Consider the following 138027-nt stretch of genomic DNA (forward strand, 5'->3'; position numbering starts at 1 on the left):
ACTGGCTACAGAAATAAATATTACCGTAAAACTTGAAATATTTTCAAATAACTTAAAGTGGCACACTTAAAATTTACACATGAAGATCAGTTTATTTGTTCGAAAGAGTAATACTCAGCCTATGAAAACAGCTGTATGTCTTTCATGGTTCTGAGTTAAGCTCTGAAGAGAAAATAACTCTTGTGATGTAATTAGGCTGAGACTTCAAATTTGTAACATAAACTGTTGGGATGGAGTTTGAAAGACATGGGCATTTACTAGTCAAAGTCAAACAAAAGACTATTAGGTTGCATTATGGGAATGGTAGTGTTTTTGGGGCTTGGCCCATACTAATCACTAAAAGTCAGGATATCTCAGTTTGTTCTTTGTGTGTATGTCTCTTGTTAGTCCTTATACCAAATTGCCTTTAATACCTATTGCTAGGCAATTGATATAGACTAAATATTAGCCTACATCATGCATAATTTTACAACACTGTATTATATATTAATTATAGATAAAACACCATGCAAACTCATTAGGGAGATATACAGTCCTAAAAGGAAAGCAATTAAGAGTTTCAGAGTTTAACATTAGGACTATTAATACAGCCCTTGCTACATAGCCTAATAATAATATATTTGGAAAACATGCTAGGCTTTAAATTGATAAAATTAATTAATTATATTGTTGCAGTGATTGGTCAATAAAAAGGTAAAGTACCTCCTGTCTAACATAATTAAAAACAAAAAGTAGCAGTTTATGAGCATCGAAACGTTATCCCTTTTATTTGCTTACTCACAGTTTTAACTTGCAGTAAAACTGGGCATACAAGCTAGCTAAAAGTGCCATTTCTGCCTGTGCTCTCTGTCCCGAAAATGTGGGTCAAAAAGTGAGCCTGGGTAGACTAACCCTTCACTTTATACGACATGACACGTGTAAATGCTCTTAAAGCATACAAAGAGTTAGTGTATGACCAATGGTACCGCGACGTCAGTGTCTCTCGGGCACGGAGCAGAGCTGGTCGGGGCCAGGAGCGACGTCACTCCCTGACGGCGGCATCAGAACAGAGCAGACGGCCATCCACGCAGCAGCAAGTCGTTCGCTCCGGAACTCGGCGAAGGAAGACAACACCGGGCAGCGGCTCTCTGCTTTTGGGACTGACTCCCTGGACGGCGACTTTCTGCTTCTGTAGCACAGGTAAACCCTGAAGTCGCTTTACATGGAAAAGCTTTATATGTTTCAAGATGCTTTTTCTGTGTTTTTTTAGTCAACTAGCTACAAGAAACAGCGTGGGTACTAAACGTTGGGAGTACAATGACTAGCAAGCTTCTATAGCACTATAGCTGTTGTACTGTAGCCATAAACTGTGTGTTGCTATGGTACTGCCTGGCAACATCCCACACTGCTGCCGCGAGCTGCTAAAAACATGTCTCACTCATGTCAACAAAAAAAAAGATTATATGGAAACAAAGCGCACTTTCATGAGTTAATTCAGCCCTTCATTTGGTATGACTGCGTGTGTGCTTATTAGTTGTGTTGTTTGCCTTAGCCACCTGTTTTCATAAGACTCGAATAGAGTTAACGCTACAGTCAATTTGCTTTTCATATAATTATGCTAATTTAAAGCGTGGAACTTAAATATACTCGTCTCTGCACTTCAATTACCACCACACCTCCTGCTTCACACTGTGCATTGCCTGTTGGCTACATTCAGCAGCTTTTGCAGACAGTAGAAAGGTCGATGTCTGTTTTGAGTGTTTTTCCAGTCAAGTGCTCATGCGTCTGTGGCTTTAGGTGACAGCATTTCCTTTGTCTTTCCCTTTGTAACTGCTCTCTCCGTCTGTTTATTTTCGTAGTGTCTAAGTAATAACCAGAACCACAAGGCTTGAGCAAACACAAGATGGTGATTACCAGCGTGGCATCCTTCAGAAGGACATCACTGGCCATGGACACGAAGAGCAGATGTTTGCAGTGAAGGTGCCTAGTTTTCTATTCTGTGGCTCAGACAGCTGCTGTGGTTAGGCATCAGTGCATGCCAATGCCAGGCCTGATACAAAGAAATTCCATTATCTCTCATCTCCTGTCTGCTGTGACAGAGAGGAGGAAATCACCATACCATGCTGTCGTGAGGCTAGGAAGGAGGGAGCATTATGACTCAGAATGGAGGAGAAAAGAAAACTGTCACTCTTCAAATCCTCCTATAAGCGTGGTAGACAGCACACATGCTTATTTTAAGAGCAAGACCATATCCCTTTTTTGCTGTTCAGCTGGCAACTAGAACTACAGAACTATGTTGAGACCTGGCTTCTTTTTTCTTTTCATAAATTATTACTGAAACCTTTTACTTTTTCCCAAACTGTTATGTCTGTATACATTCCATGGATTAGAGTTAATGCTTTGAGTGAGAGCAAAGTGCAGCGGGGTGCATCCAAGGCAAACTCCGTTCATTGTATTTTAGTTTACACACCTCCTTATCTCAGCTGTCAAGAGGGAGGATTCTTCTCTACAGTAACTTACCCAGAGCAATAGAGATAGTGGTGGGAAAGGAGGGGTGGGAGGAGTGAGAAGAACAGAGAATGACTGTGAGGGTGTGAGCGTGCTTAACCCAGCCACTGAGTGACTCTTGTATCCAAGGACGAAGGTAGCAACGCATCCAAACGCCACTCTTCGCCCACGGACTTCTGTGAAGAAATGAGGTGGACACATAGGCACTCAGCAGCACTTGTATAGACTCAACAACCTGCCGGCCCCTCTTCTTAGGGCCCCTGGGGCTTGACTCGTCTGTCTGGAGTGCCAGGGCTGATGACTGAGCAGATCATGACCACAGCTAGAATGAACCACACAGAACGATAGACTCATTTAACTTGAATGGGAGTTGCTTTTTTTTTTTTTTTTTTTTTTAAATCCAAACCAAAACAAAACAAAAGCATCTTTCTCTTACCTCACCAGTGTCATTGCAGCTAAACTGGCACACATTTGTTGTATGTTTTTGGCAGAGGAGCAGATTGGAGAGGAGGTAGTAACAGGTGCTGCGTGCCAAGGTGGATTTGGAGGTGTGGAGGAGAGCTGAAGATCATGGGTAAATCAAACAGCAAACTCAAGCCAGAGGTGGTGGAGGAGTTGACAAGGAAAACCTACTGTGAGTACCTTCGTTTTTCTTTTTTTTTCTTTTTTTTTGGCTTGTCATTAGAATAGAAATCCTGCACAAACTCTTTTCAGCTAGACTGTCTGAATTTCAAAACATTCTGTCCACAGGTAAAATATCATACAGTATGTGATAGGAATACCTAACATTGATTCTGTTGCTGCTGTTTTGAAATCATATTTTCCACCCACTGTTTTCCATGCAGGCTTTACAGTAAATAGCCCTGCCTGTTGGGACATATTGGGATTCTAGATCAGTTTCTCATTAACAATAGAACAGAGCTACAACTAAATGTTAGCTGGGAATATGCTCCCTGTTTGATTTGAATTTGCATTTAAATGTTGTGTAGCAAATTATAATTGGTTAAGGTCTGGTAAAAGTTGTAATCAGCATCTTTAAGGCACACTGTAGGGATTTATGAATATGGAGATGCTGAGTTTGCCAGCAAGTTGGGGGTCTTAGTGATGAGGATGTTGTTTTATATGGATGCATGCTCCACATGTGTAAATATTTTACAAATGTATACACAGATAGATAGATTGATACAATATAAAGACATTCTATGTGAATTCATTCATAGCCTTAAATCTCAAAATTATAAATGGAACTCCTGCATAGAGACTCACAGAAATAGTGGGATAACAGGAGGGAATGGCCCAAACCTGAATCCTGTCCACAACTTTGCAAGAACATGGATTCTTGTTGTTTCTCGCAACTTATCAGGACATTGCAGATTGACAGCATTTGCTTTTCTCACCTTGCTAGAGCCTATAATAACTTATTTATTGACGATCTCCTACTGATTTTTTCCCCCACAGCTTTCAATCAAGTTTGAGCAGAGTTCACAATTACAATTACCACAACAATGTCTGCTCGGAAGACACTATATTAATCATTTGTGTGTTATTTCTGGAGCACAGCGTTATTATTATTATTATTTGAGCAGTACAGTGTGCAGGTGTGGGTGGGAGTTGACATCCATTGGCTGCTTAATGACAGTGTTATTTGTGTGGTGAGTCTCTCCCCAGCAGAACCAAGGAAGGCAGGAAATTGCTGTGGAGGAAGATTGGGCTTCGTGCTGGGCTGGGCTGCTTGCTGCTGTCCTTTACTCACTCCCTCTCTCTTTTTCTTCCTCTGTCTCTCTCTCTCTCTTACCCTTTTACCCTGTCTCTCTCGCTTTATCCCCTAATTGCCCTCTTTGAGCAGGGAATGGAATAGTATAATTAGGATCTTATCTGGTTAGCATCGCTGAGAGGGGCACCAAGCTTTCTCTCCCAGCGTGATCATTCTCCCTTGTTCTGTTGTTGCTTGACTTGAGCCTCTTTCTCTTGCTCTCCCATGAGAAGCTTTGTCTGCCATTTTAGTCAACGCTTTCCTTTGGTTCTTGACAGATTGGGGACTTAGCAAATTTCTCTGGGCCTATGTGTCTTTTTGTTTCAGTGGTAGAAGAAGTAGGGTGTTTTTTTCCCTGCAGATAATGCTGTGTGTTGACAAGCAACCAATGAAGCTAAGGCCAGATCTAAGGCCTGTTTAGTTCAAAAATAATATCTGTTGATGTCTGTCTTCTGCTTTGTTGTAGATTTGAAACCGCTTCATATGAAAATGATTATGGCCTTACATTTTCAATAAAACACTTTCATGGCCAAAGAGAACATTAAGCCATGCAAAGGCTCTGGCTAGCCAGTGTTTAGTGAAAACTGTGGCAAATAGTTGCAGCCTCACCTGTCCATTAAAGAGCTTAATTCAACCCAGAAATACTCTTCCTAATGACTGTTCTGGCATTACATGGATAAAATAATAAAATGTCTGCAGGATGTAAGCAAGGCCCATATAATAACATGATGATTTTATAAGTTGTCAAATCCATGAAGAGGCTCACAGTGACAGACTGCAAGCTGGATGTGTTCTAGCAGACCCCGAAGGGCCAACCGGCTGAGTGGGCCCTGCACTCTCCTGCAATTGGCTGATTGCATTATTGCCCATTGCCTCTGACTGAGTTATGTAATAAAAAAAATTATTAAATCATAGCCATGGTAAATTGCCTCAATTTTTGACTACATTGACCAATTTAATGGTAGCTTGGCTTGGCTGACAGTTGTGAGATTGACCCTGACATTTATTGCCCAGGAAAGAGTCACATGATGGGTTTCTTGGTGAAATGCTGAACAGAACAAATTGAGGTTGAGATATATGCAGGCGAAAGCTACTTGACCTGGCCTCCTTATTGATAGCCTCTGTATTATTCTGCTCCAGCACTACACCAGTGTCATTATGGAATGCTTTGTGTAAATCTGGCGCAGTGTTCACAAAAATCATGTTTACCCTTGTCATAAATGTATTTGTTGTCTTAAATGTATCTGACTGGGCTCCCACAATGTGAGGGTGTTGGATAATGGTGATTTGATTTGACCAAAAATGTGGCAAGTAGGTGTCTAAGCCTGGAACTCATTGTTTACTTTGATTCCTTGGTTGTACACGTTTGTATTAACCCTGACCGTGAGTTGCTCAAGGTTAAACATTACAGTAGAGGAAATTATCGATTAACTAACTTGCTATTTGTTGTGTTTATAAGCCTCTTGCTTTGCCTCAGGCCCAACACAAGAGATAACAGACATCTATCATCAGACTTACAACAACTACATGAATTCAGAAAGTCTCAATCAAAGGGAAAACCTGGTTAAACTAATGCTATTAGTTTTCAGCCTTTGTTTTCATTAGTAACCTCAGGGGCCAACAGGCTTAAAATTGCTTAGGTTACTTGAGAGAAAGTAAAGAGACAAGGGAAAGCCATGAGGAATTGGTTGATTAGATACTGGCAGATAATGGTGCTTGCGTGGGCATGATAACACGTCTCCCCTCCTAAACTCTTCTCTTTCTTAAATCTGTGGCTGACCTTCATTCCCTCAGCCTTGTTTGTCTTTTTCTGTGGCTCCCTGGGGTTCACTCCCACTTGTCCTCTACTCTGCAGGCCAGGAGAAATTATTATTCATCTCCTCTGATAGTATGCTGGAATTGATAAATTGTACACTCAACTAAACATGGCTATTTTCCAATAATTGCATGTTGACACTGTTGAGTATTTTTGGTCAAGTCAGAAGATTTGTGGAAGAAGGGATTGGGCCAAGATGATTAATGATGCTACTACTTGGCTCCTGTGTTGTATCTAACAGCCAGCTACTCTTTTTCTAGGACAACCAAAGTTTTTCTCCAAACTAACATAACTCTGTATCTCTCTTACAGTTACGGAGAAAGAGGTGCAGCAGTGGTAAGTGTGTCCATTAATTTTTAATGAGAATTTTCCATTCCTGATGTGAGGCTAGTCATATATTTGCAATTGTTTCTTTACTGGTAGAACTCACAGGAATCAGGGGGTCTTATCTTGACCCACTTGCAAAAGCCACATTGATGTTCTTGAGTCCACCGATAGTGTATTTACAGTTGGTTTGATAGTCGATTTGAAGCCATCTCCCTCACGCTACCCTGAAGACAGACACGTTCTGAAAATAGAATGACTTTGAAGCCTTACTGAGACTGAGTGACTTTGGAGGCTGATAACACTGATATAAACATTTCCATGATGCATTCCTCAACAACCTTTTTGCTCTGTTTGCAAAAAGGGATGTGTGATAACAGAAGAATGGCGGGGGCACAAGGTTGTTTCACTCTCAGGCACTTAATGACTACATGGCTACAGAGCCTCCACAAGGTTGCAGATTAGTAATCCTCTCTGTCATACTCTCTACCTATTAGTCAGTGTGACCAGCACCAGCATCATCTTGCAGAGGTCTAACCTTTATCTGTTCCCAGCCTGTGCTCACTGTGTTGTAACATGTACTTACATATATCCAAATGAAATGTGTTTGTGAAACACTTACACCTTAGGCCAGGATGATTCTCAGTGCCGTGGTGAGAGTGATCATTACTGTTAAGGTGTGATTTTCTGAATGTCTTTCTGAAGGCACAGAGTGATAGACAATGCATCTTCATTACAGAGATGATTCAAGCATAAGCGTAGTCATTGCTTTTGTTTGCTGCATGCTGCTGTTGGACTATTGTTTCTTTGGAAATGAAAAACAAAGAATAGTGTATGTCAGAAGAGGGAGCACTGTAATAAAGTGATCACTCTTCCATGTTCACACTTCAGTTCTCCTGCTTTGGTTTTGCATTTCACAACCTAATTCTGCATGCATGAAAAGAGCTCTGCCTCAAGAGCTCGTTGCTGTTCATGTCCCTTGTTAGGGAGTTTACGGGGGGGAAGGAGCCTGGGCACATTCACAGCCACACAGCAGCAGCAGAAGCAGCAGCATTAGATATCACTGGGCATTGGCAGGTCCAGAGCCCCCAAGCTGGCCTGTCTCTCGGGCTGCCTGAGCGCACTGGGACGGAATACCCCCCACCCGGCTTAAACCTCCACCCTTCGGCTGTGCAGCCAGCTAGCTCACCATCACTCTCACTGTCTTTCACAGGAAAGTTTGCATGAGTCCTCACTTGAAGATCAGCAGCAATCAACATGGCTGAGTGTGAGGGATGAGAGGGAATTTTACCAGGGGAAATGCCAGATGGCGTGTAATTAGAGCACAGGCACAGACACAGAAGAATTAGCAGGGTTAGATAAATGCCTGTGTTGTGCATTAAATTTGTTCCCCTTTCTAATTCTCCTCAAAGGGAACATCATTAGTATGCCTGAGGCTCACCTGAAATCAATAACAAAATGCCATAGTGCAGTGATGTTCCTGCCAGCTAGGCAGGAGCAAGAGAAACATCCTGCACAACTCTTTAGATAGCCACCATGGTAGATGCCAAGGAGTAGGAGCCAGTGCCAGTAATAAATACTTTATCTTCATGCTGGCTCCCCAATGGGGTCTGATGCACAATGTCACGTCTGCTATGTCCCTGCAAGTATAGTGCATAGTTGCATTGTTACCCCGGCTCAAGTATAGTCTGACCGTGTGTGTGTCTTAGCACCAGTGTCACCAAGTCAGACTTCTTGTACATGATGTGCTCTTAGCAAATTAAGGTGATTCTCACAATGACTGTTGAATAGCTGACACTGAGGTAACATGTATACGCTGGTACATTGCTTACTGTATCTATTTTACCAATGTATGTGTGTGCACTGCTTATGTAACCGCACTGCTAATATGTTAAATGTAGTAGTCAGCCTAAAATGGACGGCCTATGCCTCGTCAAGCAAATTAATTTGACTGTCTGAAGAGGGAAGATAACATTTCAGCAACAGTGATTCAGGCAAGCCTTTGATAAATCAAAACTCAAAGTGCATATTAAACATTTTTACAAGTCTGATCAATACAGAATTTTTGAGGTTAATATTTGAGAGTTTAACAAAGAGGTCTCAGCTAACTTTTTTTTTTTAAACACATAATATAACCAAACTTTTTTGATACTCTCTTGAATTTGGTTTTTAAAGATTTGTGACAAAGACATTTAGGGAGATTTTACAGCTGAAAACTGTCAAAAACATAACTCTGAGAGCAAACTTGAACTATGCTGAACTATAATGAACATCAGACGAAGTACAGTAATGAATGATCTGGGTAATCTTTTACAATGGACATGAAATTGTTTTTCAACAGCTGTAATAGCCTATCGCCAATAACTAGGTGAACTGCGACGGCTTTACACATGATAGTCTGTTCACAGATCCTGCATATATGTGTGTGGAAAAAAAACCTATAAAAATCTTTTCGTGGCTCCAGAGGGAGCTGTGTGAAATCTGATAAATTGCCTCAAGCGATGTCAACTAAATCAGTGTCACTTGGGGCTGAAGACTGCAAGTTAGGAAATGAAAAAAAAAATCTGGAGGCGTCGAGTTAGAAAGAAGCAATCTTTACCAGACCTCTTAAACCCACCGCTAATCTGTGCTTGGGGCAGGCGGTTTGAGGCTACATCAGCTGCTGTTAGGGTAATACACCCAAACCTCCAACAGAACTGTAAGATGTAAATTTAAATAATTGATGTTTTGTTTGTGATGGCAATTTTGTTTAGTTTTAATACAGCCATAAAATGTATTTGTCATCACTTCTTGGGTATCCAAGAAAGAGCAACAGAGAGAGACTCTTGCTTACTCTTTAGTTGTTCTTTCTCTTACTCACAGGGTAACATACACTTTGCCACACATGCCACAAGTCCTTAAGGTGCTCTTAAAATTGTAACAACTGGTTACAGAAAATAAACCTTCTTACACTCTCAGGCAGGGAACAAAGGGGTGCTAAAGTGATCTAGTATTGCACTTTCATAAAGTTGAGTGACACATAAGACACAGATTTAAATAAGTGGTCGAAATCAAAGCAGCAGAGGCCAGGATATACTTTTAACCTTTTAGCCTCCACATTTCCCATAATGCAACTCTAGTGCCTTTCATAAGACTGCTGCTGCCTAAATACCCACTTCTTTCAAACTCCACAACTCCAGTTTGTAACACAGGTTAATTGGGAGTTGGGAAAGCTTGTTCAGAGCCACAGAAGACATGTTTCCACAGTACTGAGTAGTTGTATAAAGTACACACCAATCTCAGCCTCACAGCAACTTCATCAGGGTGTCTGGACCACATTATTTATGTGGTCTGTGATGTTAATTCAACTATATGGATTCATCCCTTTGTCAGTGCAATGCAGGCTACTGAAAAGCTTTTTTTCATGAGTTATGTGAACTCCAATCAGAAACACCCTTCTGTACTGTAATTTCTGTTCTACATAAACTCTGATATCAATATATATGTAATAAGCAGACGTATGGGTATTAGAGTACCAATGTAATTTAGTTTGTTTGTCCATCCATCCATTAGCTATACCCCTTATCCTTTGAGGGTTGCAGGCAGCTGGAGGTGAGAGGCGGGTTGCACTCTGGACAGGTCACAGGGCACACCTATAGAAACAAACAACTCTTCACACTCACATTCACACCTATAGGCAGTTTAGAGTCACCAGTAAAGCTAACCTGCATGTCTTCGGAGTGGGGAAGGAAGCCGGAGTACCAGGAGCAAACCCTGGCAGGCATTGGGAGAACATGCAGAAGGCCCAGGCCAGTCAGCAGGTTTGAACCCAGAACCTTCAGCGTTTGTTTGTGATAAACTAAAATTGGCTGATATTTGACCCACCGGAAATTACTGAAGAAGAACAGAATAGACACTTCTTGTAAACTATGTAGCTGTCAGGTAAAAGTATTATTATTGTGGCTGTTAAGATTGTTTAATTTTATCACTCCGGCTGCACCTGTGACACCCAAAATACGTCATTACTGCCCAAACAAATCAAACTCTTGGAATTTGTATTAATGCTCTATACCTAAAAATGTATACTGTATGCACTGTACACATATAAGCTATACAGTATGTATCATTCAGCCTTTTACATTGGTTTCAGAAATATAATATTCCATAGTAACACTTTAAAAATGACTAAAGAATTCAGGTGAAATGGGTCGGCTCTGGATTATGATATGCTTTGTGTGTTCTGTACTTTGAATACCAATTAGGTTGTATTCTGCATTATAGAGAGCTAGGCTTTCATTTTCCTGCATATCTCCAGATAATTCAAATGTGAGAATTACATGGTTCTGCTCTCTTCTCGCTTCTCTTCTCGCTGAACTTTTTCCCAGCTGCTCCTCAAAGCGTCTCTCCATCTCTTTGACTGTATGGAGCTAGCTTCATTATCTCCCAGGCAGATTAAAAGTAAAGAGTTTAAGAGGAGTGAGGAGCTAGAGTGTTAGTGGAAAAGATCTTTCCTGACCTTCATTCTTCATCAGAACACTCTCTGTGGCCTTAATTACAGCCTTGGCTTATTTTGAACAGTTTTAACTGAATCACAGACGAACATGCAGTGCTCCCTTGTGTGAACTTGCGTCATTTTTGCTGTTGATCAAGAGCAAAAGCTTTTTGCGATGCTTTTTATAACTAGAGAGGGTTATTATTTCCTCCTTCTCTTACTTTTCTTCTAGCATTTATTTTTGTAAAGGCTAACACTCTCTTTCTTACTCCTTGACCTGTTATGGTCTAGTAAGACTGAGGCTGCTTTTTTCCTTTATGAAGACATACAAGGAAACTACCTACCTTTGAGTGACTGCGCTTGAAATTGCTCATGAAATGCTTCTATATTTAGGCTAATAGAGACGTTAAGTCGCTCTCTAGATATGTCATTTCCAGGGGCGAGAGGAAGCTCTCAGACTTATCTATCAGCTACGCATATTATCAAAAGAGGACTAGAGAGTAATTTGATTAGAGTTAACCACTCTGGGCTTGCTATTGGATTAAGGCGATCGTCTTATCTGTGAATGAGACAAATAGCTTTGCACTTTACCTTTTTTGATCTAGCACAGTCAGTAGTACCTGCTGTGCCTGAAATGGGGATGTGGCTTCAGTCTATCATCTTTGTCAAGTCTTGTCTTAATTATGCATTCTCATTATGCTATAAACCCTTTTTTCTAACTCTTTAAATAATCTCAATATGTTCTTTATTTTTCAGGTACAAAGGCTTCATCAAAGATTGTCCAAGTGGGCAGCTTGATGCCGTCGGCTTCCAGAAGATATATAAGCAGTTCTTTCCTTTTGGAGATCCCACAAAGTTTGCCTCCTTTGTCTTCAATGTTTTTGATGAAAATAAGGTTTGTATTTAGATTTATATGTTCAGCTTCCTTTGTCACATCAAAATCACTGAGAAATAGTTTTGGACTGGTCTGTCCAGGGTTGCTGCAACATAAAGGAAGTTATGTTAACAGCGATAGTGTTTGAGGGGAGAGCTAATCTAAAGGGTCTTAATTCAGGTCAAGTCAGTTTGTGAGAACAGCAGCTCCTTCTTTCTGGCCAGCCAGAGGTTGCACAGAATAAAAAATCCTATTCATTTTGCTGCTGTTATTATTCCAGGGCCCTTTTTACTTTTTATATGAGAACTGCAGGCTCTCAGTTTTGTGTACAGAAGGTTATTTATTCAAACCCCTTTTGAATGAAGGCTGTTTGTTTTGGAAAGTGAAAATCAAATTTCTAGCCCAAAGTTAATCAAAATATAGAGTAAGAAAGATGTTAGTTATAGTTGGAAATTCCATGTCCAGTGTACTCTGCAAATTATTTTTTGTATCATGTGGAATGATTGTCCTATTTCTGTTCTTAATATTTTTATTCTTAACTTTAATGCTTGTACGAATAGAATTCTGATATATTTTTTTCATGTCAAAGGACCTTGAGAGCAAAATCCTACATGTGCCTTTTGAAATCAGTCTGAACATCGTCAGTCAATATTTCAACAGCACAAATGATTTAGTTTTCAAAAATAGGCACTTTGTGAAGAACTGAAGATGAGCTGTAGCATCAATAGTGAAATAGAAATGTAACCCTTAGTTGGAAATCTTTTTTTAAGGCTGTGTGCCAAAAAGTGTGTATATTTTTATTTATTTATTTATTTATTATTATTTTATATTTTGAATAAAACTATTGTCCTTATTATGAGGAGTCATCCTCTCAGGATTTGACGATAGGACGATAAAGCAAGCTTTAACAATAAGCTGCAGTTGTCTGAAGTAATCCACTTCATTGCAGCTGCACAAGATTATTCAATTTGTGTTTACGGAGACAAACTGTGGATGAGCAGCTCCTCGGGTGTTGGGGAGCCCCTGAGGGTTTATTGACTTCAGTTAAGAAGCTTTGTGTCAGGAAGATCATAAAACCCCTGTGTCTAATGTTAATCTACGACCTTCATTAGCGTTAGGCACCCCATAGTTAGAGAATGCATTGATCTTAACAGGTTTTATGACTTATGTAATCAGCAATGCATGACTTCAGCATTGTCTGGCTGGTCAGATGTCTGGTAGAGATAAACTTAGTCGACCCCAGGGCCATGAAAAGTGCTTGGCTTTTTTTGTGAAACAAGAGCTGTGGCTGATGGTTATAGGTGGGCCTCTGCTGTAGCAGAATGTGATGTAATACAGTTGTAGCTCACGAGAATATGAATTGAGCAAAGCCTGAAAGCTCCACTACCAGCCACTTTATATGTATTGCTTGTTGTGTACAAGTTGTTGTTTTCACTTGGAATCTAAACAGCATTTCATTTATGCAGCGCTGCAATTTGATTTAAGTCTTGTGCTGTTGCTTGAGGCTGGAGGTCATAACTTGATGAGCTGGTCTGAATCATTTCAGTTTGAGCCTCTCTGAGCTTTCGTTTTATATTTGATGACTATCCATGTTAGCAGATGTTTCTCTTCGCTGCACAAAGTGTGGCCTCACAGAAGAACACTGAAGGCCACAGCTTTGGGAGGTTAATTGGAAATTTTGAGCTTCTGTGGTAAGATTCAGTGCATGGGATTCTTGTAAATGCCACAGTGGATTATTTTCTACCTTGTTGGACAGATTTATCTGCCGAGCCCATTCATGATGTGGAATGATTTGAAAAATGTGAAAGAACTTTGTCCCAAAAATACAATGGTTGTATGTTTGTGTGCTGTAACTTTTAGACCATGAGCCAGTAGCATCCATCTTACTAATGACCAGAGGTGACATATTTCCGCCTCAGGAGAGAGCCAGGTGCAGGGTAAAAAATAGCAGCTGACTTGGAGCAAACGTCTGGCCCCGTTTTCAGCAGAATACAGCAAGGACATCATGAAAGAACAGCAAGGAGTTCATGAAAGTACAGCCACAGCAAGTGTGAAGTAAAATGCTCATCTTGTCTCTGGGCCATTTTCTCCCTCTCTTTCTCTCCCTGTTGTCGCTCTGTAGGACGGACGCATCGAGTTCTCTGAGTTCATCCAGGCCTTGTCAGTGACTTCTCGGGGGACTCTGGATGAGAAGCTGAGATGTAAGATGATGCACCCTCCTTCCCTATTTTTTGACATTCAAATAAAAGGATTTAGGATTGACTGCCATGAATTGCATATGAAAGAGGACTGGTTGGTTCCTAGAGAACAGCAAATAAAAATTGTGAACAAGATACAGCAGGAAACTTCAAGCTGGAGGTCAGGACCAAACCTCCCTTTGAAAACAGATCACCCTAGAAAAACTTAAGCTGGAATTATAACTTTTCGACAAAAAAAACAAAGTATGGTCATTATCTATATTCAGAACTACCACTGTAGCCTTTGGAAGTGGGAAGCCACCATGAAAGGATGCTCTCTGTCTCTACTCAGATTTCAACATTTCCAAAGACATGAAACTCTATGTGCTCTGTAATCCATGAAAATAAACTTTATATTTAATAAAATCTTTTGCTTTATATTTTGAGGTGACAGTAGCTTTCTGAAGCTACCAGAAATGGTTGTGAATCTCCACTTTGCTGCAGTTAAACCCATATAGTTTAATATCTTTCTCTGCACAGGGGCTTTTAAATTATATGACCTTGATAACGACGGCTATATTACCCGTGATGAGATGTTGAACATCGTAGATGCCATATACCAGATGGTGGTAAGTTTTATGAAACTTTAAAGGTTCAAACCTGTATTTTGTTTTAATTGTACAAAGTGTAATGATTTGATATCTTAGGGGAACACCGTGGAGCTGCCAGAGGAAGAAAACACGCCAGAAAAGCGAGTGGACCGTATTTTTGCGATGATGGACAAGGTGAGAAGTTTAACATTGAAATAATATCAAAAAACTGAAGTCATAAATACAATGATAATGCATTAGTTGCGATACCATTTGATGTTACATTCTATAGTTTAACATCAAACTTTGCCTGATGCTGATGCACGTGCAGTAAAGATCCTTAGTTCACCATTAAGAGGAGTGAATCTGCTTTTCTTGCAACCCTCAGGGCTTTGATATGGACACTGTTAAGTTTAGAGCTTTTAGTCTTAGCCATCACAGCGTCAATAACACTGCCCTCAGTCTATAAACATCATATATAGTGTCCTCCACCAGTAGCCCTTGGCGATATGCCCACTCCCTCAGCCCCAAGACTCTCTCATCTTTAGTGCAAGATGAGACGTCGCCTGCATGGGCAAGTAACTGCCAAGATCAGCCCATTGGTCTGGTTTTTTGCAGCGCAGCAGCACTTAATGATTTGTATTGGCAGAGAGTGGCTACCATCCAAGTGCACTGAACCAAAGATAAGTCCAACAGCATAGACCGGGGGTAGCATGATGTAGCCTGAGTGCTTCTTTTGCCCCCTTCTGGTAACTGTGTGTTAAAGCAGGATCAGGCTTCAGCTTCATTTTGTCTCATGTTCTTCCCTCAGAATGCAGATGGGAAGCTGACTCTGCAGGAGTTTCAGGAGGGCTCAAAGGCAGACCCCTCTATTGTTCAGGCTTTGTCACTCTACGATGGACTTGTGTAGGAATGTAAGGTGAGTGGGGTATTAATGAGCTAGTTCCTGCATACTTCTCCGCTTGGGTGATTTTCAATCCCAGGTCATACTTCAGCTTAAAGATAACACTGTGTAATTCTTATTTCATCAGAGCAAAAAGTACAAGAAAGTAAATTCACTCCGTGGGCTGAAACCAAAAAGGAAGAAGCCACTTTCTGCTCTCAGTTTGTTCTTATGAATTATTCAAATGTCCCACTTGTTTGCTGGCAATCAAATAGTCTTGCAGTCCTGAGTGAAGAGCGAGACAGCCCTCACCACTCACTGCCTATTGTAATGCATCAGCCACTGCCAATTGTTGATGACATCCTGCTCAGCGTTTTGTCAACTGTGAAGCGAAGCTTGCAAAGACATATTTTAGTCATGCAGTAGCTCTGTTCAGCGGTTATCGTGCATGCTCTGAACACACCCAGGTTTCATGACACCACTTAGTGTCTTCTGTTCAACTGATAATCACTCTTACAGATGGATCCAACTCAGCATCCTCGCCAATCCAGCACCATCACACCTGTAACAGGAGGAAGCCACATTTAACTCGCTTACCCAGACGTGGACTGCAAACTTTTGTCGCAAGGCCTCACGGCATCTGTGTCAAGTAGCTGTTCGTCTACATTTCCACCAAGGATCGTGAAGAAATATATCCTCTGATGTGAGGGAGAATTCAAACATGTCAGCAAAACCCTCAATCATTTATCTGTGCTTCTACAGCTATGTGGCACTGCGTACACCCTTGAGTGTTGTGGACTGTGTACGAGCATTTCCGCAAGCGCAGTGTTGTGGTTTCCCCACGGACAGGAAGTGAATTCCCTCGGAGATGTTAGTGTGCGTCTTGTTCACATACTGTAAACCAGGGAGAACTGCTCAGAGGAACTGTGCTGCTGCTTCATCACCACACAGAGAGACTCTAAACCTGGGAAAATCTGGAAAGATGTATTACAAGGTGATAACGGGAACACTAGCATTAATTACAGTTTCAAAGCAGTATAGTGTATATTGTATAATGTAAATATAATGGTAATTTATTTTCTGCTTTGCTGCATTTATGGGAATTTCCTCATAAATATGGAATGAAGTTTTATTTTTTATCAAAGGTGTTGAAATGTATTGCACTGTATTTTTCATTATTATTGTGGGATTGTTTTTTTTCTCACATTGAAGTTTCCTTTTCCTGAGAGAACAGGGTTTCTATTTGAAGAAGAGTGTTGAAGAAGTGGGGGGCTTTTCTATGGATTATTTTACTATGTTTGCAGTCTGTGCATCCTATTGTGTTTTCACTTCCCCGTTAGCAGGAGCGTCTGGTGTCTGCAGTGTTGCACAGCCACATCCTGAACGACATGACCAAGCAACACGGCGAATTCTCCCAGCTTACATCTGAATTGAGGCTCATTATTTCTTTTGAGAGCATCGCACCCCACCCTCAGCACACACAAAGCACTGGTCATTGAGAGACACAAACAGACATCAATTCTGGTTGTAAAGCTTTTGCGAGCTCTGTGGTTGCAATTGTCCACTTCGTATTTGTCCTGTGTGAGGCCAGAGCATGTGATGCCTTTTTTCATTCTTGGATTATTTTAGTTAGAGCATTAAGATGTTTTATCAGCTTCACTGATTTTATGCCTTATGCAAATGATAATTTACGAACCGATAAATGTCATTTACCTGTTGATTAACAGTATAAGAGCACAGAATAAAATGCATTTAAGTGGCTAACTTTTTTTTATTACTGTATTGTTAGTCTGGAATGGACAAAAAAATGTGTTTAATTTTGTATTTAACTGTTTCTTTGATTTTATGAGCTGCATTGTGAAATGACTCACAATTGCTCACAAATGTCTTTGTAAAATGTTAAACTCCCCTAATGATAATCAATTCTTAAGAAAATTGTCCAAAATTCAACCTACCTATTGCATGGTATTTAAAATGTCAAACACTATGAATCCAATATCACACCTAGCCACTAAACCAATACAGAGCAATTTCATGTCAAGCTTTAGTGCCTGTTGTGCTTTGAGACACAGAATGGTACATGCCACTTTGCTCTGCAGTATAAGCCTGCACTCTGTGGTTGTGTAATGAAAAGTGAACTGCATAAAACTGTGATGTCTGGCTATTGATGGGTGGATTAATGAGGCTGGGTGGCTTCTCATGTAGGAGCTGCTGGGTCTGTCTGCTCACTGGGCCTGCTCAGACCTGCTCTCTGTTTTCTTCTCATCAAGGACAGATGGAAGTGATATCAGGAGGAGGAGGAGGAGGTCAGGAGGGTCCAGAGCTTTGGCCAGAGAGAGAGACTTCTCTGTCCTTTTGGTAAATTTTTTAATTCACTTCGTATTTTATAAAAGCTTCTAATGTAACATCTGCGACTAAGTGCAGCAAAAGACAAGAGGATCAAAATATTCTGGGTCTCAGACTCTTCCTTTGGAAGAAGACACTGAATTATTTACATTGATAAGATCTGGGCTGGCAGCCTCTGTGAGGTCTGATCTCCTCATACAAGATATGTCATAGCCAGACATCAAGTGCGTAAGAGTAATGTTTAAACATCAATAACACATTTCTGTTTACATCAGCAACAAAGTAAAAAGGGACAGTGACATTTCTGTGTGGCACGCCAAGCTATTCCACCCATTCATATGCCAAGGGGATATTTCTCAGGGTGGGCTACGTACAAAATTAGATTGGTGTCAGCTGAATATAAACGATGGCTATTTATAAAAACGAGGCTGTTACTGAGACAATGTTCTCGCCATGTCCAGAATACAGACTCCAGACTCCGCTGGTAATGTGCGTACGCCTGTTAAAAACTGAGTCTCTAGGGGCCCACCTCGATTGCGGGAAAAAACATCGGATTGAAGGGGGAATGTAGGATAGGGTTAAAGCCTGGAAGTCACAGTGGGGTCGAGTTACACACACACACACACACACACACACACACACACACACACATACACACAAAAAAAAATCAGGTTGGGTCTCGGGAACCTTTTAATACCCATCTCCGCCCCCGTTTGAAGCGTCAGAGCACCAGCTCTCCAGGGGCTCTCCAGCACAGAGCCAGTCCACACGCTCCTCCAAACTTTACGCACGGATGTTCTCCTGTGGAAGTATTTTACACTGGATTTTGATGTGTTTCAGCTCAGGCGTATTGTTCCAAAATATCTTTTCTACCGACTGGAAGCAGTCCCAGACTTGTTTGAGTATCTTTGAAATCTGAACTTTTTGAAAACTTTCTTTTACTCTTACCATTTTTATGTGATCAGCCTCAATCCATCAGACAGATGCAGTAAATCTGAAAAAAAAAAAAAATGACCGGTGTCTTATTTAAGTGCCTAGTCTTGGCGCTCTATATCAGCACGCACAGGCTGTTGGCAGTCCCCCGGGTTGAGGAGGATGATGGATCTGGTGACAGCGCCTCGACCCTGGCCTTTGTGTTCGATGTTACCGGCTCCATGTACGACGATCTGAAACAGGTGATAGAGGGCGCATCGCGGATCCTGGAGAAGACCCTGAATCGGAGGACCAGACCCATCAAAAACTTTGTCTTGGTCCCCTTCCATGACCCAGGTACTGTTTTATTAAATGCACTTGAAAAAATCAGTTCATACCAAACACGTTTCCATTTTTGTGACAGTGGTAGAGTTGGATTCTGAATATTTTTTTTGTGTATTATTGCACATAATTACTATTTATTGTAGAAGTTAAAAAGCCAAAGTGGGCCCTGATTGTGTGGCCAGACCTCTTCAGAGACTACACACGTACTTGTTGCATCATTACAAACTCAATGGGACAATATATGTAAACTGTTGCTATGTTTTCTGTAGCTGTCATTTACAAAGTTTTACTTGAAAAGATCACAGAAACAACCTGTAGCACATGCTGTAACTCAGAGCAGCTTCATTAGAAGTCAACTTTCGTGGAGCAGCACCTTGAACTCAAACTGATAGAAGAATATGTGAGCTTATAGACTGAGGAGTCAGCGGGACAGGTAAGGGTCCTCACCCCCCGCATCTGACCTCCAATATGAGAAAACTTCAGCTTGAAAATAAGAGTGCTCTAATGGGGGAGGGTGTTTGAGCACTGATGAGAAGCATATGCTGTCTGCTTGTGTGTAATTACCCCAATCACCCCCTCCCCACCCACCCACCCCACCCTACTCCTCCCTCTCCTGCATCCAAGCCTCCGGAAAACCCTCACAGACCCCAGTTTAGCCAGCCAGGGGGGATGGTGGGCTGCACTAACACCACACATTTTGTCTTGTGTTTAATGCGCCCTGCCCTTGGGGACCTTGTAAACTTCCAGGATTGCAAAGAGGCCGCGGTGGCTGACAAAGAGGCGTGACAGTGCTGTCAGTGTTTTACAGGCACTCATGAGAGGGAGACAAGGACTTGAAAGCCTCTGCTATTGGGAAACAGATTGAGAATGAGTTAGAAATGTCATCAGCTGACACAAGCTCTTTGTCATTAGTCTCACAAAGATACTTCAAAATGATATTTGACATTTAGAATAACAAGCACAGACAGAGAAATCACGACGCTCCACCCTACCTGATGAGAGTCTTCTCTGTAATAACTTATAATGAAAAGCTTGTGTTTAAGGACATGCACTGTTCTTCCGCAAAAATGTTGCATTCACTGAGTATTGGCTAATGTTTACTGTTTCATCGATTGGTTCCAGAACATAAGCAAGTGTCTCTGACAGGCTCTTATCCATCGCGCTGGGATCGGCTGCTGCTCCTTGAGACCTGAGGGAGACACCCAATAGAAAAGGCTGACTGCAGCTGCAAAACAAGAGATTAATCCGTCATCATTCAAATTCTGGCCGGAGTGCAGGGACTTGTGTAAAACAAAACCATAACATTGTAATTTTATCAGTGCGCCAGTCTAGCTTCTCTTGTGCTTTGTGGTGTGTGGAAATGACATTCACATCTTGCATAAAAGCTACAGGACATCACTCTGGCCCTGATAAATTAGGCTGGAGCTTATTATGGATTCTGATGCCATAGATACTTTTTTTTGTTCAGAGAGAGAACTGCTGAGAGGGAACAACTAAATCCTTTGTTCTGACATAGTTTATTTTGTAGAATCTGTAGAAAAATCCATATAGGTATGACCTTATTCCATTGTGATAACTATTTTTAGGTATACACAATGTAATAGTAACCAGCAACACCTCTTATTGAATTCATTTAATTTGATTTTGTTCACTTGACAAGTCTCTGTTTGATGATATACATTTGTAAACTGACAGATATCGGCCCTGTGTCCATCACCACTGATCCAAAGAAGTTCCAGCAGGATCTGCAAGAGCTATTTGTCCAGGTAGGAAGCAGGACACATGGGATAATAATTCTATATAAGACAGGAACTGTACAGCAAGACTGTACTGTTCCACATTAATTCAGCTGTGTGGACTGCTGTTACTGAACTGCAGGAACTGTGGCCACAAGGCTCAATTACATGATAATGGTTAATGCTATAATGTAGTGTAGCAGTAGAGATGAATCATAAAGTCAGCAAGCTGACTCAGGAATGTTACACTGCGTTATCTGTAATAGCTGCTGGTGAGTGTACTGAATTGAACAAGGGTGTACTTCTTTACATATGTCAACTGTTGATTTTTAAAAGGCGTATTGTTTCATTTCTTTGTTCAAAAGTTACATAGTGTGGCTTTAATTAGTAGTAGAGTATTGTGTTTTAAATATTTCCTTTACAATATGTCCTGAGTTATTCATAAAAGGGAAACTATATTTAGTATATCAGTCTGAATGAAGTTTAAAATGAGATATTTAGAGTTCATTTCTTCGTTCAGTATTTGATCGTGTGATTCTGTCACCCAGGGTGGGGGCGACTGCCCTGAGATGAGTATAGGAGCCATCAAGAAAGCCTTGGAGGTTTCCCTGCCTGGATCCTTCATCTACGTCTTCACTGACGCCAGAGCCAAAGACTACCGCCTGAAAAGAGATGTTCTGCAGCTGGTGCAGCTCCGTCAATCTCAGGTACGGTCCTAGAACATATACAGGGTTGTGAGGACCTCACAGATCAGGGCTAGATGCCAAATATCAGTGTTATTCATCACATATGATGGAGGTCCCTCCCTGAACATAAATTATCTAAAATGGTATAAAAACATGTCTGCAAGCATTTCATTCATCCTGTTTAACTCTTTCTTATCTGATGTTTGCAGAAAAATGGTTAGATCTAAAGCTTTTAAATACAAGGCCTCGGCCCACGGAGTTTAGAGTATCTTTGCATTTATCACGTGCTGTAGCTGAAGGAATACAATGGCATGCTGTGAAAGATCTACATTCCAATGAAGTTCCTCAATGTTAAGCTGAGCAGGGCAAAGTTTCTTCAAAGTCACTCAGTCTCAGCCTCTATGTGAAGCATGACAATGAGCATTAGTGTCACTTTGGATCCAACCGAAAGTGAGTCCGTGGAAAGCAAACACCAAACAGTAGTAATCCTCTTAACTCTCCTGCCCCCTTCGTTCCCAGGTGGTGTTTGTGTTGACCGGGGACTGCGGGGACCGCTCTCAGCCGGGCTACAGGGTCTATGAGGAGATCGCTGCCACCTCCTCCGGACAAATCTTTCACCTGGACAAGCAGCAGGTCAACGAGGTGAGAGCAGGGCAGAGTACACTGTAATGTATTCGAGATGAGACAGTTACTTTCTCCAAGTCTTATTAAACTCTAAAGTAGAATTCAGTGGGTTTTATGTATATTTTGTATCGCCTAATAAAGGAGAGCAGCAGGAGCGGGAAAAAAACAAACCCTGTTTGAACCACTGATGTAATAATAGCTATTTTATTTAGTGTAATCAAATGGTTCCAAAGCTGATATTAAACTTCCTGGTCATATGATACGGGTGAGTGACTCTTTTATAAAGGAAGCCACATGTAACAGAAGCCCTGTCTGAGAAGCCAAAGACAGCGGGGCTCACTTCCCAGGCAGACGTAAAAGAAGCCAGAGTTTCCTCTGGAAGAGACACTGGTATCCTGCATGTCAACACAGGAGATGGCTGGGCAGCACTGAGCTGGAGCCAACAGCTCTGAATGCTGGTGGCCCACTGAACCTCTGAACTCAGATATGTTTGTGTGTGTGTGTGTGTGTGTGTGTGTGTGTGTGTGTATGTGAGTGGGTCTGTTTCCTGTCAAGTCATGTTTGCATGTAGCTAAACATACAGTGCCTATGAGTGGGGCAGCTCCGTTCTTTGTCACTCCATAATCTCACCAGCTGTTTAAGGAGGTTAAAATGTCATTTTTGTGTTGCAGCATTAAGGGAATAGGAGACCAAACTCACTTTAGCCCTCACACCTCAACCCCAGATGGCTTTGTGCTAAAGTAGGCTGGAGTATTTTGACATGTTCTTAGTGTACTGTTACATGCAAACTTGTGCACACTTATAAACAAAATTTTCTTGGCTCCACATTGATTTTACTGTATGTCAGTCGTCTTTTGGACCTGTGTGATTATAGCTCTTGGGTGGCGTGCTTTTACCAAATTAATGCAAATCCTTTAATCCTTAAAAACCTCAGAAGTACTACAAATCTAACCAAAATATTCCCCTTTAATAGCAGTTTAATAAAGTGCGGCCAAATCAAATATACAGAGTCTTTTTGTGGTCTCCAGGGGAAGAGTGGAGAGAAAACACAGTGCTTATTTTACTCTCTAATCCCAGGATATGATCTGTCATGGCTTTCCTCCTTCCAACACAGCTGCCCAGCAGAGTTGGCTCCAAGGCCTCACACAACAGCTCATTGTCAGCTACGCATATCACACTCTTTACAGACCTCAAATTTGACTGGTTATGATTAACCAAAGAGTCTGCTAACGAGAGCGCGGACAAGAAAACCACACTAATGTGCTGTCAAACTTGGACCGTGATGTGTCCTCTTCACGCTGATGATGCCATCCTTAGTCATCGGTAGCCCTGGGCACCGATCAAGAACAAGGGCTGTTTAGCGCGACTGCGATGTCTGCTTTCCAACTGAAACATGTTTTTAAAAACGCATGTAATGAAGATACAGTTATGCATCGCAGGATCTGGCCGGTTGTTTCCACCAAGCAAGCTGCACATGCACTCAGCTCAAGTGCCTTGAAGAGTCATTTATAACATTGCCCTTATGGTTTCCTCATTACATGGATGCAGTAGTGAGTAAAGGGTCCGGTAATGGTTGTCAGACATAAAATGAAACCCAGGTAACATTTGTCTTCAGGCGCCTTCCTGAGTGTGTTAAACAAAGGCACCATCTATGATGTAGCTGCCTCTCTCAAATACAGGCCAATTGTGACAAGGCAAAGCTTCAACAGGTGTGTCCAAACTCCCGCTGAGAGGGAGCAGGGGGTCCATCTGTGACTGATTTGCTCTAATAACTTTGATTTGTAGTGGGACATCTTCCTCCTAAAAGCAGTTGTAGTGTTTAAACCTGGGTAAGGACTAAGCTGACCCCTGCACATCAGGAGGTCTGGAGTCAAGCTGCTCTGCTTAAACACAGCACGGCCACAATTTTCTTCTTCAGGTAATGTACCTGGACGAGTGAGGGGAATACGGCATCACCCCAGCCGCAACTAACTCTTTTTTCTCTGGGCCCATCTGTCATGCATCTATGAATAGTAGAGGGGGGTCCTTCCTGCAACAGCCCTTTAAGCCTGTTCAACTGAGACACGCCGGATGAGGTTTCACAGGACTTAAGATCTTCTGCATTCCCTGTGGTTGAAACAGGGAGTGGCTGCAGAACGCAGTGTGCTCATAGAGACCCACCGTGGCCGGGACAGCTAGTCGCCCCATCGCTGCGCTCCAATTCCTTTTATCTGAGGTCTGAGGCCAACGCAATGCCCACTCCTCTCTGCTCTCTTGCATAAGGAGTAGACACTATCCTGGGGCAGATATAGGTCACTTCTTAGCAGTTTCCTGCTCTGCTGGTGATGGCTGCACATGTGGCAGACATTACAGCTGTTTCCAGTTGTAAAAACGGCGAGAGGAACCAGCTGCTGTCAGCACCCAGCGGACCTGATAGACAAAAAGCGGAGGCCTGATAATTAAATTATCAAAGGCTTTCCTTGTTCCATTTTTGCGTAAATGTCTTAAAATGTGTTGCCGTTGGCTCCATCTCCAAGGGTTCGCCGAAGAAATGTTTTCAGTTTGTCTGATTGCAGACACAGCTCGGCCATAATGCCTCTACATATGAGGTCAAAACAAATACTAGACAGCAGTTGCTTGTTAAGCATTTGGAAGATGGAAGACATTTGGTCCATTGTGGCCACTGAAATGAGACTATGAAATGTCAATGGCTTTTGCTGCTTCTGTTTCCATTTTAGAGGAAACAAAAGGAAAACTGTTTTCTTAGTCAACACCATGATAATGATAATACCCAGAGGGTCAAGCACCTGTCAAAGCAAATAGTGTCAGATACTTCTCTGGAGAGCCACCAAGGTACACTATAGTCTGATTTTGGAATGTTTTTGTAATTATATATAATCAAACTGTCCGCTACTATTTCAGGCTTTGAGTAATCTTTTCTCTGAGTGGCGAGAGGACTCATTTAAGAAGGAAGCCTCCTAATGTGTCTCTGTCTGACCTCATCTGGCTTCTTCACTTTGACTGATTCTGCAAAAAAGTGGGAAACAGCCAGCCGTTTCTGCTCAATACTTATCCAGCAATTAGTCATTCTGTGGAATAGTGAATTTCTAAAACAAAGGCACCCCCCCCACCACCACCCCATCACCAGTGCTTTCTATTCTGAGGAACAAGCCTTATGATTCATGGAAGCTGTGTTGCATGAGGGGGACTGCATGCTTCCTGATAGACTTTCACTGTGAGAGACGCTCTTCAGGGAGTACATGCTTGAGAGTGCAGAAAACTGTATGTTATCAGTTTGACAGTTGAGCTGTTTCACTTTTCCTTTGTTTAGGCAAAATCCCTTGAAGGAATACTTTTGAGATGAAAGCATAGTCCTAAGACAAAGAGCAGCCTGCTGTCCGTGCAGGGAATGGGGTGGTGGGGGCTGCATCCTTCCTATCCACATCATGTCTTTCTAAGTTGAGAGGGGGGGGGGGGTCTCTGCATCATCCACTGACAAATGTGCTTCCACCAGCATGATAGGTTGCTCCGTTACGGTTCTGTGACACTGTCTTTCTCCTCCTGCCAGGTTTTAAAATGGGTTGAGGAGACGGTTCAGGCCATGAAGGTCCACCTGCTGTCGTCCAACCATGACAGTGCCCAGGAGAACAAGTGGGAAGTGCCCTTTGACCCCAGCCTCAGAGAAGTCACTGTGTCACTCAGTGGACCAGCACCACAAATTGAGCTCAGCGATCCCTTTGGTAGACAACACATTTATACTCATTTCTTTTCTTTTTTCCCACATTATTTTAGACTATTATCAGTATCCACACACAAGGGAAGTCATATTTCACACTGAAATATCCCTGTTCTTGTGTTCTTTTCCTAGGTCGTGTAGTTGGTGTGGAGCAGGGCCTTAAAGAGCTGCTGAACATTCCTAACTCTGCTCGGGTTGTCAACCTGAAGTTTCCCAGACCTGGAGCCTGGAAACTGAAGGTACTGCTCTGGTGAATAATTCATGAATATCTCTCTTTCACTGTTTTATGACATTTGTCTAATTGAATACTTTTGCTTTTTTTTCTAAAGGTGAGCTGCAGTGGGCGCCACACTCTGAGAGTCACAGGAGTCAGTAATCTGGATTTCAGGGCTGGCTTTTCCGGTGTACCTGTTTCTGAGTTCAACCACACCAGAGAGAGACCAATAAAAGGTGCCACACATGTTTCTGTTAGCTTCTGGAGTCTTATTTGACTGAGAGCACGTGCAGAAGATGACCTCATGGCAATCTTTGTCTTTGTCTCCCCCAGGACTTCCAGCCCATGTTTTGTTGAAATGTACAGGCCTGAAGCCTCCAGGTCAGCTGAGCCATGTGGAGCTGATGTCGGGCTCAGGCCGCTCCTTGCGCACAATCCCCGTACCTCTGCCCGCTGACCTCGGTCAACAAGGACTGTGGAGTCTCCCGGAGTTCCGCATCCCCTCCCAGAGTTTTTTCATCAAGGTGACGGGCAAAGACGAGGAGGGCTACCGCTTCCAGAGGCTGTCCAGTGTCTCCTATACCAACATCGTTCCAGGCAAGACAAACCCCCACACCCACCCCCCACCCCCCCTCCTGCAGACACGTCTCACCAAAGCCACTCCACAGTGTCTCTCACACCTCATCAATCTCTCCGATGGCCTTTAACCTTTGTTTCCTCCCTTGTGTAGATCCCCCAGCTGTGAGCATGCCTGATGTGGTGAAGGGCTTCTACATGCAGCCTGCTGTGATTGGCTGCTCGGTGGAGAGTGACATTCCCTACAGGCTAAGATTCAGCAGAAGTGGGATTACGCTGGGAGAGGAGAAGTTCTTTCAGTGAGTCTGTCCTCTATTTGCTCAGCGCTCAGTAACATTTGGCTCTCCTTCCTTTGGATTCCTTCAGATGCTGCAGCTTCATGCATCCATTACCTGCTGTAAAAAACACTAATTAGGTCACTCACGAGCACGTCTGTGGAGCATTAGTGCTGCTCGACTCTTAAGCTTTATTGGCTCATCTGTCAGGAAACAGGTATACACATTCGATTTTGTGAACATTACATGTTCGATTGTGTCATCTTGAAAAATTAACAAAGCGCCCATTCTTTCTTGGTGTTGATGCTCTGCTTTGAATTAAATTCATGAAACGAAGCTGACTTGTGGTGAAAACTATTCCCAGTGTGTGTGTGTGCCAGGGATACAAATCGAATGCGACGTAAAATGGGATCTTGTTGCCATTGTCATAATCCAGCCAACGAACCAAGCGTGTCTTTGTATCAGGAATTCTGCCATAGCATCATGGGAGATTGCCCACGCATCAGTCGAGGATGAAGGCTTGTATGAGTGCACAGCACAGAGCACTGCGGGACAGGGACGTGCCTTAACCCAGTTGACTGTTAGAGGTATGTCTCACACACATACAATAACGCAAGCACGAACACACTTCCTCAATGTTTTGCACTAAGACATCGCAGTCACAGCAAGACTTTGAAATAAGTTCCAGCCATTTTCTATCTCAATTTCATGGCTACAACATCAACATGATACAAAACACGCCAGTACAAACATTTGTGTAAAAGTAAACTATTTCTGCACTGTTTGTCCGCCGCTGATAACACCAGCTTGATGTTTTGGTTGTGTTTCCCCTGAAACAGAGCCTCCTCCGGTCCTGAAACCGGCAGTGAATGTGACCTCTGCTGTGGGAGGCGTCGCTGTGCTTCCCTGCAAAGTAGAAGGCTCCATGCGCCACAACTTGACCTGGCATCGAGCGGGCCGTACCATCCGGGCCCGCGCAGGGAGAGTGAAGCTGCTGTCCGACACGTCCCTGCAGATCAATGGGGTGCGGACTCAGGATGCTGGGGAGTACCACTGTGTGGCCACCAACGCCCACGGAGACAGCAGAATCACCGTGTGGCTTCTAGTTCCAGGTACGGTAGGACGATACCCTGCAGGCCATCTGCTTAAACACTCAACACACCGGGGGCCTCATGGCTCCTCTCAGCCCCCTGTCATCTGTTTTCCATTACTGGCTTAACCTCCTCGCAGTTAGATTGAGCCACTTCCTTGTGTTTCTCATCAGCCAGAAGGGATGCATGTTGAAAAGTGTAGACATGCTATTGTGTCCATGCCCTCAGATGTTTGTAATGAATTACAAAAACAGCCAAGTAAATGTGGAACTTCACTACGATCCACCAGTCATGATGTCAGACATGGAGTGCTTGGTAATCACATTGTAGCGCACATCATCAGGAGTTTACTGTTGTTAAATGCTTGATGGGGAAGTTATAAATTACATCATGCAGCAGTGACGAGGCCCTGAGTCATTGTCAGCTTTTTCCCCTCTGTTTGACTCCAATTGTAGAGGCTCCTTCTGTGGTAGTTCACCCACAGAGCCAGGCTTTCTCCCGAGGGGATGAGATCCGCCTTGTCTGCTCGGCGTCCGGCTCCCCCCCACCCAAGCTCTTCTGGAGCCATGGAAACATGTTCCTCACTAATCAGCCGAGGTAAGGGAACTCTCAGCCCACTCAACACCTCCGGCACAGAGGACTCAGAGAGTCATTACATTCCACTCCGACTACATGCACGATTGCCACATCTTGTTTGCATCGGTTCAGAGATTTACATCTAATGATCTGAAACCTTTTTTCCGAACCACAACTACGTCATATGTGTGTGTAAAATACATATTGAAAGAAAAATTTCTCTCATGATACTCAAGAATAGCAGAAAGGTTTAGAGATGAATTTCTGTTTTGTATCTGCTCATGAAGAGCCAACAAACATAAATCCTGTCATTTGTACGATACAGGGTGAGTCTAAACCACAATGGAGTTCTGATCATTAGAGGGGCTCTCCCAGAGGATGCTGGGAACTATACATGTCTTGCAACCAATGAGGCTGGGACTGCCTCTCAATCCGTGTCAATTACTTTTGCAGGTAGGTCAACATATCGCCACAGATGTTATGTTTCTGTTTTTACCATTTGGAGTCTCATTCATTTTTTAAATGTCTTTTCTGAATAATTTTTTCTCTTGACATTGATTTTCAAACTTCATATAATGCAACACATTTTTATCTGTTTTGCTGGCTGTTGCTCAGCAGCATTTGATTTGATTTAATCTGTGAATAAAACCCAGTGTGAGTTGTGCACTGGCGTTGAGTGTGGCCACCCGTCACCCCGTCTCACACAACAGGATATTTCTCTCCTTGTTTTGTGAGCAGTTGTAAGCTTGAAGTTTCAGTCAAGGCTGTCAGTTAGTGGTTGACAGAAACATCAGCAGTGATGGACTTTGGCAGCCCCTTCCTGGGGCGTGCTGGTATTATACACACTTTTGTCTCTGAATGTCATTTTTAACAACACTGATCTGTCACGACATTGAGCCTTGTAAGATAGATAATCTCAAATTTTCACTTCAGCTGTCTGCCTGTTCCAAAAACATCTATCCCTGCTGTGTTGACACAGAATGTGTGTGTAATGTAAGTGTAGTTTTACATTTACCTCAGGTGTTTTTGCAGCCTTTGCTGGTTGAAGCCAACATTACATTACTATTATTTCTACATAGCTGGTTAGTTGCTATAAAATACGAATTCTTTCTGAGTTGAACTGCATGTTAAGCTTCCCTTTTTTCGCTCCAGAGGTGCCGAAGATAACAGTGGCACGGCAGGTAGTACTTGTGTCTGTTGGCGGTGATGCGACTCTGGAGTGTCAAGCCACAGGCGTTCCCTCTCCCCTTGTCCGCTGGTTCAAAGGTAAGTTAAGACAGCGCGTACATTAAAATGACTGTAGAAGTGTCCATGTTAGAGACCAGCAGGCTTATTTTGTTTGTGTTTCCAGGTGAGCTTGAGGTGGGCTCTGCTCCTTTCGTTGAGCAGGATGTACACCGCGGGACCCTGCACATTCGAGGGGTGCAGGAGGTCGATGCTGGTCAGTACAGCTGTGTGGCCAGCAGCTCAGCTGGAACCTCTGCTGGCACCGTGACTCTGGAGGTTGGAGGTTAGACCACACTTCAGTGTTCCTCATAAGGCTTATTTTTCTCTCAAATTTATACAAAGGAAAATTCATCTTCTCCCACTCTGCCCTGCACAGCGGGCCCATTGTTCTCTGAGGCACCGGTTGACGTGGCAGCTAACGTAGGGGAGAATATCACCCTCCACTGCGTTGCCCGAGGTTTCCCGCAGCCGACAGTGACCTGGCGCAGACAGGACGGCAGACAGATTCTTACAAAGACAGACAGCCACAGTAGAACAACGCAGCTGGAGAACGGACACCTTCTAATCCAGGGTGAGTTATCCATGAAAAACTGACACAGCTAAGAGCTTTGGTCTGCAGTGCAAGCTGATACAGCTTCATGGTTGCCCTGCACTGACTGGCATGACTGAAATTTTCTGAGTGATTAAATATAGAGGAGGTGTAGCCTTTCATATCAAATTCAGATAACATTTTCTTAACAGAGATGGGCAACAGGATGTCACTGCCATTGGTTAAGTTACAGTGTACACAGTAGATGGCTCACAAAACACTAAATATCCATCCTACTAAAAGCACAACTTCTGACTTACCTAAAAAGTGCTGCATCACTTTAATGATATAAATCCTTCTGCAAGAGCAGGCAGGCGTCCCTTTGTCCATTCATGTGTCCTTGATTGTGAGACTGTAATCTCATCAGGGCGAGGGGAATTTAAGTTGTGAACTCTGGAGGCCTTTCAGCTTGCAATATGACTAATCCTGGCCGCTGAAGGTGATCCTTTGTGCTCCTGAGACTAAATGTTTATAGTGTGTGTAATATTATATTGGAGAGGAACGGACATATTTGCATGGGCTGCTTCTGTCACTGTTTCCACTTGTGCCTGCCGTCTGACCTAATTAGCTCAATCTGTTTCAGATGGCTCTGTTTTTTTTTTTTTACCTGCAATTGTTTTAGAAAGCATCTCTTACCATCCTGCTCCTCACTTTTTACCTTAATGCTTAATGTCTTGTCATCACCTCTTTAAACATCAGCCTTGACTATCTAAACACAAGAAGTGAATCATGTGTACATCTTCCAACATGTGATCTCCAGGGAATTTACTGAGTGGAACATGTGTGTCAGCAGGCTGGCAGCTGAGCCGAACCCATTAATCCCATTATTTTCTATTTATAACTCTTAATTACAGCTCAGTCAAACCAATAATACCTCTTATTATTGAGAAGAGGACTAAACTGCTATTAACATGGATTTTTCAAGATAAACTGTTTTCTTTCTTATTGTAGAGATTCGGCTTGTTTCAGATGTTAAGAGATTGAAGTTGAAATAAGGGCTGTTGTTTGACTGTGTGTTTGTCTACAGGTGTCTGGCTGGATGATGAAGGGCTGTACATCTGTGAGGCCAAGAACCAGTTTGGAAGCAGCAAAACCGAGGCCAGAGTTAGCGTCACTGGACTGGGTACGCTTGTCTAGGCTCTCTTATCTTTTTGCGCTACCCTACAGAATATTTTAGAAACAATGGCAGCGGCTCCAAAGTAAATTGTAGCCTTAAAATACTTTCACATTTTCCGGCTCTTGTTTGTTATTTATGTCTTTACACTTCCTTTTCCTGCAGAGCCCCCTGTCTTGGCCCAAGGTGCCCCGATCATTGCCACTGGCATCGGTCAGTCCCTGAGTATTCCTTGCATGCTGTTGGATGGAATACCTCTTCCAGAAAGACACTGGTCCCAAAATGGAAAACCTGTAAGAATGGCTAGTATTTAACCTTTAGATATATACAGTACATCACACACATCATCTCTGTGTTCCTGTGAGACAGCAGTCCTTTTCCTTCCAACAAAGGTTCAGCTGAATGGGAGGATGTTCTTGAGGAGTGATGGCAGTTTGTACATCGAAAGAACCATCCCAGAGGATGCTGGGACGTATGTTTGCACTGCGGTGAACGTGGCAGGCTCCATGAACATCACAGTCACCCTGGAGGTCCACGGTAAGAGAGTAGGTTAAAAGAACAGTCAGACATTTTGAAAGCTAATTCAGTTTCTTCCCCAGAGTTAGATGAATAGATCAACACGTCACTCATTCCATGAAGCTAGAGCCACCAGACGATAAGCTTAGTTTAGGATAAAGACTGGACGCAGGGGAAACAGCTAGCCTGTTCTTGTCCCTAGTAAACTTGCTGATACTCCAGAGAGTCACTGGCCCGGCAAAGAAATAATTCTAGTACATAACATTCTATAACACCACAAATCATCATGCTTTACATTTTTGTTTATGTATGAATTTAAACATGCAAAGTGTTAATTTGTGAACTTTGGCAGTGCTGATAGGTGGATTTTTTTTGCACTAGTCGCTTCAGTGTTTACTGCTCCAGAACTGCCAAGCTACAATGCTAATGTTGCTAGCAGCAGATTGGTACAGAGAACCTGGTACCTGCATTTACATGCTGATATTTCACCAAGAAAATATATTTTTTGTCTGGTCTCGATGTGGCTCATTTTTTATTGCACAGTTGTGGAAATTCTGAAACATAAGTACTTTGTGTCCAACTTTAAGTTAAAGCGATGGTCAGAAGTCAGTGACTTGTTCCCACAAGGGTCATGACAGCTTTGGTCAAAGTTCAACAAGTTTGAACTTTTGGCACATCCCCACCGCAGGCATCCACACACAGCTGTTCAAAAGCCACCACATACACAACAATGACAAGACACATGCAAAAGGTGTTTTCTGTGATAATGTGAATGTGTCTTTATTCTTCATATTTAGCGTCCCAACATGAAAGTAGTATCACTCTTCTCACCTCACTCTCACCAAGATAAGGTATACGCCTATTTGCCAAAATGTCAAACAATTCCTTTAAGTTCCCTCGCCTAGACACAGTTTCTCCATACTAGAGACACCGGCAGGTTTGGACAGTCAGGCCAGCTATGTGCTGAGTCAGTGTGGAAAACAACAATATTTCAATGACTCGACCACCTGCTGTCATCATAGTGAGAGGGTTCGTTTACTGCATGCTTTGACGAAAGGGTCATTTTGTTCATAGGCATGTAATGACAGACGGGCCAGATTACGGTTCATCATCAGTTTGTAATGAAGAAATGCCTCCAGCACTTATACTGCTGGTTGGCTAAGGCCAGTGATAATGCCGTGGGCCCGCTTCTTCATGGCCAGTCAGACAGCTGTGCTTTGTGACCTACTTCTTCCACAGTGCCCCCTGAGATCAACGCTGGTCCGTACCATTACATAGCCAACGAGGGCGTAGCCATCACACTGTCATGCGAGGCCAGTGGTGTTCCCAAGCCAAATGTTGTCTGGTCCAAGGTAGGATGTCACACTTGTGGCCTAAATCTACATTTTTTTAATGATTGCTTTTGGCTGCATCCCATATACTCATGTATGACTAATTGGGTAGATCTGATTCCCACAACATTATCTAGAGAGGATCACATTTGGCATTCATCTTTAAATGAATCATCATTAAAACTTTGTAGATAATTATTGAAATGATAGCTATATCGTGCACGTTGCAATCAAACAAAAGCAAAGATCAGTATGTAGTCCTGCAATGGTGATGTTGTGTAGATTTTTTTTGACTGTTGAGTTGTTTCAACCATTAATCAGTGGGCTATTAATATAATCAGCATGAGCATAATGATGGTGATGATAATGGTGATGATAATAGTAGTCATCTTAATCTGATAATGCATTGTCTTATGATTTACTACTTTAACTTAAGTCATGTCCCTCATCTATTAGTGAAAAGGGTCATTTATTTTGGTTAAATTTACATAAATACATTACATACATACATTATTTATATAATTATTATTTTAAATGTTCCTTTTGGCATATTAATCAAACAACTTAGTTTCAGTTTCTGGCATTATTTTCTCTGATTTGTCAGAACGCTCTAAAAACATCACCAACAATAACACTTTGCACTGCAATCAAGACTTGATTAACCTGAAAAGGAAGGATGTAACCATGGCAACATTACCATATTGCTGCTTGGCTGTGAGAAATCACACAGTACTTTATTGTACCTTAGAAATCTATTTAAAACCTTTCTTGCAGCACCTTCCAGTACAGCACTTAAAGAAAACCTACCAGACTACGACATGATCATATGAGGCACAATCAAATGATTTATCTACAAGCAGTTGTTACCCCAAACTGTCATTTATAGAGGACTATGTTATGAATTCAGCCAGTGATTTGACCTTTCCCATGAAGAAATAAACAGATTACACCATTACATAGTCAACATTACTGAATGAAGTCATCGTGCTGTTGTTTCATACATATTGTTGAACTGAGCCAGATTTTTCTTCCTTGCTTTTTTCCCAAACATTTTCAGAGTAGTTCTCTAGAGTAAAGTAAATTTCTTTCCTTGTCAGATAAAAGTGAATCTGTAAAAGCTATTTTATGTTCAAAGCAAGTTCGTGTGCAGCAAGCTGCGTTCTCGTGTGCATGTAATGGGGATGCAGAGTGAGTGTAAAGGGCTGCTCAGTAATTATATTAGACATCAAAGGTCGGGCTGTAAACCTTAAACTAAAGTCGGTGTACCTCTGTTGTTGTGCGGACAGCTTTTATCTTCAGTGTGTTCTTTCTGCTCTTATGCCTGCTGTTCCTCCAGGGGAGGCAGCCTCTGCTCAGGGACCACTCCTCTCTTAAGTTGAATCCTGATGGGTACCTCCACATCCCCCACCCCACCGCTGATGATGCAGGTATCTACATCTGCACTGCCACCAGTCCTGTGGGCTACGCCAGCCGGGAGATCCAGCTCAGTGTCAACAGTAAGGCAAATGAATGTTTGATGATGTTCACCCAAGCATAGCAGTGTTTGGTGTAACAATGTCTGACCTCTGTCTACAGGGGATATACAGAGTCAAAAAACAAAGCAAGTTGAAGAAAGAACCTACATGGTTTTCTTACAAATTCTCTCCCCCTTCTCCAGCCATGCCTAAGATAATGGGTGTGAGTGGCCATGACAACACAGTGAAGATGGCTGCAGAGGTGGGAACAGAGGTTGTTCTCCCATGTGAGGCCCAGGGGAGTCCATCTCCACTAGTCACATGGAGCAGAAATGGGCATCCCATCCCCCCCGTCACAGCTGGGTAAGAGGAAGTCTTACCTCACTCTGGCAATGATGCAGTAAAATGAGTTAAACATCGTGTAACAATAGACAAACATTCTCACCATACCTTCCCACTGACTTCGCTAACATCTGACTCAGCTTTTACAAGGGACTCTGACTAACGCTGGCTGCCAGTCAGAGCTGCTGTTAATGTTTGGAGTTTATTTGGTGATGCCTGTTCAAGGGCAGTTAGGCAGCGCTGAAGAGCTGTGTGCGGGCTTCACTTGTTGGCTGAACTGAGGAGGAACATCTGGTCCCCTCATGGTTCACTGATTCCCAGCTTTCATGTGTGGTCACTCTGGGTGCAGACAGGCTGGCTGACTCAGGACACAGACTGGATAGATGACAGACACACTCTCAGAGCCAGACACCAGACTGAATGGTTTTGGGTAGCTAGAAGAATGACGGAGGGGGTTGAAAGCTGTGGTGACTCTCTGATACAGTATTACTTGTGTGGGGCCAGCAAGAACGAAAAAGGTGGGGGTGGAGTGGGGGGTGAGGGGGGGGGGGGGGGGGGGGTGCCAGGAAGAGGGGAGGAAAACGAACTGACAGAGGAAGAGATACAAGCCCTGTCTGCCTGATGTTCGGATTCCCTGGGGTGTTTCAGCAGTAAAACAACATGCTGACTCTTTACTAGTCCTGTCTGATGAGAATAACACATCACTGTGAACAACCCCCACATCAGCCCATGCTTTGCATATGCAGGGCTAGCGGAAACAGGCAAGCCCTCTAAAGGGAGATTTATGCTCTCCAGCAACACTCTGTGGGTCAGAAGAAATGACCAGGGGGTACTGATTGTTGAAATAACTTAAATCAGTGGGCGGTAAGATTTCAGCCCAGTAGTAGCAAAATGACGGGGGGGGGGGGACACAAGGCTATTCAGCAGAGGGTCTGTGGATTTTTTCATTCTAGACCTAATCCTGACGAGGCCAATTTGTCCCAGTTAGTCTTTGTGTCAGACTGTGTACACAGATGACTTGACACCAATGTGAGGAGTGATGGATGGGCGAGAGGGGTGGTTCATGTCCTGTGTGCTTGAGCTTGTGTCAGTCTTCACTGTGGCACTGCAGAGCAGCCGTGCTGCAGTCTGAGCACAGATTGACCACTGCAGAGTCAGTCATTTGGTTCCAATGTTGAATGTTGCTGCCTCTCCTAAGACTGTTTGAGGAGGTGGGGGAGCGACATTACACCATATGTGCAGCTGAAATAGAGAGCTCTTTGTGCCTCCAGCTCATTTCCACTTACACGAACATGTTATTGTTATAGTTTAGTTGCTTAGCAGACACACTTATCTAAGATAAATCATAGAGGTGTGTTTACATTTGTGTATATTATGCATTTATACAGCTGGATAGCTTCTGGTGCAATTCAGGTTACCTCACAGCACTTTCAAGTTGCTGACCTACATTTAACTACTTTAACCTAAATTTAACTGCTCCTGTTGTTATTGCTACACAACATGTTTTGGAGAGTGTATGCCATCTATCCATCTGTCCACTTGTTTGTGACAAACATTCAAAAAAACAAATGTCTAGTTTGCCGTTAACTGCTTCCCACAGCGCCACCATCAGGCCAAGCTTTTATTTTCAAATTATCTATATTTCCTTACCCCTTAGTGATAAGCACACAGTAGTTGCCACAAACATTACTGTTCCCAGCAGGAAGAAATGCATTGATTTTTGTGAGAATATGACCTTTTCCATGGTGACATCATCAGGTCAAACTTTGGCTACCCTTTTTACACTGTAATTACCGTGGACAATGGTAATTGTGAAAGTAACAACTCACTGGGGAGATTACAAGGCCCTGGCTGAGGCCCAGGCTCCACTTAGTACTCTCCTGCTAACATAACTTTCGTCCATCACGGATCCATTTTTCTTCATTGCAATTTAACAATACATATGCAAAGACACCATCAACTTAACATTATATTTCAAGTGATGTATTCCTGTCACATTTCTCTCGTGCTCCTTTTTATATTTAGAGCTCAGCAAACCACTTTTGAGGAAAATACAATACAATGTAAGAGTTAGTTAGATAATTTTACATATTAATGAACCACTTCATCAATGACCCTGAGGCAGTAACTGTACTGGGAATTCACACTCTGAATCTGTTCGCAAGAAATGTTTTCATCAACTCATCTTAAATTAAAAATAGGGACAGAAGTGAAGCTGCATCTTGAAATTTATCCTCACAGACTCACAACGATCAAGGTTGATATCAAAACATACATTAGAGATTTATATAGTAGTATTGCATACCCAATACTATAAACACTGAGCAGCCTTTGTAAATATTTTACTAATTATATGCTCATATAGATGCATAGCTCACAATGAAAAAAAGGACCCTAAAGGAAAATGTTGCTTCAAAACAGGAGCACCTGCCAAAACACAGCAGCTGTATATCTCCAGTGACTCATGAAGTGTTGTGTTTTCTCCATCTCTTTGTCCTTGACCCCTAACCACTCCCCAGGTTCACTGTTTTGCCTTCAGGCTCTCTGAAGATCACTGATGTGCGCCTGATTGATAGTAAACTGTACACCTGCACTGCCGAAAACCCAGCAGGCAACATGTCCATAAGCTACAATTTACACATTCAAGGTAACTCTGTGGGGCTTCTCAGGAAGTTGAACTTATTAGAAACCTTAAAGCTTGAGTTTTCAAAATGCATGAGATGTGTAAATAAATAGTTGTGTAACAGATATAGTAAGAGATGTATGTACCATAATTGTTTATGTCCTCAGCTAAGCCCAGGATTCAGACAGCACCCTCCCTCCTGAAAGCCCTGATCGGCCAGACAGTGATTCTGCCATGTGTGGTCCAGGGAGAGCCGAGCCCTGAGGTCAGTTGGTTTCATAATGGACTTCCTGTTGGGGTCAAGAACACTACGCCCCTCAGGATCCAGCAGGTCAGCCTTGCTGACCAGGGCACCTACCAGTGTGTGGCCAGAAACAGCGCTGGACAGGAGACCTTGGAGATCAAGCTGGAAATTCTTGGTGAATATCAGTTCTTCAAATCCTGGTTCTTCACTTTGAGAATAAGCATAATAAATCTCTGTAGTTCATACAGAGTATTGTGAATCTAGTCCATCTATATTGCTTTGTAAGATTTATTTAAATAACCATTTCGTAGCTCTGAACAAATGAACATTTTTATACACTGACAGTGTCCCAGTTTTAGGCTCTCCAAGTTTTTAGAGGTGCATTCTCTTGAGGTACATTAGCTTCATGCTCCTAGGGGATAAGGACCCTAGAAATAAGGATACTAGAAAAGAAGAGGTTCATACAAAGTGTTGCCCAACCACATCAAAAATGAAGTGTAGTTAGTAGTTGGTTCAGACAGCAACAAAGGAAGGCAGACATGATATTGTTTAAAAATGGGTATATCGCCGCACATTTTCAGACAGTCTCTTCTGGAAGACATTCATAGTGTTGCACTGGGTTGTTCACATAAAAAGTGTCAGAAATAGTTTTGTCAAGAATGAAAAAAAGAGAGCTCAAGAGTGAAGTTCAAACCCTGGCTCCTTTCTCAGCTCCTAAGGGCTGGTCAACCACAGTGAAAACTGGGTGTGAATGTCAGATTGTCAGTTTCGGAAAGTTACAAAATGGTCGGCCAAAGCCTTACCAATCTGACTTCAGAAAGTTGTAGGACGCGGTGTCCAATTCTATTTGACAATCCGACATGCAGTTGTGATGGGAGTATACTGGCCCCTTATGTGGGTGCTTAAACTTCAACAACTTGTGTAAGTTGAGAACTCAGACTGTGGTGACCAGATGTGCTGAATCAAGCCTTCTTGCCATCAGTAATGGGGTGCTGCAGGGGTCTATTCTTGGTACATTACTATTTACATTATACATAAATATCATTATTCTTTCTAATCCGAATGTAGGTGCCCAGTTTTGTACAAATGATTTATAAGCCCCTGGTTCCACCTCAACCCAGGCTCCTGCTCTTCTTCAGTCTTTGACACTTTCCTGATATTCTTACTAAATCAGAGACTTGTTTTAAATGTGACCAAGTTCACATGTATGGAATTAATTGAAAACTGCACTCAAGGTAGATTTGTTTTTATACCCCTTGAAGACTTTAAATCTTTAACATCTGATGTTTCTTTTACAACCCTTGTAATCACTTTTATTAATTCTATTCTTGTCTTAATTGTTGGTTCTCTGGCTTTACACGTGTTGTTGTTGTATGCTGATTGTGTGGGTGTCTGACTATAAATGTTGTTTGTTTTCAGGTCTCCCCTGAGAGAGAGACCTTGATCTCAAAGAGACCAAATGATTAAATATAGCTACTAATTAGACATCAGCCTGGCTGTGGGTGTTAGAGGCTGATTCAGGTCCTCTCTAGCCCTCAGAGGTCAGCCTCCTGGTCAAGGAGTTGGTTGTAGCAAGTCTGAGTGTAAGGTTAATCAGAGATTCGGGACACAGAAGTGAGAAACCAAGAGTCATTTTGTTAGCACAAATAAGAATAATTACCTAATCACAGAGATGACCTGTTTTACTAATGCTTAACCCAAGGTTGGTATTAACTGGTTTTAAGTATGACCGTGAGAAGTGTTAACTCTTACACCCAAAACAGACCCTTGAATGCCCTGAAGGCTTCTCCTCACTTGCCTACAGCATATACATAACTGACCAACACTCATTACACTTTCAGTTTACTGCCCACTGTCTCAACTGCCCTTGTTCTTTGATCCAGCATTTAACATGTTTTTCTGTCCTCACAGAGGCCCCATCCTTTGCAGAACCTGGAGATGCCATCATGGAGAAAGTAGCAAACAGCAAGGTCATTATCCCTTGCCCAGCTGAAGGTATGAAATGATTCACACATGAGTCAGCCATGGACAGACTGAAAAAAATAGGGCAATGCAAGATCTGGTGTTCAGAAAAGGTTCAATTTACAGAGTGTGAGTAGTTTTTTTTTTTAAGCCTGATGTGTATGTGTCTTTTTTTTTAGGTTTGTTTTTATGAGCAAGATAAAATTCCACTTTAAATGTAGGACAGATATGTGTTTTTGTGCACCATCAAAGGAATGTTTCGCTGTCACTGTAGACTTTTAGTTGTCAAAGAGAGGGAAAAAACATCTTTGCCATCTTAAAAAGGTACAGCTTCTTTTTATCGCAGCACCCAGAGACATGCTGTTGTCTATATTTTTTAACATTTCTTTGCGAACAAGGTGGCATCCCGGGGCTGGGATGTGGAGAACTTGTTATTTTATCAAAACACAGTGAGTGTTGGTGTATATCTGCGGATGCACTGATGGATACTTACCCTCTGACAGCCCATGCAAACAGGTATTGTTTGTGTGGAGCTGTGCCATGGTAACAAGCTCGGTGAGGGAAGGTGAGGACTGTGTGTAATGTGGAGCAACAGCTGGAACATCAGTCTGCCTGGTGCCTCAGTGAGCCACATCTGCTTTCCTCTGTGCTGGGGCCTGCTGGGAGAGGAATCCTAATTACAGGCTGCTGCTGCTGGCAGATAAAGGACAGAGATGTCTGAGGTGCACCATGAAGCACAGGAAGAGGAAGATGAAGCCACACTAGCCCTCCTTCCACCCGAGTCACACCGGCAGGCAGGCAGGCAGACTGTACCAGGCCTCAGAGGTGCTCACACAGAAGTGCTTGAAGCTCTTGACACCCTAGAGAGGCAGCCGGCTGCAGGAAACAAGTATCCCCTCATTGTTCTCTTGAGATCTGTCTGTATGAGGGAGATAAAGCGCAGTCTGTGCCAGAAGGATATTATTAATTCACCAACAGGCGCATTGCATTTGATAGAGGTAATTATTTGAGAAACACATGGAAGAGATAATCTCTGACTTCGTCAGCCCCAGTAAAATAAATTCAAAGTCTGCTAATGAGATCTGTTAACATCTAAAACAGAACATCTGTACGCATTTCCTCCCAGCAATGAGATAATGAATTTACTTCAGAGCTCCTTAACTGTAAACATGTGTTCAGAGAGCCAACAGACGATAACATCACCTTTGGTTGTGCTGCATCTCTTGTGGTTTTTTTGGATCGGATTGATTTCCCTACATCGTCTTTGGTGTTTGTATATGTAACACCTCTGTAAATAGCCAGAGCCATGGCATTTGGATCACTCAACCACACTGCTCTGTCATTGCAACCTGCTTCTCTGTCCTTGTCCTGAGAGTCTGTTGTGTTAAGTGCAAAATCCTCCAACTTTTTCCCCATTCCACCTCCATAGCCTTGACCATTTCCAGCTCTTTTACACCCAGTAATCCGCAGAGCACATCTGTTTCAGGATCCTGAATGTGCGCACTGCTGCCTTTGAACTGCTGGTTCAACCACTCCTATTCTTACTGCTGGAGACTCTTACCTCAGTGTTGGTAATAAATCTTGATCATAGTATTTTAAATCTTACATCTTACATCTCTCCAGCATACAGTGTATTACTTTTTTATGTGTCTCTGACCTTGAAATCTTAAGCTCGCAGGCTACAAGGACTCTAACCATTCTGGCATGGTCTCCCCCGCTGTCCCGCTGTCCAACAGATAAATGTAGAGCTGGCTTTCTCTAGTCTGGGCTGCCTGCCCATTAACTTCTCCTGTAGGGAAGCAGAGAGATGGAAGTATCTTTTCTTTTTGTCAGACGTGATCAATAAAGCTCCTTTTATACTCACTCAGAATCTTTTTCTTGTCCCCGCACCTGCAGGTTCACCTCGCCCCAAGGTACGCTGGTTCAAGAACGGCTTGGAGATACACGCCAAACAATCAGAGTTTTCTGTGGCGAGGGACGGAGCTCTCGTAATTAGCACAGCGTCTGCCAGCCACAGTGGTGATTTCAAGTGTATGGCAACCAATGAGGCAGGCTCTGTGGAGAGGAAGACTAGGCTAAAAGTTAATGGTGAGAATTTAGGTTTTTTCTCTTGCGATAACAAAATTTATAGAGCATGGTGACAACACAAATCATCCCTGTACTATTTCAGTTCCCCCAGAGATCCAAGATGATAGCCAGCCACTGAACCTCACTGTCACCTTGAAACAGCCTCTCACTCTGGGCTGTGATGCCTTTGGGATCCCCTCCCCAACGATCACCTGGACTAAAGATGGTCATCCTGTGAGTTTGTCATCCTGAATCCCCATACCGTATGTCTTGTTGATACCGTCCCCAGCTGTACAATGCCACCAAGTGGATATAATTTTAATTACAATATGACACCAAGTATTCACTGAACTATTTTCTGCATGTCCAGGTGAACAGCCCAGGGGTGTATCTGCAGAATGGGAATAGGATGCTCAGAATCTACAGAGTTCAGCCTGACCATGCGGGACAGTTTACCTGCACAGCTCAAAACTCAGCCGGAGAGGCCAGGAGAGAATATAACATAGTGGTGCAAGGTGAGCTCATAAAACGACTGTCAAACTGGTATTTAAGCGACGTAAGAACAGAGTGGAAGAAAAGAAAGATGTAATACCTAGTAAAATAAGTAGAGAATTAAACAGGATATTTTTCTTGTCATCAGTGGATTTAAAATCTCCACGCCCGTCTAAAGCTCCTAAAGAACTTAAACTCTTTAATTAAACTTTAATACTCAATGTACTGTAGCAGACATTCTGACAGTTGTCATTCCCCCCAAACCTACTGAGATTAACCATTAATGTCACTCTTAATGTTTTATTAATAACTAAAATAATGTCCCTCTGTAATCTAGATGATTTTTGTTCTCACAACAGTGATGTTGAATTTGAATTAATCATGAGCTCATTCAGCATTTTAAGTAATGTCTTACATTTCCTGATGTAAACTATATCTGGTATGTTTTCAAGCTCCACCAGTGATCTCAGGAACATCCCGACTACAGGAGTTAACTGTGGTGCTGGGCCAGGAGGTGGAGTTTCAGTGCAGAGTGAGCGGAAAACCTCCGCCCAGAGTGGAATGGAGCCGTGATGGAGAGTAAGCGGCGCTCAAACAGTTTATTGACGTGGCATTCAGCAGCACACACAGGATGCACTTCCCATGGTATTGATTTGGTCTTCCTTTCCTCCCTCTCTGCAGGGTTCTGTCCCGTGACGGAGATCCCCATGTAGAGTTTCTGGAAGATGGCCAGGTGCTGAAGGTGAAGTCAGTAAGACTGAGGGACCAGGGGCTTTACCAGTGTCTGGCCAGTAACAACGCAGGAACTCAGATGCGCCAGTTCAGACTCACAGTGCAAGGTCTCTGCTTTTCTCCCGACTTTATCTTAGACACGAACCATACACTCTCAACTACGCTGGCCGGAATGCAGCTTATTCGCTCTTTTATTTTCTTTCTATGCACAACATCAAAAGAGCAAAGAAAAGAAAACTCACAGTTATCAGAGTACTGATTTGATTTCTTTTCCAGAAGTGCTGTGGTAGCAGTGTTCTTCCGAGAAATTACTGAGCATAATATTTATTTCACACAAACACCTAGCCTCTACAGCGTGATGATCTGACTAACACCACATTGCCTCGCCTAGAGCACATATTGAATTCCCTTTGTGCAGGGCTGTTGAGATTTCTGTGTCACCTAAAGAGCATGTGCTCTAATTACCCAAACTATTGCACACTGAATTTCTGTTTTAGAGGATCTCCTGCACAAAACGGGTCAGTCCTCTGTGGATCTATTCATTCTGTGCTACGGGCCAGTAAAAACCATACTGGCTGTTAAAAAATAAATGTATTGTTGGTGTTTCTCTCCAGCTCCCCCCACCATCAAGGGCCCCAGTGAGACCTCAGAGGTGTCAGTGGTGCTGGGTTTCCCCACAGTCCTCCCCTGTGATGTTGAGGGCTCACCCACACCCAGTATCACCTGGCTAAAGGACAACCAGCCCATAGTGTCCAGTCCCCAGCTGACATACACCCACGGTGGACAGGCCCTGCGACTGGGCTCAGCACGGGGAGACAGCACCGGCCTCTACACCTGCAGGGCTACAAATCCAGCTGGCACCGCCATCAAGCACTACTCTCTCAGTGTTCTGGGTAAGACACATCTACACCACTCACAAATTAAACTGGCTCAGACAGAGCTTTTAATGTTCCTCTGTTTTTTTTTTTTTTTTTCCTCTTCTCATCAGTCCCACCACAGATAGAGGGTGACTCTACATCTTTGTCATTTGGTGGTCAGGAGGAGAAAGTGCGGATCAATGGGAGTTTAACTCTCTCCTGCCTGGCCAAAGGTTTCCCTGAGCCCAATGTTAATTGGTTCAAAGATGGACAGGTTGGTGTGTCATCCTAACAGGCTCTGCATCTCTAAAAAAACGCATTCACGTGTTTTTAAGGTGATTTTAATGGAGCAAGTTCTACCCTCTATCAGCCTCTACTGGCAACTACAACAAATTACAACAAGCTCAACAGAACATCCTCTTGCACAAACCACCTCCTCTCTCCAGACTCTGTGCGATGAGTAAGCTATTTAATTATAGCAGAGATGTAGAACAAGTGATTAAACATTATGACGTAAAATTCTTTAATAATACTGCTGTCTGTTATTTCTTCTTTGTGCTTCAGCTACAGTATTAACCCAGACTCCTTGATTTTTCTCTGATCAGTATGCGTGCGTGCCTACAATAATGAGCAACAGAAAATGCTGATTAGGTGGATTCATGTAAGATTAGATTTTTGTCTAAATGGAAGTATTGTTTTATTGTTTTAATGTTCTTCTAAAACACAGTACAGGCTGGGAATTGTCAGACCTATACTGATTTTTGAAGTAAGGCAGGGAAATGTTAATGAATGCCTCTCTCTGCCAAGAGCCATATTTCAGCTAAAATCGTACCCTCTGATGTGTTTTCTCCGTCTTTAGTTGCTGACTGGAAACTTCCATGCTGGCATTCAAGAGAGTGGCCATTTCCTCCACATAGACAACGCCATGCTGTCCCATGAGGGCCAGTACACCTGTGTCGTCACCAACTCTGCAGGAGAGGACAAGAGAGACTTTCATGTCACCATTCAGGGTGAGTTCGTTTAAATCGGTGTATTTATCTTCAGTATCGGTGGTTGGGGAAATCATACTTTGTACTTCAGTCGCTTTTGGATCTGATGTTGATGTTGATCTGAATTTAAAATGAAAGAAGTCTCACTCAAACATGCTATTGTCTCGCCAGTCCCTCCGGTCTTCCACAGGGTGACTAACAGAGAAGCAGCCTGGGGTCTGGGACACGAGGGTGACAGTAACAATGAGGACATGGTCGAGAAGCGGGAGGTGGTCCTGGGCCATCCAATCAGCCTGTCCTGTGAGAGTAATGCCATCCCCCCACCAAAGCTCAGCTGGTACAAAGACGGAAGAAAACTCACCTCTGCAGATGGGGTGGAGCTACTTCCAGGTCAGGGGAAACTCTTTCCTGTGTTAAAACCTGTAATGTGGCTGTTATGTATGACTGAGGCTTCACATAAATCTGCTGTTTTATGTGTGGATTTGTCTTCTCAGGTGGACAGGTTCTACAAATTGCCCGAGTGCAGAAAGAAGATGCTGGAAAGTACACATGTCAGGCTGTCAATGAGGCAGGAGAGGACCACATGCACTTTGAACTGGAGATTCTGGGTAACTAGTACATGCACATTTTCTTTGTAATTGAAATGAAAACAGGTGGAAATGAAGGTCATTTCTGAGGAAGTCTGTTTTCTTTCTCCTCCTCAGTCCCTCCTGTGATTATGGGAGCATCTGAGGAGTTTATGGAGGAAATGGGAGCTGTGGTCAACAGCACTGTGGTCCTCCACTGTGACGTGACCGGACACCCTGCTCCGGTCATCTCCTGGCTAAGAGATGGGCAGCCGGTACACACAGACTCACAGCACCACATCAGCAAGGATGGGACTCAACTCCAGGTTAGTCTGTTGAATTGTAAACAAATACCAGTGTGTAAACAGATCCCACTGTGACATGTCATATTGAAGAATAACACTTGGATCCCATCTTTCAGCTCCTCAGCGTCCAGGTTTCCGACATGGCTGGTTATTTGTGTGTGGCTGAGAACAAGGTTGGAACAGTTGAGAAGCTGTTCAGTCTGACAGTGCAAGGTAAGAAAAGTTCAAAACTCAAAACACTGTATATTCAACCTCCCAAGTATTCACAAGCACCAATAAAATAATAATTCTTGTTCTTTCATTATTATTATTATTACTATTGGATGTTCTTTCATAACAGCAGACGTGCTGACTCATGCCCTCGACATGTACAACCCAACTGTTGTATTCTCTTCCAGTGCCTCCCAGAATAATTGGCAGCAAGGAAGAGGAAGTAAGTGTGATTGAGGGCCACATGGTGTCGTTGCTGTGTGACGTCCAAGCGTACCCTCCTCCAGACATAACCTGGACCAGAGATGGGCAGGTCAACTCGTTCGGCACAGGCATCAACATTCTGCCAGGTCAGCTCTCAGCCACCCGCAAGTCCCAGATAAATCTTATGTCAGGAGCATTTCCTTTGTGTGAATCTAATTCTGGCACAGATATTACATTTCACATCATTCTTTATATACTGTTTACAGGCGGGCAGATGCTACAGTTGTCCCGGGCAAGGCTGGAAGATGCAGGGCAGTATGTGTGCACAGCCACCAACTCAGCAGGCCAGGACCAGAAGACTATTCTCCTCAGTGTTTATGGTAAACAAACGGTGACACATCTGCATAATTCATCTACATATGTATATACAGATGAAAAAATCTTAAAAGATTGTTTAGGCAAAAGATCTGTTTACCTCAAGCCAGCTGTGACCATGAATAGTTCAGATGTGAATCACACCAGTTCTGAATGATTTAAACTGAGATCATGTGCTCTCTGTACGTGCAAACCAACAGTCCTGCCCACCCTGAAGCCCCATCTTGTTGATGAGTCAGACTCAGTTACCCCTCAGGTTGGCTCCTCGGTCACCCTGAGATGTGAAGCCCACGGTGTTCCCGAGCCTGAGGTCACATGGTATAAGAATGGGCTGCAGTTGGCCGCAGGGAATGGACTGAAGATGGATCGTCACCAGCTGGAGATCATAGGAGTTCAGGTCGGGGAAAAATTTTTTTTTCTCTGTAGAGCTTTTGAGAGAGTTCCCACTTGATTTCCAGCCTTTATATGCTAACATATTAAATGATTAGAAGTACACATATTTAACCTGTTACAAGACACTCCCATTTTTGTGCAAAAACCTGAATATAATCTGCCTGAAATAAAACCCTTCAACCTTGGTCTCACTTGAAAGGTCAAAAGTGAAAGAACTGAGTATAAGAGATACTGAAGTTAAAGAGCCAGAAACATTTTCCCTCGCCTTTATTTAGCATAAAAATTGAATAAAAGGCTTTGCACAGACAGAATCAGGAGACTTAGAGCTTTCAAAGAATTTATAATTGACAAAGTAGTGTGAAGACACACCTGAAGTAGAGCTACCAAGAGCTAAGGTGTATTTTAAAGGGTTAACTTTCACACATTCATTCCATAAAATACACAGACTAGGAAAGCAAGAGATATTGCTGCATGTGTGACAAGATGCAGCACTCGCCCTCTCTTTGACCGAGTGCATTTGAACTCTGTTCTAAGTTAATTTGCCTGATTTAGAACACATGCACCAGCAAGCATAGCAGGAGAGAGCCTTGTCCTTTCTTTGCCTGTGCTCACAAGCCTCCCTCCCCACAATGACCTTCTTTTTTGGTTCCTAGATGGCAGATGGTGGCACTTACACTTGCAAAGTGTCTAATGTGGCTGGTCAGGTGGACAGGACATTCAGACTGGCAGTTCATGGTGAGAATACCTCTGCTCAATTCTCAAATTAACACTTAAAACAACTGGGAGTGGTTATATTCTACAAATATATTTCCACAGTTCCACCTGACCTTGCCGGGCCTCTCTGGGAGTCCCTAAACTACACGCTAGGCTCGCATGTGGGTCTGCTGTGTGAGGCCACAGGGGTCCCTGTCCCCAGCATCACCTGGCTCAAAGATGGAACCCCTATTGGTAAGAGGAGGGCAATGACAGGGGTAATTGTAATGGTATGGATTTGCCATGCATGACAGCTCATGTACGTGAATGTGTTTGCTGTGCAGAGAGCAGTCTGCAGTGGCAGTGGTCCATTCGAGGGAACCGACTGGAGCTGGGGCCTCTCACTCTGTCTCATGCTGGAACTTACACCTGTGTGGCCAAGAACAGTGAGGGCCAAACACAGAAAGACTACACCCTCACAGTGCAGGGTAAGGAGTTCGCAATTTGAGCAAGATGAGATTCACTCATCCTTGAAAACTGTACATATCATTTATGTAAAGAAAAGTTTTTCAGTGGTATTAAAGTATAATCCTTGTCCTAATCAGTATCACCCACCATCCTGGACTCTGAACACCCCTCTGAAGTGAGTGCGCCCGTGGGAGAGGAGCTGAACCTGGAGTGCCGAGCAACTGGAAACCCCACACCCCGCCTCAGCTGGCTGAAAGACGGAGTGACTTTAGAGGGATCAGACACCCGTCACATCGCGTAAATCATTCACAGTTACTGCCAGCACTTTACATGCACACACAATTAATGCGAATTGAGAGTAATGACAATTTTTCTGCAGCACCTTTTGCTCAGTCAAAGCTGTTGAATTTGTTTTATAAGCAGTAGGAGAATCGATCAACACCCTTCCCTAAAGGTTTGGGAAATTACAATATTAATCATCATCGTCAAAGATAATGTGCATGACAAAAGGATGTGTGGACAGACAAATGGAGTCGTTTATAGTCCCTGACCTAATTTCATCATCGGGAACAGTAAGAGCAGCTGTTTTACAGCTGTTCAGCAGCTTAAATGGTCATCACAGCCACATCAGCCAGAGAAAACAAAGTGTCTGTGTGTGTGTGTGTGTGTGTGTGTGTGTGTGTGTGTGTGTGTGTGTGTGTGTGTGTGCCTGTGTGTGCGTGTGCATGCGCGCGTGCGTGTGTTTGTGTGTGTGTCTGTGCGTGTGTGTGTGTGTTGGTTTGTGTGTTCGCATGACTGTGAGAAAATCGTGGGACGATGATGATAATAATGATGGGAAAGTAATTCTGAGGTTCAGAAGTGCAGTGGACAAATAATTGATGCTGGTTGGGACATGAAAGATGGAAAAATGGATAAAGTAATACATGGTGTTAATGTGAAAACATAAATTGTCTTTGTAACCTGGCAGTGTGACCCCTGATGGCAGCACGCTAACATTACTGAGGCTGAGTCCTGAAGACTCTGGGACATACACCTGTTTGGCCGTCAGCCCGGTGGGACAGGAGAGCAAATTCTACACCCTCTTTGTACTCGGTCAGTTCGATCATTACAATTGTGCAGGTGCGTTAGTGCTCAACTTTCTGAGGGATTTTCTATAATTCAGTTTGATTTCCCACAGTGCCGCCATCTATCTCTGGTGAGACCACTGTCCCCAGGGAGGTGCAGGTGACACAGGACAGCGCTGTGACTCTGGAGTGTCAGGCAGCAGGAAACCCTCCACCTCAGATCAGCTGGCTGAAGAATGGACGTCCACTGCTCCTCTCTCCCCGCGCTCGCCTCCTCTCTGGTGACTCTGTGCTGAGGTCAGTTTAGAGAGAGAAAGCTGACTAGAGACATGCTTATTTTGTGAAGAGCTCACATGTTTACAGGTGAGGTGATTAAATGTTAAATGTTCTCTTTCTTTATGAAAAAGGATTTCTCCTGTGCAGCTGTCTGACTCTGGAGTTTACACGTGTGTGGCTCGCAGTCGAGCTGGTCTTGCTGAGCTCAGCTATGATGTCCAGGTCCAAGGTACAGTCATAACATACCGCCTTCTGGTTTTCCCCGGAGCCGATACTGTGTGTAGCATTTTGGATCTGAGGGTTTTCTACAGATGTGTGTTTGTATGATCCCCAGTGCCCCCAGGTGTTGATCATGTTGAACCAGTGGAGCCAGTTACAGTAGTCCAGGGATCCTTGGTAACGTTAACCTGTGAGGCACGTGGTGTTCCCCCTCCCACACTAACATGGATGAAGGACAGCCAGCCGCTGTCCCTTCACCGTAACCTGCTGCTGGACGGACAGGAGACGCGGCTGCAGCTGCCTGACGTGGCTCCATCAGATGCCGGCCTCTACAGCTGTGTGGCCAGTAACCAGGCTGGAAGCAGCACAAAGAGCTTTAACCTCACCGTGCTTGGTAATCCCATAACTTCATATATTTAAACTATCTCTTTAAAACCTTTATTCAATGTATTTAAAGTTGTTGTAAGTTTAAAGTCATAGTGAAAACTCCTTGAGCAACTGATCCAAAACCTTTTACTTTCTAATCCAGAGCCCCCAAAGATATCCAGCTCCAGCTCTCCAGAGGAGCTGACCATAGCTGCGAACAGTCCACTGGAGCTGGAGTGCTCCGCTGTGGGAGTCCCACCTCCCACCCTCAGCTGGCTCAAAGATGGTCGCCCATTAGAAGGGACTGACATTGTTCAGCAGGATGGACACTTTGTCAGGATCAGCAAAATTCAGGTAAATTACAGTCTGACAATATCTGATAATATTACAAAAGATGTAAAAAAGCACGATCATTCAAAAAGATGGAAATTTTAACAGCATCATTCCGGGCAAATACAGCATTGTAATGTAAGAGCCACTTAAACTGATTAATGCAGTCTCTTTAAAGGTCGAGGATGCAGGTCTGTACACCTGCTTGGCCAGCAGCCCAGCTGGAGAGGATGGAAAAAACCACTGGGTCCGAGTCCAAGGTGACAGAAGCTGTTCTAGTGTGTTGTTCCAAGCCCCCCCCCCCCTTAACTTCCTCCTGTACTTGCACCTAGGGCTTGATATGTACTGTACAAATCTGTGTTTGCACTAAAGCGAAAACAGACTTGGTCTGGTTTTCATGTGGCACATTTGTATTGTGTGCATTGTTATGTGTGTTATCCTCCTCTACTGTGGCACACCCAGCTCAGCTGACTCATAACACTGTGTGAATCTTACAGCACACTGTTCTTTTTAACCTTCATGTTCTGTATGGAAAGCTGAGCATGTGCTTTTTTAGTGCCAACATGATTTTTACACTTTATCTGTTCCATGTCTTTACCTAGTTCTTTGTTTAAAATGAGCACTTAAGGCATATAGGAATTCTTTCTCATAGTAATCGTGTGTGTGTGTTACCACTGGTATCTTTTTGTAATTCACCACTTAATAATCAGTGGTTATGTTTCAGTGCCCCCGACCCTGCTTGGCTCTGGTGACGCGAGGACATTGACAGTGCCAGTTAATGGACATCTGACCTTGGAGTGTCTGGCTGACAGTGACCCCCCTCCCAATATAGAGTGGTACAAGGATGAGGCCAAACTGCAGGTACATAGTCGGTGAAAACAAAACAGATGCTGAACTAAAAACGAACTCTTCTGACTCACGCACTTTGTCTCCTTTCCTACCATCCTATTGCTATATCAGCCGGGGGGTCGTATCCAGCGGCTGGCGGGGGGTCAGTACCTGGAGATACAGGAAGTCAGGCCTGAGGACAGCGGCCAGTACAGCTGTGTGGTCACCAACATGGCTGGAAGTACCAGTCTCTTTTTCACAGTGGAGATTCTTTGTAAGTCTACTCATCAGTAATCAATTCAAAATTGTTTTAGTTGCTCAACCCAAGTCCAACCTACATGGATATGTCACTTCTTACTTCTCTAGTACCACCAGTGATAAAGGAGAGCGGTTCACTGGTGACTGCACATGTGGGCCAGGAGGCAGTTTTACCTTGTGAAGTTGAAGGTGACTCTTCACCTACAGTCATGTGGAGAAAAGATGGCTTCCCCGTGTCTCAGGATAACAATAAGTACGTCCTAAGATAACAACGAGGGCAACCTGACTGTATCTGTAATACTACACTTCAAACAGACACAGATGCACACTTTGTTGTCTCTATCCATTCATCCATCTTTTAATTGTCTATTTGTTTCAGGTACATGTTATCAGAGGGCTCCTTGCATATACATGGGGTTCAGTTGAGTGATGCTGGTCGATACTACTGCACCGTGTCCAATCAGGCTGGCTCAGATCACCGGGGAATGGATCTGCGGGTGTTTGGTAAATATAGCAAAGGGAAATACAGAAGTTATTTTATGTCTTTGTGGTGTTTTCTCTGTGATTTTGAGTGTTGGCAGTTCTTTGATTTGTAAGTAAGTAACTTGTGCTTAAATATACAATCACTGTGACTGAAGCTGTCCTGTCTCTTATTAGTGGGTCCTTCAATCAGTCCGGGTCCATTCAATGTGACAGTAAGTGCAGGGATTAGAGCAGTGCTGAGCTGTGAGACTACAGGTATACCCCCACCTAAAGTGTCCTGGAAGAGGAACGGCACTCCTCTTGATATCAGTCAGCTGCCTGGAGCATACAGGTAAAGACTATGGCTGGACTCCCTTTGAATACACAACATGTATGATTCACTCTCACAGCTGTAAAAAAAACATAAAAACTGGTGCACTTTTGTTTTGTTTTTGTGTCCAGGATACTGCCCTCAGGGTCCCTGGTTCTTTTGTCACCATCCAGTGAGGATGAAGGTTACTTTGAGTGCACTGCCGTCAATGATGTAGGAGAAGAGCGCAGGGTCATCGAGGTCATCGTGCAAGGTATTCATTTGGAGGTTTTTTTGTGTTGTGTAGAAAGGCAATACAGATGTTTGAACTGATGCATTTTCTATTTTCTTTTTTAGTCCCACCATCTATTGAAGACGATGCCACAACAGTTACAGCCGTGAAGATGTCTCCTGTGGTGTTGCCTTGTCATGTACAAGGACGTCCTCAGCCCACCATCACCTGGACAAAGGGTGGTGCCAAACTGGGCGCCAGAGGAGGAAGTTATCGTGTCCTTCCCACTGGTAAGACAAAATGTAGTGATTTTATACACCGTGGTCTACTCAAACAATAATGCCACATGGCAAGCATCATATTTTTTTTTCTCATCAGATGTGACATTTAACTATTAATCTCTACTCATTTTCTATGCAGGAGTGTTGGAGATCACGGCTGCTGTGCCAAGTCATGCTGGCAGATACACATGCTCAGCCCGCAACCCAGCTGGAGTGGCTCACAAACATATCACTCTCACAGTGCAAGGTTGGCTCTGACAGACCGGCTGCAGGTCACTCTGCAAATGTAATGTGCTAGAATGCTCATGATAAAACATATAATCCCATCTGACAATGTATTTGTTCTTCCATGCACTTAGAGCCTCCAGAGATCAGACCGATGGCAGAGGAAGTACAGGTGGTGTTGCATCATGGGACCGTTCTACCCTGTGAGGTTCAAGGCCTCCCTAGACCATCCATCACCTGGCAAAGAGAGGGAGTTCCCATAGCAGCAGGTATTTATGTATAGAATATTAGCACAACTTTGAACACTCGCTATAAATACTGACTGTCCTACACATGTGACTGTGATTTTATATTTGATCACAGGTCACAGACTGGCTGTGCTCTCAAATGGAGCCCTGAAGTTCTCTCGTGTCACACTGGGTGATGCGGGGACCTACCAGTGTCTGGCAAAGAATGACGCTGGTGTAGCTGTGGGCAGGACCAAACTAGTCCTTCAAGGTAAAGCGGTGGTTTCTCCATGTTTATTTCTCTTGATGAAACTGTACAGTGTCACAGTAACATATGCAAAGAAACAAAAGCCCTAATTCTATAGTGATATAAACTGGTTGCTCCTAATTCTCCAAAAGCTGTTTTTGGCATTCATAACCAAAATAAGTAAATAACTGTCACCCCATGTCTCTCCAGTTCCACCGGTGCTGAGCGCGCCTCGTGTGGAGTACACTGCAGTGCTTGGCCAGTCAGTCAGTCTGGAGTGTGTAGCTGATGGGCAGCCTCAACCTGAAGTTACCTGGCACAAAGAGAGGAGGCCTGTGGTCGACAGCGCTCATATACGTATCTTTGCCAATGGAACTCTGGCAATTACTTCAACCCAGCGCAGTGACGCAGGCCTTTACACATGTACTGCCAAAAACCTGGCCGGCAGAGCCAGCCAGGACATGAGGCTGGTTATTCAAGGTGAGTGAAGACTTTATGATTATTTAGACTTTAACATGTTTAAAAGTTATATTTATAAACTAACGATGTTATTGCATTACAGTCCCGCCCATGATTCCTCCTGCGCAGACAGAACTCTCAGTCATTCAGGGATTCCAGGCGCTGCTGCCATGTGCTGCTCAGGGTTCACCAGAACCCAGAGTATCATGGGAAAAGGATGGTGCCACAGTGGCCAACCTTCCTGGCAAATTCACTGTCCTGCGATCAGGAGAGCTGATAATTGAGCGAGCTGAGGTAAAATTCATATTCTTCACTGCATTATAAACTACGTCTCTCTCCAGAGTCTGGGTACAAGAATCAGTACTGACTGCTTTCTTCACACAGCCAGGGGATGCTGGTGTGTTCACATGTGTGGCCACCAACGTAGCAGGCTCTGAGAGGCGAGACATCCGCCTGTCCATCAACATGAGGCCTGCCTTCAAGGAGCTGCCAGGTGATGTAACCCTGAACAAAGGACAGAGTCTGGCTTTGTCCTGTCATGCTCAGGGGACACCTTCTCCTGCCATCTCCTGGACTGTCAACAACAGTCCCTATGCAGGTATTGTTTTCCATTTTCTCACTTAGAGGGCTACACAACACCACCTGCATTACTTCTTTTACTTATACATTATTCAAACTTTTTCATATTCACACAGCTTGGTGTTGTGACACTTAATCTAATTCAGTACTGAGGGGTGAAATTGTAGAATTTCCACTGCGTTCAAATGTCAACATCAACCATGTTATGCCCAGATCCATTGGACACTACTGATTAAAAATGTTCCAGGTGCCACTGTGGACGAGGCTGGTAGGAGCGCCATCATCATTGACAATGTGACTGTGAGTGATGCTGGGACGTACATGTGCATAGCAGAAAACAGCGTTGGCTCTATCCGAGCTCTCTCATTTGTCCGCATCAGAGGTGAGGTTTTTGTCAAGGATTAGTCAGAGCTGCCAGTTGGACTTTCAACAGATAATATCAATTTAATACATGTCATACTTATAAACATGTGCTGTCTGTCTGCAGAGCCTCCCGTGTTGAAGGGTGAAGCCCACATGTCTCAGACAGTTATCCACGGTGGCTCGGCCATCCTCGACTGTCCAGTCCAAGGAGACCCCAGCCCGGTCCTCCGCTGGCTCCGGGATGGAAAACCCTTGCACCGCTCCCTCCGATTGCAAGCACTTCACAACGGATCCTTGGTCATTTACAGCATCACTGTAAATACAAAGTTTACTTTGCTCCTTTTCCTTCTTATATTTTACAGCAGACCTCTTTAGAGAAGTTTTGTTAAACCAAGTCACTCAAGTTTGAATGATTAACCCCCCCTGAGCACACTACTTGCATCAATAAATGTTTTATGTCTTGGAGAACAATGGCGCAGTATTCAAAATATCCAAGCTTCATCTGCAGTCCCCTTGGGTGAAGGAACAGTGTGTGACTGTCCTGCAGCGTCCTACTTCCACCTAAATCAGATTCAGTTCAGTCAGAGAGGCTAACAGCATTAGCAACAGAGGGAGGAGATGAACAGAAAGCTTGATGTTCCCAGACTCTGCCCCTCTTTCCTTAGCCTGTAACCTTGTTAGGTCTCTAACTGCTGCTGTAATTGCACAGCCTGCAGCTGAGACTTTCTCACAGACAGATGACTGTCCTTCCCACAGAGCACTCTAATGTGAAATTTCCTCTCCCCGGTCCAATAATATCTATTATGACACACTGAAATCAAGTCTCAACTGCCCAGCAGAAAATGTCAGATTTTTTGCTATAATGTCAACTTTCTTTTACCATAAGACTATAGGTGATCTAAGAGAGTTTTGTCCCGGGGCTTTGTGGCTCTATCAGAGGACAACTGTTCTTCAGAGTGACAATTAAACCAAACTCTCCTTTACCCGTTTGATCGACAGGCTGCAGATGAAGGAGAGTATCAGTGTGTGGCTGAGAGTGAAGCTGGAACAGCTGAGAGGGCCATTACTCTCAAGGTTCAGAGTGAGTTTTGTGCTTATAATTACAAACATTGTAATATGAACATGAACATGAATTTAAAAAGCACACACAAGCCAGTGCCCCTCACAGAGTCTGAATCATTACTCAACTGTCTTCTCATCCTCTTCTCACACAGTCAATGGAGGCTACTCTAACTGGCAGGAGTGGAGTCCATGTAGTAGCACCTGTGGACAAGGTTTCCAAGAACGAATCAGATTATGCAACAACCCAGAACCAGCAAATGGTGGCCGGTCATGCAGCGGCCCCAGTATCGACTCTAGGAAATGTCATGCTGGTCTCTGTCCAGGTGTGAATTCATTTTTTAGTTCATTAGGGTTCACATCAAACATTATTTTGTTTTCCTACACTTCATTTTATTATATTCATTTTCAATGCCATCGCTTCAGTGTTTTATAACATAATACCAGCATAATCTCATATCGTGGTCTATATCCGTGCCTATGCATTATCGCACTGTATGTTCTTATGTGTATGGATAAACAGAATATTATGAAGGTTACCTTACATACAGCATACACACACCAAAAGGAAATTTCCCTATGTATTTGTAAAGAGATGTGTTTTTAATACACATGTATCATTCAGAATTAAATTGAAGACTGTTATAAATGATTACAGATTACTCAAGTGCATGTAAACTCACTACTTTTCTTCTTGGTGTGTTTGATGATGAAAGGAGAGACTCCTCGCAAGACCAGAGGCAGCCTGATAGGCATGGTGAATGAGAGGGAGTTCGGAGTGTCCTTCCTCGAGGCCAACATTACAGACAATGAAGAAGAGGGGAGCAGCACTCTGCAGGCACGCCTGGACAACATCCCTCCCAGTGTGGGTAAGTGATCACACAGTATATCCCCTGGGTTGATATCTTTCATTGTACGTTTTCAGTCAGAGAGAAAGTAGATTTTGGTTTTGTTTCTGCTTTTGCTTTCTTTTATTAAATTACTCTTCGACATAGGAAGTGTGAACAGATTTTAGGTATTTGATTTTACAAAAGGAGTTAGAGCATATTTTGGGGATCTAATCCTCATGTTGTTTAGACTGTACTGTATATCTACAGTGCTGTAGAAGGCCCCCAAAAAAGTTGATGCTGTTTTATTGTAGGTCCCTTGCTGCGGGTGCTGGTGTCTGTGTTTGCTCCCATCTACTGGACCACTGTGCTGCAGAGCGGAGAAGCCAGAAATGGCTACTCCTTGACTCAGGGCCAGTTCAGACAGGAGTCTCAGCTGGAGTTTGAGACTGGTGAGCTTTATACTATTTGTAGTTTACAAAACAACCAGCAGATGGCACCACTGACTTCCACTGACATGCACAAGTTTACACATGAAGGCCATTACTTCAGTTTCAGCACGCTTCCTTCTGCTTGTAAATGAGTGATGTCTTTACTGTTTTTTGATCTCACCAAACAGGGGAGATCCTTCGTTTGACCCACGTGGCCAGGGGTCTGGATTCTGAGGGAGTTTTACTCATTGACATTGTAATTAATGGATTTGTTCCCCCTTCGTTAACATCCTCTCATCTGAGCCTGCAGGTGTGTTCACTGCTGTTATTACAATGTGTCTTTAAAGACCTCAAATATGTCTCACTACAGAACTTGTTGACACACTTAAGCTCCTCAATTTCTCTGACTTGATTTCATTTGTGTCCTACAGGAGTTTGACGAGTCATACGTGCAGACGGGCCAAGGGCAGCTGTACTCGTGGTCATCGCAGACCCACCAGAGAGGAGGAAACCCCATGGTCCTACGCTGTAATCACACCATAATTTACGAGGGCCAGGAGGAGCGCGAGGGCCCTCTGCTCCAGTTGCTCAAGGTCTCTGGGATGAACAGCGTCTACAATATGTTTACTCTCACTTTGGACTTCCACGTCACTGCCAGCCTTCTCATACCAGGTCAGGGGTTAAAATGAAAATGATTTAAAAGTACACCACATGAAATACTGGATCTAAAGTGTTGAAGCAGCTAACACCGACTTCACTCTCCATTTGCAGACGGTTATGGAGACACATGCCCTAAAGGTTTCATTCTTGACACAGCTTCTTACTGTGCCGGTATGCTGCTTTCTTTTTTTTTATGCCTCATTTATCTTTTGGCAACATTTGTGTTTGAGAATTTGTCACTGTACCAGTTTTATTATTGTGACACAATGTGTTCTTGTTAGATGAGGATGAGTGTGCGCTCCAGTCTCCCTGCTCTCATTCCTGTAACAACATCATGGGAGGCTTTTCCTGTGCCTGTCCCTCTGGCTTCACCATCTCTACAGACACCAACACATGCCAAGGTGAGACACAAACAACACGCCTGCTGGAGGTTTTGTGAATTACCAGGTATACAATGATTAAGTGAAGAAAAAATAACCTTCATATAATCCCCTGCCTCAACATTTGGCCTTACTCTATTGTTTCACTTAATACCATCCAGATATTGATGAGTGCTCTCAGGGCTCACACATGTGCCACTACAACCAGCAGTGTGTCAACACTGTGGGCACGTATCGCTGCCAGGCCAAGTGTGGACCAGGATTTAAGCCCAGCATCACGGGAACCAGCTGTGAAGGCAAGTCACTGTTAATCACTGTTAAACCACCTGCTCAACATTTCATATGGAGGCATAACAACACAACCATACTGTAGCACAGTAGATTCATTAAGCCAGATGTGTCAACTGTATGTTTCAGATGTGGATGAATGCCAGGAGTCGGCTCTCTCCCCATGCCAGCATCAGTGCCTCAATACTCTGGGCTCCTACCGCTGCATCTGCCACCCGGGATACCAGCTGTCAGGTCATCGCTGCATCGGTCAGTCAGCTACTATTTAGACTTCCACAGATTATACCGAGTTTACAGAAGTCATGCAAATGTAATTTAAACTTTCAAATCAAGACTTGTTAGATTAAGGAGATTTAAGATCCATCTGAATGTCTAACTGGAATACTTTTAGAGGCCGGTGATAACTGACAATCAATAACAGCTCTATTGTAATGGTTGCACTTTTACAGATATCAATGAGTGCATGAGAAATGTATGCCCGGCTCACCAGCAGTGCCGTAACACAGAGGGAGGATACCAGTGTTTCGACAGCTGTCCAGCTGGCATGACCAAAGCAGAGAGTGGAGCCTGCATGGGTAAGTGGCTTTATTTCTTATTCACTTTGTTTTCCCCAGAGGGTGCTAAATGTTCTGTTTTAACACACATAAACCATTACTACATTCGTTTGGAGACATTAGTATCAGAGTCTAGATTTCTAGGTTCCCACCTCCAAGACAATACCTGCTCTGTCTACGTTAGTATAATCAGTAAAAGCCAACAGCACTGGGGATAAGACTGGCAGCTTCTTACAACCTCAAACTGCATTTGAAGTCACGCAACACCCGGTCAGATTTTACAGGATTGTTTTAGGGAGCGAAACAGCAAGAGGTCACATCTTATCCTTGACAGAGACAGAAAGAAAAAAGTCTTTTAATTGTCACCAAGAGAGAATCTTTGACCGAAGAAACAAAGATCCTCTTTATAACAGGATGTAACAAATTTAGGAAACTCTGTCGTTCTAATAGCACCACTGACGTGAGATGGAGGCTACTAGTCATCTCAACAATTGTCTCAATAGCTGTTTTATTTTTGTGTTGTTTGTATTATTTATAGTTACAGTTACAGCTTGATTTTTTAAAACACTCAGGATTTACAAAATTCGAGTCGGTTGAGGAGAGGAATTTCAAGAAATGAAATGCTGTTTTTTGTGCAAGCTCAGCTAACATGTTTTCAACTGTATATTTTTCAGATATTGACGAGTGCCAGGATGGAAGTCACATGTGTCGCTACACTCAGATCTGTCAGAACACAGTCGGAGGTTATGGCTGTGTGTGTCCCAGAGGTTACCGATCTCAGGGAGTAGGCCTCCCATGTCTGGGTACGATATCTGCTGCATATGTTTTATTATATAATTCACCAATGACGCTCTAATTGGGAGCACACATTATAACCAATGCGAGTCTTGTTTTACCTTTCAGACATTGATGAATGCCTGCAGACACCAAACCCTTGTGCCTACCAGTGCCGCAATGTGCCCGGCAGCTTCAGGTGCCTGTGCCCTCCTGGTACTGTGCTGCTTGGGGACGGGCGCTCCTGTGCAGGGCTGGAGAGAGGCCAGACCTTCACCAATGGGACCCGAGTCAGGGCAAGACTCCGCCCACAGCTAGTGTCATCTCTAGGCAGGCCAATCCTCTCCCGTTCTCACGGAGCGTCTCGCATTACCAGGCAGAGCTGTCCTGTGGGGTACACCAACAGAGACGGAAAATGTGTTGGTGAGTGTGCACTTCAAACATACAGCGTTCTAAAGCAAAACGCAAAATGGCACATCATACCGTCTTGTCAGCATCTTGAGTCTCACACTTCCATCCTCGCATCATTCTCTGCACAGACGTGGATGAGTGTCTGCTCAGGAAGCCGTGCCAACACGAGTGCCGAAACACCATTGGCAGTTTCCAGTGCACGTGTCCCCCAGGTTACCAGCTCTTACCCAATGGCAGGAGCTGTAAAGGTGAGGGTCTTCCTAACTACATGCATAACTTTCATCCTTCCTCTAAATGAATACAGCTAACTTCATATCCACTTTCTCTACCGTTAGACATCGATGAGTGTGCAGAACAAGGCATCCAGTGTGGACACAATCAGATGTGTTTTAATACCAGAGGAGGATACCAGTGCCTGGATACACCCTGCCCTGCATCGTACCAAATTGGAGGAAGCCCCGGGTAATTTGCATAAATACTAAGAGAATTGAACAGTGTTAAATACAATAACTAGGCTTTAGATACTCTACATATCCATGAATTTTTGTAGCTGTGAGATATTGTAATGCTATGTGTCAGTGACACTCTGCTCTTTCCTGTTGACCTTTAAAGGACCTGCTACAGGCCCTGCTCTCTGGACTGTGCCACAGGAGGCTCTCCTTTGCTCCTGCAATACAAGCTGCTCACTCTCCCCTCCGGCATTCCAGCCAATCACAATGTGGTACGACTGTCGGCTTTCTCAGAGTCGGGCATCCTGCAAGAGCGCACGTCGTTCACCATACTTGAGCAAGAGTCAGAGACGGGTGTGATGGGCCGGGTGTTTGGCATTAGAGATGAGGCCGGCAGGGGGATCATCTTCACCTTGAGGGCTCTGGACAGATCAGGACTGGTGCGGCTCAAGGTGCGGGCCACCACCATCTCGCTGCAGGGCCGCATTACCTACCAGAGCATCTTCATCATCTACATCTCCATCTCATCGTACCCCTACTGAGCCTCTGTGCTGCTTTACAGATGACTATGCTCCCATGTGGCCGCTTCGATGCCTCTTACCCACAAGGCAGTTCCCAAAAAACAACCTTGTGCCTTGGACACAATTGGCCATGCAAAGAAACATAAAACATAAGGTGGACATGGTTAGAAAGTGGATTTCATGGAGATGTGTAACCCCCCCCCCCGGTCTGTGACTGAAATGTCACAATGGAAAAAGTTCTGAGATAAAAGACCTTCCTTTTTTTAATTGTTGCCTTGAGTGGGATCTGCCGAATAAATTATAGAGCAGATCATACTCAACTGAAGACATCTGAAACATCCTGGATGAACACAATATGTTGTTCATTTTTTGACCATATGCTTTATTTCTAATCAGTATCTGAAAATGCACAATGCAAAAAAAAAAAAGAAAAAAAAAAGAAAGTAATATCAACCAAGCACTGAAGTTATTTAGTATCCATCAGGATACTACTCTCTCTCATGTATGTTAGTTTCAAATGTTGAATATCTAATTCTGGGACAAATTTATTCTCATATGAAGATATGTTTGCTGCCCGCACTTGAAAATACAAGCCTATTACAAGTCTTTCCACAACTATGAAATTGTAAAATGTTTCCCCTATTATTTTAATTTATTTAAATCATTTGAACACATCACTGGTTTAAACGTCCTCCTGACACAGAGGGTTTGAGCTCATAAGGATCTACTGGCATTTTAATGACAAACCTTCAGTGGCTTGTAGCTACCTAGCTAGCAACAGTGTTTCATCTATCGTATGTGTTTTTGTACTCTTTTATAACATTTTTTTATCATGTGAAAAAGTTTTTAGGTGCTATTCTGAATGTACTCGAGTGTTTTGAGTGGTGCTGGGCCAAGAAAACAGGCATGTTATTCACAAATACCACAGAGTTGGACTGCACTTACAGTTTCTGCAGCGTGGCCTTAGCTACAAAATGGCATGTCTTTTCTGCATTCATGATGCTAAACACATTGTTTGGAATAGCTGCTGTTCAGTAATCAAACACGTGCCATTGATCTTCCAATCTGTGAAGGGAAGTTTTCTGAAAACCATGAAATGCTCACAGTTGCAGTAAAAATGTTTGCCCTACTCTTGCAGATTAAACTAATATTTCTCTGTTGCTGTAAATGAGTGTCAAATATTTGTAGAAATAAAATGAACACTTTTGTCATTGTCTGTGTTGTTACCACACAACAGTCTCAGTCAATCCTGGTTATATCCTAGTGTAAAACCCAGACTAACACTTTACAAACAGCATTTCACAGCTGACAAACAACACTGCTGCAAAACATGCATCATTAACCATTATTAACCAAGCATACATAGCAACTCAGGCAAAGGGATTTGGCAACAGTGTTAATGAATGATATATTAACCCTAAGCAGATTTAGATCAGTTCTAGCCTGGCTTACTTTCACTCAAACTGCCAGTAAACCTAAAATAATCTTGTTGTTACACATCCAGTTTACTGTCAGATATCCAACAGTGCAACTATGCTGTTTCCAGAGAATGCAGTAAAGTGGTTGTTGGCATCTCACTGACCTGTACCCTGTTAATCTCTGGACTTATTGGGAAAACGTATAAAATCTTCAGCGATGACTATAGTTTTTTTTTCAAATGTGTCATCTACAGGAAGTATTAAAAATTTTCTTCCAATGGAGGGTTTCTGACCAACGTCAGACCAGACGTTATCCAAACAACAACAATCTTTCCCCCTACCTATCACCACTGGTTTACATGGGTACAAAACTGCAATGCTTTGGTATGAGGTGAAAATGTGCTACAATAATAACAAGGAATACATTTCTGGTGTTGGTCATAGTCTTTTAGACTGATGCATGAAGCCAGGGGGTCATATCGGTCACTGGCTTTTGTTCACTGTAGTAAGACTAAAAGCTCAGGTAATACCACAGCTGGTCAGTAGATGGAGCAGGTTTCAGGTTGTTTTCTCAGTGTTCAAACTGACTGTTAGATCAGATGCTGTGCCTGCAGCGCTGTCATCACTGCCATGTGTTCGACTGCCGGTTGTTAATAAGGAGAAAAACACAAATAGCATTGAACAGCTTCATCTCTACAGGAGGGAATTGTAAACTGTAAACACTGTTATATGAGATTAGATCATTTTTGACAAAGATGCCACGTAACTGACAAGGTTGAAGATCTAAAAAAAGTTTGGCATCTTGCACAGTTTTGCTGTTCATTGAGTAATAGAGAAGGTCAAGGCAAACTGACCTGAGCTGTTTTTGTTGATGCTTCAGTGTGTTTGTGTGTGTGTGTGTGTGTGTGTGTGTGTCTGTGTGTGTGTGTGGGCGGTTGCCTGGAGTTGTTCAGCTTTTTGCTGTTGATGTGATGCGGTCATTAGGAATCAGAGGTTGTGAAAGAGCAGTTAATATCACCATAATTGAAGTTGTAAATATTGGTCAGCTAACCACATAGTCTCCACAATGTAAAAATCTCCACCATACAATACTATCATTATCAGGACAAAATGAATGTCCAAATTTGCTTTTCTATATACAGATAGCTAAAGTGTCTAGTCATGTTTTCCGTGTGAGTAACAAACATAGAAAGGATTTCCAAGCCACTTCCTCATAACTGTCCCTAAACACACAGCCATTAAACGTAATTCTTTCTGACTACGGCACATGCGAAGTTAATTAAAACAATCTGTGCTGCATCTTTAAGATCTCTGCACTATGGGGATTAACTAAAGCAACACTAACATTAGTACTTTAACAGACAGATGTAAATAGAGTAACCGCTGGTAACAAATAATTTAGAATAAGATTAAAAAGAAAGGAAAGGAAAAATAAACAAGCTGAGAAAAACAGCAGGACTGCTCTCCTAACTGGAAGCTGGTCATTCATTAAGGTTTAATAAAGCTTCACAAATTGCCTGCAACATGTGTAATATACTGTAAGGCAGACTGGAGGCCTTCTCTCGCTTTTCTATAAAACACAAAGTATTAGTGGGAATGAATGCTTAAGGCTGAGCGATGGCTACCAGTACCATCCCCTACTGCTTTACACAGTCAGGATGTCAGGAAAAATGGGGACTCGCTGTGCTCCACTCACTAATGAGCACAACACTGCTGCCTATTAGTAAGTATAAGCAATGGAGCTCAGAGCATAACAATCATTAACAAATTAAACCTGCAAACAAAAGAATTCTTCAAGTCACAGTCTTGTCAAACATTTCACTTTGTTCTAGGTTCAAAGCCCCTTTATACATCTAATCAGCCATACAGTATACTGACAAAGTAAAAACTTAAAGCTGCACTAGTCAACAGTTTAATATGAGCAATGGATCGGATGATGATGTGAAACTTCAAAGCTGATGAACCACAGACAACTCTCACAAGACGTGAGGGTTCAGCTCTATGTAGTATTTTAGCGTAATTCGTCGCATTGTTTCTGTCCCACAATTCTTTTGGTTCAGCCTCAACGTTCTCATCGGTGTTGCCTCCAGACACAGCAGCTCTTCTCAGCTCTAATAAACCCACTGTCCAGCACCTAATGGCAGAGGCAAAGTTCGCAACTAGCTGGTAAACATGGTGATGTAACCAGATTATTTACAAGCCATTACTTTTACAGCTTGACGAAAGCAGCAGTGTTATATACGCCATGTCCGAAAAGGGCTTTACATTTGTCAGGTGGACCGAAACCTGAAACCTGAAAAAGGTGATGTCGCTCGCCATCTGCTGGTCAGGTAACTGTTTGCTCACACTTTAACCAACAACATGTCAGTGCTCTGCCGCCCACAAATGGCGAAAAAATTGTATTAATGCAGCTTTAAATTTTGCAGTCTAGTGTTGGTCACTGTATTAAAAGACAAACCAGTCAATTTGTAAGTGATACTGTAGCATGATGCTGTTGAGTGTTTTGAACTTTACTCATCTGTCAAGCTGTGAAAGAGCAGAGCCACTGATTTGCCAACTTAAAATTCTAACATAACAAAATGTTGTTTTACATGAGATCAGTTTTTGCTCCGAGAAGCTGGCTTAGATTTCCCAGACATTTTTCACAGCACAAAGGGCTGTCATTGGAAAGGAACACCACAAACTTTTTTTTTTTTTTTTTTAACTTTTTTTAACTGGAATCCAAACCAGTCATGAACATGAGTAATGCCCAAGCTTCAGACAGTCATAACTCTACTGTCTGTAACTAAGTGTGGGGAGATTGAGTAATACTGTGATGTGGTAACTAATGGTAAAAGTGTAGAGGATGATGTGGAGAGCTTGTCCAGACTCGATCAGCGAGGTCATAAGTACTTTTGGACACTGTGTTGCATAAAATAGTGAGTAAACCTGTGTTTGAATCAGTGAGTTTGTCATTGCTTTACTTTGCCAGATTGTTAGAAAAGTCTGTGTCGAGTTCAGAATAGATTCTCTGGCACAGAGTCAATAACTGAACTTTATGCTTTTGAGTAATGGGTGGACTGATCCAATGCCTTCAACAGCCCGATGTCCTGCTTATTAATTCACACAGGACGAGGGTCGTCTAATGCCAAAAATGCAAATGTAATCACGCTACACACTGGAGTGAGTGTGTGTATGCATAAGGAGATGTTGGAAACATGCTTTAAAACCATTAATAGAATTTGCTAACACACACTTTGTCAACATCACACTCCAGTGTGGAGACAAATTTATGAAACTGAAGCATATTTTCCAGATGACATATTAAGTTTCTCTCTTCATCTGGTTGTTCTGCCAATAAATGTGATAATCAACATACGGCTGCAATATATTCTTACCCAGAGCATTACCCTATGCCCTGCTGGAAATTACTTCTGCACAGATGAAAAGGATGCGATGGTAATATTTACTTGTTGCCATAGTAGCAGTGAAACGTACATATATAAAAATCTTCAAAAAGTAGGCCAGTGAAAAAAAAAAGGTAAGTGTGGAATAACACAGACATGGCACACAAATGATGATTTGGGGTAATTTGCGTGTTAAAAAGCTGGGGGGGGGGGGTATTTATAATGCATGTGCACTGACGTTTTACCTTTGTGCTTTGTGTTGCACGATTGCATTTGTGTTGTTTAGGCTTCTGTTACAGTTCAATAACAAAAAAGCCTACACGTCGATAGAGGCTGATACCTGGGCCAGAAATGTCAGAGCTTGCATGAGCTTATGGAGATATGCTGTACATACATCCATACCCAGTGTTTTCCCTCCTCCTCCCCCCAACGGGACCCTCCGCCCAAAAAGCTAAAGTAAAAAAAAAAATTAAAACCGACTATTATATTTATGTTATTTACCTTATCTATGTGCGCTTTCATTTCAGCTCAGTGCGTCTTGCCGTCGTTCACCGGACCACCCGCCCATCCCAAAGCAGTCAACCTAGAGGAAACGCTGCGTACCAACATGAAATACAGCTTAAATGAAGCACTGCCCTCAAAGCTATCATCCCTCTCAGTGGGGTAATAAAGAACAAGCGCATTGTGTGGTACACTCCTTGACATCATTCTTTTCAGCCAGCTCGACAGTATTTCCTGCACACGTAAGGGAACAGTTTGCCAAAAACATCAATGAGTGTTGGACCAGTGTTTACCTTCTACAGCCTTGTATAAGACTTCATATGGCTGTCCGTAGAATATGCAGCCAGTGATGACATCAACGGGACAATCGCGCTCTGCCAACCACCCACAATGCTCCTTCACTCTAACATTTGCATTTACAGGAAATGCAAAAAAAAAAAAAAAAAAAAAAAGAAAACAGCAGCTTGTTGAAATCTAGGATAACACTTTTCAACTGCTCTAAACATGTTGGCTGGAATGTAGCTGTTGTGTGAGTGCATGTGCCTGGTTGAGTTTTTATGTGGGCCAGACGCTGACTTCATCGCCACAACGCTTACCACAGTAGTTCCATCCATCCTGCTTCCCAATCCGCCAGCCAAGCCCTGCTTCCTACCATTACTCCCTGGGACAGTAGATGAGGGGAAAAAGAGACTTGTATCAAATCCTAACATTTTGTAGCTACGGATGGAAAGAGGTAGAAAGACCACCACACGCTGAAAAAAAGAGGGAACCCACACAGTTCTTTGGTTGCTTTCCATACAGAGACTCAAAGCTACTGTTTTGGGTTTGGTTCTACGGTTAATATCATTCACATCAGCCCAGGCATTACAGCAGGACTACAGACGCCAGATTTTCTTGTTCCTCACATTCACATTTTTCCCTGAGTGCAATGACTTTCCAGGCTCAAACGAACAGCAACTCTTATATAAGCTTTTACAGGAAAGATCCAAGCTAATTAAAATAAGACAATCTGAGCATAGCTACTGGTAGCAGTAGTTGACTGCAAATACTCAACTATACTGAATGAAAAATGCATCATTCAGTAACTACTATGCAAACTGAGGATTGCATTAAGACTTGATGCTAAATAAAAATTTAAAGCTGCTATAGTTAATCTTTTTTTTTTTTTTAATGTTTCAAATTAAAAGCGCAATGTGAATCAGTCATAGTGATAAACCCACAGATAATTATCAAAACTCTGCATTTCTCCTCTTCTCTTCAGATCTTTCAGCTCATCATTTGGATTTCACCACCACATTACTGTTTTGATTCACTCACTGCTCTTATCAGCGTAGTGTTCACCAGCAACCTGCTGATTTCAGCAGAAAAGCTCTAAAAAAAAAACCCCCAAAACGACTGTAGCTCTCTGCAAAGCACCAAACGGCACACACATGCAGACAGTGCAGCAGCTTCTTTCCACAGTCCCCACGAGGCCAAACAAAATCAGTTAACGCAGCTTTAAGTAAACGAGTAAGCTCCTGATAATTCGACTATTGCATCAGCCCCTCCACACCAACACGCTAAACATTTGGCAGAGCAAGCGAGTTTGCTGCCCCCTCAGGATATTTTGCGTCGTCTCCATTAGAGCAGCCAAAGCCTCCATTTTCCAGACCCACGGTTGTTCACTAATCACTCTGCTGAGATTTACTGCCCCGTTGAACAGGTAATTGTCAATCCTGCTCCAGTGATTACTCTCAGACACATCCCATGGTGTGTTAGACTAGTGATAAAGAAGTACTTTCTCACGCCAACGCTACTGTAGAGGCAGTAACGACGAGGTAAGAACCTGAGGGCATCTACAAAAATACCACTGCCGCAAACTGGCTATCCGCTATACCACATGTTAAAATAAAACTGTGTTGAGTAGCAGGTAAACTGTTGACTCTGCAACTTGGTTACAGGTCAAAAAACTGTCTGCAAATACTTCTCCTATATACACTGCTTTAAAAGAATAGTGTCAGACCATGTGGAGACCATGGGACCAGGACCAGAGCAAGAATTCTGATCTTGAAAACAGGGACACCAAACCACACTTGCGTTCCCTGTTTTCAACCAGATGCCCCGGTAGCCCACGTCTGTAATCACACAGTTGTAAAATTACTTTTTAAAGTTCAAGTTGTTCGTTTTAAGTGTTTTTGACAGCTGTTCCCCAATCTGCAGAGCTCTGCGAGACTAGTGTTTCTCAACTGCAAGAGAAGCTTTAATAAACTAATACCTTCGGTACATCAATACCAGCAAGTTGCAACTGGCTGAGCAACAACACTCCTAACACCCCATTCACAGCCCTGGAAGGGGATGAGATGGAAATATCATAGTCATAAATAGCTTTGCAATGCAGAGGTAAAAGGGAAGCCAAAAGCAGCCCTGCAACTGTCTTGGTCCGCCCACACACTGGCTGTGGAGTAACTGCGGTCATGGCTTTGAATGACCTGTGCGTAATGATCTGACTCGAAGGAAAAATAAACTCTCATTATCAGGAGGCAGCTACATTTTTTATGTTTTAAACAAAGCTTTTAAATCATTTATGGCAGGAGTTTTTATTCCCAAAAGTGACAACTGATACAAATGCAGAGGCAATTGAACTTCTGCACTGTACTCCTTCAGAAAAAAAAAAAAGAGAAAAAAAAAAAAGGCGCAGAAAAAGGATCCAAGAAATCTTCAAGAACTCAACTTAAGCAGAAACAGTTGTAGCTGTAACTGGTTATTTCCACCCTCTGATAAGACAGATACTGCACAGATCAACAACTCTGTGAAGTGAACATAGAGTAAATTGCAGGGTGACATCACTGGGTACACCCTCCTGTATAACTGCAAACACAGAATTACCTCACATGAAAAGAATGAGCCTTTAAAGTGAAACTGGATTGTCCAATAAAGACACGTCCTACCACTTCTAAGACTGAGTCACTGTGGTATAGTTTTTAAGCAGCAGGCTTGGAGGAAACCAAAAAGGCAGCATCCCACGCTTTGAGCACTGTTTGTCTTGGCAGATTAATCATTTAGTTATCGCCGGTCCAACATTCACATTTTCTGCTTTGGCTCCATTTGACAGTTTATGAGTGTCTAGGATGTATTGGATCAGAGTTTTTCTTCCTGGAACTGAGCGTGCTGGTGGTTGACTTCCAGAGAGACATGACCTACAGCGGGTGTGACCCCAGGAAATGGGGTGGTACTGGAGGGGCTGACAGCCATCCATCACAGCCGGTGCCCTGGGACACGCTGTGGAGCACGGCTAACGCTGTGCTCTCTGGCCTTCCCCTCAGCACTGACCATTTCATGCTTCTTGAAATCCAATACACACTTATATTTAGCTTGTCCTCTCCACATTTTACAACATTGACAGGGCCAACAAATGCCCATAATGTTGGTTCGCGGTTGTTGTATGAAATACTACAGTCCATGGCAACAAGCAGTAACTGCTTTGCTGTTTCTTTGTTGTTGCAAGTAAAACATAGCGACCACAGACATGAACAAATAGAAAAGAGTGATACAAGTCAGCTGTGGATGATAAATCAGGACACTCGGGTAATGATGTTGCAATTTTATACTATTAAAGAAGCAGTTAATATAGCTTGTGCCTAGAACCTTTCGTCAACTCTATCAAATTTCAAGGTCAGCTCACCAGATGCAAGCACCAGAATATCTCTTGAAAAGAGAGAAGCGCTGGGTTGTACAATGTGTGTTTGCATTCTCACACAATGAATTTCTCCTCTTATGCATATCACGACTTATCAGAACCATTCCTCTGCTCTATCACTGGAGTGGCTGATGATCAAGCACTTAAGTGAATTAGTTTTACAACAATAGCAGAGCGTTTGGCATGAGCTGTGTTTATTCTACCAGACTATTCACACATATCCGTAAAGTATTAACTTTTATATCTGCCTCAGTGGCGTCCTTCCAAAACAGCAATTAACACACATGAGCTGCATGTAGGTTTAAGACTGAGTCAGTAGCTGAGGGTAATACAGTGGTAGGTTTAGGGAAATCATTACATCAGCACAGTCAAACTGGGACCACAATAAAACAAGGATCACATAGCAGACACAGGTTGAACTCCTTTCATACACCACCTCCAGTGCATAAGCTTCTTCCTGACTTCAGAAACTCAGTGTAATGGTTTCTAGACAGTTGGCTCCCTGCCCTAAAACAGGTATTGGCACAAAATAATGCTCGGAACATAAATGACACGTACAGTAGATCTAGTATGCACAGCACATAATACTGTGCCATGTGACGAAAGCTTTTTTTCTGCCCAGAGATGTATTAGCAAATACAGTCCTAGTCAACACTGGCCAACATCTTCAGTGAATTCAGACAGCTGATCATCGTCAATAAGATTTAGCCCCAGCTACTTTGTATAAACATCAGACTCATATTATAATCTCCTGGTCAGAATGAGTAGAAACACTGCTGTAAGAAAATAAATACTAATCACTTTCACATGTCCTCCTCTCCTACTGAAGATCTGCTGACACAGACAAAGACTGGACCAACTACACATTATGATTGTTTACACCAACTTGCACTAACTTTCAGTCTTTGACAGTCATGAAGGAGCATTAACCTTATGACAGAAAATACACAACACACGGACAAGGGATGAGTGACGACTTGGAGGTCTAACAGTAGACGATCATACAATGAGAACACCTATCTTCTACCAAAACAAATGGACGGCAACAAGCAGCTAACACTGGCGCTAAAGAGGACCAAATAAGGAGGAAAAAAGTGCAGATTTTGGATTGATGAAGGATCTCAGGCAACACGGACTGTACCGCAGGTAACTGGGGGTGAGTGAACTTAAATTAAAGCTGTTTATGTTTATTGATCGCCAATGTAAGTTGTGAATATCAAACATGTTCTTAAAAAATCTGTAAGAGAACAACCGGCAGCTCCTGGATCTGAAAAGTTTAGCTGAAAGAAATTAAACTTTACATCACACACACAATGACTTTATCTGCCGACTGTCAACAGCAACTGACCCGCACTGGAACAGACCCAGTCAAACTCATTAGTCACCCCACCCAAATCATATTCATAACTGACTCAACAGTCATAATGTGCGTGCCATCTTTAGTGGGTATATTACGATAATACATGATCACGCCTGGCTTCACTAATGGCACTAATTTATCTCTCCCTTTCACTATCACTGTTTAGAGCGGGCTAAATGGATTGCTGATTTATGAACACAACCTTTTGCATTATCCTCTTGGTGAATGTGTTGTGTTTCTAAATTTACAACGACCTAATGATCCGACTTAATAAGCCTTAAACAGCTACTGGGCATGGTGTCCAGAGTCAATGAAAACATCCCATGGAGAAAAAAAAGCACTTTTCACTTCAGCTTGCAGTTTTCTTATTTTGAAAATGACTGGATTAGAAAACTGACAGATTTGTGTGCGCTTGTTAAACCACTCTATTACAAAGCTCTCCTTGCTCAACCAGTTCAGCAAATGCAGTTTACGCTTCTTATGAGGACACTTTTAAAGCCCCAGAGAGACAATGTTTCCCCATTTTACTGATTACTGAGAACAAAACTGTAAACTGAATGGCATCCGAATCCAAGCAGATTAGCACAAAGTTATATTTCACAGAGATTCATCAAACTTGTCGGACTCAGATAAGATTATAAAACCTGATACAGAACTGTTTTAGCCAAGGCTCATGATACATCCCCTACAAGTCAATGAATCACTTTTATAACCCTAATTGCTTTTCACTTTTGCAACGAAGGCCTCCCCTCCGCTGGGTCTTCTACAGTCATTTAATACACACCATGGGTGCTGACTCAAGCCCTGTTTTTTTACAAGCTTCATGCTGGTTAGTATTGAGTCCCGGCTCCAGAGACTGAAGAAATTCAAGCTGCTTTTTCTGTATGTTTAAAGAAATGGAAAGTTTTAGGTGTAAGACTCAAAACAAACAGGTCAAGTACTCTGACCCGACTTTTACTTTACTCTCTGGGACATTCCTGCAAAATGACCTCATAGGGGACAGCAGGCTTGGAAAGCAATAAAATCAGTCTCAGTGGAGATGGCTTTTCCATCAGCTCTCCGGCTTCATTGTTCAGGGTCTAGGTCCAAACCTGCAGCCTGAGACCCCCTCTGGCAACTTCAAGGATACGGGGAATAGGCTGTAACAACTTGTACTATTCAGGTATAAACTCTCACAACTTACATCCTTATAACATTATAGTCACTAAGGGCTAACTTTATAGTCCTTGGTAGCTAAAAGGTTAGCTCCCGCACGCCAACCATTTTGGTGCACAGCAAAAGTGAGCAGATAAGCAGATGGAGCCTATCGTTTGTCAAAAGAATAGTGAGAATAGGAAAGCAGGAATCAGTCTGAACAACAACGATTCCTATCAAATACATGAAGAGCTTTCAGTTCACTATTGTCATAAAAAAACATTATTATATATGTATACAGTGAATATATGAGAAAATGTGTAATGATAATAATAGCTCTTTAGATCTGTGTATTAATGCTCTAACCCTAATTTGCAACTTAAGCCATTTCTTGATTAAAAAACGATCTTACTTAGCTTTAGATCTATTTTGATGTATTGATATTAATTTAAATATCAATACATTAAATTATACCTTTAATGTTTTTGTTGTTTTTTTTAATTAGAAACATATAGCAGGAGGAACACTATTTTCTTCAGTGTTTTTTCTTCTGCCCTGAGTAGTATCTGTAAAGCTTCCTGACTGAGGTTTACTCTGCTTTGCACAGGTGTTGTCACCGCAGGATGTTTTGCTTGTGGGAGATGAGAAGAAAAGCAATGGGCATAAAATAAGGAAAATTTCAGCCACATGGGTGAAATCACAGAATAACTTTGCTCAAGCAGCTCTCTCTGTGACTCTGACTCCAACTCAACATGCTGAATTGGTTAAACAGCCAATGATAGTGGTCATCTAAAGCGCTGGAAAAACTGCTAGTCTGCTAAAATGGGGCCTGGCTCGATGTGTAGGGGTGTTTATCTTAAAGGAAACAAAAGGGAAACTGGGTGTAAGAACATTTAATAAATCAAGTTTCTGCAGAAATCTGGAAATAATATTTTCTTTAAAATGCCTGTAAATACGCTGACAGTGGTTTTGTGAGGCGGCTATGATAGTGGATAATAATTCATTCATGTCACATTGGGGATATTCAGTCAGTGTAGGACCTCATCATCAAGGTTTAATGGCACATGTCCAATATTGTCTGTGTTATATACAGACATAAGCAGAGAGGATGCAGAATCTGGGTTGCATCCAGAGTCAGTAGGAAACTAGCGCTGAGCCGAATCACACTGATGATAAAACTGATGTAAACATTCAAAGTTACACTGTTGACACAACACTCAGCACTGTAACACGTAGAGTTTACATCATCTGGACATGTTGACTGGACAGACAGACTAGTGTAATAATGTCTGTCTGGCCTTTTAATGGCAACGCTTCGCCTGGCCAGTGGAAATAGCTAACTAAATATTGGCAAAATTCTCAAGACTAAATATTGGCTCAAAGTACATGGAAGCTATGACTGACAAACATTAGGTAACTGTGGTTCTTCTCTTTCAATTTAAGGTATTTAGACGGAGAGGTAATATTATACAAGCATAATGCTCAGCATTTAAAGCAATCTTTAAGGCAAAAGGTCACCAGCTATTTTTTCTGTAAACTGAGTAACAAGCTAATTAATATACTTTATTCTTCTTTTCAACAAATAGGGCTGTAATCAAGTATGGCATCTTCCATAAATAGCCGCGCAAATGAGAGCTTAGGTTTGATTAAGTGTCTGACTAGAGCTACACTCCAAACTTGTGCAGAACAATAAGCCTTTTGAGTGAACGCGCAGCAAATTGCTACCTTAAGATCATCCAGGCAGGGGCACCAGAACAGGGCTCTTGGAGAAGAAATCTGCTGCATTGCTCTGGAGGGACAGCTAATGTCATAAAGTTTTACTTATGAGACAATTCAATCGACAGGCACCCTATTGTTCAAAGAGAAAATGGCTGCCAGTTTTGCAAAAGGAAACTAATAAAAATGTTTAATTTGATTGCTGTTGCCGGATGAATGTAATGTTTGAGTAGTTTCAGCAGGAACTTCAGGTCCCCACGTCAGGTCCTCTGCAATGACATGTGACATTTACAACGATCTGTCAAAAGGACAATAATTGCGACTATTTCGCTTGGAGGAAATTAAACACTTGACACTCTAAAGTGTGCAGTGCACACATTAATCTGCAGGGAGCCTGTGACACAGGGGTAGCATTTCACTAGTGAACAGAGCACACTTCAGAATTGCCCTCAGTTTCACATTGTGAATGTGCATTTGCCTCAGACTTCTACAGTATATGGAAGGGGGGGGGGTCATAATATGTTTCCCAGGCGTTGACTCAAGTGACCCGGTGATCAGTTACCGTTGTAGTAAACAGAAATGATACAAAGTTTTGCCCATGCATCCTGTCTGTTCAGTTCAACTGCTCTAACCAAAATAAAACCTGAGGGTCATCTCTTTTATAATCACAGCTGCAATCCAAGAAGCGGAGGAACCAATACACTTGAGCTAACATGTTCAAAAATGTTTCCAAGGTAAAGTTCCAAACTAAACACACAAAGATTGCCGATGTCCAACGTAGGAGTGCAGGACTGGTCCTCTGCTGTAGTCTGACCGTACAGTACAAAGAGCCTGCAGACACTCAGCCAAATTATGAGCTCAACACTGGCCTCTGAAAGCAGCCTGTGCTCAGACGATACTAAGTGTATGCATGTGTTTGTTCAGAAGTGTGGGGTTATTAAGCTTGTCTCTTTTCTGATGTGGTCCAGGAAATGCCTCACTGCTCTACTTAAGCCATGTTTAGGTTAGAGCAGTAAACATTTTGTAGCCAGATTTCTCCATGCTATAAGACTCATGGTATAAAACTCTTATAAAACTCTTTCCAAAGGCATGTACTCCTTATTAACTATAAAACTTGAAAATTACGTCACTACAAACTGTTGGAGCCAATAAACTGTAAGAGGGATATCACCATTTCTCCATCAATTGCACATTTCTGTGAGCTTTATGATGTCAAACTATTATTTACGTCTCAATCATACATTGCTTCGCTTGATAACTGAGCTGTGAAAACAATGCTGTAGTCTTGCAGCTGAACGCAGGAGCCACACAATTCGCAATACAATTCGCAACACATTATCTCATCTGCAGTGGAAAAAGCAAGCCCCCGCTCTGTGGTTTCTTTAGTTTTCTCCTGTGAAATTGGGGTCTGTCTTCGGAGCAAGGGCAAAGATCATATATTTTAATCTGGAAAATATTACTTGGGGGGGTGGAAGAACATGGGAAACAATAACACAAGGAGGATTCCACTTCCATCTCCGGGTTCCGTGATTTGGAAATATGCTTTGGTCTGCAAGTTTTGCTCACCACAACTACCCTGGTTGGCCCCTGTCCTTCGCTACTCTTTTTCCACCTCCCTCTAAAGTGGACTTTTGTCTTGGCCCGTGAAGACAGAATGGCTGGAGAGCCGCTCAGGAGGAGCAGAAATCCCTCAGGTTACAGTGTGGGGAGAGTTAGTTTGCATGACAATAAGTTGAGCTTGCTCCAGATCATTTAAAAGATGAACGCTCATTCGGCCTTGAGCTTTCAGGCGACTGTACCATCCTCCTGCCAGGAGAGTTATAATAGATGAGACTGGTGTGTTATGAGGTCTTGGTACCCTGCGTGGAAAGCTTCTTGTGTCAGTCAAGGACTCTTCCTCTTCACACATGGAGAAGCAATCAAAACATGGAGGCAAATGGAGCAAGTAGGTCTTCCTTCAAAGCAGAATGATTCCCTTCTGTTTTTGACATTGAAGCAGCCAAAGCCTTCCGGCAACTGATTAACTACTGTTTTCACAGAGGAAACCATAACAAATGATTTGTAAGCTGTTGTCTAACAAAAATCACCACAGGGACAGTAAACGGAAAATCTAATCTACATTTGCTTCCTGCTGGGATGAATTGTGGAAAATATCTCACATAAAAGTAAGGCTACTGAGAGAAGAAAAGATGTAGTATAAAATAACTCACAACCAAACAAAAACTCTTCTGTCTGATGACCTGAGATAAAATGATTGAATAGTTTGGATATTTGTGGATGTGCTACTGTACCGTACAGTATTTGACAGAGATGATCTGTGATGCAAATCATGAGGGATGTGCTAACACTCACAGCAGTCTGGTTTTAACGGCCTTGTTTTGAGAAGCTACTATACACTGAAAGGTGGCAGCAAAGTCCTCAAACACAACATCGTTTGCTTATTTGACCCGGAATGATCCAAGACAAACAGTCTGCAGCTTCAAAGTATCACTTTGCTGACTGTGTGGTCCAAATCCAGCTATAAAGACTCTCGCATACAAGCTTCTAACGTACACTTAACACAAAGGCCAACAAGTCAACAAACATGCCAACTTATTACTGGTACGACTACAGTATAGTTTCCATAATATCTTTCCACTGTATTAGAAATGGCTACGGCTACGATGGGAGGAGGTAACTGAGTCTTTCTCTAACTTGTTGCAGGCTGTCTGTGAGTAGGGAACTGTACCTGAACAGCAATATTATGGCCATTAATGAAGTCACAGGGATTCTCAGTAACATGGTCTCATATTAACTACTCAGCTTGAATAAGACCTAAACTGGAATAAGGCCAACTTCCAGGTTATACAGGCTGAACATGTGGAAATTCTTTGATTTTTAGGATGTCAAAAGGAATGTGAGCAAAACCTTCCTATACCGAAAAAATGTGTTGTTGCACATACAGTACTCGTACTCTGCAAATGTAAGGGAAAGATGGAAGAAAATAGATACCAGTCTAATGTCTGTACAGTAAATATGAAGCTACAGCCAGCAGCCTCTTAGCGTATCTTAGCATTAAAACTGGAAACAGAGAAAAACATCCTTACTCTGTCCAAAGGGGAACAAAATCCATCTACTAGCACCTCTACAGCTGAGTTATTAGCTGCATCTCATTTGTTTAACCCGTCCAAAAACCAAGAAGTCAGATTTCAATAAATGTTCCAGGCTGCTCTTTCAGAGAAACGCAGCCCAGAAATGCAGCCCTCTGTCGCTCAAACAGTGCACACATGGCCAATGTATATTATGTAGCCCTTCCTAACACTAAACCCACAATGTGCCTGTCACTTCACTTTTAATAGTTTGTTTATGTGACCCCATTCAACCTGTAAAATCTGGAAATATCAAATGAAATTGTTAAATTTGCCAGGGCTTTGCATTCAGGTGGTCAGCAATCACTGGTAAATAGATGAAACAGGCCAAAAAAAATTGCGAGGTGTAAATGATTTACGACAGGCATAAAATCCACTAACAGCATAGACATGGTGCTAATCACCAAACATGCAGTTACATTATTTTTCTTTCTTATATAATTATTATTTTCATAGTATTATATTAAGTTGGGTATGATGGAATTTGCCCGCAGTTACCACTGGTATTTAGCATTTTACCAGCTGCTTGAGGCCAACGATCCAGGAGCCAGCATGGGAATTTCTGATTTCACGATTGTCAAGGCCCACTACTAACTGCAACATCAGACCTGGTCTCTGAGGTGGTAGGAACTCACGATGCTGGTAAATTCCCTGTTGGCTTTTTTTTTATTTGGGGTTGAGGTGATGGTTCACCCCACTCTCAAGGCTTCCCATATCGGTAGTTCGTGAAACGGAACAGCTGTTCTGGAGGCTTGTGGTAGCCCAACACCTTACTAAAGCACTTTCTTGATTTTTCCTTTAATTAGTCACTTGATGTCAACACACTAAAATGCCTTGCGAATAAAGGGAATATAAAAGGGTATGCTGTAACCTTTGATTTTCAAATGGTTTAGAGCTCATTAGCGGAGTAACTTATTAGGAAAAATGGAAAAGAATTTAATATTCACAGCAGGTTCAGTGTTTATAGCAGGGTGAAGCAAACACACATGCTTTGTTTGAAACACAGGGATGGAAAGAGCCACACTTGACTGAATTTGGTCACATAAACTGGAGCGAGTACTCCCTGGGAGTTTCAGGTCAATGGCTTTCACTTGGAAACCTGCTCATTAAGTGAAAATGTTTTTAATAAAATGCAAAGATGGATAAAATTGAGAACAAAAGGCACAATTAATGAATCAGTTTTGATTTATGTTTTGCTTGTTAAATACATAAAATGCACTAAGATGTCAGTAATCAGATTTTGGTGAAGGCAAGACAAAAGATTCCTCACACCATGCTGTTCATTAAGAATCATAATGACTGGGGCGCTAAAATTTCAGGTCAAAACAGGGTCCTGACCTGTAATATATGATGTGAGACTAATTCAATTTTTAGTAAGGGATATTTACAACTGCCTTTGACTTACAGGGTAATAAATAAAGGTGTAATTAAAGATAAAGTTTTATACCTAGTGTTGTAAGCTTATAGTCAAGTTTGTCTGCGCTTGTCTCAACATTTACTTAGTACTTATAAATACGTTCCTCCAATTCTGTGGAACTTCCAATCAACAGACCTACCTACCCTACTCTCCAGTCAAGCATCAGTGTACAAGCACCTTCCCAACACACTGCAAAGACTGGAATGGCACTCAGTAAGAGCACATACCTCTGCCAAGGCCAAACAATCCCACGCATGTCTGTCAGATCCAGATTTTTATCCATAAATAGCCATTGATAAAATAGATATAGATAGACTATTATCTGGATCTGCACCAAAGTCATAGATCTCAACACCATTAAGTTTTTACATCAGGATCCATACATTGTTTCCCTCAGAAATTGACAAAATGTCAGAAAATGCCATATCTCGCAATATTTATAAAGTGATAAAAAATTCCTGGATCTGCCCACGCTCCATCCCTCCACCCAGTTTGATGCACATGGGTTCAGTACTTTTTGTATAATCCTGTTGAAAAACAAAGAAACAAACAGACAGGAGCGAAAACTTGACAACAACAACATGAAATATTGTGCTGATCCATATAACTCTGATACACATATCATGCCAACATCTGTATTATGTGCACAAGGCCTGACAGAGGTTTTTGTGGGTCATTACTGGCATTGGGTTTGACAACAGATGGGTGAGTCAGTCACAGATTTCCTCTAAGCTGTGATTTGACAGGCAACATGCTTTTCAAAATTCTCCAAACCAGGATATTCCATTAACTCATGATTTCTTCCAGAAAATGGTTTTCTGATGCTACTTAATTCAGTCACAACGGGGTAGCTGTATAGTAACGTTGTTTAAAGTCAGGCTGAGCCGGGGGTTTGTGGGTGTCCCTGCTGCCATCAGTAATTCCATAAACAGTAGGGGAATGAGTTATGGTTTACCTTGAGCCAGGGAGACGTTCCAATCATTCCCCGGGCCGTTATTTACCCAGGACATCGGTGATTAAAGCTAGCAGACCTGAATCCAAATACACAGCTAAAGAATACACCGTGTTCTCTAGAGACCAGAGGCCGAAACCAAAGAGAAGCAGGCTACGATTCCTGCGTTCACATTTCGCACCTGGCTTGGAGGCTGCCTTGTTCAAAAATGAAATTGTTGCCTAATAAATGTCCAATAAGACTTGAGAGAGCCAAGAAGATGACATTTAAAGAGTGACCACTCCTGCTATAAAAGAAAAACCTGTCACTTAAATATGTGGGATGACCATAACAACAGAGCTGACATCCAAGATTCGTGTGTGCTAACTCTCACTGCTAAGCACGTCCTGTTTGCCATATATGTACATGCCTGTCGCAGTTGCGGAACACAAAGTGTATCAACAACATTAGTCACTTAGCGGAGAGTATATATTGTATATTATGCTGTATTTTTTTTTTACATAAGACCGTTTTGTAGAGAATTCTTTGTGTTTGCACAAGCAATGGTCATCGGGCCAAGAAAAGTAGGTCAACTATGCTGCTGACATAATCCACACAGAGACTCACAAACTTCACAGAGCTGAGCTTTGTGAAACCTGAACTCTACTACTGACAGCCTCCCCCGACGATAGAGCTGTATGTGTTTACCATGAAAACTTCAGCTCTCCTCAAAGTTACAACTCTTTCCCCCTGAGTCTTTGACAGGCCGTCAGGTTATAATCTACTCATGTATAATACCCACATAGGACTGCTGTTGTCTTTCACCAGCGCATTAGGTCACACGTTTTTTTATATTTACAAGTTGATCTTACGTGGCACAAGGCTTTATTTGTTGTTCTCTGCTGCTTCCATGGATCCCAAAAATCCCAGCACCTGTTTAAAAAGCCTTTATCTACTGAGCGTGTTCCTTTGGATTCTTTCCAAATGATGTAAAGACGGCCCCCTTGTTAAACGTGTCTGGAAACCATACGGTAAATCTTGAGCACTCCTGACAAATAGGTACTGAAACCTTGATCTTTAAAGTTCGTGCTACAAGGCATGATGTCAAAAGTAATCTATGGAGGATACTGAGCTGGTTGAGGGTTTAATGCTTGTTAAGAAACAGGCTGCGAGAATAAACAACAGGGGATTTTAGTAACTTCTGAACTATTTGAATCTGCACAAATAAAAGTTGGTCACATGCTGCCTTGTGTTATTTGCAGCTCCAGCTTTGAATTGCTAAATCACCGCGCGAGTTGTCTGCTGAATTTCAGACAAGGCCACACAGGTTGCTCATGCTTTCAACATACGACTAATGAAGTCTGAATGAAATCCTGTTACTCTGAATTCTCACACATTCCATATTTACTGGTCTCATTTGGTGGTTTCTGCAACAGTTGGGGTGAGCTTGACAAAATCCTGAGCCAGTCCCATTCTTTCCACTCAGATCATAAAACTCAAAATTTTCCTCCCAACAGAACAGTCCTTGTAGGTCTAGCCACCAGGCACACTGAATCCTACACAGCAAGGCCATGGAATAATTAAGCACGCTCTTTCCATGCCACATCACAGAGGAAAGTATTAATATTTCTATTTTGATAAATTATATTACAGCACCAGTAGATTCATAATATAGCTACGCAGAAAAAACATGGCAAAAAAAAAGGTCTATTATCACTATTGTAATAAGCTTGTCAATCAAACATGGATAACAAACATCACGCAACAGTAGGCCAGGGGTGACAAGGTCGATACAGGTCACCAGAGAACCATCCATCATGGCTGGCAGACTGGGAGACATGCTGGCCTTGAACGTACCCGCGTTTAAATAAAGGTCACTATGGTGGCCTCACACAGTAAGCCACTCATATTAGGCACATATACTGACAGCCAAAACACAACCTCACTACATCTGATCCCATTCATGAAAACATACAACAGGGATTAAGTCAAATACTGCAAACACAAATTTGAGTGGCAACCGATAGTTCGTATTGAGAAATGTGGAAAAAAAAATGGAAACTGTGTTGTTTGGCTTTCTGCTGTGGGGCTAACATGTTTATGTCAATGTCAACCAAGGCTGGACGTAACGAACTGCAGCCATGTCTGTTAACTGAGTGGCTTTTTTGGTGTATTTGCTTTTTCAGAAATGTCGCCACTCTAAAAACATTTAACACTGGACAACTGTAGAGCTACAGTGTTTGCCAATAACAGTCAGTGAGTAAAAAAAAAAAAAAAAATTTTCCTATGAAAACAATCCAGTCTGTACTCTCTCCATTCATCATTTTAAGTCTTAAAAATGGCATCCATCACGGTTCTCTCTTAACGGTAACTTTACACTAATGACAGTAATTCTTATTTAAACTCCAATGCTTTAGAATTTTAAATCAAAGATTTTACCTCCAGTATTTCTGCTGTAACCCATTTAAGCCTTATACAGAGGTGAAAGCATTTCATCTACGGTGAACTAAAACCTTTTTAAAATCTACTTTTAAACGCTACTTTATTGATCCTTCATTTGTCTTTCTGGCCTAGATATTATGAGGGTCATCATAGATCATGTAAGGTTAGATTTCCAACCAGGCAGAGCGGCCCTGGGGTAATTTCATGACTTCCAAATTTGTTTAGGAATTTGCACTAAAGTACAGTTTTAAGTACAATACCGAGTCTTGTGTTATGATAGTCTTGTGACCCTCTCGTCTAGAAGGGCCCTGTGTCAAAATACCGTTCTAACATTATTGTCTAACATGGTGCATTTTCCTAAATAAAGCTGGGTTTCATGAAATCCCCACAAACAACAGGTTGTGTAGTTTATTCATATATAGGAGTGCTGGTTGGATTCTACTTATCTTGGGAAAACATAATAAAGCTGCTGTCTGTGGTGCACTTAGAGATGACATAATATACTAAATATCTTTATTCTATTCATATTTTGTTGTTATGTTAACAGTTAATGTCAAACTCTACATACTGAAGTTGAAATGTATTCCACAGTTATTACAATATGCTGTTTGTGGTTTCTCCAACATTAAGTTGTTCACCTTAGAAATTGATCTTAGAAACTCAACCTTGCAAATTTGAAAGATTTAAAAAATGGGCTTAAACATTGCATAAACATTTTTATAATATTGTTTTTTTTGCAGGATTAGTATATTATTTTATACAGAAGATTTCGTGCATCCAGCTAGAAAGCGATAAATACTATGATTTCATGCTTTTCCTTTCAGCTCTAAAAGGAGGCAGGTTGTTGCCGAAACATTAGCTCATGGAAAATAGTCTATGCTGTATATCTGTCATTCTAAAGCGCCTCCACTTTTCTCAAACTGTTAAATTTGTTTTCAACCCAACAGTTTTTCCTCTTGAGAAGGGCACTGCAGTCCACAGCTGTCATAATGAACAACATCAACATGAGGACAGATTATGATTTGCAGGACACATTGGTATTTTCTTCATAATTCAATATTTGAAACACTTGAATAGTAATCTTAAAATGCTGTGCTGATCTAAAAAAAAAGCTGCGTTTGACAAAGGCTCATTATTCTGTCTTCACTTCCTCATATCTGTGCGAGCTTGTTTTGTTTAAACTCCCATGCAAGTCGCTCAAAGAGGATGAATAATACAATCACTAATTTAGCAGTTGTTAGCGGTATGTGACTATTACTTTGTCATCACGATGACCTGCCAAACAACCACACTCTCTCAACATGCCCATTCATTCACCAACACAGAAACTCATCTGTGAAACATTTCCAACACGAAGCCACTTTCCATGATCTCTCCCATGTGGCGTGAGCAGCTCTAAAATGCATTGATTGGTTACCATTTCAATATGGTAGAAACATTTTCCCCCCTGACATTTTTATCATCGGTGTTCCTCCACCTGCTGCGGATTAGAGATGGAAAGAGAACTAATCACTGCACCAACACCGTGGTTTTTGGACGAGACCCAATGAGTCACTCAACACGCTCAACATTGAACAGCAGCTCAGCTTCCCAGCCTCTGGGTAAGAGCGTCATTCACCAGTTAGCCGCAAAGTCAGCTACGGTTGTCATTTGAGAGAGGAAAAAGAAAGGAGAGTATAAACAATTGAATAATGCCAGTTCAGTAAAACATGTGACGCAGGAGAGCTGATATTTAGTCACATTTTCTTTGATCAAAAAATCTCTTTAAGGGATTAACCTGTCAAATGTGTGACCGGTCCCTCATTCTGGCTTAATCTTGGATGTTACGAAATGAATTCGTCCACATCATGCTGGTCCAATATCTTCTGCCAGGAACTTTATCTTATTGAGCCAGTTGTACATTCTCGCTGTGTCATTAGAGGAACCATTTAGACACTTCCATTCAGTAAAGGAAGAAACTGAACCTACTGTGGAAGAAATCGACATCTGTCTGCCTTTAAATACTGAATGAGACGTGATCCGAGCAGAGAAATCATACACAAATGTGAAACTAATATAATCCTCCACAAGAACTATGTTTATTGCGGTGATGAGGTTCTTCACATAGGTATTTCATTTTTGTAAACTGAAGTAAGCCGTTGCTTTCACTGTAGCATGGCTGCATCATCAGCACGTTGTCTCTTACAATATTTTCTTCCACTTACTATTAAATTATGCCCCAAGGATGTTGCAGCAACTGACATCAGGAAGGTTAAATGCTACGATTTGTAAATAGCTTTTCCAGTCTTACTACATTCGGTTACATATTGCTTGGGGACATTTCCCCAAAGTAGAAGTATGAGTGTTTTATGACTGGAGGATTCGTTGATAAAAAACACATGAATGCACACTGTACGAGAGCCTGGATTTCAGTGATGCAGTAAAGGCCAATCTTTAAATCTACAGGCTTAAAGGGAATTGTACAGAGAAATTTAGGACAATGGAAAATGCTGATTGTACAGTATACAATGTGTAGGAGCACTTGAATAGTTGCACACACGGTAGAAAACAAAGAGAGAAACGCAACTTCTTCTCATTCACTAAATTCCTTTCCTTCCTTTCCTACTTCATACACATCACAACACTTTTAGAGTTTATAGTTAACACAAATAAAAGTTAGTCACCATCTGTAACGTATTTAATGTTTATACTCTGGAGAAGAGAATCACACATCCTGTGCATTGTAAAATAAACTCCACAGCCAAACTTGGAAATTTTATTAAACACAATGCTACAATAAAACACACAAGTAAATGTTTTTGCACAATCTTTTGGCATAAACTGGAGCTTGATAAGATGACTACTGTTAGGTGCACGGCTGATGCCTAATTTGTATTTACTCAAGGCTAAAAGCCAATTAAAAGTAACTGTGTTGCCCATGTGGTGTTACAAGTTTGGTCCAGACACTTCGGTGTGAAACGGCAATTAATACCAAATTTAGAGATTATAGTTTAATAGCTGCTAGAAATACATCAATCCGTCCGTAATTATGCATTTAGAAAAATACAACTCTGTAGTTTCTATGTGCATTGAATAGAAAACTATAAAATTTAAACTATTAATCTGAACACAAAGAGGAAATCCAGTCATGACATCAGTGGCTGGACGACTTTACTCTCATTGAAAACAGGAAGACAACACAAAACAGCAGCCAGGCCAACAGCATCCAAAAGCTAAATCTTTACTTGACAAATGTATCGATGATTGGCAGGATGGTCAACACGCTGACAGGACGTATTTCATATCCTATTGTCCACCAACGCACATGGACACAAATAAGTGCAGCTCTGCTTTTGAAGAAATAATGTAATGGTCCCGCAGCGAGATGTAGTTCAAGTGTGCTGCACTATACAGAGATCCAGCCCCTTTTAGACATCTCACCTCCAGGCTATAAACCAGGGTCTGCAGTCGCTCACCCAGACCTGGTCTCAGTCAAACACCTGGATCTGCTTCCTATCTGTCAGCGTCTTTCCGTCTCTCTCTCGGCAAGTGTTCATTCACGCCCAATTAGGATCTGATCAGTGTAACATCAGTGCTGTCCACCACCAGAAGAACCATGCAGTCCAAGCCAAAAATAGTGGTAGTGGTGGTGAACTAGTGGCCAGGGGGCAGGGGGTTGGAAATTTGAGAAGTGTGTGTGTGTGTGTGTGTGTGTGTGTGTGTGTATGGCTTGTGTTGTGCATGCTTGTGGATCTCTTTTGTGCCATGGGGAGGAGGGGTGGAGAAAGAAGGCTGTTGCTTTAAACAAGAATGTGTTCATTTTAAGGGAGAGGGGGAGGCTCTCGGCTCAATTTGTCTGCCTACTGAAACACTGCTTGAGGATTTCTCATCATTTAAAAGCACCAAGGAGAGGGGGGAGAGAGAGAGAGAGAGAGAGAGAGAGGGAGGGAGGGAGGAAGAGAGAGAGGGAGGGGAAGAGAGGTGCAGTTGAGAGAGACAGCCTCTTAGAGCTGTGAGGCAGAAGTGATGGATTCAACCCACAGAAAAGTGACAGTCTTCTCCTAACGGGCCACAGGCAGAACATAACCTGCCCCGGACACTCACCATTTCTCAGGAAACTACCTCCACCATCCACCTAAAGTTACTAGTTGTCTCTTGAAAGTGCTCCAACTTTTTTCAAGTGGATTTTTTTTTGAACAATCAACTCAATGTTTGCTGAAGAGTTTCTGGCAAGTTGAGCTTCTGCTGGGCTAATGACGGTCTTTTAATAATAGCCTTTAAAGCACAGCTACCTCTTCACTGGTGGAGTGAACTGAGGTGACAAAGAGTGAGTAACTAGACAGGCAGAGCACAGAAGAGGGGAGAAGAGGACGCAGGGGAGCAGCTTTCACACTTGGGATGACTCTCTACCAGGAGAAACTTCAGTCAGCTCTGGCAGGAGGGCAAGGCAACTGAGGGAGCTTCATCAATACTCTACACTTATCTTGTAAGCATTGTGTAACCTTTGACTTGTTCATATATTTATCTAATTTATCTTATATTGTTGGCTTATTTAACAGAGACATTGCAAATATACAAAAATAATTCAATTTTCTGCTTTGATCAATCATCCGCATTTATAACAAATAATCTTACAGAGCAAATGATGGCCTTTATTAGCGAGACGCAAGTTGTTCGTGAGCTCAGAATCAGTCCGTCCAGGGACCTTTCTAACATGATGGTGGAGAAATTAATTTGTCATTTTATTTAACTGACTGAAGTCAGACTTTGGCTGTTCCCTCTGTAACTGCTGCACTTCACATGATGGTTTTGTTTGATCTTGAATTCAGCAGCCGTCATGCAGCATCTGTTATCCAACTCCCTGTTTGGAGCCATTCTACTTTCTGATGACTAACCAGACAGATGACTGATAGACTTGGTTGAGGAGGGTTAATTTAGCGCATGGGGAGGCTGGAGAGCAGGCTCTCTAGGCAAAGCGCTTCTTTGCTACTGATAAAGCACTCCGCTTGTCAAAACACAGAACCCTAAAGGTGTAAAATAAGTGCACATGGCCAGTGAGGAGGGTGTCTAGAGGATGGTGTAAAGCAATAGCCCTGAGTTATACATGCTGACAGAGATTTCTTTTCTAATATCTAAAAAGCACCATTCACTTCTAAAAAAGAAAAACAGATAACCTTCAGGATGTTCCCCTGGGCTCAAGAGGACAGGGAAGCAGGCGGTTGAATCCCGTCTTTGTTTCTGTTGCCAGGGTAGTGTTTGGATAAGGGGGCTTTGAGGTAGAATGCAGGAACTTATCGAAACAATTCCTGAGACCCCCTGCCTCCCCGTCTGACTCAGATCACAAGTGAGGTACAACGCTCGGAGCAGAAAGACACACGGAACCAAACCTAAATTTGAACAAAAACTTAAACTCTCCTGCTAAATGGAGAGTCAAAATAAACACTGTCCTGTAGCATCAAACTGAGCAGGTAGTTGAGGTTAATCATGTTCCAAAATTCATGTTACACGCTTACAAAGATTACATGCTTGAGGAAAGAATGAGGTCACCCTCAAGGTAAAGTAATAGTGCAGATTACCATGAGCAAATTGAATTTGACTCTGATCCAACACATATTGGGTGTCATGCAGGAGACTCTGCCAGTTCTCAGCGGAGTTGCCGCTAATTTGAACATGCAGCACAAAACCGTCCTGCAAAGTGTCCGCTTCTTTTTTGGCTACTGACAAATTAGGTGCTTTGTAGTTGTGTTGTAATCTCCTGCTGTGGATGATGATGATGTGATTATGAAGCATTCGCACAGAAAGTAGGACACTGAGAATGAATTGGGTCAGTAGATACAGTGCGTCTTATAGGTAAGGCGCGGATCAGGAGTAGTGGTCCTGCGTCTAGAGGGTCTAGCTCTCTCCGTCTGCCACCGCCACTGACTCTCCATGTGTGTATGGCAGCTCACTCTAATGAGGTGACGAAGAATGCGAGGAATGCCATGCTCACGCTGAAATGAGAGGGGCTGGGGAGCGAGACATCAGCCAGTCTGAGCAGGGCTGCCCACCTTCTAATTAATATGTGCTGAGCACGACCAAAAAGGCTGGAGCGCAACACTGGTCAGAGACACGCTGACCCACCCGCTGCACCTGCCTATCGCACATGATTTAACATCGAGTGAAATCCAGAAGGAGGAGTCATGTAAACACAGACTTACCACCTGAAGACAGTAAAACCAAAACATTTTGGTGTGAAGCAGACTTGAAGAAATTACCCGAGAGCAGCTGCCAATCAAATTAAGATCAGAGTGGTTATTCTCTGCACTTCCATCATTTGTCTTTAGGCCCTGAGAGGACTCAGAACACTTCCATTTTTTACATAATTCGATCTCTCAATGTTTCTGAAATTAAAGCACAGAACAAATGAATAGTTGGAGGATCGTAAAAACGAGGAATCATGGAATCCTCTCGTTGAACTAAGTTGTTCAGAAAAATTGCACGGGGAACTACTTTTTGCAGTACCGTATTGTCCAAATAACACTTTTTATGTTTTTGGGGAACTTTTCTTTGTAACCTTGAGCGTTTTAACACGTAACTCTGTACCGTTTAAGGTTTTTAACTGGACTTGATCTGCTTAAATTTTAAAACAGGGGCGCTCTAAAACTTTCGACTGGTAGTGTATATGACACTTCTCAACACCAGCTAATCACTGCAGCTATTGGCCGGTCAATAGCAGCTTGTTAAAGTGAACTGATGTTGGGACAATAATGAGCTGTGGAGGCTGTTAACAGCAAAGTCTGAGGAGGAGGAGGCTTTCTGTTGTTCCCTCTGGCAGACTGTGGATGGGTTAATAACAGGCTGTCTGTGCCGGGGCAGATGGGACTCTCCCCAGGTCCCTGGGACACTGAGGCCAGCAAGTGTTGTTATTTGAAAACATGCATTAACCGAAAAACATTCAAAGACACGCACATACCGCATACGCTCACACACAAGCACACATTTCATCACAAGCTGCAAACATTTTCCCTGCAGCTTTGAAGTGTAGTGAAGCCTAGAGTAGGAGATTCCGGGCTAACGATGTCCAACATGGGACTCCTCAGCAGCAGGGGCAAATCACACAGTATTTCTCAAAGACAGAGCTCATGTTCCAGGGGGAGAAACCGCAGGAGCCACTGGCCAAATACAGTCATCAGCACATTACAAGGGACAGGCTCTGGGCTGCTCTATTATGCTGGTGTGAGCTTGTAAGATTATATTATATTCTTAAGGGCCTATTCTATAAGACCATTTCAGTTTCATTTTTAACGGATAATAATCATCTTTTTGCATGGTGTGGAAAAATGTTGGACATTACAGTCTCTGCATCAATCAGCATTTGCTGAGGTGACGTCATACAGCCAGGCTTTGTTAGCAGGATTAGTACCATGAAAGATCTCTTACTGTGCAGACAGAAGCCAGCTTCATGGTAAATTTGAAACAGAAAATATACTCTTCTTTAAGCTTTTTTTCTAAATTCACATTCCAGCTGAGGGATACTTTTAGGTACCGCTTTAATAAAATACATGGAAGAATCAGACCTTAGTGTTCTTCTGGACAGTAGGTAATTTTTTTTTCTGGCCAGGTAAACTATACTAACAAAAAGTCCGACAGGTTACACAGAGTACAATGTGAAAAGGCACTTTTTAAAATTTTTTTCACTAAGAAAGTGTTTACACATTCTATTCGAGACAGATAAAGCCAAAAGGGTCGAATGTGCCAGGGGTCATGTTCTTGGAGAGCGCTGCATTTCTCTTCTCCATGTCTCCAACCTAATGTGCTGGCAGCACGCCCGGATTAACAAGACAAAAACATTTCTGCTCTCTTCCCAATTTTGTGCTCAACATTATATGGTAGATTATCTTTCACACTGAGATAAGATATAACAAATGTGTGAATGCGTGAGGGAAGCCCTAATAAGATCGGCAATCCTTATGCGGCTCTTCAAAACCAAGCCAATATAGGCCTCTCTATAATGCTTTCTGATTAGAAAGGCCCCTCCTGACTCTGGGGAGGTGTTACACAGGACCCCTCTGTAATCCAATATGCAGCAGCTTTCAATTAAGGTGCCCCGGGAGTTCAAGGCCTTGTTATCCTTACACAGGAGTTACATTCTCCTCAGCACTGAGTGGCATCCCCTCCACTTCTAATAACACCACATCATCTTCATAAACTGTCTGCACTTATTTTTCTTCTAAAAATGTCCACATCGTGAATTCAGTTAAGCATCTCACACTCATTAATTCTTGAGGAAAGTTATTGGTCATGCTACAGGGTCCAGTTACAGAGCAAAGAGAATTTAAGAGAGAATTTAAGAGTAAATAATCTTAAACAGGAATATATCAAAGATTTAATCAGATTACCATCATTATCCGAGACAGATAATGATAATGTTATGTAACATCCCTAATTAGATGAAGTAATCTTTTCATCTAACAGTCAAAACAGAAACAGACATGCTCAAAGTTTATACATAAATGATGATTAATTGCCTTTCAGTGCCTGTATGCAACTTATTTCCCCCTTTTGGTAAGGAGTATGATAGGACTGATGCAACACAATCAATATTTAAAGCAGCTTCATGAACAGCATCATCTGGTAGTGCCTCAAATTTTCCATAAGCAAAAGATGTCCAGGCCTGCAGAAGGGATCAGATAGGAGTGTTTCTTTGTGTCAGGGACAAGCAGTGGCAGTCTCCCAAAGAGAACATGAGCCAACACAGCAAACTAAGATAAACACACTCCCCTAACAGCAATGTAACTGACTAAAGAGATCAGCACATCATTAAACAAAAGAAATATTTTTCTTAGGGCCAGTGAGGGGATTAGTAAGTTTCAAACAGCATGTACTGCATGTATTTGATAGTGGAAAGCTGATTTAAGCAAACCTGGATCAAGCCCAGATTAATTAAATGAATTATACTTAAAAGCTATTGGGGAAAAAGCAATATGTGCTCATGCCGGCATTGATAAGTCCAGTGTAGCAACCACGAGATTCTTGATTTATGTATTACACATGAATATATGCGTTTCCTGTCATGGAAAATCACAGCCGCTGAGGCACTTCCTTTCAGATCTAATCTTTTTCGGTAGCCCATATTTTAGGGAGCTGTAATGACCTCCAGCCCTGCTTAGGTTGAGATGTGTATACATAAGATGTCTGTGCCTGCCTGCTCCTGGCAGGTAATGAAGGATAGGACCAGTGTATCCTGATAGACAGCCTTCTTCTGGTCTCAATCAGCATGGCTGTGAAGGACTCCATTGTCAGAATGCATGCAGTTATGAACATTTTCTTTCACTACTATACAATCATGTTCTCCATTTTCTTACTCATTCTCCTCAGGCTTTGGTGAGTTGGATATACACTCATGGAGACCCCTTCAATGGTCCTGCTGGGGCTCCTTCTTGTTTATGGACTAGCCTGTGGTGTCCAGCAGACTCAGGGGAGTCCATCAGACAGCAAGCATGGCAGGGACAGGACCCAGGAATTTGAGAGCAGTGAAGATGGTTTAGAGAAAGAGTTTCTCTATGCTGGAAGGAGCAAGCGTGCTGCAGCTGACCAGCAGCAGGACAAGTGCTCCTACACTTTCATTGTGCCTCAACAAAAAGTGACTGGAGCCATCTGTGTCAACTCCAAGGAGCCGGAGGCCATGCTGGAGAATCGGGTCAACAAACAGGAGTTAGAGTTGCTAAACGTGGAGCTACAGAAACAAAAGAGGCAGATTGAGACCCTGCAGCAATTGGTGGAGGTGGACGGAGGTATTGTCAACGAGGTGAAGCTCCTGAGGAAGGAGAGCCGAAACATGAACTCCAGAGTGACTCAGCTGTACATGCAGCTGCTCCATGAGATCATCAGAAAGAGAGACAATGCCCTAGAATTGGCTCAGATGGAGAACAAGATCCTGAACCAAACCTCTGAAATGCAACAGCTCACCAGTCGATACAAAGATCTCGAGCACAAGTACCAGCACTTGGCTTCTTTGGCCACTAACCAATCAGCTCTTATTGCCCTGTTGGAGGAACAGTGCCAGAGTCGCCCTCCCCCTCGTCATGTGCCCGTCCCCCAGCCACGGCCTCAGCCACCTCCTGCATCACCACCCATTAACAAGCCTTACCAGCCACCTGCCCTTCCACGAATTAACAACCCAATCAGCAACGAGATCCAGAGTGACCAAAAGTCCCTACCGCCGCTACTTCCAACGATGCCCACTGGCACACACAGCCCCTCCACCACTGACAAACCCTCTGGTGAGTCTAACAAAGTCTGATATGCGCTTTTATTTTATGCATTCTTACCAAATGCACCAGTTGCCATCACAGTGGTCGCAAACAAAGGACTGTGTGTCTGAGTTAACTATCGTGAACCTTTTAATCATTAATCAAAAGACAACACCAAGCACCCATTCTTCCAGTCATAGCCGATTTAAATAAGTCCCACGTATTCCCAAAGCAAAGGGCTCTCGGTGAGAACAGACATCCTGTTGTCTACTGCCTTTTGAGATGCATATCATCTAATTGCCACGATTCAACCCACATAAAAACACAAAGCATATTAGCAGGGCAAATACATGTGCCTAAATGGATGGCTGGATCCAAGCCCACGGGCCTCTTGAACACATGGTAGTGGATGATAAAGCTTTAAAATTGATGTGAAGGGTGTTTTGTGGTATCAGCTGCAGTGAATAGTCTATTGCTTTTCCCTTTCATTAGAAGACTTAAGTTTTAAAATGGTGGAAAAAAGATCAAACTATTCCCAACATGACTACTGGCAGCTTTTTCCATTGACATACTGTGCTACTGCTTGCCATTTCCACTAGGCTGCATGTGAACGGTAGCCTTTGTATGGGATATTTGAAAGGAGGCAAGTAATTTCCTGCCCACAGCCATGCAACTAACACCCCAAAAAGTTACATAAACCCTTAACACGAACAGAGCGCTCCACACAATGCAGGGCCAGAGAGAGGAAGAGAGAGACCTGAAAGGGCAACAGAGAGAAACAGAGGGATGGAGTCTATGAAAAAGGGGAGGGGGTAAAGCAGGAACAGAACGAGATACCGGGAGTCGGTGATGTCATTTGTTCCACCAGGCAAGATTCAGTCATATGTTCCACCAACGCAGCAGACTTTATCAGGCAGAACAGGGCAGGGCAGGGCAGGGCAGCTCTCTGGATTGTCTCTGCTCAACAGAGACATTCCTGAGAGTAAATGGATGGCAGAAAATGGGCCAAAAGACAGGTATCATCCACAGTTATTTCATAAAACCAAGAACAACCTTGCTATTGAGACTACTGGCTAGTCACTTACGCCTCTATGTCAGCTGAGCAGGACCTCATGACATGTGTATAACAAATGAAGTGCTTTGTTTCTTCTTTCATATACCTCCTCTGTCTCAATATGGCTTGCAAACTGTCCATGCCCCCTTTCCCTCACCTCTAACCCTTTGTGTGACACCCCCCCCCACCCCCCCATTCTCTGTGTTTGTTTCCATTGTATTTAAACACCCAGACCAGTTGGCAAACCAAACAAGTATGAAATCTTGAGAACTTTCACAGCCAATTGAAGCAGGGGAGCCAGTTGCCCCATTAGTGTTTTTCCATATCTATTAGGTTTGGAATTTGGGGTAAAATCATAATGGCACACAGGCAAATTAGGTTTCACTGATTTGCACCATAAAATCCAGGAAAAACAATCCCGATCTTGCACAAAATCTATCTTCTAGAATAATGGAGGGCTGATGCTGCATCATTTTCATCAACATTACTCTGTTGAGTTTTTAGTTAAGTGTTTTTTCGGCTGTAAAAAAGAAACACATCTTCATAATTTGCTCTGGAGTCGATCCTGTTACTTCACACAACTCACTGTAATATTGGAAACAAAATTCAACAGACTTACTGGCAGAGAAGTGCAGCTTATGACAGAGATTTATAAGCTGTTCTTAAGTTCAGTCCCGGAAATCCTCTCTTCAAAACCTGATGTGAAGTCTTGAAAATTATGTGTCTGTATAATACAAAATATGAAAACCAAAGTGAAAGTAAGTAAAATAATAACCCTGCACTGTAAGGCATTACAGATGATCGAAGGTTTTTGCTCCTGTTTCATCATTCAGTAGTCAGGATTCCCTTTGCCCTCATGCCAGTGTTTCTTTTGGCTGCACAGCCGGCAGCCATTTCCCTTATGAGAGGAGCAGCCAAAGTCAATTCTACTGTTAAAATGAAAGCCTCTGCTGAAAAATGGGATTCCCTATGACAAAGCATAACAACTCTTTGTGTCATTATGGCTTTTTCTTTATTTCCCTTAACTTTTAAGATACATTGCAGCTGACTGGATTTTTACAGGTCATGTTGTCATCTCTCCGTTAAGGTCCATTTAGGGATTGTCTGCAGGCTCTGGAGGATGGCCATACTGCTAGCGGCATGTACCTGGTGAAGCCAGAGAATGCCAACCGGCTTATGCAGGTGTGGTGTGACCAGAGACATGACCCAGGTGGCTGGACTGTGATCCAGAGGAGGGTGGACGGCTCTGTCAACTTTTTCAGGAACTGGGAGACGTACAAGGTGCGACAAACCTCACACTAAATCAAGGACCTCATAGTTTGGAGGGAAGCTGGTGGCTTATGTAGGTTGTCTTGACACTAACCAGATGTGAACCATAATGAATAGGTAATTGTTAAGCTTTCAAAGTGTCTGATGTAGTTCAGTCACTGCCACAGTCTTATGACTCATTAATTCCAGCAACATCAGTTGGTCTTTGTAACATTACTTCACACTAAAATAAATGAGGAAATATTAGACTTATATGTCACATTAGTTGGTTTTGTCAGCATTCCTAATGTGTCCTTCTGAACACTGCCTCAGCGGGTATCTGATAAAGAGGGCTGTGGTGAACATTATTTTTACAAAGAGGATCTAATTTTCTTTATCTTTTGAAAGGGGGAACCCCCTCTCACAGGAAAAGTAGTTAATTGGTAAACAAGTGTTTGCAGGCCAACAATTCACAAGGTCCTGATTAAATCTTAGCTAAGAGATCCAATGGAGATATTTCCATGACTTTCACAAAAACCTTTAAGCCACATGAGATCTGAAATTGCATTTGTAAACTTATCAGAAGGGGTGTTTCCATGATTCAAAGCATATGTAGGGTAAGGGATACCACAAACCAACTTACAGTATGACCAGAGCCAGAACAAAGCTGAAAGACAGCATCCCGTATGTTGGATTACATACTATATTCACTCTATCCTGCTGTGTTTTCAATAACAAAATAACAGTGGAAATCTGGACACCTGATGCAAGCTATAAACCTGACTCAGAGGGTCCATTTATAATAATGTTCCTTGACAATAAACAACCTCATAGAAGAGCTAAACTCATAATTATCTCCAGAGCACGGGCAACGACCCTGAATCATCCCCCAGACGTCCAAACTAACTGTTCAAGGCTTTTCAAAGAGCATTCACAAAGGATTTCTTAATCGTACTGATAATGTTTTTCTTATCACTGCACTTCACAGCAAGGTTTTGGCAATATTGACGGCGAGTACTGGCTGGGTCTGGAGAACATCTATTGGCTGACTAACCAGGGGAACTACAAACTGCTGGTCACGCTGGAGGACTGGTCTGGCAGGAAGGTTTTTGCAGAGTATGCGAGCTTCAGAGTGGAGCCTGAAGCCGACTTCTACAAGCTGAGGGTGGGCCGTTACCATGGCAATGCTGGAGACTCCCTTACCTGGCATAACGGCAAACAATTCACAACACTGGACAGAGACCATGATGCATATACAGGTAAAAACCTGACAGCTTAAAACCAACAACTCAAGCGATGTTAATGCACGCAGCCTGACTGTTTTATTTATTTCCCAATCTTTCTAGGCAACTGTGCCCACTACCAGAAGGGCGGCTGGTGGTACAACTCTTGTGCCCATTCAAATTTGAATGGAGTTTGGTACAGAGGAGGACACTACCGCAGCCGCTACCAAGATGGAGTCTACTGGGCCGAGTTCAGAGGAGGAGCCTATTCCCTAAAGAAAGTGGTCATGATGATCCGCCCGAACCCAAACACCTTCCACTAAGCATCCAAGGAACACATACTGTACTGTATCTCTCACAAAACAAAAACCATTACAGCTCCTCACATCCAAGCAAACTTTATCTCTTTTGTTTAATGGAGTGGCAACAGAAGAAGCAAGATGACAAAGAGAAAGATGATGCTGAAAGTGCAATATCAAAACAACAGGCTGATCATGTCAGGTACCTCCTGACAGTTCAACAGAAATTGTTATATAGTTGTCTGTACCATTTGCCCTTTTCCGTGACTCAGTAAAGACATGTGCTCATTGCTCAGGAGTTGTTTTGAATACACTGCCTATGATACAACACAATTCTGCCTAGTTGACAGTGCTCTCATTTTATCCGAGTGAGAAATACAATGTGAACCTAATTTGACATGAGAACAGATTACAATAATTCAGTTCAGTAGTTTCGATAGGAAGCCTACAATATATATTTAGTATGTATGTAAAGTTTTTTTTTTTTGTTTATTTTGCAGTAACAAACAAATGAGGTCGACACAGGAAATGTATCCAGTGACTTTTAATTTCATTCTTAAAACATTCTTCCAATGTATAATTCATAATTTATAGGAACAGTAACATTTATTGTATAATACAGGGTTGATATGCAGGCCAGTTTTGTCAATTACAATAAAATATAGGCTACTGTAAAAAAAAAAAAAAAAAATAGAGTCATTTTCTTTTTCTAAAATAAAGCCAAAACTCTTCATACCAATAAATGTTTACGTAACATTTAACGAATCTAAGAACAAATTTGACGAGGTACATCTCTTCAAAGTCCTGTTTTTTTTTTCAGTACTTGTTTTGAAATCTTGAATTGCTTCAACAGGTATCCACCAATTTGCTTGTATGAACCAAGCGCTGTATTTACTGTATAAATTTAGTGGTTTGTTGATGTCAATAGATCCAACACATTGCGTTTGTACATAAGATATTTTGTAATATAATGTATTAAAACCTGTTATGTCACTAATAAGTTGCAATAAAATATGTACAGCTTAAGTGTTTGTCTTTTTTGTGTCTCTTGGTATAAAGCATAATAAGTAAAGTTAACAGCAGCCATAACAGCTTCGAGCTGAGAAACATTTATCTGTTTTCCTAAATAGAAAATAAGAAAACATTTGAAAGGTTGTGAATATGACTGACATAACACCACATACTTCTAAAAAGTAAGGTGTGACACTAAGATCTTATATTTCTCAGGTATCTCTCATAAGTTCAAGAGACAACAAGAGACCCACTATTACTGTGACTCTGATGCACTTGTTTATTCCATATCTAAGTAAAACATGAATGAACAGTGTGAAGGAAGTATATGGAAGTGTATTGGAGTACTGTACTATAGTGCAATACCTTTATTTTTTGCTTTAATTTACACTAGACATTTAACAGTTTGTGTGGAAAATACAAGTAAACCATTACAATTTCCAAGCGCAGTAGTAAATAACATTCCATTATGAAAAAAATACATTAACTGTGACTCCTATCACAAAGAATATGTTATGAGAGCTGGCTGCGTAAAAACGTGTCTCAAACACTATCAGCTATCAATACTGTTATCAACAGCACAGTGTTTGGGTATAGAGTCAGCGCACCAAAGCATGGCAAATGCAATGTGACAGGCCTGTTAAACGAATGCATTCAGCAGCCCCCTCCACTGACAGCAGAAACCACCTTTACTTCACGATGTGTCAATGGCATTTCCAAAGACAGCTGGAAAATGCAGCAAAAATGACTTCACACTGCAATGAACCGAGCTCCATTAACGTCATATTTTGTGACCAGACTTGAGCTGGAGAAGGTTTAGACAGTTGAGAGAGCATTTGAAATCAATTTAGCATGAATTCCTGTGATGGACAACTTTGAAGACAATGTGAGATTGTCTAAAGAGACCAATTATCAACAGAGGAGAACATGTGCTATTTAAATCCTCTCACTCCAAATAAAACCTAACATACCATGTTAGCATTTTGTACTGCCAAAGTGAAGATGGATGCTTATGTGATAGTAGCCAAAACACTTGTGTTACATTAAACCGACAAACATTGGCCGCTGAAACTGGCTCATAAGTCAAAAGCTAAAAAGCTTTCTTTCCTGTGACAAAGAGACTTTGGATGGGACAAAGGAAGACATTCATCACTGTGAGTGTCACTCTTGTCAGCTGTGTTTTTACTAAAGATGGATGGGAGAGTAAATTGCACTTTGTAACAAATCCTTCTGTCTTCCAAGATAGGTCAACACTTTTGTTTTTTTATAGCGATTACATCTTGAAACCAGTATAAGTCTGCTTTGTCAATTAACCTGATTGTGGTAAAACAGAGGACGGTGTTTCATCGTCTCCATAAACAGAGACGACAGACTCTTTGGATGCTGTGTACGTCTGAGGACTCACCACGATGGAAAACCTTCAGTAAGGGTGGCCTGTGCAGCCCCCACTCCTCAACCAACATGGAAAACCATGAGCTGACACAGTGCTCACTCAGCACAAAGAGAACCGCACTTCCTGAGCGTTCAAACCTGAACCTTCGAAATTGGCCTGTATTGTTGTTTCACATCTGCAAAAGTCCATGTCCTTGTACTTTTAATAGAACCATTTTTAACTTTCCTGTGCTCCCACGAATCCTGTTCACTCCACCTTTTGAGTACAAGTAGTCATACCATGAGAGACAACTGTACAAATTTTTCATTAGGGGAGCTTTAACCACTCACACTTCATGCTTTCACTATGAGAAAAATGCAGGCAAGGGATTAGACATGTCACATAATTTATCATTTATTGTTAATTATTAAAAGCTCTACCAAATATCATACGTGAACTGGGGTAGACACTATCCACCTAAAAACAAATCACACCTTAAAAATTATATATGACCCTTGGATAACTACTTTAACATCTATCTGAAATCATTCAGAGCTTATAACACCCTTGAATTGAAGATGTTAGCACTTATGTTCAGGATATGTTAATTTTTTTTACATCTAGCTCTGTGAAAGGACTGGACTGTGTAGGGGAGGAGACTTTTCCACCGTATTCTTTTCCCATTTTCCAGTGGTTGTGAACCAGGGTCATGCTGAAATAATTTTGTGCAAGTAGCCAGTACAACTACAAACTACAAATAAATAATATAATCGTCAAGTGGGATTAGAATACAATAACACTAACTTTAAACAGAATACTTCCTCCTGTGAAGACATTGAAGGGATCGAAGAACATTTTTTAAAAATTTTGAATCTGTCATCTCATTTCCTCTCTCTGTTCTCTTCCTCTGTGTGATCACTCCATCTTTCTGTCATAACTCGCCACAGCCTGTCAGGATGCGCTGAGGTTACACAGCTACGCTATCATCTCAGTGTCTGGACCATTTCTTTGTCTCTGTCACTTCTTTGAAGTGGAGAATTACACTGGAGGTGACACAACAGTGACTTCATCACAACCTCTCATTGTGATTGTCTCACCGCGAGTCAGCAAAAACACATTTCTGAACACTTGGGAAACCAAACAGAATGCAGCGCAATAAAAGGTAATCAACATCTTTTTCCAAGTCATTTATTCAAACCACTCTCCACTGCTGCTGTAAAATTATTGTGATGCATATGGTTGTTATTAAGGAGGCTTCAAAATAGAAACACATAATAATGTGGTGAGCTTCTCTTTGGGAGAATAGTCACTTCATTGTTTATTACTTACATAGTGGAACTATTGAATTTGGTTTTTTTTTCCCATTTTCCAAAAGCTCAGCATCTGAACTGATTTCCAACTGTGGAGATGTGCAGATTTGCTTATAGCTTTACAGCCACATGCCATGACCACTGTTTCATGTTCTTCCAAAACGTCTGTGAGTCCTCTGCTGGGAACTCACAGGAAATCTCTTACGGATGGACAAGAGGAATTTTCCTTAGCATAATGGAAATTTTATTTTGTAAGGTATTACTGCGGCTTTTCCAGTGTTGCAGTATATGATTGCTTCAAGAAAATCTTGGTTAGCGATGCATCTTTACTGTTAGACTAATACAAATCTTTTATCGACTGTATATTTGGGAACTGGACAGTGATACTTCAATTGGGTACAGGTTACATTTTTTCCACATGCAGCCTGTGACCTTTCAAACCCTATTCACGCTGCATTTTCATCTCTTTATCGATAATTGCTCACAGATGCAGGACACAAAGACTCACATGAAAACTTCATCGTTATATCGTTTATAAATCCATTAAGAAAAACTATTTTCGGCAGTGAAGTCGATTTTTGGCTGCAACCGAACATGATCACACAAGTGTGCTGAAACATTCAAATACTGAACCAAAGTGATATTATAATCACAATATGTAAAACCCAGACCAGAGACAACCGCCTAGAAAACATGATGCATGTCTGTCTTAAAAGATTAAAATCACATTTATTATAAAGTATAAAGGTGACTGTATAAACTAGTACTGTGAATGGCTGCTCTATAAGAAACAAAGTGGAGTCAAACAGCTCGACACAGAAACATCAGTGCTCCGAGAGCCACTAAACCATTACTCACCCATGAGTCAAAATTACTGGAGCATAGGTCAACTCCAGTATAACAGATTGACTCAGTTTTAATACAGGAAAATTTGAGCAACATGAAAAGGCTTATATTGGGAAAAGGGGAGGGTTTCTCAGAATCTGACAAATGTTCCCCTAAGCAAGGCACACTTGTCCCAACTCAACTCAGCTTTTTCATCATCGGGGAACATTCACATAACTGTGGATGTCATAGTGTGGGGAGATATACAAATCACTCATGAAAACACAGACTAACTTTATCAAATTTGCTAATTGTTTTCTAAAATAACAGTATTAGAAACAACTGTTGCATCTTAGCAATGACTATTTTTAAATGTTAGACTTTATTTTTTAGATAAAACATAAACTCACTAAAACCGATGCAGAAAGGTTCGGTTTTGTAACCATTTCAGGTGAGCCACAGCATATTTATTCAGATTTGGTTTATTGAGAGTAAATTGTACATTCTAATTTAAGATTAAGGATTAGAGTGGCTACACATGAAAATTCACTTCAGCTAAGTACATCAAATTTCTCTATTACTTTAGTTGGAATAGAAACACACAAATGATTCCAAAGTCAAGTAGTAAAAGTTGAAGAGTAGTAAAATTGTGAAAGAAATACTATCCCATAACATTTATTTATAAACCTATGGTATTCATATTTAGTGCTTTCTAATCTTCTCAACACTCATCCACTCAAGCCAAAAAAGAAACAAAACACTATCACCATTCAATTCATTCATTTTGTAAGCGGAAAACCACATTTTCCCCCACTGCACAGCTGGATGACAATGGCTATCAGGCAAATATGCAGAATTCCAGCTCTCTTTGATAGACCTTTTATCAGTTTCCCACAGTGGGAAAACAGCAGGTGTTACTAGTAACAATGTCCCAGTGACTTATGTCACAGTCAAGTCACAGTGAGTCATGGAAAATGAAGCAGGTTTAACATTAATTATCTATTTATCATCTTCACCTGTGTTTTTCCTGCTATGACAGGTCAATATGTCCAAGGCCCTTTATAAGCAAGTTAAGCCTGGCATGTCTGCGACAACAACAGTGGTCTGGACTTTTTATCAACAACACCTGAGCAATACGACCGTTTCCGGTGGTTTCTTATTTAGAGGAGTAGTTCCTCCAGGGTAAATGAATTTGAAGGATTGTATTTTCATCACGTGTGTATAGGAACCTCTGACCTGTTTCACCTTATTCTGCCTCAGAAGCTACACTCCTTCCCAAATCTCTTGAAACATGGCAGCATTATACTTGATCAGAGAACAGCGAAGTAATAAGATCTAGCTGATCGGCTCTTTATACTCCATTGTCACATAGTTGTGACTATCTTTAATTCACAGTTAGATACAGTTTAATGAAGTAACAGCTTGAGTCACTTCTTCATCAGCCCTAATAACACAGTCATGTAAAGACTTAAAAGCTCCATTCATTTCACTGAGATTAGGTTTGAGGGAGTGGAGAGACACATCTAGCTACTTATCTGAATTTAATCAATTAATTTATCACATTATAAAACAACATGGCACAGAAATACTTTTGTGCTCCAGCAGCACTCAGATCAGGCAAGAGTACCTGCTCTAGGCCTCTCCTGAGCTTTGAGATACTAAGTGGTATGTAGTTTCAGGACTACGTGTGCATTGCTGTATGACACAGACTGAGCCCGTCCAACAACTGCATGGAGGGAAATGAAGACTCACCTGTCATGTTCTAGTTGCAAAATTGCCTTAACAAAACTAATGATCATCATATGTAAAGTACATATTAACAGCAATACCAATCAGTTATTTACTCCTGTCCAACTGTTAGGGTTTGTGTTACAGAGAGCCACAATACATCATACCCATAGAATGCAGTTAAAGACCCCTGGTGGAAACATGACTGCCTCTGGTTTCCTGGCCTTGTATTTTGTGGTTCTTTTTATTCTCATATTCCACTGAACAGAGCAATTTTGCATATTATTTTAGGATCAGATGTCTGTGCAGCCATATAATGCTGTCATTTAAACAATTCATCCAGTTTATTAGAATTTTCAGCAATTGGCGATGATTATTTCAAATGTTATTTACTGAGATTATCACTATCATACAATATGGCACACAGAGGAATTGTACATAGTGAAACACTGAAATTCCCGTCATTGAAGTCTGTGTTATACTGCAACAAGCAGCTTGAAAACAGAGGTCTAAACTATTTCAAGAAAATGTCAGTGAAGCACATATCTTGGCCAATTTGGTGGTTTATTAGTCATTTGGCTTCCTTATGGTCTTACTTTTTGTAAAACCCACAAACAGTGGTAACACTATGGGAGGCTGTTGCACAGCTGCCACTTCATGAATAAATTTCTCCCTCTGGATGCATTTTTTAACACAGTGGGGACAGGAGCCATAACACTGCTGAGGATTAAGTTGAGGATTTCACTGGAGATCCAGCAGGAGCCTGTTTGGAGATAAATTGATTTTATTACCAGCCATCTGAGACTAAAGCAATTTATTGTTTTATACTCTGCTACTTGGCCTCTGTAACGTTGTGAATGGCCTACTTTCCATGGGCACTGCCTGTAGCAAAATAGAACATGCAAGAGGAAAAGTTCTTTTCAGACATCTGGTTTTTAAGACATCTGGATTGTAATGTTTATCTCTCAAAATGTATTTAACTTAATTTTCATACCAGTGGCCTCTTATTTGGTCAAGGCTATGTTTATACTAGTGACAGTTAAACAGCTCTGTGTTTTAAGTTACAATGGCCTAATAATCCTGAGATTATACTTCATTGAAGAGCAGAATTTCTTGCACTACAGATGAGTGACCTATGAGTGTGTATTTGTTATCCTCTAGCTCCCCCTGGAGGGTTAAACTCGAACTTACATCACATATGCCTTCAGAGGGCATTCATACACAGTATTACTGCAATATCATGAATTCCATGCATACCAGCAAAACATTTTGACCTTCTTGCTGTTCAACACACAGTTAACAAGTTAATTAAAGGGTGGCTGAACAGCGCAGTATTCTGTCCTCTTCCCTTTTAACACCAAATACTTTGATCTGCGTCATTTGAGTTTAAATGCACATGTAAAAACATGAGTAAATCCACTTGTGTGAAACAAAAAAGACAAATCAGAGCCAAATCAGCGTCTTTATTTTACAAACAAACGCATTATTCTATTGACATTTTTTATATAATAAAAAAGCAATTTACAAGCTTAAGAACCAAAATGAAGCAGCACAGAATGATTATGAGTAAAATATATAATTTGAATAAATATATTTTATTTCATGCTATAAAATAAATTCATAAATGGCAATAGATACAACATCAGCTCTAGCTAGCTTCATTTACTTCATAGTTGTACAAAACAGTAGAGTTCTGAGGTTCACAGTTGGGTTGTGAGGTTGTGTGTAGAGTGGACAAAACAGGAGTTGGGGCATTTCTACTGCCATGGTTCAGTTCATGGTCTCCAGTGCTCCTCAAGCTTCAGCTCTGTGGAAAACATGGGCTCATTGAGACCTTGAGGCAGAATGCTTGGGAACCACTGACTGAGGACTTGTTTCCCCACCTGAAGAGAAGTGCACAATTATACTATGGACATAAGATGTATGTCCAATGAGACCACTTTTAACACTATATACCCTGAGTTCTAAGTTTGTTTTTTTTTTGCCTTGTCACCAAATACATATGAGCCAGAGACATTATAGTGCAGAGTTAAGGGAGTTGTAAAAGGAAAAGGGACGATAGCTTGGATGAAAACTTCCCCTCTGTTCCTGAACAACTACAACTACAGTCTCACCGCCTGAGGAGCCAATGGAGATCACTGAACCTCAACATGACAACGGACAGCCCGCTCCTAAACAGTGGCTATATAGCCCAAAATCCCTTTCATTATTTGACACAGCTGGAGGTGAAACTCTGAACAGTGCCACTGAGTTTGATGACTGAACCACGCGCTCAGTTTTTGTGTTGCAGTTTACTGACTACCACTGGATTTTGACAGGCATTTTGAACACCAGCAAGCAACACCACATTTTCATTTATATATATTTCCTGAAGAGGAAGTCAACCTGTCCAAAGTTTCAGAAAATATATAAAAACAAATCAATATCAAATTGTCCTGGTCCTACTTCAATTCAACAGCTCCCTGACATTCAGTTTGTTTGATATATGACAGGCCAATATTTCAATAGGCTTGATGATCCCAATACACCGCTTTTAAAAAGGTTATTGCTGTTTTCATAATACACAGTGGATAGAAACTGACAGAAAAGCTATGGAAGACTTAAGATTTTTTTCTAAGCCTGTATCAGTGTTCGTAAACTACCTGAAGTGAGTTTATTATAAAAGGAATAGGACGAGCTGCAATTTCAAAAAAGTAGTCTGACAGCCTTCCCTGTAAACACTTCCTTTTGATTACTTGTGGCCCATAATGCATCTCCTGTTCCTCTCAGAGGTGTGGAACTAAGAGTTGACAAAGAGTCAATTCGAGTGTGTGTCAAGTTCAACTGGTTCTGTAGATGTGTACTATCACATAAGTAACTATAGTTCATGAAAAGCATTAAACAATTTCCTCTCCATTCGCTTATGATGAAGACATGGACTTGTTTACTCATTTGATAAGAAAAAAAAAAAAAAACCTGACTAGTCTAAAAGCACCATTTAAGGGGAGAAGGTCCCTACCAAAGTGATTGAGGCCATTATAGCTGAGTCCCTTAAGGGTAACTACACTAGACTTCCTGGATGGAATTGGTATGTAATATCAACAAAAAACCATAAGTGCACAATCGATGACACGAATACAAGAAAACTCAAGTTAAAAAATTATCCATTGGCAATTTTATACAATTTTGTGGTTGAGCGACGTGCAATTCATCTACAGTATATGAGGGTAAGCTTCTTTTTTTTCTCTTTTTTTTTTTTTTTTTTTTTTTTTTTAAATCAAGAAATATTAAGTTAATTATTAGCTAAATACCCAGACAGCTGTTCCCCTGCCAGATGCTCCGAAAGAACAGGGAGGAAGTAGATTTGTGTTTCTCATGCATCTCCTTCCTTCATTTAAATGCCTACAACTACAGTACATTGCTAAGATTGTCCTCAGTGGCTGGAGAGGAGAGGAGAGGTGAGGAGGGATACAGTATAGTCTCTGAACATGGGGGCAATGGCTCGCAGGGGAATAAGTCTGCCTCATTTGATTGTAATCAATTGCTACAAAATCAATTAAATCTTAAAATCAGTTTTCCATCCCATGACCAAAAAAACTGAATCAAATGTTAAAAAGCAACAACAGGGGGCACAACTAAAAAATGGACAAGAATAACATGAATTAGTTTCTATTCATTCTTGGTACCACTTTACATAAATGATGTGGCCATAGTTTGTTATAATCTCTCTATTCAATCCATTTAAAAATGAAAGAGGCACAAGAATCTAAGTGCCAGAATCTAACATGTAAAGCTTGTGGCAAGGCACTAAGTTTAAGATGCCACTTTTTGTGAAGTATTCTCTCTGTTGTTTACATTGGCTTTAAACAATTACAATTGCACAACTTTTATATTGTCAGCTTTTGTATGGCTTAATATATGATATTATTTATGACTTTGCTGCTTAATGTCTTCTTAGCAAATTGTTCAAATTTTACACAACTGATTGTTATAAGCTGGGAAACGTACATTCCTTGCAAATAGCAATGAACTAATCCTACATTAAATTAAGAACCTATTCTTCTTAATAAGCAGTCAATTATGCAATACAGTCAAAATTTCCTGTTATAAATTACCTATTAGTCTTTGGTGTGAAGTCTTGGCACAAAATTGTTTTAGAAGTTTGTACCTATTACTCACAAAACATTACTGACAATAATGCAAGACAGTACGCATCTCCTCCTTTTTTTCTTGGTGAAGGGAAAGAATCATCACAGGCAGAATCAAACTAGTCAGCGACTGATATTGGCGAGGTCAGATCAGCTGTCAAACCTGCACATCACATTAGCGGCTGACAGAAATATACTTGACTTCGTAAACATTCATCTAAAAAGTACTGTAGAGGTTGACAGACTGTGGCTGATGACGGCCAAAAGTGTTTGTGATAAATCCGTACACAAAAAGATAACGAAAAGCTAGCTATACCGATTTTTGCAAAATTCCCTAAATTTTGGATTGCAATCTTAACTGAGTGAAGTCGATGACAGCACATTCAGTGGAATAAAAAGGACTGCACTCTTGACGAAACATTAGACATAAGCAACAATATTCTCCCACCCACACAAAGTAGAAAATTATATGAAAACTGTAAAATAATCAAACTCAATTTCATTGACACAAATTCAGCATGGACCAGACCGGACAGAATAAAAGCATTTAGCAGGTGCTCTTCAAAAAAGGCAATAAGCAGCTGGATAGCAAACAAGAAAGCAGGACAGCACAAAAAGGACCACCCAGCTGAGCTTTAAATTTGCAGAATATGATCATCAATCAGGCTTTCTAAGTGCCTTTAAGTATTTACTGTGAATGTAGATTATTTTAAATCAGAATGGAAATAAACCCAAGTCTCTATATGCTAAAAACATCCCCAACCCTGATCCCCATGGTTCAAATAATATAGATAAAATACAATGTTGCCATATGTATGACTTGTAGCCGATAGTATTCATGTGATTGCAGAGTCTTAACAAAGTTTACAACATTTTTTTCTCAGAGGTAAAATTGATTCTGTGAAGCAAGTACTACTCTGACACTGCTGCTGCTGCATCAGAATTAAGACAGAGATTAGCACATTTTATCGCTGGAACAGCTCCCATCCCACTAACTCTGCAAAGTGCATAAATACTTTGGATCGCCAGCTACCTATAACATCATTTACCTCTTAGCCTTAATCTAGCTATGCTGCATCTATGTCAACGCCATAAAGTAGGACTGATAAAATAAGTCTGCATTTAACCCCAACCAATGCAGAGAACAAATATCACAGATCAATCGTCCCACCTTAAAAGGTAGGACAAAATGAGAAAAAAGGAAACAAACCAATAGCTCTTCCAAATAATGTAGGAAAACCCATGTCAAAATGGCTGAGATTCCTTTGTTCTTTCTGTTTGCATATTATTTAGACTTGTATACTATAATGTTTTATGTGAACAGATCCAGGGATGTTCCTCCTGTGCTGAGTTGACAACAAGTACTCTTGTCTCGGTTAGGTGGTAAGAGTATTAACCCAGAAGCCTATCTCAGGACAAAACACATACAATAGTTCGGTATAAATCTGCCATCAGAGTATAGAGGAATATAAACGATTTCACTGTATGGACGTAATTCACCCATTACATGGATGACAGCATCTAAAACCACCTTGGCCAACAGAGTGAGATCTCCAGTAGTGATGAGAGATAAAAATCTTTTGTTTTGTAGAACAAACGTTATGAAAGAGCAAAATCATATCTTGAAAAGTATGTAGGGCCATTCTCTTACTCTGTTCTTCGCATTTGCCAAAAACAAACACACAAGTAAGCTAGCAAATTTAATGCACTCCTAACAAAGCACCTTCTTGATCATCATTTTAACCTGGCTGACCGTGAAACAACTGAAAAGGACTTTGTCCCTAATCCATACAATCAGCAAGGAACATTTCCTTTAAGTATCAAGGCTTTGTGTTAATATTCTTTACAGGGTTTGGCAATAAGATACTGTACATATAACCTAAAACGGATTCCAAACGGTGAACACATCTGTGCCTGGTAGGTTCTTGGCTATGAGGTAGAACCTGGTGAGTTTCATTTAAGTTAAAATACTGTCTGTTATGAATATGTAGTTGCATCATGAGGTATTGAACGGATATGTCACACGAAGCTTTGCACTGGCAGAAAAATCATTCCTTGTGAGTAAGTGACCTCCTGTGGCCACATGTGCAAAAACAGGTCAGGTAAAAAGGTGATATGACAAGCATCTTACCAGAGCTTTCACATTATCAATTATTGCAACATGCCTATATAACTCTGTAAATATGTTTTAAAAAACATTGAAAGATAAAAAGAGAAATCAATTAGGGGGTCTTGATTATTCTGACCACCTCAAAAATAGTAAATTGTGACTCCCTTTGCTTGAAAGAATCATATTTCTATAAAGCACCCATTTGCTCTCTGCATTCAATAACTAACTTTCACAAAATTGACAGAAACCCTTGATGCAAGAAATGTCCATAATAGAGGGAGCTGATTCAAAAAGAAAAAAAGTCCTTTAACGTGTGTTGAAATAAACTTTTTTTTTTCTTTTAAAGCTTCCTTAACCTGGACCTAGAAATCACATCTTGATGCTTGAGCCTCCTCTGGACTGCATTTTGAACTTTCCTCCATATCATTGGCTGGTGCCTCTTCTGCATATTGCGCCTCGAAGGCCATCCCCTCAGACGTATCCACTTGGTCCTTCTGACCTGAGCTTCCCTCCGTCCTCTCTGGAGAGTCTATGTGATTGCTGCCCTCTGTTGCTCCCATGTGCTTCTTCCTCAGGTGCTGGTTAAGGGTGCCCTGAAATGGGAAGCATTTGCCACAGATCTGACAGTGGAAGGGCTTGTTGTCTGTGTGGCCACGGATGTGGTACTCCAGCTGGTCTTTTCTTGTGTACTTCTTGCCACAGAATTTGCAAACAAATGGAGTGATTCCCATGTGCAGGCGCATGTGGCGGTCCAGGCTCCCTTTCTGATTGAAGGTCTTTCCACAGTAGATGCAAATGAGTCTCTCATTGTAGGGGTACCACTGGCTCCGTAGGCTACGCTCTCGCACGTCGTTCTCCAACCCTGTGGGTCCCACAGCTGATTCGCTTTCTTCTGAGCCTGGCTTGACGTGACTCAGCACCCCTGCTGGAATGGCCAGAGGGCGCTTCGCCCTGGCTCGCCCACCTCTGTAGCCACTGAGCATGGAGCGGGAAGGACTAGAGCTGCTAAGGTTGACAAAGGACGGGGAGGACAGCCCTGAGTAAGAATAGGCAGCAGGCTGGATGACAGGGCAATAAGAACCCACACTAACAGCCAATACCTGTTCTCCATCCACCAACTCTGTGTGGTAACCATCATCACCAGCTGAAGAGCTATCTGAGTAAGTGGGCCTGTCAGTCTTCTCTATCTTCACGTGCACATCTGTTACTTGCCCATCTTTGCCGATCAGTTCCACTTGCTCTGTCTCTCCCTCCATGGGAGTATCATGCTCTGACACACTATCACTACTGCCACGGTCCGACTGGCCTTCCTCTTGCTGCTGCCGCCCCCGGCCCAAGCCATGTCCTGTTTGACTGTGCCGGGAGTAGTAAGGGGGGGAGATCTGGGTAGGGTTCACAAAGAGGTTGCTGTCATTGACCCCATTCCGGCTGGTCTGCGAGTCGTCTTTCTCTGGGCTGCAGACACTAACTGGGAGGCTGATCTTGGAGTGGATGCTCTCCAGGATTTGGGTACACTTGTCAATGATGGCCTGCATCTGCAGAAAGCTGGCAGCAGTGAGGAAACTGATAATATCCTTGAGCTGCAGGGACATGTGACCTGTGTAGCAGAATGCAAGAAGCTGTTCAAACACCTCGGGGCTTTTGATGACCGAGATGGAAAGGCCACTCATGGTGCTGAGAGCTGAGTGGTCACGAAAGTAGGGTGAACTAGCTGCCAGCACAGCCTTGTGGGCTCGAAATGGCTGCCCTTGAATGTGAACAATGATGTCACACAGCTTCCCTTGCAGCCGCAGCTCATTGAGCTGGGTCAGAACAGTGTTACTGAACTCCGGCACATCGAACTCGATGTAGCTGCCGTCGTCCATTTCTTGGATATGTTTCTCCAGCTTGTCGACAACCTGATGGGGAAAAAAAAGATAAAGCATTAGGTTTTGAAAGACTGTTTGCAATGTATTGCTACATTTTTACAATTTCACAGTTAAGAAAATGTTATTATACATTACAAATAATACAAGTGAGACAGGAGGTTGTTTTAGATGAACATTTGATACAGGCTTACTTTATACAGTATTGTTTAAAACAAATACTAAGCCAAATGAAACAATATTGAACACATCACAGCAAACACATCTTCCTTAACTCAAGTTTAAAATAACTTGTAGTATTTGTTTTTTTTTTATCTTTAGACACAGACCTAGGCAATACAAATATTATACCATATGTTGTGAGACAATATAAATTTCTCAACCTTCTGAGATTTTGCCTGTCCTGAACTGTCCCTTCAATATCTCTGGTTGTATTGGCCCATTCATGGAGGATTTTATCCATACTACAAACTACTGTCATTCATGGTAATTAACTTTACTGTAAATGTCATCTGGCTGTCAAAAGTGGCATCATCAAAGTATTGGGATGGCACATACTAAACATTATAAAGTCCGACAATATCATTATCTCTCAATCCCAAAGATAAAAAACAAAAGATATCTGCTTAACCACAACAAGTAACCCGAACTCATTTTGTTGTAGATTTACAATGAGAAAATCTCAAAACATTACACATAAAGCATACAGATGTTTTCATAATGGCTCAAATATACATTTTAACCATGTAGCAGGTAATTGTTTTTCACAGCAACATATAGATAATGCAAGGAGAGTGCTGAAAATACTGTCTGTTTTCTTAGGATCACACCACATAAACAGCATAAAGTGCGAATTTTAGAGGGACAGAGAGAACAAGGGAGACGAGGTTATCCAAAGATAAAATTCTGAATTTGAAAATTAATCTCCCTATATTTGAGCCGTCATTTTATTTGTTATTTATTAACACATTTTATCTGTTATCCATTTAATCCTTGTCGTTACTGTTTAACAGGAAATAGGGCGCAAGTTAAAGAAACATTAGCAACTGATGGAACACATTGTACTAGTATTCACACCTACTGTTGTGAAGCACAATAGTCATACAGGTATACGTATGTAATGTATTTGGCAGAGAAAGAAGAAAATCTGGTTCTACACAGAATGGCCGCATGCACTAGTGCAAGGGTTCTTGAATCTCTCCTCTCTTTGAAGCCTCTCTAATTAATCAAAGAGTGTCAGTAACAAGACTGAAACAACTTTTGCATATTTGTGGATAATTTTCATCCTCTCATTCCTGATGAACACACTTTGACAATCTTTGACACATCTTGTGAAAATGATCAGTGATCAAATTATCAAATCACCCAATTCAGGTCATAGCTACACCAGTGGCATACTACCCTGACATATATACTGACTTGTGCTGGTTGATAAATGATTAACCGACACTGGCCCTGCCTTCTCCGCAGAACAAGTTAAACCACACTGTGGAACACTGCAACTGTGAGATCTAATTCTATAGTACCTACTGTGTAATTCTGTGTTCGTAAAAGCAAATACTTCTGTGTTGCAAAACCTCAGTATGTGTCCTTTCTCCAGCTTACCCCCCCCACTCCATCTGCCCTTCTCCCATCTCTCCCTCTGCACCTCCTCCTCCTAAACCCCTCCTGCCCCTCGCTGGCAATTCAGCATGATCTTCCGTGCACTGAATCCCTGTCAGCACTTTGGGAACGTAAACGCTTTCTCCAGTTGCCAAAGCCTGCCAAGACACCTGTCCAACTAACCATATGTTCTCATCCTGGCACAGGCGAGGGAAAGATGGATCAGAACAGAGAGAATTGTAACAAGGTGTGCATTATTTTTACTCCCCTTTACCAACGAGAACATGCTCATACACTAAAACATATCACTGATGGCTGCCAACAGCATGCATAGTAGATGGAGCCAAGTAGAAGGGCAGCCAAAGAATGCATTCTCAGTAGTTGAGATGCACATGCTGGGTGAGGGTCACATGCTTGGCTCACGTGGGAAAACTGAAAATGTTAAAACTCAGCTCAAAAAATTCCATCTGCTGCTCAAGTTCCCTGTCTGGTAATAAACCTGTTTGACACAGCTGCTTCATGTAGGTACATAGAAAGGATGCTGAGTATCTTGTGATAGTTTGGCTGACCAAAAGATCAGCATAACTGTAGTGGAAAGACATCACCCACAGCCGCAGAGTCTTATATGAAGTCTCTAATAACTTTGCCATGTCACTCAAAAAACAAAACAAAAAAAAACAAAAAAACAGTAGAAGATAAATCAAAGTCAGCAGGTAAGCACTGTATGCTTTCTTCAACATCAGCAGCATTTCACCAACTTTGAAAAACAGCTTGTGGGGAGGACCAGATCCAGAACAGAACTGCTTAACAAGCAAAGGTTAGGGGAGCAATTTGAAACAGATAGTACAAAACAAGATAAAAATAGACCAGATTGGGATACATTGAAGGGAGGGTATGATGTGAGGAACTTTGCTGGTGTAAGAATAACATGCATTGTGGAAACTGTTAAAGCTTAGTGGGAGCTCAGTATGCAGAGCTAAATATTGTATGCTTAGCCTTCGGGTGTGTTCTCTTATTTGATTTGTTCTGGCTGAGTAACTGGAAAACCAGGAAAGGGTCTTTTTTCTTCTCAGCTTATTCACATGTTTATAAAATGAACACAAGTGAAAGTCTTAAAAGGTGACATATTGTAGAAAGTAAGATTTCTATATCTTTTTGAATGATATAGTAGGTTGAGGTGTTACCTTATACAGTAAATACTGTTAAAGTATTAAACCGCTCAATCAGTGGCAAAATGGATACAGCCTACATTCACAAACTGTGACTTAAACGAGCCGTCAGGCCTTCCGTATCTTTGTGATGTAACAACTATACAGTCAACGCCCTCAGCCATGCCCCCAGCACGGCCCACCCAGACCCATAGTCCACTTTATTAACAACACAACACAAAGCGGTCATTCCATTGCTGAGTTAGCAAGCTATAAGACAGAAAAGCGCACCGCCATCCCAAGGATAGTAATAGAAACCAGTGGTTTAAGTTTTTTTTACCCCAAATTAGCAGAGCATTTTAGTCCAAATTTGACCGTCTCTTTGGCTCATATCAGCGCTGACTGACCATCGCCAATTGCATTTACCAGTGAGTTTTACCAAGGTGCAGCAGTAGGCTACAACAATCACTCAGAAAACCTTCGGCCAACCATTAAAGGGCCTCTGAAACACACACAAAACACCTTGTGAGAGTTCCACAGAGAAGTGTGGGAGAAGAACTATTTTCAGATGATTTTTGGTACTTAAAACCACAAATGTATCTTTTTATGGATAACAAAACTTTAAATAAAGCACTGGAAATGTGTAAAATATGGGACATTTAAAAGACCTAATTTATTCTTTTTCTACACCATATTGATTCTTAACCTTGCTGTATTAAAAAAAACATTCATTCAAATTGTCGTCTCCAACACATGCATTCACTGCAAGCAACAACGGATGCATTCAGATGAGAGTAACTAGTGGAAAAGGAACCTATCTACAACATAAGAGTACTCTGACTCTGGCCTCCATAACTGGTGCTTTCCTTCTGCAGAAGTTGTCCTGCATTCTGTCAAGGGTCAGCCCTGATAAATTTACCACCTCTTTTTTGCAGCATGACAGTGCTTTTAATGATCACCACTAATAGTTAAGCTGTCATCCTAAAACACTGTCTTTTCACCTAGAGCCACCCTGCAGTGATTACACTATTACAATTCCAGTTGGCAGTGATAATGCAGTCTCCACCAAATACCACCAAATGGTCAGGATTTACTTGAGGTGGAACATAATTTAATATAGGTAGCCACCATTTGCTGTTTTAATGCAGGAAAAACAAAAACATATGAATGTTTTTCAGATTTAGTCATCTTCTTCAGATAGGTTTTCTACACATCCAAAATTATATAAAAGATATTCACCTATCAGGCACAACATTAAAACTGGTAACTGGGTTTAATGCTGCAGCCGATCTGTGTATCAGTAAATATATATAAAATAAACATTTTGAATCATAATAGGAGTTGAACCTTTTACCATGTGATTCAGAAAACATTACTCAATAAAGCAACATTTAAACCAATAATTAAGTAATGAATATCGCAATATCATGAGCAGAAAACATAATTTTAAAGATTGCCAAAAATATCAGGGGAAAATAATGCTCTTTGCAAATGTACAGAGCGTGGCACATGGTACCTGCTTCTGACAAAATTACCATAAACCATAACCTCTGCACTCATACCCCAACAATTTCTGAATTACCAGATTACCACAATAGAGCTCACAAGAGTCCAATTTTCATCAGAGATCAATTTATGCACCTGGCATCTATATTCCTTGTTTTGCCAAATCACTAATTTCTGCCAGTGGTTGAAACCAATACAGTTTTACTGCTTATCCCAAACAGAAACAAGACTATAAAAAAGGTAGGTTGAATGGGTGCAAAACCATAATGTCTACTCATGTAAAAGTCGAAATTGCTTTGGCTCAACTCTGTTCTGACATGCCTTATAGTTAAAATATTTGGACTGGTTTCAGATGCAGTTGTTCCGGAATAATGTGTTTTTGGTTTCAAACTGGGTTGTTAATGCAGCAGAATAGAAGATTTCAAAGCAAATGGATGTCACAGAAATAGTACTAAACACAGTCCTTGGTGACCTAGGTGAACCCAGGTGTACTGAAAGACCTGCCATGTTCCTGCACTTTGTCCTTTCCTGCCATACCATCCTTGTATAATTACTTCACAGGTACATTAGCTGTTACCAAGAGCATTGTTAATACTGGTATCTTTCGATTTTAAGCGTAACAGATGCTAAATGAAAAAAAACGTTGTTGGTTCAGGTCAGTTTCTGACACGCTGAATACATAAGGGCCTGATACCATCCCTTACACGGACGGTGGGATTACAGTACGATTTATTATTGCGACTTTTAGCGACACATTTACTTATGTTAGCTTCATCATGCATGGACATTGGGGACATTAGCATGTACATTTGATCCCATCGTACGTGTACACAACGCCGATACACTGGGGAGTAAACGTGCGGGGTTTTAAACTTTGTTGCAAACCATTCTGGTAGTACTTTAGGTAGCTAGTGATAGTGAGTCCACGTAGCGGAGCTGCTAACGTTGGCATTAACCTGAACATGACATCCACCTGCTACTTGTTTTGTTGTCTGCAAAACTTCTCGTTTCTTCGATAAGTTGCAGTTAGGTTAACGTTCGTTAAAACATCGGTTCACGGGGCCGATACACCTAACTATCAAGCAGCACACAAGCACTCGCTGACCAGCTATATTAGCTAGCACAGCCTAAAACCGAGCAATTGTTTCAGAAAAATGCGTAACTTTTATTCTGACTTCACTCTTGAACGCACGGTGGATTAGTTTACGATTTAGTCACATTTTCTCTGCCTATACAAAAGCTTAACAACACTGTACAGTTAAGTAGCTAAGTTACAACAACGAACGCGGGTGCAAACTATGTCGGCTGTCATATGAAACAGCTAGTATGCTACCTAGCTTAGCTCGCAACTGTTCCATGTCAGCCAGGGCTACGTAGCGACCGATGCTAAGTAGCGGCTAACGCTTCCTAGCAGGTAGTTGCTAGCGTACGGTCGCACGCAATTATTTGCTCGTTACTTAAACTGTAAGATCAAAGACGTGCCGACATTACAGACACATTATGGTCACTAGTTCAAGCCAAAGTTGAAGTCCAGCAAACTCACCGTCTTGCAGATTAACATTAAACGTTGTCCATTCCCCTCAGTAGTTCGCTAACACTACAGCCAGGCCTCCCCCCCTCTCCAGTCCAGATGTGTCAGACAGTTGCTGCTGCAATTTTTGCATCAACAGGAAGTGTTCTTTTGGCTCTTTGCATTCATTCTATCAGTGTGTTTTGCAGCAGCAGCCCCTCCCTGGCTCATGTCAGTGTTATGTACGGAGACATCGTGTACTTAATATGCAACGTGATGGAGAACATATACAGGCGCAAAAATAAATGTTAAGTAGCCTACAGTCGGTTTCCAATTTGTTTCCAGTAGATTAATGTTGCCATACTCATACTCTTATCTACTGACTAAACCTATACCATGATAGTATACATACGTCAGTTTCATCTGCTTCCACTTTACAACACTGACAGCGGGAGGGAACACTAAATGACAAATTCCACGTTTATTTAGTGTATTGATCTCTGTTGTGTAAATGTTTATTGTATCACTATCAACTTTTGTCATTTAAATCTGAGAGGATAATGCTCCATACTTTTCCAGCCCAGCTATGCACCTGTGCAGTTGCCTACCCCCACCCCCCCCACACGCACACGCACACGCACAAACACACACACACACACACACACACACACACACACACACACACACACACACACACACACATACAAACATACGAATGCTTTATTATATTATGAAAAGTTAAAACATTGGTAACATTGACTCTCTCTTAATGATATATACTGAATTTATTCTTCGTATTATTTCCTTAGACCCACAAACAGAAGGTAGCATTAAATTATCACCAAGAGACAGCAGGAACTGTGGTATTGCGCCCCTTAAATTAAGCTGAGCAGAGCCGTGTCACTGTCACAATTTAAAAGGCATTGGTCAACTCATTAGATGCTTTGATAGTCTCATTGTAATTTAATGTAGTTTTTGAGCCATTTGTTGTGTTCAATAAGTACAATAGTAATAATAAGTTTTTTGAAATGAGTTACATAATCAGTTTTCATGAACGCAAAATAAACCCATTCAGTTCTTTATAGATACCACAAAGGGGCGCCAGAGACTAAATTGATGGTGAAACTTAAACTTTGCACCCCAATCCTCCCTTTCATTATAATGCACAACTCTCAAAAGGTTGAGGTGGATCAGCATTACAAAGAAAATATGCCATTGAAGCATTTAGATGGCATTATAAAATACGTTACATTATACACTATAAAAGTGGTGACTTAAAATATGAACTTGTTACTGTTTGTTCTTTATTTTAATCATTATTTTTTAACACAGTGAATAGATGTTTTACAAGGGCTGGATTATGTTTATTAACTAGTGCATCATAATTGATTAAGCATTAGCAAATTATTGGTTATTCAAAAATATTGGAACCACTGCATGATTTAATGAGGAAGGTCATGACAGTGTATAAATGTATTCTTTCATTAATCCAATAAAACTACAAAAATAACAAAATGGAAAATACTGTAAGTGCAGGATCTTAAGAAAACAGAACTTAAATTTAGATTTTACAATGTTTGGCCATCCCCCAATTTAGGCAAAGAGGTTTGTTTACTGTAGTAGTCTCTTTTATGTACAGCAGAGCTTTGAATATATAATCTTGAACACTGCAGGCATATTGTAATTATTTATAAGGACTTTGCACCTACACAAAGTCTTGACATACAATATTGGATAGTTCATAATCATTTGGTTATCAACTTTTACATTTGCAAATCACAGGAATATTGTGAGGTTAAAGCTCAGGTGAAAGCCACATTTAACTTAATTTTATTGAGTCTTACTTTTACTCGTAGATTATAATAGGTGCTTGCAAACACTGTATATGCTGTCTCTTTTTTATTTTTCTTATTGATAATTGTCTGTTTTTCTGCTGGTAAAAGGGACAAAGTAAACTCTTGTCTGCTGTCTTCTGTTAGGAGCACTTTATCTGCAATACTTGCCGTGGAGGGGAATGAATGTGCACTGTGTGTGTTTCTGTTTTTTTATTGAGTGTGAGTGACAGGTTGGCAGCTCAGGTGAATATCTGACCTAATCTGTGTGCAGGTGGGTGATCAACGTAGAGAGAGAAATCGCTTTGTCATTGCACGTGCTTCTTGTTAAACAAGTCACTCCTCTATTCTCGACCGTGATTTTCTTCTTTTTTTTTTCAGGAGATTGATGCATAACTGAAGGTGCAGCCAAAGTATGGTGATTAGAGATAGTTTTGTTGATCTGCAGGAATGATCATGGTATTGATAACATTTCAAACAAACTCATAATCAAAGGGTTTCCTGTTGAAGTTGTAATCTTTTCTGAAATGGGCCTTTGTTAGCTCAGTGTCATTTGGTTGACCAGGAATTATATGGCGGTAAGCTAATGGGGCTGGTTTTGAGTGGTGCAGCGCCAGGGATCGTATAGGGGCTCCAGGTGGTGTGGCCTGGGGCTCTGATGTGCTGCTCCTTTTTAATCCCAGATGACATTGCAAAATCTCCAAACCCCCTGCCCTTGTATAAGACGGTATAGGAGCAGAGACCAGATGATTTGTTTAAGGAGTGCATATCATGTATCAAACTGAGAGAATAAGGAGCTCCTGTGTTTTATGTTAAGCCCGTGACCATAGGTTATGCTTAATATGAAAGATAGGTATTTATTCTTTGTCTGAAAAAGAAATTTGTGTGACTCTGGTAATATACTCTAAAAAGTCTAACTATACTTCAAAGTATATTAATATTTCTGTTTCTTTATTTTGTTCCATCAATTACAGTTGTTCAAAAAATCCCATAGTAGGCGTATGTTAGCTTCTTCTATGGAACATGTAATGTTAGCAGTTTCATTGCAATATTAAAAGCTATCAAGCCATTCTGCCGCAGTCAACAAATCTCACCAGGGTTTGTTTGGTAATGTTGAATAAGTAGCCCAATTTTTAAGATTAACATGAATAACACATTGTTTTCTCTGTGTGCCAAGAGTCCCAGAATACCTTGGCTGTCAGTGCCGAGGAGAACAATGGTCTCCCAGTGCTCCTGTCCAGAAATAGTCTATAGCTCACTGATGGAGAACATATTTCCCAATAGCAGGTGTCTGAGTCAGTCAGTGCCTGATCCTCACCACGACTGTAAATGAAAGGGCCAGCTCGTCCAGGTGCGGGAGCACCTCTTTGGCCCTTCTCAGGTTTCTCCTTGACGGAGGAGCTTTTTGTGGAAGAATGAACAAGAGAAATATCGACATTAAACTATGTATATTACTCTTAAAAAGCACATACATCACCCCTTTAGGATTTGTAATATTCTACATGAGGACAATTTGTTCTCTGAGGCTAATGACACAGACAGTTAGATACTCTGTATAGATGACTGACGGCCTTTTATTGATATAAGAGTTCTTGTTGAACAACACATAGTCTCTTTGCTTTGCATTGGACAAATAGTAGGCAAAAAATCCTTTTTATGTTTCTGGAAGTGCAAGCACAGCATAAGCTTATGAAATATTTATATACCACAGTGATAGTCAGTTTGACATATCTTCATCTCATTTTGAAAATCAGCTGGGCTCCAACCAAAGCCATTCAAGACAAAACCTCAGAAGCTAAGAAGAGAGTTTTAGCAGTAAGTACAATAATCACTTGCATTGCAGGGATAATGAGCTCTCAGATGTGTCATATATTTGCCTGAGAAATTAAGCCAATTTGTGGAAATGGTGGCCTGGGGTTGAGGGAATACAGAGTGGCTTGTAAAGATGAGTGATATCTGGCACAGCATGAAGAGAATGAGAGGTGTGCTGCCCGGTGCTTAGCTCAAATGAAAGCTCTGATTAGTGGAGCAAAGATCAAAATGACAGAGCGGTGGAGGCTTCAGCTGGGCCTTTGTTATTGATAAGTCTGTCATCTCTGCTGATATTGGAGCAGTAATGGCAGCTGATGATTAGGCCACTCCTGAGCTATTAACTACATTTCTTATCCTTTTACTGGGGCCCAAGAGAGCCTGCTTGAGAGACAAAGGCTTCATTTATGAAGCTGGCTTCTTAAACGGCATCCACCTGACCTAAAAGGCACAACTGTTACGTCTTTCTGCCAGGCCAAAGAAGTCAGGGACGAGATACATGTCAGAGGTCGCAGTGTGCTGCTGTTTGAAATGAAGGGGTTCTGAGTGAGTAAACCGCTGAAAGACGGCTGCAGCAAAATTACAGAAAATTGGCTGTTTTGTCAACATTTCATCAGAAGATTTACAGAAAGCTGACCCCAACCCTTTCTCTCCCCCTCTTTCACAAGGCTAAGGAGATTGAGTGGGTCGGAACTGACTGACAAACAAATCTCTTCTTTATTTCTTTCTCGCTTTCTCTTTCTCTCTCTAGAAGTGATATTCAATATGATCTCTTTTTAATGATCCTAAGTGGCTGAAATTACATATCCTCAACACATATTGTTGAGGTTGTTCTAGTCTGACTAAGGGCATAAAAAGTAATCATCAAAATGTTTCTATTCTCCAATGAAAAGAATAATGTGCCATTCATTTTGTATTATTATACCATAGTGCACATAGATGCAGCACTCATTTTTAATATTTAGTTGTTTATATAATTGTAATATGACAGCACCCGATAATTGCCATGTGTGACTGATTAGAGAAAGATTGTGAAAAAGACAAGAGGTGTCATTAAGTCAGTTTGCACATGTATGAGATCAGTGATTCCCAACCAGGGGTACTTGTAATCCAGATGGTACTTCTGAAGGTGCAAGGAAGTACATGGAAAGACTGTGGACAGGAACAACTAATTTGAAAAAACAGAAATTACAATTTGCGTTTTGACATATTGAGTTGGCTATAGCTACGACTTGAACGCTACATGTTGCGATTGAGATGGCATGAAAATCAGTAAGGAATTACGAGAACTCTGAGGTCTAAACAGTGAATTATAAGTAATACGTTGTTTGAAACAACAAGCTAAAAGTCAGTGCTGTGTAAAAGTAATGGATAAACAGTTGAAATAGATAGCTAAGCGTAAGCTAATGCATAACTAGGTAGCTGAAATTAATTGATAAATGGTTGAAATATCTTAAAATAGCTCCATGGATAAATGGTAAAATAGTTAGCTAAAAGTAATAAATAAAAGGTTTAAATTGTTAGCTTAAAATAGGTTAATGGATGAATGGCTAAAATACTTAAACTTAAATAGCTTGAATAATGAATAAAAGGCTGGGTAAAGACTGATAGTAAATAAATAAGAAACACCCATCTTCTGCTACTCCAAGTGCAAATGCAGTTCAATTGTATGAAAACATTATTGTAACAATACTCACTTTTATACAATTAATAGTATTACCATCCAGTTTAAAATGAGCTCACATGGGCATGTTTGCAAGATGACAGGTGGTGCCAATAAATGTACATTTGGCCTATGGGAGTATGTCTGACAAAAATGGTTGGGGTCCACTGCATTATATTGCATACAAGCTTGTTTTTGGCGCAGCATTTCCATCTTCAGCTCCTTGCTTTGTCTCTGACCTCAGCTCAGTCCGCTCTGTGTCTTTGGTATTCCCCTACAAAGGCCAACAGGAATCCTAGGCTTGTTGATTTAGCCCCCAGTGGCCAGAGGCAAAGCATCTTTCATTAACGTCTAAAACCTCAGGAATGAGATACTGGCCTCACGATAAGATCTGGTAATGCAGTAACATGGAATTATGGAAGAAGAAAATTGCCATTTTGTATATAAGCACCTGTGATCTCCCATGAAAGCCCCCTGTTCCCCAGGTTGGGTCAGTCCCAGGAGAGGAGAGGGTCCTGGAACCCAATCCATCCTGCAGAGGAGAGATTTTCCTGCTGAAGGCTTGGAGCAATGGACGGTGCTACTGTCTATGGAAGGTCAGCTTAGAGTACCAGCAGGCAACATAGTGATCCTGTGTGCCTGCCGGAGAAAATCATCTCCTCCCCACTGGAGAAATGCCCCCCCATGTTTGTGGTTCTTTTTGTGGTCAGCAACTGCTTTAAGGTCAATACAAAGCATTTATGGGACACTCCAGAGGTATTGTCACAGTGCTTTATCACTTTACCAGTAAATGTGGACAAATCAGAGAGCTGCTGTGAGAATATGGGAGTTTTTGTTTCCTGCATTGCGCTTAGAAAGGTATGTCAGCCTCACCGCTTTCGGAAAGGTGTTTCTTTATCTGAGTCTCTGCGGAGTTGAACATGTCAGAAACAATAGAGTTATGTGGCATTCTGACATTTTGAAGAAGTTGGATACCCTTTCACTCATACGCTGAGGTCAAATTCAGAGTCCTCCAGAGAGCTTGGGAAGAATGCAGGTGTTCTGCTTGCAGCAAACAGCCCCAAGATAAAAAAAAATAAAAAAATCTCCTTTTGCTATCCATGAGCCTCTTTCATCCTGCAGTCTGTGCTCAGGCAGAACTGTTCACGTGGGCTTGTCGGTCAGTTACACATCACATTTATCTGATTTTTCCAGGCTTTCCATATAATAGAACCACAATCATAAGTTTCTGCGGCCAGTTTTTTTTTTTTTTAGAAAGAAAGAAGTTCAAAGGGCTGGCAATGAGTGCTGAGGGTGAAACAGATCAACTCGAAAGAAGAAGCTGGAAGGAAGGAAGAGAAAAGTCTTATTGTGGCAGAACTGATGTGTTTTTGTCTCCTCTGGATAGTTTCTTCATCACCTCTTTAAATTTTAAAGCATTTGGCACGCAGCCTGTGGCAGGTTCTCTTGAGGAAGCAGCAAAGCAATGAGGGTCAATGGTGCCATAAATCTTAGACTGTCCACTTTGGAATCCGACATGGACACTTGAGATATGATATTTAATAGGATGTTCATGTCGGTGTGACTTGAATGTCTAAGTCAAATGCATTTTATATAAGGGAACTGTTACTAGATGCTAACAAGCGAGAACAAAAACTGTTTATCCGCTGGGAACCTGTACTGCTAAAGGGCTCTTTATCCTGTGTTTTCCTATGATGCAGAATGGATAACATGCATAAAACGGCACATAAGTCCTGCCTTTGGGTTTGAAAGGGCCTGAGGGGGAAAAGAGCTGGCGGCCATGTTTTTGCACCTCATTCCAGAGCAATGCAATAAGTGACATAACCTTTGCCTTAACATAAGAATGGAACTCAATCAAAGACAAGCTTTCTCCCTTCATCATCTGTCCTCCCTTTCCTCTAGATCAGAGCTCTATATTTAAGTACTGTATGCCTTCATATTGAATGCATATTATCTGCCCCGAAAGCATTATATTTTTGGATCAAAACACAGCAGGTGTTCTTGTTCTATATAATCAAGAAAAACCTGGTATACAGGAGACTGCTGCCACTTCAGACAAACCTGCTTTGATTTTCTTTCCCCAAAACAGCATGCCCAGTGCTTTTATCATATATAAGAGGCCTTGGCTTTTATTTTATGACAGCTACATTAAATATGGTTCAGTATAAGAACATACAGCCCAGTTGTAGTTGTAACTATGCTTCATGGGCTACCCTTTTTACCGTCTATGTTTATACCAGAGCCTAAAACTAAATTGCATTCAAGTAGACAGGGAAAAAAGCTCTACAGTGTATATAATGTAAATAGTTTCTGGCAACAGAGAGGGGTATAAGTTCAAGACAATATTTGGAGGCTAGGAGACTGACAGTAATTCAATTAGACAGGAATCCTCACCCGTTCTGTGGGTCAAAGTTATCCATGTTAATCAGTAGAGACCGGAGACATATAAGCTGCTGGTTTCCTGCTGGGGCTACACGTCTGACTGTGAACTGTTACCAGGCTGTGCATTTAATATGAAAACTTGTGTCAATACAAACTTACCATTAAAATTGCATCTCATTTAGAAATATTAGTTAAGACAGTAGCATTTACATAATATTGAATGAGTGACTCAGCTGTAATATTGATATTAGTAAGTACAGAATTAAAATAATTACAATAGTCTGTTTGTGCTTAAATGCACTTTTAATATATTTAATATATTATAATTTTTTTCCAATTTTACTTGATTGTAGTTTTCATGAAATATAGAAAATGTGGAGCACATGGAAGATTATATACTGCAAATAGTGTATTTATAATGGAAATTGCCATGTAATCTTTAATTGGTCAACTTTTAAGTACATATTTATGAATTATTAATGATAAACAGTTTTAATGCACATATGTGAATATCATTTTAAGATAAACAAAATGTGAAACTACCTTTTAAGTTAACACCACTGCTTTTATGTTATATACATATAATATGTATATAAGGATATATTAGTTTTGATAGAGTGATAGATTATTATTATAGTTATCAGTTAGCATTCACTATATTCAACATTAATTAACATTAATCATTTTAATTATATTATGAAGAATATATTTCTTGAAAGTAAACACAGAATAATATCACTTTATGCCATTTTCTGTTACCACCAGGTTGAAATTTCAGCCTGTCCCTGATAAAAGCTGTTGCCAGCTGTTGCCAGTAAACAACACTCACACGCTTTGACATCTATCGTGTGTCAACATTCAGTCAACATTGTTAAAAATCTCTTATGTAACACTGCCTCGTGTCTCATTTACACCTTAAATTGTTTTTTTTGCATTGTTGTTTTATATCCAATTTAATGCCATGTTTAAATCCCCTACTTTCCACTGACTTCCTTGCACGTTTCCTCTAATTGCTCGTCTATGTTGCGGCAAGTTGCGTCACAGTCTTGTTATTTTCACAATGTGACAGCAAACTTTCATACCAAGCCTATGTGGTTAGCTTAATAGCATTTGGTATTCATTTTAAACAATCTTAAAGACGGCAGCTCCTCCTCTGTGTCTCAGAACGTGCCAAGAGTGTTATCTGAATACTTCAGTGGAGAAAGTGAATATATAGTGAAGTGAGCACAATGGATATAAAGGTTGTATTTGAAATGGTACTCTTGAACCATCCAGTTTGTTACCAGAGTGAGATGTGACCCTGAGACAGCCAGCGTAAGAATGCGGCTGTCGTCTGGATACTTTGCACCCTGGGAGATGTCTGCAGAAAGTAATTACTTCAACCAGGATGCTGTCAGCTTGGCCAGAAGCAAATGATCTATAGTGTGAAAACAAGTGAACTACCATATCAATTATTAAGACAACTCAGTTGGGAAGTGGGGGGGGGGGGTATTGGTAGTTTGATATGTGTATTAACAAAATAATTGATTGGAGTAACTGGGCAAAAAGATCCCAGTTACTTACTGTACCTGTCAACCTGTGGCCGCCCCACTTCAAGAACAGGTGGATGCTGTTGAAATCGTATGAGCGAACACAAACACACAGACAGAGGACAAGAGCCAGAGCTGTCATCCTGACTTTCAGATGAAGTGGGGGATTAGGATGGAGGTGAAAGCATGCTGAGGACCATGGTGACAGCAGATGAAGGGAGATAGCCCAAACTCTTGTGGAATTCACAAGCATTCGTGGACAGAGTTGGGGATTTGTGGTGGGGGGAGGGGGTGTTGGGAGGGTGGGGTGGGGGGTTATATATTTCTGAAAAGATCTGAATGGTTAAATATGCTTTTCAGATGACAAAGTCCTCCAGGGAACATAACAGCTCTCTCTTTCTGTTTTGAACTGTAGTAAAATCATGTATGTGTGTGTGTGTGTGTGTGTGTGTGTGTGTGTGTGTGTGTGTGTGTGTGCGCGTGTGCGTGTGACCAGAGAAACCCAGTACACCACCAGTCAATCCCCTGACAACACTGATATTAATACCAAAAATGATGTCCAACAAATTATAGCTTGTGCTCAGGATATTCTTGTGTCAATGCATCTGTGTGTGTGTGTGTGTGTGTGTGTGTGTGTGTGTGTGTGTGTGTGTGCGTGTATGTGTGTGTGTGTGTGTGTGTGTGTGTGTGTGTGTGTGTGTGTGTGCGTGCTTGCATATGTATGTGTGTGTGTGTGTGTGTGTGTGCGTGCTTGCATATGTGTGTGTGTGTGTGTGTGTGTGTGTGTGTGTGTGTATGTGTGTCATATGTCTTTCCTGGTGTTATGGCTGTGCAGGAATGTGCTTTTCAGTGTGTTTCTTCTCCTGCCGGGTCTAGCTGCGGTGGTCCCGCGGCACCAGCCATTCGTCCCTCCACAGACACGCTGACTAGGCCAGCTCGGGCTCAGGTATCTCCACTAACCTCCCCTTTGTCCCTCTTTAAAATAGACTCTTTTGTCTGCTGTTTTCTGCAGGTCATTGTGAGGAGCGCTTCTTAGTGTCAGCTTTAATTCACACTGTAACCCTAGCCGTGATGCCTCCCAACTATCCACACTGCCTGCCTGGCATTCAGCTGCTCCTTGGAGAGCTGAGGCTGCATAACCCCCTCCTCTCCCCACCTCCCCCTCCATAACTGCACCCAAGGGGCAACTTGCAAACTTTGTTGCTTAAATATTTAAATAGCCCTTTAATTGACATCCGTCAGACCTCACCCGGAGCACAACCTGAATGCTGCTCTGTAACCATAAAAGAAAACGCTGGTGTTGTGTTTTTTTTTTCAGTCATTGTCTCCTAGCGCTGTAGAGATTAGATTATAGAGTACTCAATTTTTTCCAAGATCATAGATCGAATATCCCAAGCCACAATTCATCACTGCAAATTGATCGGTGTCTGCTTTATTGCAGTGGTTCTTTTTTCTTTGAAGGCAATAATTTAGAAATGGTAGCATGCAACAGAAAAAAAGTTTGCTTCTTTCCACTCAGACCAGTAGATTTATACCTTTAAATGACACTGGCTGGACACGGTTTCTATAACCTTTGACCTTTGAATGAACTGGCGTCAGAAGAATTGGTTAAATTAAAGGAACCTCAGTCTAAATTACAACAACAAAGCCATGTGATGTAAAATAGAGTTGCACTTAAGGAAATGCACCAAAAAAAAAAAAAAAAAAATCACCAGCAGTGGTATTTTTCTCTTTGGAGCTTAACCTAAGATCCCAGCTGGGGAGATACAGCCCCCAGGCTCTGTCTGCCTGTCTACCCTTGAAGAGGAGAAGAAACAACAGGAGAAAAGAGAAAAGAGGCTCATGTTAAAACAGCAAACATCATAACCTGATATCGACACTCAGCTGGGGGTTCGCTTTACTTCTGCAGTCTCTGTTTTTCTCTCCTGGGAGGGTGCAATCTATAAGGGCTTCCTCAAACCATCTCCATGGCTAAAAATAAATCTCACATATGTACACCGGTGTCAGGAGTTTGTGGAAATATAGACATTAGTCTGAAGTCAGAGAGACAGATGATTAGCCGGGTTTCCATCCAAGATATTTTTCACAGTATGAAAAATGTAATGTATGTTCTGAAGGGGAAGATTTTTATAAAAAATTATTTGTTAAAAAACTGATTGTAATGTTTTCATTCAGTAATCAAGAGGTAGGCATGGCACAGCCACATCACATGACTGTTTGTTGGCACAGAGGAATAGAATTCCATTATTTTGTAAAATAAAGTATCATTACACTGAATACACTAGTCACAATTTTACGACTATAATTTCTGTTTGTTCTTTAATTTCAGAGTCTTCGTCACACTTAAAGCATAAGTCTGGTGATATTCTATATTTTTGTTCTCGTCGACAAATCCCACAAAAAGGCGAAAAACAATAATGGATGACTCAGAGCTTTCAGAATTTCTCTACCAGAGTTCACTGGCTCCTACTAAAGATGCAAATCTTTAAAACCAGGTAACACACATATAGTAAGTAATTTCCTTAAATAGTTGGGCACTGGAGTTTCTAGCAGATGTAACTCAAACGGGAGTAAATCATTTGTATTTGTTGGGGACTGTTTTCAGCTGTGGATTAGCACACGTGTGGTGTGCTTGTGAGTGTTTACGGAAGCAGGTTGATGTATAAGGAACTGGCTGATAATGAACTACAGTACCCATGTTCCCATTGTAATGAAGTCACACAGTGCAACGGTGAGGCTCAGTCGCTTGTTTTTCTTTTCTTTTTTGGACAAGATTGGAGATCTATGTAACTTGGCAATAAGAAAACTTAAAATATAACCAGACTTCTCCTTGACAGTCAAAGCGAGTCTAGCTGCCTTTTATTTAGGTCATCTATGTAGATGTTTAATCTTCACCGAAATACAAGCTGATATTTTTTTTTTTTTTTTTGCACGAAACGTGTTTTACATTTGGATGAAATATAGCTACCAAGTCTAGACTGATTCAGCTCGTTCTAAACCTGCACCTAAAATGTGAAGAAACCAGCCTACAAGACACAGTAATTATGACAAATGCCGTAGATTTAGATGTACATCAGATCCAAACAAGTAACCACAGTGTCTTTCAGCTGGGATCGCTGTCTTGAGGAATGGTTTGTGGGAGCCCGTTTCGGCCCAGTTCCCCTGCTCAGTTCACATTCTCTGGGTGAACCCGTGTCCTGGGGCCAGTTGGGCGGCACAGTCTCATGTCTCAAGTCCTCACAGTTCACTGGGCCCTTTAAAGTGAGCACACCCACCAGGGGCCCTCAGGACTACAAAAACTACAAACACTGGGCTGTTCAGGCTCGTATCTGAGACACACAGATGCACACTTGCATGCACACATGCACACACACACACCAACTGTTAACAGCCCATTTATCTTTGATACAATGGAGAGACAATAGCAAAGACAAAGATATTATCTGCGTTGGTTGTTGCTAGCACGGGTCTGTAATTTTGACCCTGAAAGTCACAGTCAATTCTGGGAAATATTCATCTTTTTTATGTGATTTTTTCTTCTTTTTTTTTTTCTTTTTTTTTTTTTTTTTGCCAGAGAAGAGATACAGATCCTGAGATGGTTATGGGAGGGAAATGTCAGAGAGCAGATCAGTTTTCAGACATGGCACACTCCGGTGAACATACGCACCAAGATCAAAGCAACCCCTTTGCCTACCGCAGTGCATCCCCAACAGATCTGACAAAGTGCCCCCATTGTGTGACCCTGACCCATTACTGATAATGGATCGCCTCCAGAACCGCCCCCCCCCCCCTCGGAGGCCGAACCGGTCCTGCACGCAGAGCTGCGGTCTGCGCTTGGACGATAACTGCGGCATGTTGATGAACACACATGATATGACCTGTCAGCTCTCATGCAGTATGACAGCCTCAAACAGATTAGGAGCAATGTAAAGGTTTTTCCTCCTCGTCAGTGTCTGCCTCCAAGAATGTGACTGTTAAACCTCCATGTTATGTATTATGACTTCACAACACGACCACGAACCATTCCAAGCACTCTTTTGCCACAAGTATGTATTTACCGAAGGCAGGAGTGCGTATAACTTCAAAGTAAAAGAACAATTGTAAAGTTTCGGGGAGTTCCTTCCAGATGGTTGATATTTCTGCTGAAGTAGCAGTGCACAGGATTTGGTTTCCATCAGAGCTATTTCTTTCACTCGCAAGAAAAACTCCACACATCTCTGACCGCTCGCTGCTTTAACGTCTGCTTTATTTCATTTACTAACCCAGGTACACTCTCTCAGAGCCACAGATGATTCCACAGCCAAATGAAGTGTGACTGTGTGCCATTAAACTGTTTTCTAACCAGCAATAACCTTAAGTCATGACATTAGACAAGCTTACATGACGCTGCTGTCAGAATAATCCAGCTTAATGTGTGAAGTATTTCAGTTGTGTGTATTTGGGTGTTGCTTGTGTTCTGATTGCAAATATGTGCACACACCCATGCCATACACACACAATTAACATTTACACACACACACACACACACACACACACACACACACATACACACACACACACACACACACACAAACAAACACACACATTGTGCTCTGCCACATCCATAGCCTCAGGCATGTTCTCAGTCTCTCTCTCCCTCATAATTACTTTGGTGATCAAGGTTAGAGCAGTAGTAAAGCACACTAACCCTTTAACCTTCCATGAACTCTCCCATTAGTCCACCTTGGAAGCTGATGCACGGTGTCAAACACTGTCGCCCACAACAAGCCCCTGAATTAGTCTGGGCATGAATCTAAGAGACAGGTCTAAAGGGCTGCCGATGCCTCTGCCGTGACTCAGACACTGGGGCAGAGACAGCAGGAGCATGGGGGGGTCAAAAATGCAGCGTTATCAAACCGTTACCCAACCACCACCCCCCTTCCTCGGACCCCCTGCCCGGGCTTACAGAAACAGGACAAACTCCCACAATGCTCCCTGCCATTCTGCCAGCCCCGAGGGCTCCTCCAGACAGCTCAGGAATTCGGGATAGGGATCCGACAAGGTCTACAGCTGGGAGGAGAATTTCTACCATCCTCCGTTTCGCCCTTTTATTGTCTGGTACTGGCATCCCAGTGTTCCCCGTCTGGCTCCGCCGTTCTCCCAGCGCTCAATGTTTTGATATTGTTTTTGCTCAAGGGCAAGGGTCATGTGGGTTGTGACATCTGAGTTTGACGGGAAATGAATTGCAAACAGTAATCATAATAAAGGTGAAAATTTAAACGAGGGTTGGCTCCGACAGAAAAACAGAGTGGATGAAGAGAGCCTTTGTTTTTAGCAAGTAGCCTATGCTAATCATAATAACACCAGCCTCATAGTTATTAAAAATAATGCTTACAATGAATCCATGATTAGGTTCTCTGGTTTTATATGTGTGGTCTAACAGCCATCTTGACGTCAGTGTGTCTAAGAAGTTAAAGTGCAATCATTGCCTGTCCAGAACTTCAGTAGAGTCAGACTGTAGGACTAAATGATCGGTCCAGGGGGCTGCCATCTTTTCACACTCACATCCAGCATTGTTGACTGCAGTACACAAACTATTTTCCAGGGGGCACTATTGAACTAAGAGAGAAACACACTTGTGACTTTGTGAGCCAGAGAGAAAACACTTCAGCTGAACATGGAACACATGGAAGGTTAAAGGCAAATAATCAAACCCTTATTGATAACTCAGATTCTCAGGCAGGGATACTGGATAAACATTTGTATTGATTCAGCAGTTGAAATAAGTGTCAAAGTTCACTTTGTCTTGAGATACTGTCGCTGTCGCCTTTTGACTAAAAACAACTTTGTTGAGATGGAAGGCTGTCTTTTTAAATACAGCACCTTATGTTTGTCAAGTAAAATCATTGGCTGAAATTGTATATTTCTCATCAGATAAACCACACTCATTACACAATTATTTTTTTTTTTTTTAATTAAGTGATGTTATTGTGCTTTCAAGCTTATGGAGATAATTGCTGTTTTGACAAACATGACAAAATCTCTAAGATGACTTTTTGGAACAATCATTTAGAACTTTGACATTTCTACCCTTTGAAGTTTCATCAGGTTAAAAGACAAGGGCAGGGTTGGTGCTTAAGATTTTATTATTAATTATTTTAAAATCAGAAATGAAACCAGATGGCAATGATGGCCACCAGCACTAAATCCTAATCTTAAAGTACGGCATTTAAAAAAGAAAAAAAAAAAAAAAAAAGGAAAAAGAAAAAAATGGGTGGTGAAAAAAGAGATTGTACAAATCAGTGTCACTGCTGCATCTGAAAATCAGCCTGGCAACAGCTCGATGACAGAATGAAGCGAGTGTTCACAGCTGAGGCCATAGTGTTGCCGTCACATAGAATTTAAGCTGGGTGATGGACAGATGAGATGGACTGGGCAGATATTAGGAGTGGGAGTAGGATATGACTGGGATGCAGATGAGGCTTGTCAGAGCAGGAGGGGGGCAGGGGGGGGATTGGGGTGGGAGTGAGTGGGGGGGGTGGGGGTGGGGGGGCGGGAGAGGGGAGGGCGGGTGCCGGGGTTCATATCCAGGGAGACTGGGCGAGCAGCAGTATGCAGGTGGTGGCTGGCTGGTGCTCCTCAGCTGGGCCCGCCGCCAGCTTGGCCCCTGGGTGCCCTGCTTTTGAATTCAGCCCTTTGTGCTGCCCCGGGGAGGTCAGACAAATTCACGTTTCATCATACACCGAGATAGCAATGATACAGGGTAATGACTCAGCTGCAGTTTCAACGCTGTCGCCTCTGCTGCGAGAAATGTTCATCAAAACACCTTATCTCATGTAGCTCAGTCAGCTAATATAGATTGTGTGTGGGTGAAAGACATTTCCATTTCACTTATATGCACGTTCTTAGAATGTAGCGTGCTTTGAAATCACAAACAACATTGCTTTGAATTATAAGTAACTGATATTTTCATTAAAAAAAACATTGTGTGATGTGTGTACATGTGACAAAGGAAATCTGAGCCATTAAAATCAACTCAGTGCTGTTCTGCTTGGTCCATTCAACTGACAAATGGATACGTTCATATGAAAGCAATAAAATATTAACTAGGTACTATAGCGCTGCCACATGCCAAAGTCAAACTGCTTAATTAGTGGGATTCGAATTTCAGTCATGCATGCATACTAATCTGACAGTAAATTAAGATTTCTTTTATATCTGAATTAAACAATGACGTCTTAATACCTGCTTGGAAATGAAGACTGTAATACAATGAGTACACACACAGTATTTTATGTCTTTTGGAAAGACCAGTGCGTCAGTGGCCTGGGTGGCGGCCTACTTAGACCCAGTCAGACTAGTGGACAGGCTCTAATGAGAAGCAGGAGCAGTGAGGTGGGAGTGGGACTGGCTCTAGGGAAGGGTCACATGGGGTTAACTATCAAAGATGAGTGCAAACCTATCCCTGTGGAAAAGACTCAGAAGAAAACATCACCCTGCACATGCTAAGCTCCCCAAACTGGGAGTTCCTCTGCTTAATTAATCCAAGACACAAGAGCCTCCCCCTCCAAACGTCCATTTTTTGCTTCTCCACAGAGGAGTGGATGTGAACACACTTTAATGTCATGGTCATTTAGCTTGTAGACATTTTTTTTTGTTGTTGATGAACTTTGCTTGTGTGAGACTGAAAACAGGCTGTGTTTGAAAGCTTTAAAGCAGTTCCATGATTAGTTGATCATAAGCTCATCAGTGGTTGCTTGTCATTCTAATTTATGGTTTTTACAAAGAAAAAAAAAAACAAAGTCACTAAAAGAACTGAAACATACTTGTATATTTAGATGTTTACCAAAAAAAAAAAAATCTGGAAGAAAGACTAAAGTATACATGGTTAACCACAAAGAAAAGAAAAAAAAAATATGAAAGTAAATTTATTATTGGAGCTGGAAAGATTTGTGTGGGTGCACTGAGAAACACCCAGCAAATTTTGGAAACCACATTGTGATAGACAGTTGAAACCCAAAAGGAAAATGAAGACAGATGTGCAAGTCTAGAATTAAGCTTGTCAGGAACAGTGGCAGCAGCAGGGTTGTCTAGACAGCTAATTTTTATGATGAAAAACTGTCTACTGTACATTAATGCAACATTGTGATTAAAACCAAATTTACTCCAACTTGTCAAATCTCTACTACAAAAAAATGTACAGTAACTCAATTTTCACAAGCAGTACACATCTATCATATAATACAAGCTGTATATAAGATGTGCTGCCATTTAAACCTTTTTAAATCAAGTAGGTTATAATGATCTAATTCATAATTCCACTGTTCACTGTCAGCAGCTGTCAACGTAACGCAGACCGTTTCTTCACCAAGTACTAATGTGTAGGAGCGACTGTGTAAATTCTTATTCTGAAACTCATTCATCAGAGATGCTAAAACCCAAAGCATCCAAATACAAATCTGCGTTCATTAGAGTTGTAAATGCTTTTGCAAATTCAGATTTTTGTGACAAATGTGAACAAATACAGCTGTCACCACAATTTTTTTTTTTTTTTTTTTTTGGAAACTACTACCAACGTGAGGCTGAACCAAAAACACAACTTTCTATTTTCCAGTGATGAGTATGATAAGCTGAAAGCAACACACCCGCTGCACTCACAGCTACAAGCTTAATTTGCAATTGATCCTATCTCCCCTGCTCGGCTCTTGCTGCAACCCTCACAATGAGAACCTTTCGTCACAGCAACACATTAGTTTCCCTCCACTTGTCCAGACAAGGATTTCACTGGTAATGGCTGTCTAATGGCCTACAGGTCCTTGGGCATAGGCTGTAAAGGCTATATTATTGAACAGTCACTCCTTGACTGACAATTTGTGTACATCTGTAGAAATTGCCAGGCAGCAACTGAAACAGCAGCGGCTCAATCAGCCAAATTGAACTCAAGACCTCCAAGAATGAAACTGATGAAAGAGAAAGTGAATGTCTCGCAAGAAGACGGGGCATGTCAGAGGTGCGGGATCAGCTCAACATACAGGACTCTGTCAGCTCTCACTACCTGGAGCGCGCTGGGTTTCTGTTGCGTTTGCCTCGGAGCTAACAAAGCTCTCTGTGTTCAGACATGCAGAATGTTTTTCACACATCCTTTCATATCTGGGAAATATAACAGGGCAGACAATGATCACTGACTAATTTAATTTGTAAGAAAAGGAAGATACCTTGGAAGTCTATGTTTGATTTTGTCATAAAGAATAAGAGCTCTCCTCTCATGTTGTTCAGTACTGACAGTTTACAACGCAGTGACTGATCCAAAAAAGTGAATTGTTTCTACATATCTGCCTCAGATTAGTCTGTTATTTTAGACCAGGGCTCCTCCTGCTGAGATCATTTACGGTTTTAGATTGTTTTAGGCTGAAGTCGTGTTGAAATTCAAGCTCCCAGACATTACGTATTAATCCAGCCTGTGATGACATTTGCTGGAGGATCTTTGCCGTAAACACTAAAGATGGCTGGCACCTGTCTCGGCAGATACAGCACAACAGTGGCACCCCTGTGTACTTTGCATATTTATGTTTTAATTGTGTTACAACCCGCATGGTCTATTAATGTTGCTCTGTTCCAATTGCTGGAGTGACACAAATATGCCATGTTCCCCGTCAGCCCTGGTGTGTATCTGTTTGCTGAGGCATTCAGGCGACGAGAGAGAATGCAGGATGGCGTGCTACTCTACAAAAGGCAGGAGTGAAAAAAAAAAAAAAAAAAATTGGAGTGTTTTGCATTACATAATCTATATTTTTCAGTATGAGCTCTTAAAACGTTGCATCACAGCACTTTGAACTTCACCTCAGACATCAAAGAAAAAGATTGGGAAGCCAGCCTGATACTTTGTTTTTTTTTTCACATGCTTAATATTGACTTTGAGGATTAATGACTTTGTACCTCCCTTGAATGACATTGAAGTGGTTTATATCTTCTGCATCATCCAAGACAGTTTGAACACAAACTTTGGACCAAGAGGATGGATTCCAATGTTCCCAAGGCAAGTTGACATGAAATGTCAAGAAGAGACACGCACCTTCAAAGGGCAAGCCACAGGCAACGGTTCGTGGGTAGGTTTCTGTTGTGTGCACTGGCAGCTCTCTGTCAGGGCTTGCTGCCTCCTCCTGAGCCTCCAGTTCCCAAACACCCGAAAAAAAGAAAATCAGGCCATTCTGTCAATCTGAAGGTTGACAACGCTGCTGCTCTGCGGCTCCAAATCCTCTCTTTATCTCTGGGATTTATGAAATAATGAAACCTTTTTATCATCATGTATAGGACACTAAACTTAAAGCTGTAGTTTGACATTTGATTGAAAGTTAGATGACACGACTCATACTCTCATATTTGTCCATAAATAAATATTAGGCTACAGCCAGCGGCTGGTTAGCTAAGACTGGAAAAGGAGGGAAAATAGCCTGGCCATGTCTGAAGTAACTAATTTTGCATAGCACAACCTGAGGTCCCTGCTGATATTCATGAAATCTCATGGTTATAACAGGATTTTAGGAAGCTACTGCTCCCTAGCATGACAGTCAGACACATAAGCCCCCTGTAAAACCACAACTTGTCCTTTATGCACTTCAGATTTTGTATAGATTAAACAAACTTGATATATTACATTAATAAGTGAGCTTTAGATGTGCTGGGAAGAGTTTTTTTCATAACTGGACAGAGCCAGGATTGCTGTTTACCCCTGATTCTCGTCTTTATGCTAAGCTAAGCTAGCCAGCTACTGGTGGAAACCTTTATGTGTGGTATCTATCTCTTCATTTAACTTTCAAGGGAAAAAGCAAACAAGCATTTATCTGAAAATGACAAACTATCCCTTTAAAACAGACTCATTAAGTCATACAGGGATCTTTGTTGAATATTAGTCATACATCACTACCTGCTCTGAAAAAGAGCCTGTTTCATACAGAAAGCCACAGTATAGGCTGTATGATGAATTTGCCAACATAAAGTATTTCATAACAGAGTTTTACTTATTCTATTTCAAGGCCCTGCTCAGTGGTTAGCGCTCAACGCCAAGGAGCTGGTCACGTCTCACTTGTCAGCAGAGGAAGTCAACAGAGAGCTTTCTTTGAGGCGGGCACGGCGAGTCCGATGACATGTATGAAGGCGGGGGCGAAGAACATGTTAACTCAGATACTGCCATACCATCTCTGGAGTCGGCGAGTCAGTGCCCCCTGAGGAAGCCCCGAGCACGAGGACTTTTGAGATTCAGGAGCCTGCTCAGATACACCGCCGCGACGGTCTGACTGCACCACGCAGGAGCCCTGAGAAACCTGAGCTCGATGCAGAGCTGCACATGCTGATGTGCGCAGCAGAGAGGAGTGCACCGGCTGGGGCGAGGGCAGGGCTGAGATGGGATTAGGCCAGATATTACTCCTTTCAAAAAACACCACAGTACATGGCTGTGTTCTGCTCCGGTGGCTCCACTTAGCTGACTGACTGCAGTGTAATCAATATTTACTCATAACAGCCACACTGGGAGGTCGTGACCTTTGGTGTTCGTGACTGGTTATAATCTTGAGTTAGAGCTCATAGATCCTGAACTATTGAAGAGGAAAAAAAAAAACATTTCTCTCACTGAACAATTACAGTTAAGCGCTCGATGATGATGCCATGGCACAGTAATGTAGAACAAAAAAATCTATCGCTGATAAGATACGTTGTTGCTTCGCGCAGTTCAATTCACAATAAGTGAAAACCTGTTTGCTTCAAGCATATTATTTGTCTGTTAAAACCATCAACATGTTTTTCCACCCACAGTAAGGCCTTAAAGGTCACGCTGTCTTTATTACACCCAACATTTCATCTCTAAATCCATCTTCATTAAACACGGAGGGAGGACAATGGCCTCCCTTGCACTCCCAACACTTAACCTCACCAGGCACAACAATATTGTAAAAGTGCAAATCTCTCTCCAAAATGGCCCCACAGTTAATAATTAAGCCATGACATTTGGGGGAGACACCAAAAAATCTATATGGTGAAATTTACTAACCTTTTGAAAAGCTAGCAAGAGGAGACTGTTAATCTGCAGTTTATTTGTGCTGTTTTAGTCCTCATAATAAAACTGTCAAAAACACAGCATAAGGCAGAGCGGCACACAATGGACGATTGTCTGCTGTTAACTGGAGGAGAGCATGAGGCTAATCAATGCGCTCCAAGTCAAAGCTCTATTACAAGAACCCCCGTCTCTGGGGGGGAGGGATTGGACAGAAAGACATGC

At 41.7% G+C, this 138027-nt stretch overlaps 4 protein-coding genes across 4 annotated transcripts; 3 read left to right on the top strand and 1 right to left on the bottom strand.

Annotated features, from left to right (window-relative positions):
• The first annotated feature begins 973 nt into the window (after positions 1–973).
• On the top strand, positions 974–17139 carry LOC130169541 (neuronal calcium sensor 1). The gene is made up of 10 exons (XM_056376392.1): positions 974–1179; positions 1839–1959; positions 2979–3121; positions 6368–6392; positions 11608–11746; positions 13848–13926; positions 14443–14531; positions 14610–14687; positions 15304–15411; positions 15895–17139. Exons 3-9 carry the CDS (start codon positions 3058–3060, stop codon positions 15400–15402), a joined length of 573 nt encoding a protein of 190 aa, XP_056232367.1. The 5' UTR covers positions 974–1179; positions 1839–1959; positions 2979–3057; the 3' UTR covers positions 15403–15411; positions 15895–17139.
• A 1210-nt stretch (positions 17140–18349) lies between these two features.
• hmcn2 (hemicentin 2) lies at positions 18350–62517 on the top strand. The gene is made up of 81 exons (XM_056376393.1): positions 18350–18990; positions 20674–20744; positions 21263–21421; positions 21920–22042; positions 25572–25743; positions 25872–25978; positions 26069–26189; positions 26287–26550; positions 26684–26828; positions 27270–27391; positions 27644–27916; positions 28351–28492; positions 28797–28924; positions 29624–29737; positions 29823–29981; positions 30075–30269; positions 31315–31410; positions 31567–31694; positions 31794–31938; positions 33157–33269; positions 34585–34744; positions 34906–35065; positions 37564–37691; positions 37835–38086; positions 39823–39906; positions 41770–41961; positions 42044–42174; positions 42311–42455; positions 42885–43011; positions 43114–43271; positions 43779–44057; positions 44153–44295; positions 44881–45031; positions 45182–45400; positions 45505–45618; positions 45715–45902; positions 45998–46094; positions 46280–46441; positions 46562–46675; positions 46871–47067; positions 47717–47798; positions 47880–48011; positions 48101–48244; positions 48362–48521; positions 49192–49316; positions 49402–49585; positions 49696–49793; positions 49899–50177; positions 50313–50503; positions 50658–50739; positions 51204–51340; positions 51440–51581; positions 51674–51818; positions 51945–52069; positions 52223–52379; positions 52490–52611; positions 52695–52859; positions 52990–53097; positions 53210–53344; positions 53439–53573; positions 53760–54029; positions 54112–54302; positions 54393–54606; positions 54835–54969; positions 55075–55265; positions 55950–56031; positions 56165–56335; positions 56726–56878; positions 57151–57288; positions 57456–57577; positions 57699–57939; positions 58039–58098; positions 58209–58328; positions 58469–58603; positions 58725–58844; positions 59045–59170; positions 59824–59952; positions 60053–60346; positions 60463–60582; positions 60670–60796; positions 60947–62517. The coding sequence occupies exons 1-81, from the start codon at positions 18732–18734 to the stop codon at positions 61323–61325; spliced, it is 12603 nt and encodes a 4200-aa protein (XP_056232368.1). The 5' UTR covers positions 18350–18731; the 3' UTR covers positions 61326–62517.
• A 23846-nt stretch (positions 62518–86363) lies between these two features.
• On the top strand, positions 86364–97474 carry angptl2b (angiopoietin-like 2b). Its single transcript, XM_056377352.1, has 5 exons — positions 86364–86878; positions 91750–92654; positions 94766–94959; positions 95915–96185; positions 96273–97474. Exons 2-5 carry the CDS (start codon positions 91775–91777, stop codon positions 96470–96472), a joined length of 1545 nt encoding a protein of 514 aa, XP_056233327.1. The 5' UTR covers positions 86364–86878; positions 91750–91774; the 3' UTR covers positions 96473–97474.
• Positions 97475–104143: 6669 nt separating this feature from the next.
• Positions 104144–116732, bottom strand: zbtb34 (zinc finger and BTB domain containing 34). The gene is made up of 2 exons (XM_056376674.1): positions 116596–116732; positions 104144–110829 (listed from the first exon to the last, which is right to left on the bottom strand). The coding sequence occupies exons 1-2, from the start codon at positions 116611–116613 to the stop codon at positions 109294–109296; spliced, it is 1554 nt and encodes a 517-aa protein (XP_056232649.1). The 5' UTR covers positions 116614–116732; the 3' UTR covers positions 104144–109293.
• Between the last annotated feature and the right edge of the window lie 21295 nt (positions 116733–138027).

Source organism: Seriola aureovittata, chromosome 5 (genome assembly GCF_021018895.1).
Source record: "Seriola aureovittata isolate HTS-2021-v1 ecotype China chromosome 5, ASM2101889v1, whole genome shotgun sequence".
Taxonomy (NCBI): domain Eukaryota; kingdom Metazoa; phylum Chordata; class Actinopteri; order Carangiformes; family Carangidae; genus Seriola; species Seriola aureovittata.

Bases quoted from the DNA above. Each gene is read 5' to 3' on its own strand.
- LOC130169541 (XM_056376392.1), top strand. From the start codon at position 3,058: ATGGGTAAATCAAACAGCAAACTCAAGCCAGAGGTGGTGGAGGAGTTG. The intron at 11,747-13,847 runs GTTTGTATTTAG...GTCGCTCTGTAG, and splicing joins ATGTTTTTGATGAAAATAAG to GACGGACGCATCGAGTTCTC. The intron at 14,532-14,609 runs GTAAGTTTTATG...TTGATATCTTAG, and splicing joins ATGCCATATACCAGATGGTG to GGGAACACCGTGGAGCTGCC.
- hmcn2 (XM_056376393.1), top strand. From the start codon at position 18,732: ATGACCGGTGTCTTATTTAAGTGCCTAGTCTTGGCGCTCTATATCAGC. The intron at 21,422-21,919 runs GTACGGTCCTAG...CTTCGTTCCCAG, and splicing joins TGCAGCTCCGTCAATCTCAG to GTGGTGTTTGTGTTGACCGG. The intron at 31,411-31,566 runs GTACGCTTGTCT...CTTTTCCTGCAG, and splicing joins AGTTAGCGTCACTGGACTGG to AGCCCCCTGTCTTGGCCCAA.
- angptl2b (XM_056377352.1), top strand. From the start codon at position 91,775: ATGGAGACCCCTTCAATGGTCCTGCTGGGGCTCCTTCTTGTTTATGGA. The intron at 92,655-94,765 runs GTGAGTCTAACA...CTCTCCGTTAAG, and splicing joins CACCACTGACAAACCCTCTG to GTCCATTTAGGGATTGTCTG. The intron at 94,960-95,914 runs GTGCGACAAACC...TGCACTTCACAG, and splicing joins GGAACTGGGAGACGTACAAG to CAAGGTTTTGGCAATATTGA.